At 42.2% G+C, this 144,179-nt stretch overlaps 1 protein-coding gene across 1 annotated transcript; it reads right to left on the bottom strand.

Moving 5' to 3' along the window:
* Positions 1 to 66,116: 66,116 nt before the first annotated feature.
* Positions 66,117 to 114,100, bottom strand: LOC147603119 (AP-5 complex subunit beta-like protein). The gene is made up of 3 exons (XM_086797394.1): positions 112,217 to 114,100; positions 111,690 to 112,126; positions 66,117 to 67,924 (listed from the first exon to the last, which is right to left on the bottom strand). Exons 1-3 carry the CDS (start codon positions 113,714 to 113,716, stop codon positions 66,211 to 66,213), a joined length of 3,651 nt encoding a protein of 1,216 aa, XP_086653520.1. The 5' UTR covers positions 113,717 to 114,100; the 3' UTR covers positions 66,117 to 66,210.
* Positions 114,101 to 144,179: the final 30,079 nt, after the last annotated feature.

Here is a 144,179-nt window from a genome sequence, read left to right as displayed (position 1 = left end):
TCCAATGAAAGTAATGTTGGTCAAGAGGTTAGGTTAAAAGTCATAAAGTACCAGCTAAACCACAAAACCTTGATTCTTATAGATTAAGAAGGAGAAGCCAAAAAGGGAGGGTTCCCAAACCTTATTGAGGAGGAAGGTGAGAAAGGAAATGTAACAATAAAATTTGAGGGGCCATCCACAACAAAAGAGAAGGGTAAAAAGGAAAATGATGAAAATGAAGAGGAAGTTTTGGCCCCAATTTTGATGATGTGAGTGGAAAGAAAGATAGGACCAATGTGTCTAACAATGACTTGGAAAAATTGTTAAAAGAATTGATAGAGGAATGTCACACTCCCTCTTTGGTCATGGTAGATATGCACAAGGATAAGAGGAAAATGCTAGAGTTGGCAAGGAGACGATGGTTATCATGAAGATTAGAGCCTATGATGACAAAGAGTAGGCTAAGGTTAATAGAAACCTTTGGATTTTAATAGTGGCTACATTGAAGGGTCCGACGACGACAGGAGACCAACATAATTCTTTTCAACAAGGCGTAAGAAATTACAAATTTTGATACACACACAAACATAGTAGATTTCTAGGGGTAACACTAAGTGCTTATAAATGAATAAAAGTTTGAGAATGATATAAAATTATTAATGCAAAAAGTTGACTATATAGATGGTTTCTACTTCCCACTCGTGTGCATTCATGAAGGGAGCTTTGATGAATGGAAAGTGATAAGACCATGGTTGTGTAGGCATAAAGCATATAAGTACACACAAGAAATGAATGGACATTGATAAGAAATGTGTGTATACATAAAGCATATAAGTACACACAAGCAATGAAGGTACATGACTGGATCACGATGAATGGAAACTGATAAGACCACGGTTGTGTATGCATGAAGCATATAAGTATAGATATGCAATGAAGGTACATGAGTGGATCGTGAATGAGAGGTTTTCTTACCAATCTATGCTCAGGTGTCCAACTTGACCTAAACAACCACACTACCTAACTAGACTTTATACATGACTGGATCATGATGAATGGAAACTGATAAGATCACGGTTGTGTATGCATGAAGCATATAAGTATAGATATGCAATGAAGGTACATGAGTGGATCGTGAATGAGAGGTTTTCTTACCAATCTATGCTCAGGTGTCCAACTTGACCTAAACAACCACACTACCTAACTAGACTTTATATCAAACCTTCACACTCTAGGTGTAGCTTCCAGGTCCATTCAAACTTATCTAGATTCTTTTGTGAGCCACACATCCCACGTGGCATGTTTTCTTTAGTCCTTTTTAGAAATTTTAGATAGCAATTTTTCAAATTAAAGATAATTTATATAAAACTAAAAAATGTCACAATTTTCATTAAATGCAATGCATGTCAAGTGCCACTTCCCTTAAATGAGTGAAAATAAAAAAAAAACATACTTTGTCTTCTCTATTTCTTGGAGCATGTGGAATTAATACTCTTGTAGGTGTACATACTTTCTTAGTGTCACCACGGATCTAAATTTCTAGGGAGATAGAATTCAAATAATTTGCAAGAATTGATTTAAATTCAAACAATTCATCAAACATCACATGATCATAACCAAAATATTAAAAAATCAAATAAAATAATTAGCTCACAAATATTCGGCTCCAAGATTTGGTGCAATCATCCCCCCTCATGTGTGTGGCCTATTTTCCCCCACACATGAGTATTTACAAAATACTTTATTCCAATTTAGTCCCATTAGAATTTTTTTGGACCCAAAGAGGGCCTCTTGGATTAACTTTTGATTAGGAATGGACCAACAGGAAGAGGGCTGGGTGCACATTTTTGACTTCTTTGACCCTAGGGAGCCTAGGCTTTGGTTTGTTAATGGGTCCTAATTACTACTCTTGTCCCCCTACCTCCTGGGCCCAAACTTAGAGGTCCCCCCACCTAGAATCGCGCCGATTAAAAACCCTAAAATTTTATTTTTTTAAATTTTTTCCCAAAAGTGTGTTTTCCCTCTCAAACTTCCCCCCGACATACTCTAGGTTTGGAAAGCTCCTTTTGAACCTCTTTCTTCCTATTGCTGCAAAAACTCCATACCTCTCAAGCTCTCCCTCCTTGTCACTCAAGCTCCCTCAGTCTCAAGCTCCCTCTCCCTCTTTCTTCCTTTTCTAAGCTCTCCATTGCTGTAGAAACTCCATCCCTCTCAAGCTCCATCCCTCTCAAGCTCTCCCTCCTTCTCAAGCTCCCTCCCTCTCAATCTCCCTCTCTCTCTCTCTCTCTCTCTCTCTCTCAATCTCCCTCTCTCTCTCTCTCTCTCTCTCTCTCAACCTCTCTCAATCTCCCTCTCTCTCTCTCTCAACCTCTCTCAATCTCCCTCTCCCTCTCCCTCTCTCTCTCAACCTTCTTCCCTCTCCATTGCTGCAAAAACTCTATCCCTCTTTAGTTTACTCTAGGTACAGGAAGCCTATTCTCAAACTCTTACCCTCTTTTAAGCTTTCCATTGCTGCACTAAAAACGCTGAACTTTCTCTCCTCTCTACTCCTCTGTTGTAAAACAAGCTTTTCTTTTCCCTTCTTCTCTTTTCTCTTACCACCATGGCCTCGTCCAGTAATGTGAGAAGACCTAGGGAGAAGGTGGAAGAGCTTGTGCTGCATAACACAAGAGATGAGAATGGAGTTTGGGCTCCAACAAGATTCAGGGTTGGGGCTTGGGTCTGCATGCAGCCAAGCTCTAAGGGACCACATCGAGTGCGTCAACTGGGGAATATGCTACATCATTGGAAGGGGCGGCTACAAGGCTTCAAGCATACTAAGAAGGAAGGACTAGTTGCCATAGTGTAACATGTGTATACCCTTGGAGACCTGTACATTCAAGGCCAACGACCAAGGTTTCCTTCAAATTGTCAGTGTAACATAAACACAGCTTTAACAATATGCTAATATTGGATTTTTTGTTTCAAATTTTCTTATGATCCTCCATTTTCTTATGTCTCTCTGTAGATACTTTCCCCTCTAATTATGTTGAGGAACAACCACTCCAAAGCCTCACTGGAGTTTTCTATGCATGCATCCATTGGAGAGGCAATGTTTGTATCTTAAAGCCCAAGTGATCTTGTATAGAACAATATCTTTTTCTTTCATCACTTATATTTTGTAGATAAAAAACCAAGTTTATTTGGCAAGCTAGAAGAGATCCCCAACCCCCCTCTTAACAATCCCGAATGGCCCAAACCAGATGCTTGGACCATCTTATGCTTAAAGTTTAAGATGGTAAGTGATATCAAGACATCACTCAAGTTTTCAAAGGCATCTAGGTCAGTAGGGCTAAATTGGTTTTGTCCTTTACATGTTTTTGTGCACATGTTCAATTCCATGCCAATGCACAAAAACAATGTATATTTGTAAGGAGGTACGGTCTGACCAAATTCAAGGATTACTAGGAGAGGGTTGGGAGGTTAATGAGGGGTCACATCAAGGTGATGTGTACAAGTGCAATGTAGTAGATTCTACAGTGTCTTGCAGGTTCTTGAAGGCATGCTCTACTTTGTACATGCGTCTGCACTACCAAAGATGGATGCAAAAGCACGGGACATGGATCCCACTTCAAGCCTCAGAAGAAGAAATTATGCCTATTGAGGTAGCTGTGATGATGCAAAATGGATGGATTGAGCGAGTGGCAGCACGCAAGCATTGAAGCCTAGCAGATCTGCGTCACCACTTTAGCATCATGGGCTTTGACAATGTGGAAGAGTCAAGTTTCAAGTTGATGAGAAGAAAGGTATATCTGATTCCACTACATGTCTAGAATTAACCCTTACACTTTTTGGTTATTGTGCCACTTTCTATATTTTTACAGATTGGGAAGCGTAAGGAGGGGACAACCATGGGAATTATGTATAGGAAAATATTTTGATTTTTCCTTTGATTGCAGAGGGTGGTTGAAATTGACACATTTGCAGGGAGAGGCGGCAGCAATAGCAGCAGAGACCAGGCCAAGGTCCATGGCATGATGCTGCGTTGGCGCACTATCTGTTGAGATATCGAGCTCTAGTGAGGCGGTGGACACTGATGACCCGCCTGGGGGATAGGCCCCGCACTTACACCACTGGCATGGTTGGTGAGATCTTGGGTGATATGCGGCCAGTGGGATGACAGGCTGTGTGACAGCCACTCTAGAGACTGGCATAGTTATAGCGCCAGCTCATTTAGTCGGGTTCACACTATAGAGAACCCGTGTATGTATTTGGTTGAGTACCTTTCATATTGTGTGTACTCTTATTCTTGTATATGGTGTGTTGAGTGTTGAGTAGAGAAGAAGAAGATTTTCAGCCTCTTACCTTGTGTGTTCTCTATTAGGGTTTGCGAGTGTGTGTGTGTGCTTGCAAGAGCTCAAGCTCTCTTTCCCCTTGCATCTTTTCATGGTATCAGAGCCTGGTTCGTGCTAAGGGCTGAGCTGCAAGCAAGAGAACCACAGGAAGCGGTACGAGGGTAAGAGCTTCAACTACTCTTCCCTATTGTGTTGGTGACTACACCCTTGTCGGGAGCTCTACGGGAGGCACGGCAAACGATCTCCGATTGAGGAGCTTTCTTCGCGGGAGTGAAGCTATAGGGCAACTATACAGTCCTACGGACTGTCCTATGGACTGTCCTACGGACTGAGATTTTCGGGCCGAAAACGCGTTTCGGGCGCGTCTAGACCTCCGTTTTTCAGAAAGCAGGCGATTTCGAGCACTGCGGGTACGTCATCGATTCTCTGCACAACTCTGTTTTAAGAACTGCAGGAAGACAGATTGACTGTGCAGACACTGTGGGTGCTGCAAAGAGGTCTACAGTTGCCATTGGGTGTATGTATGCACATTGAAGTCACTGGTTGTGACATTTGAGAGTACTACAGTACCGCTGTGCAGAAAATACTACAGGTTGTGCAGAAAAAAACCAGAGTGCAGTTTCTGGTGAAATTGTGTGTTTGGCAAGATGTCTAATGATGGCATAACACAGATTTCTAATGATGGCATAACACAGATTGTGGCTGAGAAGCTGGAATAACTTCCATGCTTGGAGGTTCAGGTTGACAAATTTCCTGATGGAAAAAGGCTATTGGGACTACATAGAAGGTGAGCATGAAGAGGCACCGGAGATACCGGACATAAATCCTACTGCTGCAGATGTGAAAGAGTTTAAAGATTGGAACCAAGGAGCCAGGAAAGTAATGTATTGGCTTTCCATTAGTATACAGGACACCATGATTGGGCACATTCAGGATGCCAAGTCCCCCAAGGAGGCGTGGGACACCTTGGTAAAGCTTTATGAAACAAATACCAAGGCACGTAAGATACAGTTGAAGAATGAACTTCATACTGTGGAGAAAAAGAGCATGTCTGTGAATGACTATGCGTTGAAGATAAAGGGCATTGTGGAATCCCTTGCATCTATTGGTGTGTCAGTAGATGATGATGACAAGGTGGAAGTCTGTCTACGTGGTCTCGGGCCACAATACAAGGCGTTTAAGACGTCTATTCAGACTCAGGAAAACATTCCCAACTTTACAGATTTGGTGTCTATGCTGATTATCGAAGAGAAGAGCTTGGGTGAAGACCAACAGTCTTCACAAAGCAAAAACAGTTCAGAGCAACAGGCCTTCTACACGAGTTCAGGAAGAGGACGAGGTAGAGGAGGCCGTGGACGCGGTCAAGGAGGTGGCCGAACAGGTAATCAGAATTATGGCCAGCAGCAGCAGCAATAACAACAGTCCCAGAATCATCAACAACAACAACACGCAGGTGGAAGAGGCAAATTCAGAGGCAGGGGGAGTCAAAGAGGCCGTGGAAATTGGTAAAGGCAATATAATGATACACGTGAATGCTATTATTGTGGTAAGCCTGGACATGTGCAGTCAGAATGTTATAAAAAGCAGGCTGACATGCAAAATGGGAAAGTGCAGCAAAATAACTATGCATCCTCAAGCAGAAATAATGAGGATAATGAGAGGTTGTTTGTTATGCAGCATGTCGTGAATGCCATGTCTGAAAATGTTGATGCAGCACAAAAAGATAATGTATGGTATGTGGATTCAGGCGCTTCGAACCACATGACGAGTCATGGGGAGTGGTTCAAGGAGATGAAAAACCCGGAAAGACCAGGTTTTGTGGAAACAGGGGATGACACTGCTCATCCAATTGCCCACGTTGGAGATGTGCCACTGTCTATGTAGGATGGCAAAGTGAAGTACCTTGCAGATGTACTTCATGTACCAAACATAACAAAGAATCTGGTTTCAGTTGGCCAGATGATTGAGCAGGGTTTGCAGGTTCGGTTTAACCCTGATGGGTGTTATGTTGAAGATTTTAAAGACAAGTGCAGGTTGGTTGCAAAAGGCAACAGAGTGGGCAGAATGTTTACGTTGAATGTAGACATGCCTGAAATGAGTGCTGCAATGTTTGCAAATGGTTCAGGAGTTGTTGCAGACACAGACATATGGCATAAAAGAATTGGACATGTAAATGTTCAGAGATTGAAGTCTATGTAGACAAAAGGAATCGTGACAGGGCTGCCAAAATTTAAGGTGGAAGGTATGCAAAAAATATGTGAAGCATGCCAATTTGGGAAGCAAACAAAGCATGTGTTTCCACGTAACAGATATGTGAGCAAAAATGCACTAGATCTTGTGCATTCAGATGTATGGGGTCCTACGAAGACCGTGTCTATGGGAGGCTGCAGGTACTATGTCACTTTCATTGATGACCACACAAGAAAAGTGTGGGTATATTTCATGAAGGAGAAGAGTTAGGTGTTCACTCACTTTCAGAATTTCAGAGTTTTGGTTGAAAAGAAAACAGGGAAATATGTAAAGTGCCTAAGGTCAGATGGAGGGGGAGAGTACTTCTCCAATGAGTTCTCTGAATTCTTAAAGAAGAATGGTATTCGGAGACAGTTCACATGCAGATATACTCCGCAGCAAAATGGAGTTGCTGAGCGGAAAAACAGGCACATTGCTGAGATTGCGCGAGCATTGATGGAAGAGAAGAATATGCCGCATTGCTATTGGGCTGAGGCTATTTCTACAGCAGTATACATCATGAACAGGACTCCAACTGCAGCCATACATGATGTAACTCCAGAGGAGAGGTTTACTGGCAGAAAACCAGATTTATCTCATCTGAAAGTTTTTGGATGCATTGCATATGTGCATGTGCCAGATGAGCTCAGAACTAAGCTGGATCCGAAAGCTGAAAAATGTGTGTTTATTGGATATTCCCTTGAGCAAAAGGGATACAGGTGCTATAACCCTGCTACACGTGAGCTGAGGGTAAGCAGGGATGTTGTGTTTGATGAGATGAGCAGCTGGTATGTTGCTGAAAAAGAAGCTGTTGGGGCTGATGTGAGTGGAAGTGTGGTTGCACAGAATGCAGGTCAGCAATCACAGTCTTTGAGTGGACCAGGAGAGTCCTCATCTAGTGGGTCTGTTGATAGACCATGGAGTGGCAGGCTACGTCATAATAGCAGCCCTGCAAATGTGATTACTACATCACGTAAAGGAAAAGAGAAAGTGGTTGAGCCCCTTGGTATGCTTGACATTTCTGCAGGGCATTCTCATGTTGATGGAGAGTCTAGTGGCTCAGATATGAGCCTTGATGAGGAGCTTGGGATCCCAGCTATGAGAACACCTGGTGTAAAGAAGGCTATGGAAGCCATGAATGAAAAGCTGCGAAGATCAGGGAGAGTGAAGAACCCTGTGCAGAGATTTACATATGATGGTTATGTGGCACATCACTATGCATATATGGCAAAGGTTGTGCAGGTTGTTGAGCCCACATGCATTGATGAGGCTATTGGAAATGTGTGTTGGGAGAAAGCTATGGATGAGGAGATGGATGCACTATATGGAAATGAAACTTGGGATTTAGTGCAATTGCCTGAAGGCAAGAAAGCCATTGGATGCAAGTGGGTGTACAAAGTTAAACATAACAGTGATGGAAGCATAAACAGGTACAAGGCTAGGTTGGTAGCCAAAGGATATGCGCAGACATATGGGATTGATTATGAGGAAACTTTCAGCCCAGTTGCCAAGATGGCAACGGTGAGAGTTGTGATAGCAGTGGCTGCATCAAAGCAATGGTATTTACATCAGATGGATGTAAAGAATGCATTCTTGCATGGGGATTTGCAAGAAGAGGTGTATATGTTGCAGCCACCTGGTTATGAGGATGAGGGTCACCCCGAGCATGTTTGCAGGTTGAAGAAAGCCTTGTATGGCTTAAAGCAAGCACCAAGAGCATGGTCTGACAAGATTTCTGAATATCTTGTCACTATTGGCTTTCATGTAGCCAATGCAGATTTCTCGCTGTATGTGAGACATGGTGATAGAGGGGTTGTGCTTGTTGTCATCTATGTAGATGACTTGATCATTACGGGGGACCATGATGCAGAGATCTTTGATGTAAAGATCCTGCTTAGACAGAAGTTTGAGATGAAGGATCTGGGGGAGCTCAGATATTTCTTGGGCATTGAGGTGATTAGGTCACCACATGGTATTGGATTACTGCAGAGACAGTATGGCTTGGACATGTTGTCCAAGTATGGTATGACAGGCTGTAAGCCTATTTCTGTGCCATTGGATCAGAATGGCAAGTTGAGTGCAGATTCAGGAGAGATCTTGGAGGATCCTACTATGTACAGGAGCATAGTAGGAAGTTTGATCTACATGACGATCACCAGACCAGATTTGAGCTATGCTGTTGGGTTGGTGAGTCAGTTTATGCAGGTTCCACGGAAACCGCATTTGGATGCTGTGAGACGCATACTGAGGTATGTGAAGTCTACTTTATATTGTGGACTATTCTATGAGACTGGGACAGAGATATGTGTACATGGGTACACAGATGCTGATTGGGCTGGTAGTATCTCAGACAGAAGATCTACCAGTGGATTCATGTTTTCTTTGGGGAGTGCTGCTGTGACTTGGAGTAGCAAGAAGCAGCCTACGGTTGCTCTATCGAATAGTACGGAGGCCGAGTACAGAGGAGCTGCTATGGCAGCATGTGAGGTAGCTTGGTTGAGAAAGCTACTTGCAGATTTGGGTCTATCAGTGGATAGACAAGTTGTCATTTTCTGTGACAACATTAGCAGTATACAGTTGGCCAGGAACCCAGTCTTTCATGCTCGTACGAAGCACATAGAGGTCCACTACCACTTCGTCAGAGAGAAGGTCTTGGCAGGAGACCTTGACCTTGTTTATGTCAGCACAGAGGATCAGGTAGCTGACATCTTCACCAAAGCATTGGGTACAGAGAAGCTCCGGAGATTCAGGGCTTCACTTGGTGTACATGAGATGGAGTTGAGCTCGAGGGGGAGTGTTGAGATATCGAGCTCTAGTGAGGCGGTGGACACTGATGACCCGCCTGGGGGATAGGCCCCGCACTTACACCACTGGCATGGTTGGTGAGATCTTGGGTGATATGCGGCCAGTGGGATGACAGGCTGTGTGACAGCCACTCTAGAGACTGGCATAGTTATAGCGCCAGCTCATTTAGTCGGGTTCACACTATAGAGAACCCGTGTATGTATTTGGTTGAGTACCTTTCATATTGTGTGTACTCTTATTCTTGTATATGGTGTGTTGAGTGTTGAGTAGAGAAGAAGAAGATTTTCAGCCTCTTACCTTGTGTGTTCTCTATTAGGGTTTGCGAGTGTGTGTGTGTGCTTGCAAGAGCTCAAGCTCTCTTCCCCCCTGCATCTTTTCACTATCTTGGTCGGCTTCTTATGGATGGCATTGCCATTATCCATAGGGACTACACTCCTCAATCTGCCTTCACTCTCTGGTGCTTTGTGTAGCCTCTATGGCATAGAGCACCAAATGTATAGTTCTGATTAAAAAATCCCTTGCCTTCGATGTTTTTGGTTTTGGATTTAGGGGTAAACTTCTTGCTCGTATAGGTATAGCCAAAAGCATAGGTATAGAGGATCCTCATCAAGAAATAGCCCAATCACTCCTTGAGCACACTTTGTCCAATAACAAGAGAAGGAAGCTCAATATTGTAAGAAAGCTTTTGTAAAGATGATATCACTTCTTATTATTATGAATATAATACAATTTTTGCAAACTTATTTTCATCAAGTATATCATTGTTTTTTCTAGTTTGTACCATCATGTTTTTGTGAATGCATCAGAATTGACCCTGGGAGCCTAGGAGAGAGTGCCAAAACAGTGCGAATTTTGAGCCTGCATTGCTGCTGTGTAGAGCCCAAATTCGCATTGTTTTGGAATAGCTTCCTCAGTTCTTTCTCAAGAGCAATTTTGGATGAAAAATAATGTATTTTTGCACATGATTAAAGGTATTTTTATCTTGTAAATTATTGTTTTTCATAATCAATGTACTCAACTTCATTATAAATGCATCAGAAATGATTCTGAGTGGCTAGGGGAGCAGTGCCAGAACAGTGCGAATTTTGAGCCTGCATCGCTGCTGTAGAACCCAAATTCGCACTGTTCTGGCATAGCTTTCCCAGCTCTCCAGGAGCAATTTTGATTCATTGGATGTGAAATAATGTATTTTTATATATGATTAAAGGTATTTTTATCTTGTAAATTATTGTTGTTTATAATTAATGTACTCAACTTCATTAATGCATCAGAAATGATCCTGAGTGGCTGGGGGAGCAGTGCCAGAACAATGCGAATTTTGAGCTTGCAGAGCCTAAATTTGCACTGTTCTGGCATAGCTTCCCCAATCCTCCAGGAGCAATTTTGATGCATTGGATGACAAATAATGTAACTTTACATATGATTAAAGTTGTTTTTATCTTATAAACTATTGTTTCTCATAATTAGTGTACTCAACTTCATTATAAATGCATCAAAAAATGATCCTGAGCGACTAGGGGAGCAGTGCCAGAACAGTGCAAATTTTGAGCCTGCATCGCCGAGCTGCAGAGCCTAAATATGCACTGTTCTGGCATAGCTTCCCCAGTCCTCCAGGAGCAATTTTGATGCATTAGATGATAAACAATGTATTTTCACACATGATTAAAGGTGTTTTAATCTTGTAAACTACTGTTTCTCACAATTAGTGTGGTCAACTTCATTATAAATGCATCAGAAATGATCCTGAGTGGCTAGGGGAGAAGTGCCAGAACAGTGCAAATTTTGAATCTACATCGCCGTTCATAGGTCAAATTCACATTGTTCTGGCACAGCTTCCTCAGTCCTCCACCACGAGCATTTGATGCCTTGGGTGGACAAACTGGCACATGATAGACACTCCATGTTAAACAAACATGATGACATCGAGACATTATAAGAGAAACTTAAAATTTTAATTATCAGAAGGTTACAAATGAAAGCCAGATAGGCTTGTTACAAAGGGAGGTTTGAAACAAAAGAGTTGCTTCAAAAAGAAGGTTAACATCTAAGATCTCTAGATCGTGTCTCGCTCACCTCGAATGCATCGAGCTAGTTGCATGTCCTTGGCAGATATGGTAATCCTCTTTGCAAGGAGGTTGGTGTCTTCAAAAAGCCCAACAAGGTAAGCCTCGGAGGCTTCTTACAATGCTTCAAGGGCAATCCCCTCTGCACACGAAACTCTGTTCTATATCGTTGGAGAATCTCCTTCATTGTGCAAGCGAAAGGGGCTCTTCTTATCAGCAACTCAGTGTTCCTCTGATAAAACTTGATTTCTTGATTTATTGTGATGCTTGCAATTGAGATTGGAGAATATGGGTTTGCCAAGCTCCACTTGTAGTCAATCTTCTCTGCGCAGTATCCTAACAAGCCAAGCTCTCCTTCACCAACAAATTGCATAAAAGATGATAAATCACGGAAAGGAGGGTTTTCTCCTTAGCTATCCTACAAGCTTGGACAGATTGTGCATCAGTAGGATGGGTTTTTTTAGAGCTGCCATACTCTTAAGGAATATGAATGTGTAAATCAACCTTCTGTTTTCTAGCTTCATAAGGGGCTACACACACAGCTTGTAAAGGCTCCATAGCTAAGCAGAGGAAGAAGCTAAAGCAGAGAGATCCAGAGAGAGAGAGAGAGAGAGAGAGAGAGAGAGAGAGAGAGAGAGAGAGAGAGAGAGAGAGAGAGTGTTAAAACTTTGCTATTGGAAGTTTAACACAAATCCGTTTTTCTAAGTAGAAAATGATATTTTTGATATACAAATATACTAACATGGAGTTTTTCATCAATAAATTACATTTATGAGAAAATTTAAAAAATAATAAATTTTGGGGTCCCCACAATTTCGGGATCTCATGGATGTAGTGGTTCCTCCCTCTTGACAGTTAGTTATGTTTATGGGGTTACGAGGACCTGACAGTTAGTCATGGATGTACTGGCTGACAGGCTTCTGACGTGACCCTTGAATTACAAGCTTTTTGGAGGAAAAAATTATTTTCATCATATATATTGGTTGGGTGGTGTTTTTTCCACCTCAAAATGTAAAAAAAAATAAAAATATTTTTTTTAACTTTTTGGGACCCACCTAAATACGAGAATGTTTTGCTGATGTGGAAGGTGTTGAAATATACAAGTGAATGGGGTGTGTGCGGGAACAAGCCCTTGGTTAGAGGCTGTAAAAGAGAATGTGTAAATGTGAGAGAACCTGTGAAAAGGTGAGAAGAATCTACTGGGAGAGAATAAAGGGAAGCATGAGAAGATTTAGGAAGTGTGGAGATATTCTGGGAGAGGTGGAGAGAATCAAGCAAAAGAGGTGGAGTGAATCAAGGAGAAATCAGTGGGATTAGATGCTTGGATGTAAACTCTATAAATTGAGGCATTGGCCTAATGAGAATTTGCTGGTTTTTGATTATCCATGCCTACATTAAGCTATTAGTTAATTATCATCTAATCACTTTGTTAATGATGTTGATTCTAGCATTTGATCCACCATAGCTCATCACATTGCTGTAATTTCAACATGGCATCAGAGCCAAGCCTAGAATTCATCAAGTTTATGAGCCCATTATCTAGTTAATTAGGATTAGTAGATAATTAGAAAATAATCAATTTTTTTAGTTATTTTCAAGAACCCTTCTATGTACCCCCAGCTGGTGGAGGAGATCTATCTCCTTACATACTTAACATTAGCTCCATTGCTTCTAGCCATACATAGCCAACTCATAGGAGCTCCAGCCAGTCGAATCAGAAGCACAAACCGTCGACGGAATGAGGAGAAATCGCAATTTTCTCAAGTGCCTGTTTTTTCAGTGAAAAATGAGATCTTCTCTTCCACAGATCAAATGGGTCTAATTCCTCTTAGCCCTAGTTGTTTTCAAGAATGCTCTACAAGCTGGTGAAGTCAGAATTTGATTTGATCAAGTCTACAGTGAGATCCAAGCTCTTCATCAAATCTGCAGGTGACTTTGGTAAAATAGAAATTAAGCATTCAACGGTTTGGTCAAATCTTATGTTTATTGGCTTAATCCTCTACTAGACTAATTGCTATTGATGGCATTTAAAGCATTTGAGCTCATTTGAAGTCTAAGGCACCAGATCTGGGCTCCCCGCACTCTGTTTTTTACATACAAAACAGAGGATTAATTTGCTAAATTCAGTGCTAATCACTATATTTTGGTACAATTGAGGGTTCAAATTAACCATTAGGTATCCTGATACAGATCCCTATAACTTTAGATTGCAATTCGGAGATGATTTGATACTCCAACCATTCCGTACAAATTGGTTACCCTTGATTTAATGTAATTTCTGGTGATTTTATGTTGATAAATCTATTGTAATCATCTCCTAAACACCAGATTGAGTTGTAAAAGGGTAGACACTGCCCTTGAATCCTTAAATTGGATCAAGAGGTAAGACCCCCTTCACATCATCATGAGTACAACACAAGAGATAGCCAAATTTAATGGGGAAGCAGTTTTACACATGGCAGACAAAAACCATGTATCTGCTCATGAGGAAAAATCTGTGGGGGCTAGTTGAGGGAAGAGATGAATGTCCAGAGGTGAGAGGGGAAAATGAGTGGAAGAGCCGGAATGAAAAAGCATTGGGACTTATTGCACTCAGTTTAAATGATGAAATCATTCATCACATCACAGGGATACAATGGGCAAACGATGCATGGGATGAACTCAAAAAATTATTTGGCACACAAGCTAAAAATTCAAAGATAAATCTGTTAATGTAATTCTACAAATTGGATATGAAGGAAAGTGAACCTTTAATCACACACTTGAACATATATAAAAGCATTAAGCAACAACTGGCAGCTATTGGCAAAAAGATAGAAGATGATGAGGCACTAGCAGTGCTTCTGAAGAGTGTGGACAAAGGTGAATATGAAAATATTGTAGCAACACTAAAGAATGTACCTACTAGAGCAAGAGAGCAGAGGCAAAGAGAAGAAATGGCTCGACTCAACAGCAGGAGAAGAAAAAGCATTCTTCACCCGAGGAGGATTCTCTCGAGAGGACGAGGACAAGGAAGAGGCAGAGTAGGAGGAAGGACCTTCACTTGCCACAACTGTGGAAAGTCAAGACACATGGCAAGAGACTACTAAAGCAAACCCTGTGGAGAAGGAACGACATCGACAAACTTCATGGAGGCTCCAAAGGAAGTGGAGTCGGATCATCTTTTCTGAGAGAGAGAGAGAGAGAGAGAGAGAGAGAGAGAGAGAGAGAGACCCCACAACCCAATGTAACCTGCCCCGACAAAGTAAAACCACCTCTGAGCCACCCATGATGTAGGCCATGTGGTAGATGTATGTGTGAGCACTTTAGTCAAGGTCGCGGGCACTTGTAGTAGCCTTGGACACATAGAGAGAGAGTGTCAAGGACTATGAGTTTAGGGACTTGAGGCACTGGTCGCGGGCTATCAAGTAAGAGAGAAACTTGGTACAGGGTCCAGGTGTGCTAAGTTAACTTGAGGGGAGGTGTGCTAGGCACTGGTCACTCGCGGACTATCAAGTAAGAGGGAAACTTGGTATAGGGTCTAGGTGTTCTAGGAGTATTCACTTGAGGGGAGGTGTTGAAATATACAAGTGAATAGGGTGTGTGCGGGAACAAGCCCTTGGTTAGAGGCTGTAAAAGAGAATGTGTAAATGTGAGAGAACCTGTGAAAAGGTGAGAAGAATCTACTAGGAGAGAATAAAGGGTAGCATGAGAAGATTTAGGAAGTGTGGAGATATTTTAGGAGAGGTGGAGAGAATCAAGCAAAAGAGGTGGAGTGAATCAAGGAGAAATCAGTGGGATTAGATGCTTGGATGTAAACTCTATAAATTGAGGCATTGGCCTAATGAGAATTTGCTGGTTTTTGATTATCCATGCCTACATTAAGTTATTAGCTAATTACTCACTAATCACATCTTAATTATCATCTAATCACTTTGTTAATGCTATTGATTCTAGAATTTGATCCACCATAGCTCATCACATTACTGTAATTTCAACAAAAGGGAGATATGGTGGGAGTTAATGAGAAAGGAGATTTCAAATTGACAAGAAAGATTCAATTTGTCGAGAGTGAAGATAAAAAATTCATACATATTGGTTGGGTGGTGTTTTTTCCACCTCAAAATGTAAAAAAATAAAAAAATAAAAATTTTCACTTTTTGGGGCCCACCTAAATACGAGAATGTTTTGCTGATGTGGAAGGGAGATATGGTGGGAGTTAATGAGAAAGGAGATTCAAATTGACAAGTAAGATTCAATTTGTAGAGAGTGAAGTTAAAAAATTCAAAAAGTAAGAGAGAAAGTATGAGAAAAGTCAAAAAGTAAGAGAGAGAGTAAGAGAATATTCCCTTTAAAAAGTGAAACTAGGGGGGTATGGCTGATGTGGCAAGGCAAACAATAGGGGTCATCATAGCCTTTGTCTCCCTTACCAGCTTTTTAAGCTCTAATCCCTTAAAATTAGGAATCCTTAAGAGGCCCTTTTTGGGTCCAAAAAATTCCTAATGCATAGCCTCCAAGAATACAAAAAGGGTGCTTTTCTTGCATGACACTCTCTTATCTTCAAAAATAGAGTGTCCATAAATTGAGGCTTGGGTTTAAAGCATATCATGCTTTTCCAAATACTAAAGATCAAGTCTATGCTTGTTGATAAACTATGGCTTTTTCAAAATAAATCAAAATGTGCACAAGCTAGCAAATGTATATACAAAGCTAGCACATGTATATACAAAGCTAGCACATGTATATACAAAGCTTGTTTACAAAAATGGTGTGCCAAGTAATAAATTTGTGCGACCTCTCTTCAATCCTCTCGGAATCCTCTTCACCTATAGAATAACCAATAATAAATTGGTGAAATAAATATTTCATAAGCATACAAACCATCATCACACATTTCCATGTGTAAGTAACCCGGGAATCACCCCTACATATGAACCAACTGAAACAAACATTGGAGACCCCAAGAATACGTAAATATCCACCAAATGTATTAATATTTATAATGGTATCACCCATGATATTAACATAATTTGGCATGACACAAAGATAATCCAAGCGTCCTTGAATTATCTACGAGGGTAGAATAATATTTTGAAGAGGGCTTAAAATATATTCCCATAACATTTCCTCTTGCTTGAGTTTGTAGTTGCCCTCAATTTTTGGTTTGTTGAAAAGAACGGAGGATCTCAAGGAAAGCACAAAAATATTTCTCAGGCACCATCTTGCATCTTCACGAGGATGATTTTTGAAAGTTATTAAATATTTGCTATATTGGTTTCCAATATGAGTTGGTGTAATTTGATAGTCAATGATAGTATTTGGGGGTAAATTTTCTTAGTCTCCTTCAATAAAAGGTGGTTCTTCATATACTAGATGAGTGTCAAGTTGTCCTTTAAAAGGTTTTAATAAGCTAACATGAAATGAATTATGAATGTGCCAATGATAAGGTAATTCAAGTTTATATGCAACATCATTAATTTTGTGGATCACTTTAAAAGGTCCATAAAATCTTGGTGTGTAAGCTTAACAGCTAGGAAATTTTCAACACTTTTAAGGCGACACTTTTCAATTTTCAAAAGTACATATACATAGTCTCCAAGTTCAAAAGATATAGCTTTACGTTTACAATTTGCTTGTTTAACATACTTTTATTGAGAAATGTTTTACGTCATTCAGAATGGTCGTAAAATCAATAGTGAATTGCTCCGCAGCTTTGATTTTGTGAGAAAGTCTAGTTGCCGGAATAGGCAAAAGTTTTCCATACGCAGTTTCGAGAGGTGCTCGACCAGTAGTAGCTGAATGAGGAGTATTATTGTAAGAAAATTGGAGAAGATGAATGTACTTATCCCATGAGTTAGGTTGTTGGGCAACATAGGCTCTAAGTAGATCTAAGATAGTGTTATTAGTAACTTCAGTTTGTCCATTTGTTTTTGGATGGAAAGCTGTTGATGAGAAATCTTTTTTATTGCCTAAGTTGGAGAATAATGTGATCCAAAAATTACTACAAAATCTTGAATCTCTGTCAGAAACAATGACTTTTGACAAGCTGTGATGTACAAAGCCTTTTGTTTGATAAACATATTTGCCGCTTGTTGTTGAGAAGTCAAAGTTTTCTTACAAGGTAAAAAGTATGCTTGCTTACTCAAACTGTCAATTATTTGTCCAAATCATATCGTGATTGACTTGATGTAGTAGGCAAACCTATGATGAAGTCCATGGATATTTTTTCCCAAGTATCGTTAGGAATTGGTAGGGGGTAAGAAGTCCTTGGTTTTACCTTTGTAGCTTTTAATTTTCTAACAAACAGAACATTTAGCCACAAATTTTGCTATATCTTATTTGAGATGAGGCCAAAAGAATTCCCTTAATACTAATTGTAAGGTAGTTGAAATACCTTGATGACCCATGTATGGTGGTTGATGCATTTCTTTCAATATGAGTTGTCTAAAAGGTTGTGTAATACATAATCTTTTTTGGAAGAAAAGATAACCATCATGCCATGAGTAATTGCCAATAGGGTTCCAATTGTTGTCTCTAAGATTAGTCCAAATTTTAGAAAAAATTGGGTCTGTATCATATGATTCTCTCATAGGGCTTAATGGCTGACTTTGAATAACAAAAATGTTGTGAATACTAGGACGTATACTTAAGGTATCGGCCATAACATTTTCTTTTAAATCATGGGTTGGAAACTTTGGATAAATGAAGCCCATTTGATATGTCGATTAGAGATCAATGGTTGGGTCAACAAATGACGAATGCTTTGTTGGTCTATCTTAATTAAGAATTCAGATCCCATTAAATAATGTTTCCAAAGTCTTAAATCATGGACAACTCCAGCTAATTCTTTGTCATATGTACTATAATTTCTTTCTACTGGTTTAAGCTTACGACTATCAGCCAATTGGATGTCCATCTTGCATAAGAATAGCACTGAAGCCTTGTCCACTAGCATCAGTAACCACAACAAAGAACGGTCGTTGAAAATCTAGTAATGTAAGAACTGGTGCATGGGTCAATGTTTTCTTAAGTTCAACGAAAGAATGATCATGTCGACTAGTCCAATCAAAACGTCTAGCTTTCTTAAGAAGTTCAGTCAAAGGATGTGCAATATATGTAAAATTTCTAACAAACTTCCTATAGTAGCTACATAATCCCAAAAAAGATCGGAGTTTGTGAATATCTTGTGGTCTAGGCCAATTAGTAATGCTTTCAATCTTTTTAGGATCTACTCTAATACCATCAGTAGACAATGTGTCCTAGATTCAATTTCTTCTTAGAAGGTTCATGCTCTTGACAATTCTTATTGAAAACTAAGATATCATCAAAAAACACTAAAACAAAATTTTAATATTTCAAGAATATCCTATTCATCATTCTGTTAAAAGTAGCTAGAGCATTAGCCAAACCGAATGGCATAACTATAAATTCATAATGGGTGGCTAGTTTGGGTCCTGAAGGCAGTTTTGTAGATATCTCCTTCATCCATTCGAATCTGATGATAACCCGACTTTAGATCGATCTTGCTAAAGACTTAGGCTCCCTTAATTTTATCTAGCAAGTCATCCACTTGAGGTATTGGATATCGATTCTTAATAGTAATTTTGTTTAGTGCATGATAATTGATACACAATCGATATGTACCATTCTTCTTTTTAACGAGAAGAATTGAAGCACCAAATGAAGCACTACTAGGTCGAATCAATTTCTTATCTAATAGTTCCTTGACTTGCCTTTGAATATGCTTCTGCTCAAGCATGTTAACTCTATAAGGAGCTTTACATGGCCATGAGCTACCAGGAATTATTTCAATTTTATGGTCTTCTAGATGAGGTCTTGGTAAGCTAGGTGGTGGTAAGTCATCTATGAAGCAATTAGAGAATTTAGAGACGAAAGGGTCCTGAGACATATTTGATTTGGAGTCATCCTAGGCAATAAGCTGGTTGACAAAAATAAAAAATGTCTTCTTTTTTTATACAGCTCTTTTTCTTGAGTATGAGTAAAAAATGGGCTTAATTCACCTTTGTTTTGGCATTGAGAAGACAAATTTCAAGGTGCCACTAGGAATATTCTCTTTTCTTTTAGTGAACCCATTTGTAATTCTAAATCTTTAACCCCCTTGGTACAGTTGTACTTAGTACCTTGAAATGCAACTTTTACTTTTTGTAACTAGAGTATAATGCATCTAGGTTAAGTGCTTTCAATGCTTTCTCAGAAATAAAATCATGTGAACTACCATCATCATGCAATATAGAAATTGATTTCCCTTTTATTTTTCCTTGAATTTTTAATAAAGCATGAATTGAAAACTTACCTTGATCTAAATAGTCGGGATCAGAGTTACCCTCTTGCTTGAAAGAATCTTCATCGTCTTCTTCAATAGCATTGAGTCGAGCCATCGATGTGGAATTCTTCTTTTTGTCAGGGCAATCCTGTGCAAGGTGTCCTTCCTTATGACAATTGTAGCATCTGAAGATTCGATTCTTGGGTTGTCCATTTGAAGGTTTGATGTTGTTGTCCTTCCGAATACCTCCTTTAGCCATATCTTTACCCTTTTGCATCCTGGATTTATCAAAAGTACTAGAAGGGAAAGAAAATTTAGTAGATTTTGCAAAAGATTTATCCTTCATCTTGAAATCTCTAGATATAGCTGTTTTATGTTCTGAATTTAGGGCAAGGTCCATAGCAATGCTAAGGTCATGTGGATGAAAAATATTAACGTCAGCCCTAATGGTAGACTTAAGTCCTGCCAATGAATTTTCTACATTGCTCTTTTCCCTTGACTTTTTCAATTACTTGAACTTGTAAAAGAATATCCCAAAATTTGTCGATATAAGCTTGGACGTTCTCTTTATCAATCTGGCGTAGAGCGTCCCATCGTTGACGTGATTTAGCTTTGTACTGTGATGGTAGAAAATGTTTCTTTAAGAGTTTTTGAAACTCTTTTCATGTTAAAGGTCGATGTTTACCTTGCTTAATCATGTTCCACCATAAAGCTGCACTTTTGATCAAATGATTACAAGAACATTTAATTTTATCTTTTTCGGAGAACTTCTCACCAGAGAAATAGTCATCTAGTTGGCTAATCCAAGTAATGGGAACTCGTGCATCCTTTTGCCATCATAATTTTGGAAAGTGAATGCCTTTAGACTGATTCGTGAGAGTCTTTGGTTAGAATTTTGAGCACACAATGTAGCTTTAACAGTGCGTCTAACATGATCACTTTCCTCCTCATCTGAGTCAGAAGAATTAGAAGCATCACGTTTGCATTTAGTATGCTTGACTTGACACTCTAATTTGTATCGGGGTTCTCGTTCACTAGCAATTTGTTCTTGAAGTGCTAAGATTTGTTCTTGTACCATGGGCGCAATGGGTAATTAAGTATTACAACTAAATTAAGACAGAGAGTTTAGCTTATGAATCAGTCTCATGAAATGATTGGTTCGATTCCGTCCTCTAAAAGATTTGAGATTTTTGAATTTTTTTCTAAATTATTATCTTTTTGTGGAAAGTGATGAGTTCTCTTGAAATGTTTTTTTTAATAAAAGTGATGAGGATAGGCTTTATAAAATTTTAAAGCCTATTAGGAAGTTTAATTACAAAAACTTGCTTTAAGAGAAACTAGGAAGTTTCTCTCCTAGAATTTGGCCGCAGGGATGCGCTAAAAGAAGAGAAGTAGATGTGGGTTATATATATATATATATATATATATATATATATATATATATATATATATATATATATATATATATATATATATATATATATATATATATATATATATATATAAGGCTTGTTTTTCTTAAAGCTTTATTATTAAAAAGCTTAACAAAGCTTTTGATTGAATAACCTACGCAGTTCAACTCCCCCCTCCTTCTCCCTAGATTTGCGCAGCGCCGCCCAACGGGACTAATTTGAAAAAAAAAATTCCTTGGAGATAATAGCATGTCCGGTCGCCCCGCCGTGGATAGAAAAGGAAAGGAAGAAATAAAAATAATCTAATTAACTAAGTCCCTTTTTCTAAAATTTTCTAGACTGTATATATTCTCATAAATTGACTTATGGAGATACACACACCGTTCATTATAGATTTCTCATAACACAAAGATAATCCAAGCGTCCCCGAATTGTCTAAGAGGGTAGAATAATATTTTTAATAGGGCTTAAAATATATTCCCATAACACTTAGTTACCTTCTAGTTATATTCTAGTTCTCCTGGTGTACATAGTTTTCTTAGATGCATTCTAGGAAAAAAGTGATCTCTATGTAGGAAATTTGAATAACTATATAATAGGAAGTCCATCTTACAACTAGTAAATAAGTTTCTCCTATATAGTAAATATTAGTTTCTATATAGCACTTAAAAGTTTCTATATAGTAAATGGCAATAAGCATATAGAAAACCCACCTCACATGTAGTAAAGAAGTGGTTCCTATATAGTAAATGAGAATATCTATATAGAGAAGTCAACTTTCATCTACTAGTAAAGTAGTGATCTCTACATAGCAAAAATAATAACATTTATATAAAGATATTATCATGTATTTATGTCATAGTAGTAACTTAAGATTCTAGTCTCCCCATGAAAGAAATAAAGTATATTAGTATTGGGAAAGCATTAATCAATATAAATAGAATGCTCATGGGGTGGTTGCAGGATCAAGGTGCCCAGTTTTGTCCACTCATGTACCCTGTAAACAATTAAAAAATAGGCATTTCACTATTACAGGGCTGGTTGATTTTTGACATTTTTTTGATGGATTTGAACATGCAAAAATCCCCAAAAGCGTTGATATGCACGTCGTTCTAAGCGTTGGTATAGAACCATCGATATGTGCATCGAAATACACGTCGATATGCTCGTTGAAATACGCGACGTTAAAACCGTCGAAAGTAAAAGTTATTTATCGACTTTTGTTTCGATGCTCGTTATTATTAAGTAACAAAAGTTACATAGCTCATAATGGAGCAAGCAAAAAGTACACAAAAGAGGCATAGAGCCAACAAAAAGTACACAAAAGAGGCCCGACTCCTGTACATAGAACCTAATCATCATTATTGCCCTCAGGGTTTGGCACTGATCCTTGTGCAAAAAGAGTATTCAAGGGGCAAAACTTAGAAATGACAAGTGAGGAAAAAACTAATTGATGGGTGTAAAATGTATAGGTTTACTATATTCACCACATCCGTCCAGTTCATGTTGTGGCCCTCTCACTCAAGTTGCTCGATTAGGGCATACGTCCCATGCATTAGGTTTTACCTTTCCTCCGCATCAGTCGTAGCACGACCGACCACTCTTTGCTAGAATCATGAAGCATGAGTACTTATTTAAAAAAATGAAATGTCTATTATGCCAAAAAAAGTGAGTGATGGTACTATTAACACTTACAAAGTATGTGTGGAGCATCCCAACCACTGCTTCCAAGATGGAAGCTCTCTATGCTCTCCATTTTGCTTCGTTGTTGTAGCCTCCTGCTGTTGCTTATACCTTTGAGGATTTGCATGGTGCTTTCTACACTCCTCTTCCCAAATCTCTTGTGTGCGATTTCAAGGCTTTTGTCTCCCTGACTTTACCTTGCACGTGTGATCACGTTCACCATGTGATCTTTTATCCATCTAGTATGGACCTCTTCACTACCTAGTGATGGCATAACTCACTCTTCATTTGATTCACGACTCGTTCTTTCTTGGCGCTATCAAGTTTATGCCATGTAGTCATGAAGTCATGGGCAAAGGCTATATGGAATAACTTGTGGATTCGAGACTTCATCTCATTGCTAACATCATCCAAGACCACATTTCTATCCACTACTTGATAGCGAGAACGAGCCAGATTGGGGGTAGAAGGATTTGTGTTGAACCAACGAGTTGAGCGTGAGTGTGGTGTACAACTGGCAATGGGTGGGCGCTTGTGACACTGAGGAGAAGAAGCATATGTGGAGTCACCACCATAGAAACAACCCATAGAACGATCTCATCTTCTATGATTGGAAGTAGTGGGATTTGTGTGACGTGCTGTGGAGTGTCCGAGGGAATGGCATTTGTAGTGCTGGGTAGTGGTGGGTTGTGGTGGTTGTGTAGAAGTGCCATCGCCTACCCCAAAGTAGGTTTGGTCCATAGCCCTTTTCTTGGGGCTCATCTACGAGGACATGAAATGATAAAATTGGCTCGGGGACATTGCATGTGGTGTAGGCAAGGTGGAGAGATTGGGGCTATATGTAAGTGTGTCATCGGCGGGTGTATGATCCATGGTCTACACATAAAAGCTACAAAACAAAAGAGGCAACAACACAAGAATGCGCTAACAAAAGAATGCTTAAAGCTTAAACAAAAGAGGCATGCTATGATATTAAAACATTGTTGAGACCTTCTACAATACTAGTTAGACAAATAGGGTGGACAATGCCCCTTTTGGATGATAGCTTTTTTGAGGACTTTCCACACGCTCCCCACTATTAAAGCCAAAGGCAACTTATCTTTTTTACAAGAGAAGGATAGTGAAAAGATTGAGGAATCCCCCTCCACTATAACCACCTACTCACAGATAACCACTATAACCACCTACTCGCCAGATAACCACTATAACCACCTACTCGCACTATAACCACCTACTCGTAGATAACTACTCCTAACTTGACTTAGCCAACATTCTAGATGGCCTGCAATAATGTCCCATATTTTTATGCATAAGCTCTACGCAGCATAGAGCTTTATGCATAAGCCTTATGTATAATCTTCTTTAAGGCTTAAGATGAATACAATATGGTTAACCCTAAATGATTACATGAATAAGAGAGCTTACCTCGACAATGTCAAGCTGAAGGAGAGGACAACGATGCAAGACCTAAAAAACATAACATGAGAAAAAGTTATTAGCAACACATTTATGAGAAAAGCTCTATGCAAACTCTATATGCATGCATGCATGGTGCTTATGTATGCTCTAATATTTATGTGTAAGGCTGCCACTTCATAATGCTTGCTTGACCTCCTTACATTAGCATGCAAAGTCAGTCCTCACACTAAACTCTAACATAAGGATGTCTAGCAAGCATTGTGATATGTCTATACACATGTAAACTCTATGAATAGAGAGAATACCTTATGCATAGAAAACAGAGCATAAACAATATATGCTATATGCATAAGAGAGTATAAACATTCAAAAAACTTATACTCTCCATCCATGCATAGCATAGAAACTTAACACATTTAAACTGCATGCATGCATAGCACTCCACATAAAAAAAGAATGAACTCTTATGCATAAGCCTTAAGCATGCATAGCACTCCACATAAAAAAAGAATGAACTCTTATGCATAAGCCTCAAGCATAGGCCTTATACATAGGCCTTAAGCATAGGCTTATGCATAAGCCTTAAGCATATCCTTATGCATAAGCTTTATGATAGCTTAAGCTTAATGCATGCATTAAGCTCTATGCATTAATCTTTATGCATAGATTAAGCTTAATAAGCACTCCATGCATAGATTAATTTTTATGCATATATTAAGCATAGATTAAGCACTCCTTAAGCATAGGCCTTCTGAATCATACCCTTATACATAAGCTTTATGCATAGCTTAAGCTTAATGCATGTATTAAGCTCTATGCATATAGCTTAATGCATGCATTAAGCTCTATGCATATATCTTAATGCATGCATTAAGCTTTATGTATAGATTAAGCTTAATGCATAGCACTCCATACATAGATTAAGCTTTAAGCATTATGCTTAAGCCTTATGCATAAGCTTGAAGTTTTAATCTCTTTGCATAAGCTTCAATCTCTTTGCCTAAGCTTAACCCTTATGCATAGAGCTTGAGCATAATGCTTAAGCTTATGCATAAGCCTTAAGCATAGCCCTTAAGCTAGATGCATGCATGCTTAAATCTAAGCTAATCCTAAACCCCAGCACCCAAGGGTGCAATTATCAAAAGCAAGGCAAATAAACAAACAAAAACAAGAGAAAGGTGAAGGGCTACCTAGAATCATAGCAAATTAGAAGCTGCAAACAAACACAAAATTAGAAGCTGCATGTTAGAAGCTGCAAATTAGAAGCTGCATGTTAGAGACACACACATATATAAAATAATCGAAACAAGAAAGGGATGGAGGAAGGGAGAGGAGAGAACCTATAATTTTTTGGGGAGTTTGGACAAGAAAACTAGAAGCTACAAAATAAACACACAATTAGAAGCTATATATTAGAGACAAACATACAAAAAATTTTGGAACAAGAAAGGGATGGGGGAAGGGAGAGGAGAGAACCTGCAAATTTTTGAGGAGTTTGGACAAGAAAATTAGAAGTTTTAAAACAAACACACGATCAGAAGCTGCACATTAAAGACACACATACAAAAAAAATTTGAAAGAAAAAAGGGATGGGGGAAGGGAGAGGAGAGAACCTGCAAATTTTTGGGGAGTTTGGACAAGTAAAACTAGTTTTAGAAAATGCGAATAGTGAGGCGCCATGGTTTGTTAATAATTCCTAGAGTCGAAATAGTCATCAAAATAGGCATCGAAATAAACACGGATAAAAGCGTCAAAATACCTATCGACGATAAAAAAATATTTTTGACCCTTGTTTTGACGAAAATTTTCGATGCCTAAGTCAATTCGCTTTTTTATTCAAATTCACATTCAAATTTTGAATTTTTTGGCCCCGACACCTATCCATTAAAAAAAGAATATATCGACTAGGCCATGCATGAAGTATAAAAGAAGCTCCACCTCCCTCTCATTTGGACCCAAATTCACATGCGTATTCAACATACATGGATCCCATGAGTGCTATGAACCTTTTAAATTTTGTCAATTTAGAGGAGAAAATGATATCAGTCGTTGTTACAAGTACCAAGTTGGCCGACGTCGAAGAATTTGCAATGGGCATTTTTTAAAATGGGGCGTATTTCCAGTAGAGCACTTGCAACATCTACTTACCGGCCTCAATGTTCACCCCAGACAACAATGAACCGGTGGATATCCAACCTGAGCGAAGCAAAAGAGCAAGGGCAGAGGCAACCTCAATGGGATTGGAACCCGAGCATGCTTTTACGAACTCAGATTAAGTTTTAGAACATGACATGGATGACATGATAGATGCCGTGCATAACACAAGCTATGGAGTAGACGATCATGATTCGGAGCCTGCAACAACAGCCCAAGAAGTAGAAGACATTAGACGACATGTGGAGCATGCTTCTCAAGAGGAGAAAGAGCTACGTAGGCTTGCCTGTCTACCACTTTACCGTGGAGCACATGTTTCAGTTCTCTGCACTTGCCTCTCCATATTAAACTTGCAATCAATATATGGGTGGCCTGATACGAGAATTTCAAAACTTATGGGGTATGTGTCCCTTCCCCTCTCTATGTTTTACATGCTTGCATGAATGTCTTGTCTTTCTCCTTTACTATTCATTCTGTTATATGTAATAGGTTATTGAAGGATCAAATTCTACCAGAAGACAATGAGATGCCTTCGAACCATACACGAGCAAAAGAAATGTTACACTCCATAGGGATTGACTATAACACACACCATGCTTGTCCAAACAATTGTATTATCTTTCAGCATGAGTACACCACTCTTCTCACGAGTGTTCACACTGTGGTTCATCGAGATACATTCACGATATCCAAGGACAAAGGGTCCCTGCTAAAGTCTTATGAACTTCCCCATCATTCCATGTATTCAAACAATGTTCAAATGCAAATCCATTGCATCTTTAATGACTTGCCACATTGAAACACTAGATCCACAGATGGCGTTATGTGTGTGCCCGTTGATTCTCCAGCATGGAGGCATATCCAACAACAGAAGTGGGTGGACTTTGGGAAAGAGCCTCATCATATTCATCTCGAATTAGCAATGGATGAAGTCAATCCATTTGGATTATAAATTTTATCGTGGAGTACATGGCCCATTTACCTAGTGAACTAGAACCTGCCACCATGGTTAGAAATAAAGAAGGGGCTCCTTTTACTTTCCTTGATAGTTCCAGGGGAGTACAAGGTTAACAACATGGATGTCTACTTGGCTCCATTAGTTGACAAGCTACGCATGTTATGGAATGGTATCCAAGTTCATGATGCGTTTAAGCGGTTTGGAGAAAGGACTGCAAAACAGTGCAAGGATTACTTATGTGGACCATGCATGATTGGTCGGGCTGTGGAGAGTGCTCTAGTTATTCTAAGATTTCTTGATGTGATTTAATTTCACAATTTTGGTATTTTTATATTATTTGCATATCTCATCACAATTATTAGTATGTTTGGCAGGGCTTTCAATATCTAGTTACACTGTGTGCCCTATATGTGGGTGTGGATTAGAGGCCCGGTACTCAATAGTTTTGAGGAAGGTTGTCTGCAACCAAGGGCCCAAAAAAGTATCTCCTCGATAACCATGAGTTGCGAGAGAGATTTCTAGGGAGGCCTCCTTGTGTGGTAAAGGAAGTGATTGGAGGAGGGCATGGGAAGTGGATCCAAGTTGTTCACCCCTCGAAATGAAGCAGTTATCCATCTTCCATCTACTCCCATACTGGAGTGATCTTCTAGTCAATGATCTTGTTGACCCTATGCACATTTTCAAGAACATAGCCGATATGCTTTGGAAAATTATCACAGGTGCTAAAGAGATAAAAGCACAAAGGGATGATCTACAAGAGGTGGATAAGAGGTGGATTGCATACAGCACTTATGGGCACAGAGCAGACTTGATGGAAAGGTGATTCTCCCTAGAGCACCTTGGGTCTAACCAGAGAAGAGTAGCGGTATATCAAGAAGTGCATCAGTGAGTTTCGTACTCCCAGTGGTTTTATGCATTGCTTGAAGGAAGCATTCACAAAGGATGAAGAGTGTAGTGGCTTGAAGTCTCATGACTGGCACAAAATCTTATAGTTTGTGTTGCCAATGGCCATTAAGGATTGCCTCAGTAAAGACATAAGAGTGACAATATACAAGATTAGTGCAGTGGTACAATGGATATCAAAGAAGGAGATTAGAAGAAATACATTGGAAGCATCTCGTCTAAACTCCATTGAAGCAGTTACAATGGCAGAGAAATTCTTTCCAACAAGTTTCTTGACCATTCAATTACATCTACTTGTTCATGTGGTTGGCAAGGCTGCTATAGCAAGTGTTGTTCACAACTGATGGATGTTTTTCCTCAAGAGATTTATGAAGACACTGAAAGGTTTTGTTCATCAAAAAGCTCACCTTGGGGGCAGTATGGCAATGGGATGGCTTGTTCAAGAATCTCTTGTATACATAACAGAATTTCTTAGTACGTCAGACCCAGATATGCCACGATTGTGGACACAAGAAGAGGATGATCAGCTCGTTGGGGAAGGGCCTCAAGGACAAGGGCTTCAGAGAACAATGGATATGGCATTGTGAGAGAAGATTAATAGATTTTGCATCCTTAACAAAAGTGCTATGGAGAAATGGATCAAGAGGTATAACCTAGCAAAGAGGGAAATAGACCAAGATCATTTGAATTTTAGAAAGAGTGGAACAACTAGAGCATTGCCATGCCCAGATTCACTCGCTCAACTTCCAGAATTTCCTTCTAGTAGATGGCTTCAGCAAACCATACAACAAGCAAAATAGAGTGGTGAAGTTATAAGAAGTGAGAGGAGGAGGAGCTTGCATATGGTTGTGATTACCATGTAAGTGAGTTTTTATATGTACACAAGAAACCCTAAGATATAGTCTTGTATAAGTTTTTGTTCTTGATACAATTTCATGATCTTCTTTTGCTTGCAATATTGCAAATTTGGTGCACTTTGGTCATGTGGTCATCACTTTCGAGTGGAGCAAATAGATAAGAAAAGAACAACATTTGATTGCGATGTCAAAGAAAATTTCATGCAAGAAAGTCGTTCAAGTGCAAGTGATCTAAGTAGTGAAGTTGGCATGCTTGATTAATGTGGAACGATACAAGACATTATCAAGGTTAGGTTTAGAAAGTTTTCTATGTTCATTTTATGTGAAGCGGTTCATTTTTAGAAAGTTTTCTATGTTCATTTTTTACGTGAAGCGGTTCAAGGTAGTGACTCAAGGACCACAAGAAACCATTTGTAGAGAGTGGATTTATTCAAGTAGACTCCACAAAGATATGGACAAACCAAAGGGACACATTTGCGCTACTAGAGCATTGTGAGCAAGTCCTCTTCAAGGTGGACCCGAGAGATCATAGGTGGTTGTTTTTAATCCAAATTGATCCATGCAGTAAATAAATATTTGAAGATATGGAAATATCAAATGAAGTAGAGGTTGAGCAACCTACTCAAGAAGCACAAGAAATAGACATGATCCAGTTGAACAACTATAGAAGAAGGATCAAATGAAGGTATAGTAATTCAACAGTTACTAGCACTTGAACCAAAAGCAAACACAATAACTAATCCACAATTCGAAGAAGAAATAGAAGAACTACTTTCAACACAACCACCTCTAATGCCTGAAACACAATCATAGGTGGTTGTTTTTAATCCAAATTGATCCATGCAGTAAATAAATATTTGAAGATATGGAAATATCAAATGAAGTAGAGGTTGAGCAACCTACTCAAGAAGCACAAGAAATAGACATGATCCAGTTGAACAACTATAGAAGAAGGATCAAATGAAGGTATAGTAATTCAACAGTTACTAGCACTTGAACCAAAAGCAAACACAATAACTAATCCACAATTCGAAGAAGAAATAGAAGAACTACTTTCAACACAACCACCTCTAATGCCTGAAATAGAAGAGGACAATAAGAAGGCTACACCCATTAACGAAGATTTAGATGGAGAGGTATTTTTGTGGAAATAGATGTATTTAGAGCCATGAATCAACAAGCTGAGGATGAGAGAGTCGATGAGCTATAACATCTTATTTCATTTGTCAATATTTTATTTTTTTGCACACTTGATTTTTTAAGAAGTCACAAAAAAAATTAACGCTTATACCGACTCTTATTTCGATGCCTATTTTGATGTTCATTTTTGCTTGTTATTTTGACAATAATTTTGACATTTTTTCGACGTTTATATCGATGGGTATTTGACGGCACGGCCACCGTCAAAACTAGGCGTCGAAAATGGGTCATCCTATAGTAGTGTTTGTTTGTGACCAATCTCTCCCAGCTAACGAAGGAATTTCCTTTCAAGTTCTTTTGTTGGAACATCACATGCAAAGTTGGGAATATAGTTGCATAATTTGATTAAGCATTAGATAGTCGAAAGTCCTCATTTCCTTAGGTAAAAAGTCAATGTATGTTTAAACCCCATCCCAAATTTGGACTGATTCCATAAAATGCTAATATCTTTTACATATACGCTCATATGAGATTCCCACTTTGGACCTTAGATCTTCACATAATATAGAGCTTAACTTGTTTTTTTGAGAAACTTTTATGCTATTTGTCTATTTTCTTTAAATATTTCAAGGTCTTTGAAGTGTTATAATATATGTCACTTTTGCACCCATAATAACTACCACTTAAAATGCTCAATCTTTTAGTTAAAGAGAGTGGTTAGTCAAAATTGAAAATCCAATGGTTGGATTTTTAATGATCTCTTTTCCAAAAATCTTCCAAGCTATGAGAAGGCCCTGCAAATATTAATAATATAATTAGTAAAATTTTATTTTTGATGTAAATCATCTAAAACCTATAGGGACTAGTGTACTTGTAATGGCGCATCTATGGAAAAAAAATTTGGATCAGTCTAAGTATGGAAAGATCATTTTTTATCATTTCATCATATTTTTTATTACTTTTGATTAATTAGACTAATTTGTATTAATTTAAGTTCTATTGGGTTAATTTGAGTGCATGTGTATTTTCTATTAGTTTCTTGATCTCATTTGAAGTACCTTGTCCCCCCAAATTTTCTCTCCAAGCATTGTCCCAGTCCAACATAAACTGGGACAAAACTGGACACCCTGATCTTGTAATAACCCCATGGTATTTTTTTTAATGTTACAATTAATATCTTGTATTTTATATATATATCCTCTTACCTTCCTCTAACACTCTCTCTCAATTTATCGAGAGAGAGAGAGAGAGAGAGAGAGAGAGAGAGAGAGAGAGAGAGTTTTAAGGTCATAGTAGCCAAGTCAACATATACCACAACGATGTATATGATGGCACCAACATGCAGGGAAAAGTGGGACTTGAACCCAACGTCACCCATATGGGAGCTTGATTTGTAAACTGCTATGCCAACACTCATGATGAAAAGAGGAAGAGAGAGTGTGTATGTATGTGTCTATGAGAGAGAGTACAAGATAGAAAGAGAGATTATGTGAGGAAAAGAAAAATGATTAAAGAGAGTGTGTATGTATGTGTCTATGAGAGAGTACAAGATAGAAAGAGAGATTATGTAAGGAAAAGAAAAATGATTAAAGAGATAAAGGAAATGAGACATAGAGGTAGATAGATAGGGGGGATAGAGAGAGTGTACATGTGGAGGGAAGGGGGAAGGGGGGAAGCATGCATGTGAGGGTGTGTGCATGCATATGTCTTGAGACTCTATGAGACACGAAACGAGAGAAGTTGAGAAATAGAGGGAGGATGAAAGGATACATGAAGGTAGATATAGAGAGAAGGTGAGATATACTTAGAGAGATAAAGGTAGAGAAAGGAATAGAGTAAGGCCTAGGATAGATATTATATGTGTGTGTGTGTGTGTAGAGAGAGAGAGAGAGAGAGAGAGAGAGAGAGAAGAGAGAGAGACCAAGAGAATGTGTGTGTGTGAGAGAGAGAGAGATAGAGGAAGGTAAGAGAATGTGTGTGTGTGAGAGAGAGAGAGAGAGAGAGAGAGAGAGAGAGAGAGAGGAAGGTAAGAGGAGAGAAAGAGAGACACACACTTTGCACGTGTGTGTGTGTGTGTGTGTAGAGAGAGAGAGAGAGAGACAAAGACATATAAAGAGAGAGATAGTGTGTGTCAAGGATCTTTATACATGGAGACTTGCAACAATAACCAAACTCTCTTTCCAGGTAAGGATTGAATCAATAAACTATGAACAAGATAATCATATAACTCAAGATAAGCATAGATATAGACATAGCATAAGTAAAATATCAGACACAAAAGCACATAAGTATTGGGTTTAATCTCCCCCTCTCCCCCCAACATGAGTGGCTCCGCTTTCTCATATGGGTATTTAAAGTTATATCCATGAAAATTAGCCCTTGGAGCTGTAATTAGTTGTTGCTTCCAAAATTGGGCTTGTACAAAAATTAACCATACTCCAATGTTCAAAAGTATAAATAAATGCTTTGTCCAAACTTATATATAAATGGGCCTAGCCATGTAAAACCAAAATTTACAAAAGTGTAAATAAATGCTTTGCCCAAACTTATACAAATGGGCCTAGCCATGTAAAATCAAAATGTTCAAAAGTGAATAATTGCTTTGCCCAAGCTTATATACAAATGGGCCTAGCCATGTAAAACCAAAATGTAGTTCGCATGCACATAGTTAGAAACAATAATGTGGTAAACACCTAAGTTGGTGTTCTCGCTCAATAATTGTCACCGTCATCTTCCATTTCATAGCCTATACATATAAAATCTACAATGTCAAAAGTCAATCAATTGGACTCACTCAACAATTAATTCTAACATGTGCTAACAATTAGACTCACTTGCAATTGCATGCGTCATAGCATTAATTAGACTCACTCAACAATCAATTCTAGAATCAATTGGACTCACTCAATAATCAATTCTCACATATAGCATGGTATAAGCATAAACACATGAACACAAGGCCACCCATAATGAAAAGTATTAAAATGGATTCACCCATGATACTTTGTTAGTGCTAGCAGGCATACAAGCATATACTCAATAATTAATATTAAATTGGTGTCACCCAAGATACCCTTGCTAAGCAAATGACACATTAAGGGTCGGACCCAATGAATCATAGCTACATGTCACATTTCCTCTTGCCTGAGTTGCAATTGACCTTAGTTGTGTATTTCTTTGTATGATCGAAAAGGTCAGGATATTGGCAAAAAATCACTCAGGCATCCATCGAGCATCTTCAATAAGATGATTTTTGAAAATCATTAAATACTTAATGTAAGTATTTCTTATTCTTGTATAGGTGTGTTGATAATCAATAATAAAATCTAGAAAAAGAACTTCTTCTTCATCACAACAAGTAGAGGTGATTCTTCATAAATTGGAAGGTGAAGGTCTTTTAAATGGTCTCAAAAGGCTATATAAAAAGAGTTGTGAATTTCCCAGCACTGCAGTAGTTCTAGTCTATAGGTGAGGTGGTTTATTTTTTTAATTATCTTGAATGGTCTATATAACTTTGGTGCAAGTTTGACCACTGGATGTTTTTCCACACTTTTTAAACATCACTTTTCAAATCGCAAAAGTATAAAATCAATTTCTTTAAAAGATATATCCTTGTGTTTCTTGTTTGCTTAAGTCACATAGCGCTCTTGTGTAGAATGTATGGTTGCATCATGTACCTCACAAAGCATGCTGTTAAAGTCAATTGTGAAGTCATCACAGTAGCCCAGATTCTATGTGAAAGCCTGGTAGCTAGAATGGGTAAGACTTTTCTATGTATGATCTCAAATAAAGCGCGGCCTATCATAGCTAGAATGGGTAAGACTTTTCTATGTATGATCTCAAATAAAGCGCGGCCTATCGTTTGAATGAGGCGTATTGTTATAAGAAAATTTTAGAAGATGAATATATTAATCCTAGAACTTTGGTTAAGAAGATGTATAAGGTCTAAGTAAGTCAATAGTTTTACTATTTGTGACTTTGGTTTGATCGTTAGCTTCTGGATGGAAAGCTGTTTGAAATCTAGCTTAGTACCCAAATTGTCAAACAAGGTGGTCCAAAAGTAACTAGAAAAATTTGAGTCTTGATGTTAATCCCATTTTGGATTGACAATTATGCTCCTCCATTTGAGGACATTAAGCGTCATGTAAAGGCACTATAAAAGTTATAACATTATGAGATACTGGCTACCCAAGGCCTTAGTTAGTAAGTTTTGGGCGCCCAAGTGTGAATAAAGGCCCAAGTGTGAATAAGGGCCAGTTGTATATAAGTCATTTTCTCATAATGAATGGACACAATCCCCCTTGTGCTATGAGATTTCTTGCCTTGTCTTGTGTGTGTGTGCGCACGTGTGTGTGTGTGTGTGTGTGTGTGAGAGAGAGAGAGAGAGAGACAGAGAGGAGACAGAGAGAGAGTACTCTTGTGTATGTGCCTTTTCTATACATGTATGTGTAGAAGAGTGAGAGAGAGATTGCCTTGTGTGGTGGTGCGAGCGACTCTATGGTGACAACGTGGAGGCAGAGCTTGGAGGATTGGAGCTTTTGGAAGTGAGCTTGGAGACCACAATGTATGTGAGCTTGGAGCATTGGTAAGTCCCTAACGATGGTTATTGTCTATTGCTTCATCCAATGGTGAATGTTAGAGTTCTCTCTTTGGAGGTGTGGTAGCCCATAACATTTTTGGCACCGCTACACTGGGGAAACACCATTGTTTCTTCCATTATCCTTGAGTTTCAACTCCCACTATACAAGCTTCAGCAGTGCCTTTGCATTCAAGAAGTGCATTGTGTAAAGAATAAATGGATAAGGTTTGAGTGAAAGTGAAGATTTGTTAGAAATTGTTTGTTTTTGGTACGTGGGTGAGTACTTGGGTGACCCTAGAGGAAAGCTACACCATTTTTTCTTTTAATTTTGATGTTTATATTACCAAACTTACTAGCATGAACGAGCAGGTGTGATACTCTATTTTCTGTTTTTTCAAAAAATCCATAAAAATCACAAAAATAAGGAGCCATTATTTGTTCTTTGAACTTGCATTACACTCCTTACTACTACAGCACAAACATTTTGGAGCATCTGGATAGGTAATTTACACCCAATCTTCACTTTGTCAATGCAGGAGCTTAACACGTGAAAGTGCAGGAAAACAGTTCACGGCATGAACCAGTCCCTTGCTATCTCACGGCGTGAACTACTTCCGCAATCAGCACCGCAAATTGCGAGATTACCTTGCTAAAAATAGGGTACCTTATCCTGACACCTTTGACACAACGGATCCTATGGAATCTTATCCCATGAATTAGCAAAAAATAGTTCACGATGTGAACTGTCTACCTTTTCACAACGTGAACCATTTACTACTACATGACGTGAAATGTCCATCATTTCATGGCACATGAACCCTTGCTTACTACTTCACGATGTGAACTGACTTCTACGATTTTACAGCGTGAACTGACAGTGTGATAGAACTAATTCACGAACCAAGGATTGTCAAGTTAAAGTTAGGAAAGTGCCTCTATTACGTAAATTGAGACCAACCAACTCAGATCAGGACAACGCGGACCTGAAATTTGAACTAACTTTTGAACACATGAAAGTGCAAAAAATAGTTCACAACGTGAACCATTTATGGATTCATGACGTGAACCATTCCCTGCTATCTCACGGTGTGAACTGCTTATTGTAGTCTCATGGCCTAAAAAATCAGATTATCGCGCAACACTATGAAAATTCATTTGGGATAGTGATTTAGCCTATCAAATCATATTCTCTTGCACTTGAGGTCTGGTAAACTCATTAGAGAGATGACCTTAATTTGAAAATGGTGCATCGAACCACCAAGATCTTCCTATCAAAAGAGTGGTTGTTTAGGCCACTCTGCGAGCACTTGATTGAGTGTTTCAACCCAGAGAAATCTAACCACCATTGATACAAGTAGTGAAGAGTACATGGAAGAAGGGCTATAATTCTCTGGGATTGGAGAGGAAGAGAAGCCATCTTACCCTATAAAATCGAGTGGTATCTTTGACATAGCCAAGGGATTTTTTGGTCTCCAAATCAATAAAACGATGATGAAGTGCAATTTGAAGGTACGGGCCCGTTAACGAGCGCCAAACAAGCTTCAAGACCGAAAGTACCGAGTCAAACTTTGAGTTCTAGGCTGTCTAACACTGTGAGGATCAGTGGAACTCCTAGGATGAGGAGAGTATAAGAATATGGCACATCAGAAAGAGATAGCAAGACAATGCAATAGATACTGTAGAGCGGTTCTCTCTACGGTGCAATATAGTGCTCATAGAGTACTACCGATCAACAAATGTGTTAAGAAACACAATGTCAATCCGAGGACTCGACCCAATTAGTGCATGAAGGCTTATCCCTTGAGGGAGAGCTCACATACACGAACCACCACTTGACGATTCAACCATTCAACACCTCAATCAATCTCTCAATCCCTTAAATCCACTACACACATTCATTTATATTCATTCAGATCCACATCTCATCACATCACATCCATCCGCATCACATCTCATCCATTCACGTCACATCACATCATACTCAAATCCATTTACATCTCATCATATCATATTCACATCGCATCACATCCATTTAGATATCATCACATCACATTCACATCCATTCACATCACATCTCATCCATTCACATCTCATCACATCCACTCACATCCATCACACCCATTCACATCCATCACACCCATTCACATTCATTGCATCCACATCACATCACATCCACATCTCATTCTCATCCATTTACATCACATCACATCCTTTCACATATCATCAGATCTCATCACATTCACATTCACATTCACATCCACATCCATTTACATCACATCACATCCAATCCACATCTCTTCACATCCACATCCACATCCATTTACATCACATCACATCCAATCCACATCTCTTGACATCCACATCCACATCCATTTACATCACATCACATCCTTTCACATATTATCACATCTCAATCTCATCTCATCACATTCACAGTCACATCCACATCCATTTACATCACATCACATCCACATCCATTCACATCACATCACATCACATCCTTTCACATATCATCACATCTTAATCTCATCTCATCACATTCACATCCACATCCATTTACATCACATCACATCCCATCCACATCTCTTCACATCCACATCCACATGCACATCCCACCCACATCTCATCACGTCCTATCTCATCGCATTTACATCTTATCGCATCCACTCACATCTTATCACACCACATTCCATCTTATCACATCGTATTCACATCTATTCATATTTAGTAATATTTTCTACTTTCAAAATTGATGATGGGACTTTTCTAAATTTCTGCCAATTGCTTGGCCTAGTTAAAGGTACTTTTTCTCGATGGATATTTTCATATTCTTTCTCAAATTTCTCAAGTGAAATATATTCAATATTCTTCTTTTGAGTAAAAGATCCATGGGATTTACAAAAATCAATTCTACCCATATTTTCCAATAAAATTAATAATGCTCAAAATTTCACTTTTGATAAATACTCATAATTTGAATTATGTTTAAAAAATCCTCTTTTACCATTTAATTTCTTTCACATCCATCACATTCATTGCATCCACATCACATCACATCCACATCTCATTCTCATCCATTTACATCACATCACATCCTTTCACATCTCATCACATTCACATTCACATTCACATCCACATCCATTTACATCACATCACATCCAATCCACATCTCTTGACATCCACATCCACATCCATTTACATCACATCACATCCTTTCACATATTATCACATCTCAATCTCATCTCATCACATTCACATTCACATCCACATCCATTTACATCACATCACATCCACATCCATTCACATGACATCACATCACATCCTTTCACATATCATCACATCTTAATCTCATCTCATCACATTCACATCCACATCCATTTACATCACATTACATCCCATCCACATCTCTTCACATCCACATCCACATCCACATCCCACCCACATCTCATCACGTCCTATCTCATCGCATTTACATCTTATCGCATCCACTCACATCTTATCACACCACATTCCATCTTATCACATCGTATTCACATCTATTCATATTTAGTAATATTTTCTACTTTCAAAATCGATGATGGGACTTTTCTAAATTTCTGCCAATTGCTTGGCCTAGTTAAAGGTACTTTTTCTCGATGGATATTTTCATATTCTTTCTCAAATTTCTCAAGTGAAATATATTCAATATTCTTCTTTTGAGTAAAAGATCCATGGGATTTACAAAAATCAATTCTACCCATATTTTCCAATAAAATTAATAATGCTCAAAATTCCACTTTTGATAAATACTCATAATTTGAATTATGTTTAAAAAATTCTCTTTTACCGTTTAATTTCTTGGATCTCAATATAAAAATAAATTTATCAAAATTTCCTCTTTGTCCATTTAATTACTTGATTCTCAAATATCATGGGAATTCCTCTTTTTGCATAAAAATAAATTTACCAAAAAATCCTCTTTTTTCATTTAATTACTTGATTCTCAAATATCATGGGAATTCCTCTTTTGGCATGAAAATAAATTTACCAAAAATTACTCTTTTCTCTTAATCAATTAATCAAGCATAATTATATAAAAAATTATTTCTCATGAATATGATGAAAATCATTCTTTTTGCATAGGATGTCCAATACTAGAATATGGTGGGAAGTCCTCTTTTAGCATTATGCATAAAATTAAGATATGTGTTAATTTCTAAAAAATTTGCCATAGCTTCGCTGCTATTTTAGATATTTTTTAATTTTTCTAGAAAAGAATAAGACTTTGTAATATAGTTATGATAGAAGAACTATCCTTAAACTTAAATCCAAATTATGGAATTAAATCATAAATTTACCATAAATTTTTTAACATAAAAGCATAAAAATACTATTTTCTTAACCTCTAGCTTAACAAGCTTAGACTTTGGTTTTGAATTAAACATCACATCTATCCATCCATTCATTCACATTTATCTAATTCACATCACATCTATCCATCCATTCTTTCTTTTATAAAAATCAACTTCAGTGGGAATAACACTTTTATAAAAATCAACTTCAGTGGGAATAACACTTTTATAAAAAAATCCTTTTATATATCTATTTATGCATAAATTCAATTTTAAGGAAAATAACTCTTTCGAAATAAAAATGAATCTCTTTATGCATCTTTCTATGCATAAAATCAAAATTATTGAGAATAACTCTTTTGAGATACAAATGAATCCCTTTATGCATCTTTTTATGCATAAAATCAAAATTATTGAGAATAACTCTTTTGAGATAAAAATGAATCCCTTTATGCATCTTTCTATGCATAAAATCAAAATTATTGAGAATAACTCTTTTGAGATAAAAATGAATCCCTGTATGCATCTTTCTATGCATAAAATCAAAATTAATGAGAATAACTCTTTTGAGATAAAAATGAATCCCTTTATGCATCTTTATATGCATAAAATCAAAATTAATGAGAATAACTCTTTTGAAATAAAAATGAATTCCTTTATGCATCTTTCTATGCATAGAAATTAATTCTAATGAAAATAACGCTTTTATAATAAAAATATTTCCAATATGCATCTTTCTATGCGTAGAATTTAAATCTAATGAAAGTCACACTTTTATAATAAAAAAATACCCAATATGCATCTTTCTATGCATAGAATTTAATTCTAATAAAAATCACACTTTTATAATTAAAAAATACCCAATATGCATCTTTCTATGCATAGAATTTAAATCTAATGAAAATCACACTTTTATAATTAAAAAATATCCAATATGCATCTTTCTATGCATAGAATTTAAATCTAATGAAAATATCCAATATGCATCTTTCTATGCATAGAATTTAAATCTAATGAAAATCACACTTTTAGAATACACAAACAAAGGGGATTACTCTTTTTGAATAACATAAAGATAAAACTTATTTCTACAAAATTTAAGAATTTTCCAGATCAGTTTGGTCACTTTTTGACCATTTTTAGGTCATTTTAACTTACTTTTTGGTTCTAGTTGAAACAGGAGAGAGAAGAGATGAAAATATCTCATTATTTGTGAGTTCAAACTTATCCACACATGTGAAATAGGCGCCTCCTTCATGAAGGAAATTTCCCACACTGAGGTGTCAAAAATGCATCATTTTCTCTAAATATCTCTTCTTTTTTAACTAATAACCTTGTTCTTAGTCAACTCTTCATCTTATGTGAGTATTTACTCATTTTTGGGAGATTTTTCTTTTATTCTTCAATTTATCTCCTCCCTACATTTGGATTAATCTTATTGGTCCATAGGAACCTTAATCCAAAATTTTCAAAAAATTTGGACCCTCAGGCTAAGGTCCTTTTTACCTATCTTCAATTTATTCCAATTGCACACTCGAAAGTTCTTTTTGAATTTCAGGGAAATCATTTTAATAAGAAGGGATATTTTTCCATCCAAAGATATCTAGAAACTAAATTACCTCTCTCTAGAATATTTTCTCTCTAGGCCAAAACAGATAGAAACAAGATCTATTATTATTCTGAAAAGGGGATTGATTACACGGGGAGAAACTAGACATCTTGAGGGGCTAGGGGAGGAATCTTACATCCTACCCCACTTAAAAAATGTGAGATGTCCTCATCTCACAGGTGGAGTATGATCTCTTTCATCTTCTTCTTCTTCTTCAATCACTTCCAGCGTTACTGCCTTGGAAGTGGATGACCGATTTGGGAACAACTCTCTTTGACTTCCCCTATTCTGAGGCAGAGGTCTTGCATTACTTTGGTTTGAAACTGCGGGTTGGTTAGAGGATCTGCCTCTGGGATTTCCCTGAATTTGGCAGATAGAAACCTGATTACTCTGGAAGGAAGGAGCTAGAGTCTAGAATCTTGATCCTTGATTTCCTTGCCCTGAAAACCTTGATCCAAAAGGAGTTGGACAATCCATACTGCGATGTCCAAATCCTTGACCGTTATAGCATTTCACTCCCTTGTTCAAGGGTGGAACTTCTGTAGTTGAATTCCAGGGGATTGAGTTTTGGGAAAAGGACATTTCTTCCATTCTGGAACTTCCCATATCCTGATATCTCTTAGACAAAGGAAGGTTGGAATCACCTCTTGAAACTAAAAACCTTTTGAAAGGTGATGGTGCTGGCTTTGGTGGGACCTTGACATCAAAGGCCTTGGAGGAATCCTTTGCCATCCGCACTGCTTCGGCCATGAAAACTGGCTTGGCATTCTTCACCAAAATATTCAAAGGTTTATTCAGTCCCCGAATGAACCTGGCCATCAGCTGTTCTTCATTCAGCGGTGGTTGGCGAGTATTTGAGGAGGAGAGTGAATGCTTGGTGATGTACTTCAATAGTTGTGCTCCCCTGGGTTAGCTCTAAGAATTCGTTCATCTTTGTTTCCAAAAAAACCGGGAGGACAGAACCTCGTCCTTAGGTAAATTTTGAGATCATTCCATGTCTGGGTATTTCGATCTCCAGACAGTTTGTCTCGGAGTGGTTTCTCCATGCCACTCTGGCTGTTTCTACTATTTTTAGTATTGCAAGAGCCATTTTGCTCGTCTCATTGTACCCGGTGACATCAAAGTACTCTTCCATTGCTTCGATCCACTTCTCCACAGCCTCTCCCAAGTTTTCCCCTCCACAGCCTCTCCCAAGTTTTCCCCTTCACCCTTGAAAGGCCTAGGGTGCAAACTATGAAGAGTTTTACGAACATCTAAGTCGAGCTCTTCCTCATCGAGTTGGGGGTTATCATTTCTACCACAACGACCTCGATCCATGTTCCTATAAATATGAAAAATCTTGTTAAGTCCCTTTTATTTGTGATTCAAATCCGATTTTTAATTCATCTGACTCTGGGGTTCTTTAGATAGATCGGCTCCCCATAGAATCGTGGGATAAAGATACTCGTATTATCAGAGAACAATTCATTCAGATTATATCATTCATATCTTTAACACAATAATGGTCTATTAGACCGAAATTTCCATCTGTCTCCATGGGGGATTTCTTAACTAACTGAATTGATCTGACCGAACCCGTAATAAGTCCCATAGTCAGATCAAGGGAAAGATTGCACTTGGATCATAGAGACCAATGCTTTTTTCCTCATTGAGAGGCACAGCCGTTGATTCTTTTTCATAGAACAATTTTTATTCGGGATTTACTTCATCTATCGTACCAACAGAAATTTAGTCTCATTTTAGGTATCCATTAGTCCAGCCTAACCCCATCTAGTCCCATGGGTTAGCCAACTGCCCAACCACTGTAGTGATGGGATCCAATTAAGAATTTGGTTAGGTTAGTCTCGGGTACCAAGGAAAAGAGTTCCCAAGCCCCCTAGCCGGATATTTATGCAAACTTAAAACTAGTCACACCACTTACACACCCAATATAAAATTGCCTTTTCCTCAGTATCATCTATCATTAAAAACAATCATTTAATGAAACCATTGTGTCACTGATCATAATCCTCAAAATCTCTGGTTGAATCCTTATTTCCAATCGTTCCTTCATCGTTATACCTATAGCATCATTGGCAACCAAAATGCTCACCACCTGTCCACTCAGGGGCCTTTTCGTCGATAGTTCCTAGCTCATACAGTAATCGGCAATATATTCACATATCAAAATGGAATCTCCATTGAAGATCAACAAATCAACCACCGGATCCATATAAAAGGGCCATGGACTCATCCGTTGAGGACCAGCAAGGTCAATCAACCAAATCCATGCCCGAATTCAGAAAACAACTCTTACTCCTTGTTCCAATATTTTCCCCGATGTACTTGTGGGTATCTTCGGCGACCCAGAGCCCGAGCACCATATGGTCAACACCCTCTAGGATCCTTCGGCAGGTCACCTAGCGCTTCACTCATAGGCCGCTTCCTTGGTCCCTCATCCACCGTACCAAAATCTTACCATTTAAATCGAACCGAGGCTGATCAAGACCTCGGCCGACCTTGCTATACGCAAGACGTCCTCCGTTGACTCTCCGTCAGCTGTTGCACCTTTATCAGCTAGGTCTCCATAACCTCATTCACAAGACGGTCAAAATGCTTCCCCAGCATTCTTGACATAAAACAGTCATTTAAAAACAAGTCATAAATACATATTCTATAACAAACTCTCGACTTTCCACATCAATTTACATTACTTAATTCACATTCATTTCATATGCATTCCCATTCTCATCCAATCACATCATTTTCCATCTCAACACTTCTTTTCTCAATTAACCTCATCAGATCTCATCCACTTGCATTTACCCATACATCTCATCACATCACATTCATTAACATCTATCTAGTTTACATGGCATCTTATCACATCCATTTCACATCACATTTCATTCATTCACATCCCGATTCACATCACATCACATCCATTCACATCCCATACCATTCATTCTCATCCCAATTCACATACCATCACATTCATTCACAACCCATACCATTCATTCTCATCCTGATTCACGTGCCATCACATTCATTCACATCCCTTATCATTCATTCACAACCCGATTCACATGCTATCACATCCATTCACATCCCATATCATTTATTCACATCGTGATTCACATGCTATCACATTCATTCACATCCCATATCATTCATTCACATCCCTTATCATTCATATCTATCCAATTTACATCACGTCTCATCGCCTCTATTCTCGTTCATATCCATCACATTCACATCCACATATATTCTTCCATATACATCCACATCCATACTTATCACATACACATCCACATATCCTTTCACATACATCCACATCCATCCTTTCACATACATCCACATCCATCCTTTCACATACATACATCCACATCCATTCTTTCACATACATCCACTTCCATTCTTCACATACATCCACATCCATCCATCCATTCATTCACATTTATCTGATTCACATCGCATCTATCTATCCATTCATTCACATTTATCTGATTCACATCACATCTAAACATCCATTCTTTCTTTTATAAAACTCAACTTCAGTGGGAATAAAACTTTTATAAAAATCAACTTCAGTGGGAAGAACACTTTTATAAAAAATCCTTTTATACATCTATTTATGCATAAATTTAATTTTAAGGAAAATAACTCTTTTGAAATAAAAATGAATCCCTTTATGCATCTTTCTATGCATAAAATTAAAATTAATGAGAATAACTCTTTTGAAATAAAAATGAATCCCTTTATGCATCTTTCTATGCATAAAATCAAAATTATTGAGAATAACTCTTTTGAAATGAAAATGAATCCCTTTATGCATCTTTCTATGCATAAAATCAAAATTAATGAGAATAACTCTTTTGAAATAAAAATAAATTTCTTTATGCATCTTTCTATGCATAGAAATTAATTCTAATAAAAATAATGCTTTTATAATAAAAATAGTTCCAATATGCATCTTTCTATATGCATAGAATTTAAATCTAATGAAAATCACACTTAATGAGAATAACTCTTTTGAAATAAAAATAAATTTCTTTATGCATCTTTCTATGCATAGAAATTAATTCTAATAAAAATAATGCTTTTATAATAAAAATATTTCCAATATGCATCTTTCTATATGCATAGAATTTAAATCTAATGAAAATCACACTTTTATAATAAAAAAATACCCAATATGCATCTTAGAATTTAATTCTAATGAAAATCACACTTTTATAAGGTAAAATTACCCAATATGCATCTTTCTATGCATGGAATTTAAATCTAATGAAAATCACACTTTTATATTAAAAAAATATCCAATATGGATCTTTCTATGCATAGAATTTAAATCTAATGAAAATCACACTTTTAGAATACACAAACAAAGGGGATTACTCTTTTTGAATAACATAAAGATAAAACTTATTTCTACAAAATTTAAGAATTTTTCAGATCAGTTTGGACCATTTTTAGGTCATTTTAGCTTACTTTTTGGTTCTAGTTGAAACAGGAGAGAGGAGAGATGAAAATATCTCATTATTTGTGAGTTCAAAACTCATCCACACATGTGAAATAGGCGCCTCCTTCATGAGGAAAATTTCCCACACTAAGGTGTCAAAAATGCATCATTTCCTCTAAATATCTCTTCTTTTTTAACTAATAACGTTGTCCTTAGTCAACTCTTAATCTTATGTGAGTATTTACTCATTTTTGGGAGATTTTTCTTTTATTCTTCAATTTATCTCCTCCCTACATTTGGATTAATCTTATTGGTCCATAGGAACCTTAATCCAAAATTTTCAAAAAATCTGGACCCTCAGGCTAAGGTCCTTTTTACCTATTTTCAATTTATTCCAATTGCACACTCGAAAGTTCTTTTTGAATTTCTGTTTCAGGGGAAATCATTTTAATAAGAGGGGATATTTTTCCATCCAAAGATATCTAGAAACTAAATTACCTCTCTCTAGAATATTTTCTCTCTACGCCAAAACAGATAGAAACAAGATCTATTATTATTCTGAAAAGGGGATTGATTTTTACAGGGGGAGAAACTAGACATCTTGAGGGGCTGGGGGAGGAATCTTACATCCTACCCCACTTAAAAAATGCAAGATGTCCTCATCTCACAGGTGGAGTATGATCTCTTTTATCTTCTTCTTCTTCTTCAATCACTTCCACCGTTATAGCCTTGGAAGTGGACGACCGATTTGGGAACAACTCTCTTTGACTTCCCCTATTCTGAGGCAGAGGTCTTGCATTACTTTGGTTTGAAACTGCGGGTTGGTTAGAGGATCTACCTCTGGGATTTCCCTGAATTTGGCAGATAGAAACTTGATTACTCTGGAAGGAAGGAGCTAGAGTTTGGAATCTTGATCCTTGATTTTCCTGCCCTGAAAACCTTGATCCAAAAGGAGTTGGACAATCCATAGTGCGATGTCCAAATCCTTGACAGTTATAGCATTTCTCCCTTGTTCAAGGGTGGAACTTCTGTAGTTGAATTCCAGGGGATTGAGTTTTCAGAAAAGGACATTTCTTCCATTCTGGAACTTCCCATATCCTAGGCTTGACCCTGATATCTCTTAGGCGGAGGAAGGTTGGAATCACCTTCTGAAACTAAAAACCTTTTGAAAGGTGATGGTGCTGGCTTTGGTGGGACCTTGACATGAAAGGTCTTGGAGGAATCCTTCGCCATCCGCACTGCTTCGGCCATGGAAACTGGCTTGGCGTTCTTCACCAAAATATTCAAAGGTTCGTTCAGTCCCCGAATGAACCTAGCCATCAGCTGTTCTTCATTCAGCGGTGGTTGGTGAGTATTTGAGGAGGAGAGCGAATGCTTGGTGATATTCTTCAATAGTTCTGCTCCCCTAGGTTAGCTCTAAGAATTCGTTCATCTTTGTTTCCAAAAAAACCGGAAGGACAGAACCTCGTCCTTAGGTAAATTTTGAGATCATTCCATGTCTGGGTATTCCGATCTCCAGACAGCTTGTCTCGCAGTGGTTTCTCCATGCCACTATGACTGTTTCTACTATTTTCAGTCTTGCAAGAGCCATTTTGCTCGTCTCATTGTACCCGGTGACATCAAAGCACTCTTCCATTGCTTCGATCCACTTCTCCACCACACCCTCTCCCAAGTTTTCCTCTTCACCCTTGAAAGGTCTAGGGTGCGAACTATGAAGAGTTTTACGAGCATCCAAGTCGAGCTCTTCCTCATCGAGTTGGGGGTTATCATTTCTACCACGACGACCTCGATCCATGTTCCTATAAATACGAAAAATCTTGTTAAGTCCCTTTTATTTGTGATTCAAATCCGATTTTTAATTCATCTGACTCTGGGGTTCTTTAGACAGATCGGCTCCCCATAGAATCGTGGGATAAAGATACTCGTATTATCAGATAACAATTCATTCAGAACATATCATTCATATCTTTAACACAATAATGGTCTATTAGACCAAAATTTCCATCTGAACAGTCTCCATGGGGGGGATTTCTTAACTAACTGAACTGATCTGACCGAACCCGTAAGTCCCATATTCAAATCAAGGGAAAGATTGCACTTGGATCATAGAGACCAAAGCTTTTTTCCTCATTGAGAGGCACAGTCGTTGATTCTTTTCCATAGAACACTTTTTATCCGGGATTTACTTCATCTATCGTACCAACAAAAATTTAGTCTCATTTTAGGGATCCATCAGTCCAACCTAACCCCATCTAGTCCCATGGGTTAGCCAACTGCCCAACCACTGTAGTGATGGGATCCAATTAAGAATTTGGTTAGGTTAGTCCCGGGTACCAGGGAAAAGAGTTCCCAAGCCCCCTAGCCGGATATTCATGCAAACTTAAAACTAGTCACACCACTTACACACCCAATATGAAATTGCCTTTTCCTCAGTATCATCTATCATTAAAAACAATCATTTAATGAAACCATTGTGTCACTGATCATAATCCTCAAAATCTCTGGTTGAGTCCTTATTTCCAATCATTCCTTCATCGCTGTACCTATATCATCATTGGCAACTAGAATGCTCACCACCTGTCCACTCTTCAGGGGCCTTTTCCATAGTTCCTAGCTCATAGAGTAACCGGCAATATATTCACATATCAAAATGGAATCTCTGTTGAAGATCAGCAAATCAACCAACAGATCCATATAAAAGGGCCATGGACTCATCCGTTGAGGACCAGCAAGGTCAATCAACCAGATCCATGCCCGAATTCAGAAAACAACTCTTACTCCTTGTTCCAATATTTTCCCCGACGTACTTGTGGGTATCTTCGACGACCCAGAGCCCGAGCACCATATGGTCAGCACCCTCTAGGATCCTTCGTCTCGCAGGTCACCTAGCGCTTCACTCATAGGCCGCTTCCTTGGTCCCTCATCCACCGTACCGAAAGCTCACCATTTAAATCGAACCGAGGCTGATCACGACCGAGACCTTGCTACGCAAGACGTCTTCCATTGACTATCCGTTAGCTGTTGTAACTTTATCAGCTAGGTCTCCATGACCTCATTCACAAGACGATCAAAATGCTTCCCCAGCATTCTTGACATAAAACAGTCATTTAAAAACAAGTCATAAATACAATTTCTAAAACGAACTCTCGACTTTCCACATCAGTCTACTTTACTTAATCCACATTCATTTCATATGCATTCCCATTCTCATCCAATCACATCATTTTCCATCTCAACACTTCTTTCCTCAATTAACCTCATCAGATCTCATCCAGTCGCATTTACCCATACATCTCATCACATCACATTCATTAACATCTATCCAGTTTACATCGCATCTTTTCACAACTATTTCACATCACATCTCATTCATTCACATCCCAATTCACATCACATCACATCCATTCACATCCCATACCATTCATTCTCATCCCGATTCACATACCATCACATTCATTCATATCCCATACCATTCATTCTCATCCTGATTCACATGCCATCACATTCATTCATAATCCTTATCATTCATCACAACCCGATTCACATGCTATCACATTCATTCACATCCCATATCATTTATTCACATCCTGATTCACATGCTATCACATTCATTCACATCCCATATCATTCATTCACATCCCTTATCATTCATATCTATCCAATTTTACATCACATCTCATCGCCTCTATTCTCGTTCATATCCATCACATTCACATCCACATATATTCTTCCACATACATCCACATCCAAGCTTATCACATGCACATCCACATCTATCCTTTCACATACATCCACATCCATCCTTTGACATACATACATCCATATCCATTCTTTCACATACATCCACTTCCATTCTTCACATACATCCACATCCATCCTTTCACATACATCCACTTCCATTCTTCACATACATCCATCCTTTCACATACATACATCCACATCCATTCTTTCACATACATCCACTTCCATTCTTCACATACATCCACATCCATTCTTTCACATACATCCACTTCCATTCTTCACATACATCCACATCCATCCATCCATTCATTCATTCATCCATCCACATCCATCCATCCATTCATTCACATTTATCTGATTCACATCACATCTATCCATCCATTCATTCACATTTATCTAATTTACATCACATCTATCCATCCATTCTTTCTTTTATAAAAATCAACTTCAGTGGGAATAACACTTTTATAAAAAATCCTTTTATACATCTATTTATGCATAAGTTCAATTTTAAGGAAAATAACTCTTTCGAAATAAAAATGAATCCCTTTATGCATCTTTCTATGCATAAAATCAAAATTATTGAGAATAACTCTTTTGAAATAAAAATGAATCCCTTTATGCATCTTTCTATGCATAAAATCAAAATTAATGAGAATAACTCTTTTGAAATAAAAATGAATCCCTTTATGCATCTTTCTATGCATAAAATGAAAATTAATGAGAATAACTCTTTTGAAATAAAAATAAATTTCTTTATGCATATTTCTATGCATAGAAATTAATTCTAATGAAAATAACGCTTTTATAATAAAAATATTTCCAATATGCATCTTTCTATGCATGGAATTTAAATCTAATCAAAATCACACTTTTATAATAAAAAAGTATCCAATATGCATCTTTCTATGCATAGAGTTTAAATCTAATGAAAATCACACTTTTATAATTAAAAAATATCCAATATGCATCTTTCTATGCGTAGAATTTAAATCTAATGAAAATCACACTTTTATAATAAAAAAATATCCAATATGCATCTTTTTATGCATAGAATTTAAATCTAATGAAAATCGCACTTTTAGAATACACAAATGGAGGGGATTACTCTTTTTGAATAGCATCAAGATAAAACTTATTTCTACAAAATTTAAGAAAATTTTACCATAACCTCCTTTGTATGGCTGACCATTTTTCAATTTTTACATTCTAAATCTACTTAGAATTTACTCCAAGATGAATTTAGCACTCTATTCTAATCACTTCTCATTTTTTTAAGAGTAAACAATATGAAAAGTTTAACTCTATTTATTTGATTACACATCTTGGATAAAGAAGGGCTGAATTCAATGAAGAGAAGGGGGAAGCCTTTCCATTAAGGCATAACATCCAATTTTAATTTAAAAGAAGCAAGAAATCAGAAAACCATAGAATAGAATTTAAAAAAATAGAAATTCTAACTTACATAGAGTTTTGTGAGCTTTCCTTGGCTTGAGGGATTGAGGGTTCTACTCTTGCTTGGATCAAGAGTGGCCACCAATTCTTTGTGAGAAAATAGTCAAAAACAAGTGAATTATCAAGTGAATTCAATGTTTTTGGCTCTGGGGAGGAGTAGAGTAATAGTGCATAAACACCATTAACCTTTTACAAAGGGGGAGGCTTCTATTTATAGGAAAAAGTGAGCCTCTAACCAAGCAAACTGATTCTAGAATTTTTGAGATCAGTTTGGTCACTTTTTGACCATTTTTAGGTCAGTTTAGCTTACTTTTTGGTTCTAGTTGAAAGTTCTTTTTGAATTTCTGTTTCAAGGGAAATCGTTTTAATAAGAAGGGATATTTTTCCATCCAAAGATATCTAGAAATTGAATTATCTCTCTCTAGAATATTTTCTCTCTCTAGGCCAAAACAGATAAAAACAAGATCTGTTATTATTCTGAAAAGGGGATTGATTACAGGGAGAGAAACTGCACATCTTGAGGGGCTAGGGGAGGAATCTTACATCACTCATACATTGTGGGTGTTATATAACTCGTCTCAAGTCGACGCTTATGTTCAAGGTAATTAATTTGGCCCTTAATCAAAGGCAGAGAAGACAAGTTTGAATATCTTCATGCTTCAAGATCCGAGTCACAACCGAGTCAATCAAGCCCAAAATAATTGGCATTCAATAAAAATAACTCACCCTTTTGCTGAAATTTGAAGGCAAAGCAAATATGATGGAAATCGAGCTTAATTTTTAGATTTTTTTGAGGTTTCGAGCTATGTCCAGAAACATTCTCTTACTCTTGGCTAAGAGATTGTGTTAAAAGCCCAAAAAGATGTGAAATGAGGAAAACTTTAATAAGGCTTGAAGAGACTTTGGTGCCCAACACTTAGGACATTGATTAATCTTGCTTAATACAAAATCAACCTTTTGTAAAGCTCACTATAATCCACAAATGGCATTGTTTTGATAGAGAGTATGGTGAGCTAGCTCTTACAATGAAGCATTTGATGTTTTGGCATATTTTAGAACTACTTTGCATAGGTATTCACCTGCAAGTGATAGAATTTGAAGAGGTGAAGCAAATTAAAATCCGTTATGGTGAAGGGTAGCACCATTTTTCCTCACGTTGCTAGCCGTTATGCAAAATTTTTGTGAGCTTTGTTTAAAACCCTTTAACCTTCCAAGGCTACTCTTTATCCCTTTGAACCATGGTTCATTGAATTGATTTATTCTTTTTCCCCAAGGTCCTTGAGCTTTGCCTTTTGCCTTGGTTTTGATGAAGTACCTTTTGTTGCAGACTTTGTAGGCTTTTTTAGGTTCACGTAATTTCTTTGCCTTTTACCAATTCGCTCCAAAATTTATAGAGAGAGGCTTCTTACTCTATTAACCACCTTCAAAAAATTAATTTTTTTATTTTTCTCCACAATTCTTTATGCTCAAATTCTTTCTTTGAATTTGACCGTAGCTCTAAATACCACTATCAAGGATCTTTATACATGGAGACTTGCAAATAACCACACTCTCTTCCAAGATAAGGATTGAATCACTAAGCTATGAACATGATAATCACATAACTCAAGATGAGCATAGATATAAACATGACATAAGTAAAATACCAGACACAAAAGCACATAATCTTTGGGTTCAATCGCCCCCCCAACGTGAGCGGCTCTGATTTCTCATGTGGGTAAAAGTTGTATTCATTAAAATTAGCCCTTGGAGCCATAATTAGTTGTTGCTGCTTCCAAAATTGGGTCCGTACAAAAATTAACCATAGTCCAATGCTTTTCTCAAACTTATATATAAATGGGCCTAGCCATGTAAAACTAAAATGTAGCTCACATGCACGGGGCAAGAAATAATAATGTGGTAAACACCTACATTGGTGTACTAGATCAATAATTGTCATCCTCATCTTCCATTTCATAGCCTATACTCATAAAATACATAATGTCATATATCAATCAATTGGACTCACTCAACAATCAATTCTAACATGTGCTAACAATTGGACTCACTCACAATTTCATGTGTCACAGAATTAGTTGGACCACTCAACACACAAGGCCACCCATGATGGAAAGTATTAAAATGGATTCACCCATGATACTTTGTCAATGTTAACAGAGCAGGCATGCAAGCATATACTCAACAATTAGTATTAAATTGGTGTCACTGACACCAAGATACCCTTGCTACGTATAATGACACATCAAGATACAGATCCCCACTCATTCTATGGATTGTAAGTAATAGTAAATATTAGATCCCAAGAGTTGCATGTCCCTCTAGAGGCAACCTCTAATCATGAGGGGGAGGAGTTCTATATACTTGTGGACTCTCTTTCAGCCAATTACTCTACAATAGTTGATGCTTTGTTAAACTTAAACCCACAACCAATAACCATCTTAGATAACCCGCCCAGAGGACTTCCAACTCAGAGGCTAATGTGATAGATTTATGTAGCCCCTTACAAGATAACAAAAAAACCAATGCATCAACCTCATCCACTGTTGGCAAGAGGAGATGGTAAGAGCATTTTGGAATACCTTTGCATCATGAAGAAGGGAAACACATTAACAAAGATTTTTTTAAATGTCAAAGAGGTTATCAAGGCCATGGAGATTCCTAGGCAATATAATGGTGATATTGCATTTGAGTTCCCACCAACCATGGGAACACGTTCAGGAATGGACTCCATGGAGCATAAGTATGATCCCCACTGGTGGTCAAAGCCGCAAACCTCTAATGTTTTCTTCGCTGGAGTGTGTCAGAGAAGCCCCTGCCTAGATAGTTTGAAGTGTGTGTGAATGAACTTTGCCCGCATTTAAAGAATCACAAGGTGTCAAATACATCACATTTTATGGGGAGCATGCTAAAGGCACCGACCACCATTGGAGAGGAGTATGATCAATGTGTCTGGAAAGCTCCTTTTGCATTTCAGAGTCCGTGTTAATGTTGCAGCCTATTCTAATCCACTACCTACTAACGTTAGCACTAACTTATATAAGTATGTTGCAAAACTAAAAACCAAGGCAGTATCCATGAAAACCAAAGGTAGCAAATATCGCCACATATTACAAGAATCATGCTCTCAAGGATGCATTGATAGGATGAGAATGCGGTATGTCCACAAGTGAATGTGTCAGTAGTAGCATCATAGAATGCGTCAATTCGGCAAGAGAATGTGTCAGCTCAGCAAGAGAATGCTCCTTCGCAAATTGGGGAACCCTCTAACATGCACTCGACGCCTCCTATGTACACTGCTACCTCAAGAAACGAAGTTATGGTGTGAGCAAACAGTCTAGTCCACTATATTCTGCCTTTGATCGAACTGCGACATTGGAGATGCATTTGAAGTGGACACAAGCATTTGTTGCTTGTGGAATATCATTTAATGTCATGCGTAACCCTGTATTTCAAGATGTGTTGTTTTGCACAACAAAAGTAGGATCAAAATTTACTATTCCACCTTACAATAAATTGTGCACAGAGTACTTGGATAAAGTAAAGCATACAATGGAGCAAAACCTTGCATGTACATTGCTTGATTTTGTGCCAGGCTTTGGATGTACTATTGCGCTGGATGGATGGACTAGTTGTCAAAAAAAAAACCATTAATTAACATTATGTGTATATGTCCAAGGGGCACATTTTTCCTAGACGCAATTGATACTTCACTTAAAGAGAAGGCAAGTTCTTATCTTGCTAAGCTGTATGAAAGGGCTATTGCTCGTGTGGGTGGTCCAAAATATGTAACTGCAATATGCACTGAGTGCATCAAACTTCAAAAATGTCATCCATTTGATTCAAGAGAAATATCCTAAGATTACATGGGTGCCATGTGCTGCACATACATTGAATTAGTCACTCAGGAGATAAAGAAAACTATCAATATGCCTAGTTTCAAAGCTATAAACCTAAATCTAAAGCATGATGATAGAATCATGAATGTTGATTTCACCATGCATGGCTATGAAAAAGCTTATCAAAATAAATGGAGTGAAAGAGAGTATCAAGCTAGCTGAACTTCGATACCACCCGTAAACAGTGGCACAGACGTTCGACTATCTCAACAATGCCTCCCCCTACCATTCCTAGGTAGGGAACATAAGTGCTCAAAGTGCCACCCGAATCAGTGGAACTAAGTATAAATGCTTGGGGTATTCTAGCAACTAATCTATATTCTAGAATCTATGATATAGTAACCTAGAAGTACAACAATGCCACTCGAACCAGTGACAAAGTTGTACACAGGTGGTGCCTAAAGAGAAGAGGGAAACACCCGTGATACATTGCCACCCAAAACAGTGACAAAGTACTCACACGGGTGAATACAAACAAAAATCTGGAAGTGCACAATGCCACCCAAAACAGTGGCATAGTGCACACAGGGTACCAAACAAACAAACCTACAATCACCACCCACATCGCATCACTTAGCAATGGTGAAGTAGGCTAAGTAATCACAACAACGTCTGATTCAACGTTGCAGTATGCAAATGCAAATGAAGATTTAAAAAAAATAAATTTAAATATGCTTTACACACAAATTGTTGTCCCACAGCGGTATCTGTAAACAATAGCGGAGTGGGACAACATATGCAGAACAATGCATTTTTGAAAATTTTAAAACAAAATCTAATTTGAAAACACATTTGAAAATTCTAATTAAAAAAATCTAAATTTTAAAATTTTTACTTTTTTTACCTATGCAAATGGTGAGAGAGAGAGAGAGAGAGAGAGAGAGAGAGAGAGAGAGAGAGAGAGAGAGAGAGAGAAATGGTGAAAATGGGGGGTGATTTCGCATTTTTTATTTCGGCGCTTTTTTCTTCGATCGAATGGCTTTCATTTAAATATCTTTCAATCGAATCAAATGCTTAAAAAAATGTTATTCCTTGAATTATACATTTATTCATGTATATCCTCATATTTTTTGGTAAAATATCATTATACGAGACGTATAATGAAACTTAGCTTCTTCTTACAAATCACCATGCAACAAATCATTCTTTACATCCATTTGATGTAAAGACCAACCCTTTGCTACAGCCATAGCAATGACATCTCTCACGATTGTCATTCTTGCAATCGGGCTGAATGTCTCCTCATAGTCTATGCCATAATTCTGCGCATAGCCCTTGGCAACCAATCTTGCCTTGTACCTGCTCATTGAACCATCAGCATTTTGCTTGACTTTATACACCCACTTACATCCAATTGCCTTCTTTTCCTTAGGCAAAGGCACTAACTCCCATGTTGCATTTGCATCCAATGTTGCCATCTCCTCATCCATGGCATCTTCCCATTTGTTATTTCCAATTGCATGCTCAAAGCAAGTGGGCTCAACCTCTTGTATTTCTTTTACCATGTAAGCATAATGATGGGCTGTATATACATCATATCCAACGTGTCAACAAGATATCTAACCCTCGTAGACCTACATACACCTGGATCACTACCAGGTGTCCTCAAAAAAGCCCTAGATCACTACAGGTGTCCTCAAAAAAGTCCTGGATCACTACCAGGTGTCCTCAAAAAAGCCCTGGTTCACTACTAGGTGTCCTCAAAAAAGCCCTGGTTCTCCTTACACCAAGAGTAACCACAGACGGAATGCTAAGCTCCTCATCAAGGCTCTGCTCAAAGCCACTAGAGTGATCATCCACATATGAGTGACCTGCTGAGAACAAATCAGGCACAAAAGGTTGATCTACCTTTTCCTTCCCTTTCCATTATACATATGTACCTGCATCATTCCTAGCATTGGCTCCACTGCTTGAGGACTCCCCAGGTCCACTCAGCACCTGTGAGGATTGCTGCTCTGCATGTGGTTTCACATCAGCACTTCTTACATTTGCATCTTCTGTTGCCTTCACTATTGGTTCATACTAGCTACTCATCTCATCGAAGATAACATCTCTGCTTACTCGTATCTTACGAGTGGTAGGATTATAGCATCTATAACCTTTTTTCTCCATAGCATAACCACATGAAGATGCATTTCTCTGCCTTTGGATCCAACTTTGTTCTCACTTCATTAGGAACATGTACATATGCAATACACCCAAACACTTTCAAGTGAGACACATTAGGTCGTATGCCTGTAAACTTCTATTCAGGAGTCATACCATAAACAGATGCCAGTGAGTGTCATGATCATAATGTACACAGTAGTTGCTACTGCTTCTACCCAAAAGTAATGTGGCATATTCTTTTCAGCCACCATCAAGGCACGTGCTACTTCTACGATGTGCCTGTTTTTCCTTTCTGCAACACCATTCTGTTGCGGAGTGTATCTGCATGTTAATTGCCTCTTGATTCCTTGATTTCTCAAGAAATCGTTGATCTCATTAGAGAAATATTCTCCCCCACAATTTGATCTTAGGCATTTTATTTGCATGCCTTTTTCCTTCTCGACCAAGGCATTAAATCTCTGAAAGTGAGCAAACACCTCACTTTTCTCCTTCATGAAATAAACCCACACTTTCCTAGTGTCCATCAATGAATGTAACATAGTACCTGCAACCTACAATTGTTGCAATCTTGGTCGGTCCCCATACGTCTGAATGTATGACATCCAATGGTGCACTGACATGCTTTTCATGTGGGAAAGCATGTTTAGCCTGCTTACCAACAAGTTGGCATGCTTCACATACCTTATGCATACCGTCAACCTTAAACTTTGGCAAACCTGCAACAATATTTTGGGCCTGCATAGACTTCAGTTCACTGTACATTTACATGACCAATGCGCTTGTGTCATATGTCAATATGTGCAATGACACTTGTTCCATGTGTAAACATGGCTGCCTTTATCTCAGGCATGTTCACGTCCAAAGTAAACATCCTGTCATTTCTGTTACCCTTTGCAACCAAGCGACACTTATTTTTAAAGTATTCCACAAAACATCCTTGAGGATTAAACCTCACTTGCAGACCATGCTCAACCATCTGTCTAACAAAAACCAGGTTCTTTGTAATATTCGGAACATGAAGTACATCAGCCAAGTACTTCATTTTGCCATCCTACATAGACAATGGCACTTTACCAACATGCGCAATGGGATGCGCAGTATCATCACGTGTTTCTACATAACTTGGTTTTTTTCATTTTCTGTATATCTTTAAACCACTCAGCATGACTGGTCATGTGGTTAGAGGCGTCAGAATCCATATACCATATATCCTGAGATCCTGACACATCCCTTCTTATGTAACTAAGCATGTGCTGCATCACAAACAGTTGCTCACTTCTGTCATCACCTCCATGTTTGCTAGATGATGCATAGTTGCCTTGCTCTGCAACTTCCCACTTTTAATATCATTCTACTTTTTGTAGCAGTCCTTTGCCATGTGTCCTAGTTTGCCACAGTAAAAGCACTCTATGCTATTTATATTTTGATTTCTTTGCCAACCACCTCGGCCTCTTTGGCTCCCCCTGCCTCTAGACTAGTCTCTTCCACCTGTGTATGATTGTTGTTGTGAGTCATTGGACTGTTGTTGTCCAAAATTCTGATTTCCTTGTCGGCCACCACCTTGGCCCCTCGACCATGGCCTCTACCTCTGCCTCTACCTCTGCCTCTACCTAAATTAGAGTAGAAGGCATGTTCCAGTGTGTTCTTGCTTTGTGAAGAAGAATCCTCACCTAAAGCCTTTTCATCTATGATCAACATAGATATCAAATCCTGAAAGTTGGAAATATTCTCCCTAACTGCAATGGAGGTCTTGAATGGCTTGTACTCTTTGCCAAGCCCATTGGGACAGAAACTCACCAAATCATCATCCTCCACTGATACATTGATACACCCAAGGGGTTCAACAATGCCCTTGATCTTTAACGCATATTCATTGATGGACATGTTTTTCTTTTCCACAGTATGCAACTCTTACTTTAACTGCAACTTCCTTGCCTTTGTGTTAGTCTGGAACATCTGAATCAGATTCTGCCATACAACTGCTAGAGTGTTTGCATTCTCTGTGTGTCCTATTATAGTGTCTGTGACACTAATTGAAAGCCAGTAAATGACTTGATTCCAATCCTTGAATGCCTTTATATCTACAGGAGTGGCATTCTCCTTAGATAACTCTCAAAGCTCCTCATTGTCTCCTTCTACATAATCCCAAAATCCTTTACCCATTAGGAAATTGGTCATTCTGAACTTCTAGGCATGGAAGTTATTCTTATCTAGCTACTCACTAACAATATGATTAATTCTATCAGACATGTTTTCCTACAGCAATCAAATAACCTGCAAACATACAACTTCTGTATGCAACCTGTAATACAACAGTATCTCCTATAACTATTGCAGCAGCACAACGGTACTTCAACACAGCCTATGTGTCACTAAATGTGACCAGAGTACATGTACATACACCCAGTATCAACAATACATGTGCAAACCATGTCTGCACTTCCAAAATGCACTGCTGCACTGTAATAACTAGATTTCGAGCAGAAACATTTCTCTATTAGAACTTCTAGAAAACTGTCACAAATACCCTGCAGTGATGAAACAGGGCCCGTAACGCACCCAAAACATGATTCTGGCTGAAAAAACATCCAATAAGACATTATACCTGCCCTATAGCTCCGTTCTCGTGAAGACAGCTCCTCAATCGGAGATGTGTAGCTCCCAGAGCTACTGAGGGGGTGTTGTATCTAAACCAAGAAGGGGAAAGAGATGATAGTGCTCTTACTCATGTAGTACCGCTTCCTTCCTTGCTTGTTCTTTCCTCTTGCTTGCGTTCTTAGCTCTCACACAAACCAGGCTCTGATATAACATAAAGAGAATGTGGGGGAGAGGGAGAGCTTCAGACCCTAGCAAGCAAACACACACACACACACAAGAGAGAGAGCAAGACACAAGAGAGAGATGGATAGCTGAATTTTCTTCTATCTTCTTCTTCTCTACTCAAGCAACATAACATAAAGATAAGAGTACACACTATATGGGTTAGTCCTCAACAATATACAAGGGTTGGTCCATAATGTCAACTCGACTAAATGAGCTGGTGCTATAACTATGCCAGTCTCTAGTAATCCAAAATGGCTGTCACCACACAGCCTGTCATCCCACTGGCCGCATATCACCCATAATCAACCATGCTAGTGGTGTAGATACGGAATCTATCACCCAGGCGGGTCATCAATGTCCGCCCCGCAGCACTAGTTGAGCTCAATATCTCAACATGTGATGCCCTTCGAGATGAGAGGATGAGTCGATTAATGATACACATAGGTTTCCATCAACATAATGTACGGGCAGGCACACCAAAGGCGCTAACCAATAGGACAAAGCAAACAGTTTCCAAGGTGTTAGGAGTAAATCGCAATGCTGGGGGGCAAGAAAGGTATAAATGTGTGACCAAAGAAATTGTAATGGCAGCACTAGTGCAAGAATATGGTTTCTCACATTTCATTGGGAAACAAGAGTTCATCAACATTGCAGAGGAGATGGGATCAAGGTGGAAGACATCTGGTAGGCTAATTTGGTTGGGAAATTATGTTTTTGTAAAAGAGTTATTAAAATCTAGATAAGTAAAGTGTGAAATTTGTAACAATTTGATTTTTAGGTTTTGGAGGTCAGTCCTATAGCCCAGCACAGGCCTTCGAAGGAGAACTTTGGCTTGGATGCACTTCTGAAGCTGAAGCAAGAGTGCACTTACGACTTCTTCCAATGAAACCAACGAAAGCAGGTTCCCAGGGGATAAGGGTCCTCAGGTGAGAAGTGCTTTTTTTTCAAGATATCCACCATTAGACCCGCTTCAGGGTTGGATTTGTTGAGTCAAACGCGACGGACCGGCTTTGGCAAACTGCGACATGCGTGGATACAGTTCAACACACCAGTTCAACCACACCTAACAAACATCAGATTGGGTGACCATGGCTTGCCATGTGTACGATCCAAGGTAGCATATTACGAATGTAGAGTATAAAAGTAGTCTGAGATAGTCAAGTGTGTTACATCATAAATGAATAGAGTTTTCACGTAGCATGTACGATCTTCTAACAATTGCGACATGTGAAATAAAAGAGGAGGATATGGAGGCCCAAAATCTGTTTTGGGAATACATTAATGAAGTGATGGAAAATCATGGTTGTGAAGGGAAAAATTTCTTTGGTTTCATGGCAGACGAGGCTCAAGTTAACAGGAATGCAGTTTGACATGTGTTTAATGGTGGGAAAAATAATGTCCTGATAGATACGGAGAGATCTTGCCTATTTCATTGGGAGCAAAGCATGGTTTCCCACACAACAAAGTATGTGTGCGTTACATCTCAAGGAGAGTACAAAGCAATTTGCAAGAAGTGTCGCATGGCTCCTACCAATGAAGCTGCATCAATGGAGGCTCGATTGATACATTAATGGTGGAGCAATGGTTATGTGATGGATAGGAATTTGTCAGCAAATGACTCTTGGTTGAGCTGCTGGGAGGTGCGCATAGCACATTGGGGTTCAGTCATGACAACAATAGAGAGAAGTAATGATGGTCCAAATACCCTAAGAACAAACCTAGCAGAAAGAAAGCATGGAAGTTGGCTTGTAGGGGAAAGATATAGATGTAAGTTTTGTCTTTACGATGCATGTACTACCAATATGGCAAATGCAATTTTGCAAAGCACTAAGGCAGTCTCTTACTCTCAAGGCAAGCACATAGGGAGAGGCTTGGAGAAACTAAAAGAACGGTTGTCTACAAGCCCATCCCAAGTGGTCCGAATAGATAATCAGGCGATTGAAGAAACACCCATGTATAAGGCACCTACCCTTCTCACCGGTGACAAAGAAAGTGCACATCACAAGAGACCAACGCTGTGGTCATTGATATTGATGATGAAGTCATGCATTGACTAGAGTATAACGCACATGCACAAGACCGCAAGTATGCTAGGAGGCCACAGAAGATCATTTTTAAGGAGCATAATACAAGTAGTACTCGAGAAAGAATAGCGAAATTCACAAAGTGCACTGTCATTGAGCGCAAGGCTACCCTAATTTAGACAATTGAATGCATGGATTATCAGTTCACCTGTAGTATTTTGGGACTCTTTTGTAACCTCTGTGGAAGTAACCTCATTGTAGAGGGTTCGATTATGCAATATCTTTCTCCCCCGCTCCCTCCCTCTTCCCCCTCTCGCTATGGGTTGTACATTTTCAAGCAGGTATGGTATTGTAGAACGTGGTCATGTATTGATGAATGGTATTCACGTTATGAGCATTCAACGGTTCAAAATTTTACAAAAATGAGAGGGGAACGGCGAGCTAGAGAGAGAAGAGAGGGTCAAGGTGCTCCACAAAACACACAACCCCTTATCTGAAATTGCATGTACTAAAAAAAACCAATACATACTCGCTCTTTCCCAAAAAAGTACAAAAGATGCCTTTATTATTGTGGTGTAAAAATTCGAGGAAAGATGCCTTTATTATTGACATTAAAAAAGACAAAATGTGTTTTTTATTTTGTTTGTTTTGCAAAAGTAGAGTACACCTCTCCCACCACTACTATAAATATAGAGATAAGCTCCAAAACACTTTGTTAATCACCATTGCCACCAAGCCTTGTTAGTAGAGTACCTGTGAACAAAAGGGAATGCACTGGGCATAGAAACATGTGCCCTATAAGCAAAAGGCATGGCTAGCCTCTAAACATACATTGGTGCATTCTCACCCATAACTTCTCCCTCACGAGCGTACTCAAGTGCATGAGTAGCATGAGAGATATGTGGAATACTTGCACCAATAGAAAATTGTAGCCCATGTTGCCTGTGTTGTGCATGCACATTTTCAGCCCCACTGTCAGCAATGGCATTTGACACACATTTTGACCACTACCATAAACATTGCATCCTTCACGGGCTACTTAAGGTACACCTACAAGGCATGAAGTCACCGCGATGGTTCCTCTCTAGTTGTATAAGGATTCGTCCTCTTAGATATGTACTCTTGTTCAACCACCTGTGGGTGGGTGGGGATACTAAGACATATGGGATAGCTGCATTTTCTCCATAGGCATCCTCAATACGGGCCAAGTATACACATATTGCCTAGGTTACATGTGCAGCTCTTGAGATATCATTGCCATGGCATGATCCATAAATGATTCAGCTTTCTTGGCCTTCAAACCATCGTGTACCGTTGGATCCTAGCGATAGATCTTCAATTCTTCTTCTTGTGCATGAAGAAGAGCCTGCATGCGAGTAAGTTCAGTCTTTAAGGCTATGGACTCTCCTTCTTGCATTTTCTCTTTACCATTGTACGGTTATTCCACATGTTCATGTTCCCTGCTATGCACCACATGAGTTTGTTCTTCCTATATAGCATTGTGTTGGCATCTTCAACATTCACTATACGGTTGTCCCATAGTGTTCAAGTGCAGAGATAGCTAGTGTTTACGATGATCGTCTTTCATGATCGAAGTAAAAGAGAAACGTATGCTCGGACACCAATGTAATTCTACTAGGCGGAATGAAATGCTTGGTCGAACACAATGCTACTCAATACACTTAAATATAGTGAGATGTAATTTACTGAATTGACAAGAGATGCACAATGAGCTGGAACAGCCGGCCTCTCCCTTAAATAATGTTTATTGAGCTTAGGAGAATCAAGTACATAGTTTCATGGTAATTTCTGACCATGCATATGACCATAATATTGTAAACAATATGGTTGTCGGTGAAGATCGGCAACTTACACTACCCTCTCAAGTGCCCATGTTCCCTACCATCTACTCTCTATGGTTTCACCCACACATGGTAGAAACAATATGCAAGAGAGCACAAAGAACAAGAGAACACTACACAGGGTATGTGAACGTGCTGTCATCCCGCTCCTCCCTTTTGTTACTTGCTTCCATAATTGAGCGTTAAAGCTTACCAATTGCAAGTAGAGTCGATGACATTAGAAGTCTTCGCGATGGAAGTGTCTGGAGTGTTGAAATCTTCAATCTGTCAACGATCCTTCGTGAGACATAAGCCTTCAAGTGGATGCATGGAATCTTGGGAAAGCTTCCCCTATGGTAAGGAAGGCTGAAATTAGGGTTTTCAGCCAAAAGATCAGAAATTACAATAAAGAAAATGACTATTTTGCTAAATTTCAGCCATTGGGAGTGTGTAGGCTGGTGAAAACAACTTTAAAACACTCTTGGAAGCTTGGAAAATATAGTAGCAATCTTGGATATGGTGCTAGGAAGGAGAAAGTGCAGAAAATGCAACCAAAAGGCCCCATTAAGGAGGGCACCAACGTTTAGACAGAGATGATGATTTGTCCACTCTTGGTGTCAAGTAGAGAGAAAAAGTGAGTTGGGGTGCAAGTTGGGATGGACACATGGTTGGTTGCTCTCTTTAAACAAAGTGGATAAGGTCTAGGCAGTGGACATTGAGCTTTATCCACCTCGGGACATCAGTGTGTACGAACACAGGGCTGGTCATAATTTATAAGTGAGTTTTGGTCGCCCAAAACTTAATAAAGTGTGTACACACTCACTTATAAATTAATGATGGTTCTTAAGGTTAGATTTTGACTAATACTTATCACATGCCACATAACCATGTCAACATACAATTTCACACACACGATTCAAGGGCACGCGTCCCCTTACCTTGAACTACACATTGGTCAAGCAAGCATGAAAACATCATGCAAATTCAATTTTCGGGCAAGCACATAAAGATTCTATGCAATGCAACATTGGTATGGACAATCCCCATTCATGAGAGTATAGTAAAATAGACGTGTTCTAGCCAAGTACATGAGGTACCAAACCCAATGGAACACCAATCGTTCAGGTATTTCCAGGCATATACACACAGCAAAAGTCCCAATGGAAAGCCAAATCCATAGTATCACATGAGTGGCATCAATCTATAGCATATGCAACTACCATGGACACCAATCCAATGTATATACATAATGAGAATGCACAGGTGGGCCAGTTGGGTGGCCAAATGGTGAAACACCCTCTACAAGCTATGCACTATCATTCCATGCCTGATTGCCTCTCCTCTTCTCATGTGCAAATAAACCCAAATACACCAAGCACTCTTGCTTTTCATGAACAAAAGGGTAAAATTAGGCTACGCAAAGTGATGCTTTAGGCCGTCACAGCTTCCCCACACCAAGGGTATCTTCAGCCAACATACCAAGGGTGCTTTTTTACCCCCTCTCAGATCCTTGCGCATCGGCACGAGAGATTTCTCCCTTTCTTGCTTTCCTCCACATCCATGCAGAGAAACCATGGTTTTCTTGCCCAAACAGCCTGCATGAGGATAGTATCTTGTACATCCTTCATACATTGGGTTCTGACACTTGTCACATCCTGTAAGGTCTCCATATACCATGCCAAGGATTATCTAACCTAGAACCGAAACCCTAACGAGGTTTCATAGACCCGTCATCGTTGTGCGCATCATATGACCGCAATGGATTGTGACTAGCCATAGCTTCGATGCATCAAACCACCCCTAAGCCTCTGAGGACTAATTACTGCAAGTCTACTTGGTACCGATAGCCCCAACCTAGCATCCCATACCACTAGGCCAAACCACCCACCTTGTAGCTCCATGGCCACGAGATCTTGCATGCTTAGCCCTAGGCCACCACGTGTCTACGGCTATTATTGGCCCTTGCTTTATTTATAAGCACTACCCCAAGGTCACTTATATAGTAATAACCTTGCTATTATTGGCCTTTCCTTTATTTATAAGTGATCATGCTTTATAAGCCTTTAACCATTATTAGCCCTAAGCTAATAATAATCTCTTAGCCAATCTAGACCTCTTCTTGCTAGTAACCATAGCCCACGTGTGAACCCTCCAAGTCCCCACACCTCGACTAAGATTTAATCCTAACTCTAATCTTAGATTAATCCTAACCCTAATCTTAGATTAATCCTAACCCTAATCTTGGGTTAGCACACGCCCCTAATCCACAGCCTGTCAACACATAATAACAAGCTTGCAACCATCACCAAGTGATGGATGGCACACATGCATGCGCATGCGTACACTTCTTTTTTTCATAGTTCATGTTTAGTTTATTAATTTATATGTCACCATAAAAGGGTTTAATTCAAGCTTTTTGAGCTACAAGACTTAGTTACCCAACCATTCTCCTTTTCCCTCTTTTTTTTTCATTGCATCCAACAAGAGTTGAACCTGTGAATTCACCAATTATGAGTTGGGTGCTTTAACCGGTCAACCATGGATGCAAATCCATTGGTTTGCATTATTATTATAATGTGACATCTACAAGTATGAAATATGTCTTTCAATGAATAGGAACAAACAAACAAAAAAACAAAACTAATGTTGGGTAAATCTAAACAAATGATAAAAGATTCCTCAAGAAGTTAAGAATTAGTACTCAATATTTTAAATGATTATGATACAAAGAAAAATGGTACATGAGGAAGGTTCTAGAAGCAAATCTCTTATGAACCAAGAGCCAAGTGAAGTAAGAATTTCATGGACGGTTCTAAATGAGCGGGAAGATCGAAAATCTTCTTTTCCTCTCTTACACCACACAAGTACATATTTCAACCCATGAAAAAGAACCTTAAAAAGGGGACGGCTTTTGAATTCCAAAAAAAACATTGGAAAAAACAATTCAAGTTAACACCCACTTAATGACACAACCCTGCCAATTTTTCATTGCACACCCACTTAAGCGCAACACTTCATTAAAGTAACAACCAATGAACTGCGCAACACTTCATTAAAGTAACAACCAATGAACTGCAAAATATTAAATGAGATATTTGATGCATTTTTGGAACGAAGCTATACATTTTACACCAGCTCGAACCAGAAGACCAGGAGTTAAAACTATCTCGATGTGACAAGAGCCTCCAAGTACTCATCTACATATGCAAGGCATGGCCAGTGATCTGTTCTAATGTGAACCAAAGTAGACCAATCTGAGACATCCATTTTGAAGAGGATATGGAAACGAGGAGGTAAAAATATCAGGATACAAAAGCTGCCAATGTTTTCCTTTATAGCTTCAGGGGGCAAGCCTGGGTCAACATGTCCACGGAAATCATATACTTGGTCACATCTATCATCAATTGGTAAGCCATATGCAATGGCCAAGTGGCCTGCCCTGCTACCTCCATGCTCGGACTCCTCTTGCCATAAGATGTCCTTTAACATACCACTGTCCTTCAGAATTGATACAAGTTGTTTGCCCTTGGCGCTCACCACAAATGGTGCCAAACATTGCTCTACAGCATCCACCACTCTATCCGCTTGCAATTCTAAAAGCTTCACAGATTCTGTCCCTACAAGTGAAACATGCTCCTTTCCACCATTTAAGCCAAAGGACTCCGTACGCAGCCTTCCTGTTCTATCACATGCTTCCCATAAAGCATTGAAGAGGTTGAGATAGTACACAGAAGAAGATTCTGAAGAGTAAATGTGAGAAGGAATGGGAGCCTTAGCAAAAAGATCCTCAATGCCCACATGAACATTGTCAAGCTGGCCATGAATACGCCTCCCATCTTCATCACTGGTAACAACATATGAATCAATTATAGTAGGAACAGGCTGCTTGGGCTCTAGCTCCAGGGTGATAGATTCTCTGAATGCATCCTTGTCAAGAAGTTCAGAGGTTGAACTACCTTTGGCGGAAGAATGTCTACTGTCAAAATCTATGTTTTCTTTACCCTCTGCTTCTGACTCCTTTGCATCTTCCTCTTTTGATTCCATCTCTGCTTCTTCTTTTAACTTTGTTTTTGTGTCTGCTCCTGCTTTGAGATTCACTCCTGCATCAGACTCTACCTGGGGCTGTACAATCAGCAGCTGCCTGGAAGAAGAAGAGCCTTCATCTGCAGCTTCTTTGGTAGTCTCTGAAGGCTCACTCAGAAGGAAGGGAATGTGCACTGAGGGAATCTTACCATATGGTCCCGATGTTGAGAAAGACAAAACAACTGCATATAGTGCTGGCCAGGACTCTGAAAAACTGGGGCCTGATATCATTGACCTTGGAGAGTCATCTTCGGCATGCAAAGGCTGCGCATCACATTTAAATCTGAGGTGGCAATGTACCTTGACTTTCAATCCAGGCCCATTGAGATAGTCGGGGATCAGAGAGAAATATGCCTGCAAGATCTTCACCTCTTCAGGCAAATCAGCCTCATCCTTGCTGACTTCATCAACTGTACCCAGCCCATCATCCACTTTAGGCAGTGTCCCCTCATCTCCATCCCTCTCTACACCAGTCTCCTGACTTGAGCCTGCTTCTTCTGCTGAAACTGCTGGTGGACTACCATCCATGCTTTCATCAGTTGCCTTTTCCCCATTTTGAAACAGGTTATGCAACACTAATGACCAAGACTGGCCTACTAGAAGTGGTGTAGCTCTTGCAAGTTGAATGTACGAAGCTACCTGTAATGGCTGCTTACGTCCAGGGGAAGCTGGCGTGGTTCGCAAAAGAGACGATACCTGTGAGAATTGTGGGTCTTCAATCCGCTCATCTCCATACTTCAAGATGGCCCGCAGCTTCTTACCTGGAATGCTAACCAGCATCCGCAGATATATCCTACACACACCAAGATAAAATCTCAGTAAGCAGTTCTGCACCATCTCAAAAATGCATCTACAAATACACCTCACTCAAATTAATGCACCATACTCCCTAGGTTGTGCGCCTTCTTTGCAATGGATGTGCAAGCCTTTTCGGTACTTCGTACATGACCGGTATTAATGACTACCAACACATGTACACCTCAAGCATCCAATGTGGATGCCCACACTCTCTCTCTCTCTCTCTCTCTCTCTCTCTCTCTCTCTCGCATGGCGTGACCCTCCGCCCCTAGCCCTACCCTCTGCTCGTGCACCGTGCACTAGCACCCTGCCCTGTCCGCGCTGCCCTGCTCTGGCTGCACAGCTGCTCTGTCCGCCATTGCCGCACTCCCCCGCCTGTTCTAGCCCAAGCTCCGGCTGCACAGCTGCTCCACGACGCCCTGCTCTGGCCGCGCTGTGAGCATCCCGCCGGTCCCTGTGCTAGCTGCGCCACGACCCTCCACCCGCTGCCTCCTGTTTCCGCCTCTGCCATCAGCCCTATGCTCTCCGGTATACAGTGTGTCACCCTCGGCTCTGTTGGCAACCACAGACCAATGGTTGAACCATCAACCAATAGGCCCTCCCACCCTTACTTCATTGTGCATCAGGCCGGCTCCTGTCTTCACCGGTGTCCTTGAGCCTAACTTGGGAAAGGCAAGAAGTAGCCCGAGCCAAAAATGACCAGATCGAGCAGGTGGGATGGATTGCAAGGGGAATTGAAAAAAGTGCTCGACAAGATTGATGCCCAAGTCAATGCAAGTATAGAACCAAATGGACGCGGTGTGCTTACCAGAGACTACCTACGGCTGCTGAAAGAAATTTTGACTATCCAGGAAGATCACCATGAACGGAAGATGGCAGAAATACGAGAGGAGAACAACATGCTAGACACGTAGATGGAATGGAGAAAGATATTGCCAGGCTGAATGGAGAAATACTGGCAAAGTTGAGTGGATACCCAGAGAGGACAAGACATGTAGACTCTGTCAGACGGGGTTTGAGTCAAAGCAGCACTATGTTTGCCAGTGCCTAGTCTACTATGAGATCAGAGGGAGATTTCACTATCTATCCAAAGAGAGCTTTGGACCCTTATCCCAGATCATGGAGCTCCCAGATCAGAGGTGCCTTGGACTCTTCCTATTGGAGCTCAGCTGACACAAAGAGTCACTACTCAAAGATCCTCGACCCCAACAGCCCTCCTCTCACCTTACCATCACCAGTTTTTTTCCAGCCTACAGGGAGGCACCAGAGCCCATCACAATAAATACGAGAGCCTATACCATAGTGCACCCTCACAGCGGGCCCATGGGAGTCGCATCAGATCGGGCACGCACACTCCAGAGAGCTAGACACCCTCGCTCGTCAGACCCCGACCACCCCCAGCTCATCACCCTCGGATTCATCAGATCCTAGCCCACCATCAAGCAGCCTCATCCTCACAGCAGACTATCGACATCTCTAGCCTTCTTGTATCACCCATGATGGGCATCCTAGATGGGCCCTTGCCTGACTTTGACTGTTCATCACTTATTGTACCCGATACCTGGCATAGTAGGATCTAGATCTTTCATCTTGTATAATCTCAGAGTCTGAGATCTTAGCTTTGAGTTTTCAGTTTTAGTGTACTGTTGCTTTTTCTTCTTTTTTTTCCGGGAAAAAGATCCTTCTATTAGTTAAAGAAAAAACAGCCACAAAGGGCTAAGTACAACCACGAAGGGGTAAGTACAAAATCACCTCATATAAGGGCGGGAAACAACTGATCATAAGGGGAAGAGATGCTTCTCCTCCGGCTGGCCGCTCTATGAGGAGAAGGCTATCTCATACGGGGGGGCAGGGGGGGGAGGACAACCACACAGGTGGTCTGTAATGCCAGATGGGGTCACCACCTCTATCTGGGAGGAAAGGGTCTAGCCTCCAAAGCCTCCAAAGTCTCAAGAAGGCTTCCTGCCTCTTTCGCATGCAATCAGAACCTCCCTATAACTTCCCCCACTGACCGCGGAGGGTGTGAATGATATCAAGCTATATGCTCTTGATGGTCTCAACCGGCGGAGTGTGGGCACCCTTGATGGCCCACTGCATCTAGCATGGCAAATGTGCCAGGCTGCGATGCTACTGCAAATCTCCCATCTCTGGCATGAGCCTGGCCGCCAGTCACCTGTAGGTGGGGCTATGACTGGTACTGCTGCAATCCGATGGTGAGAGACTTAAAGGGCTAGTCCTCCCCCATCCTCCTCATAAGCCCTAACCACTCCAGCCTTTGTGACCCAAGCGACAATGCCCCAAGTGATGATCCAGGTCGATGCCCTATCCATAGTGAAGATGTGTAGAATCCGCTACCAAATCTGCTGAGCCTTCGAGCAATCCCAAAGGCAATGGTGCTGTGACTCCTGAGTCTGTCCGCACCGCGGACAGACTGCCAGCCAAGTACCGACCGCCAAACTCCTGTGTGCCATCAGCCAAAGAAAGAGAGTGATCTTTCTAGGCCGAAAGCTATCCCATAGCCTCTTCCAAAAGTCTGAAAGGAAGCGTTGTGATAGTACTGAGATGTCAATGTGTTGTTGCTACAAGTGTGCCATCTATCTCAGGAATTTGGATCTTGCGGCCTAGCCGCACTGTACATGCAAAGAAGGGGGCATCCAGAGTCTCCTCTTGATCCGCGGGATCATGCCAAGTCCACTCTCCCGGGTCCCACTGCAGCCACGTGAGAAGGTCTGCACCCCCAAATCCAAAGCCGCCGTAGTCTCTCCCTGGCCACCTTGGCCGGTGCTGGATCTATGTGCCATTCCCGTGCCCGAAAACCAATCACCCTCACCCTCTGCAAGAGGCAGCCTCTAAAATCCTCCATGGGAAGCTCTGATCTCTCTAGTCTGCCTTGGGATCCAATAGAAAAGGTAAGCAGACCACTATCATCATCTGCTCTGTGGACCGCCACAAGGATGTTGCGTCTGGTAAACACACCTAGCCATACTAGGGGAGTCGGGTCTGGAATAGGAGTCAGCGATGGGTAGCTGCTTGTGTGCAATCCAATCTCCAAGGGACCTAGCTGGTCCCATGCTCAAGGCGCCCTAGGATACATGCGGTCGGGCCCCTAACATGTGGCCACTGGGTAAACGGATCTGGGGGTTCAAGACCAAAGGCTGCTGAAGCCCCTCCTCTAAGGCAACTAGAGCAACCTGTCTGAGGGCTGGCCTGAGATGATCCCAAGCACGAAGTAAACTGACTGCAAATCTATCCTCGATTGGGTTATCTTAGGCCGATCAAGACATAACATATGGTGACTCACTAGCCACAATGGCCCCAACTTGGCATCCCATACCACCAAGCCGAACCACTTGCTTGCAGCTCCCTGGCCCTGAGGTCCTATACGCCGCTGGGTTATTACTATATAAGGGGCCTTGGGGTCACTTATTGGACATAAAGACGTATCAACGCATCAGTAGAGAGTTACGAAGATATAACTAGCCTTGATTTATTTATAAGCTTTTTAGCCATAATTAGCCCACGGCCAATCCAGACCACAAACCAGCACCCTTTGCCTACGTGTGAACACTCAAGGTCCCCACACCTTGCTAAGCCCTAACCCTAACTTGGGTTAAACTAACCTGTAACATGCGGAGGCTTCGAGGGCGATCAGTAACTTCAATGCTCAGAGATCAGCACACTTTTCACGACGAGAATAACACACAAAACTGAATATAGATGTGCAGAAAAGAGAGAGAGAGAGAGAGAGAGAGAGAGAGAGGGAGAAGAGGACAGAGTATTGGGTCCCGAATACCCTCTATAGGGTCTTGAATACCCTCTGTAGGGCCCCCACCACGGATGGTGTATTTGCTTTTATCAGAATGATGCAAAATCTGAAATAAAAGACTGAACCTGAACCTTCTCTGCCATTGACCTTCAATCCTTCACCCTTGCGTTAGCTTCTCCTTGGTTGTCCTGGCCCCTTGATTAGCTTCAGCACTTGGTGAAAAATATGAGATAGACAAGACTGATTTATGCGCTGGGTATTTATACCCCAACTAGATGCTGGTCGGCTGGTTTTATCCAGGTCAGTTTGCTGAAATAAGTCCCACGACCTATTTAAAGTAGCATTAAATGCTAATAAATCATGTGTTCACACCTAAACTGCCTGGCCACTTTGCAGAGGCTGTTGGGCAGCCTTCTGGACTCTGGCCACCTGCAGTCCTGGCTGCCGTATGGGCTAGCCGACTGGCTGCACTGACCCAAAGGCAAGTCGGCTGCCTGGCCAAGCCCCCTTGGGCTGGCTGATAGCCTGCCCAGCCCCTCCTTGGCTGGTGGGCAAGGGCCATGGGCCCCTTGGGGTGGCCTAAGGCCTACCCCCTGCCCAAACATGGGGTATAAAACCCCTTTCTGGGGTAGCCCTAATGGATGCCCCCTTCTACATGCAACCTACATAGTTGTCTGGCATCTAGCCACAGACCAAACACACATAGCAACTGACATCATTCCAAAGGGAGACTCACAGCGCGGACTGGCACTGTTTCATGTGCAGGACAATGCACACCTGACCTTGGACGCATGTGCAAGACAATGCACACCTGACCTCGGACGAATGGAGTGGAACCTTGGTTGACTCATCCCGGACTGGGCTCACATGGGACCAGTTTTCCACCCCAGGTCCTGCACCTTCTTGTTCAGAAATGTCTATGTGGCATCCAAGTGGAGGATGCACATGACATCCCCTTCTGCTTAACTTGACGGAAGCTGCATAGCCTCCAAATAATCCGTCAATAAAGCCGGATAGTCGTCAAAGAACTCTTTATCAAGCCATACCGCTTCGTGGGTCCCTCGGTCCTGAAACTTTGTGAGGAACTATCTTTGTCTTCGGCCTGAGAGATGCTTGAAGTGGTGCAAAAGGATCTGTTCTGGAACCATCACTTCAGCTTCATCAATGATATCTGGTTCCGCTTCGTCTCTCACTTCTAAAGGGATCGGACCTGCATATGGTTTTAACCAACTGACATGGAACACATCGTGCATAGTCCAACTCGGAGGTAGCTTCAACTTCATTGAAACCTCGTTAATCTTTCTCTGGATGGGAAAAGGTCCAAAGCTCCTAAATGACAACTTTGGGCATCGCTTGCCCACCTGTTTCAACCTTTGCTTCATAATCCGAAGATAAACCCAATCACCTTCCGAAAACTTCATATCCCTTCGGTCTTTGTTGGCCTAGGCCTCCTGCGCTTTAGCCAACCTATCTTTTACCGACTCCAAAATCTCTTGGCAAGACTCCGTCAATCTGTTCGCTTCAAGTACTAAAGACAAGGTTCTGGTCAATAGTGACTAGAATGGTCTTCCAAACGCTGCTTCATATGGAGTCCTGCCAATAGCTAAAGAAAAAGAATCATTCAAAACAACTTGAACTAAAGGCAAATAAGATTCCCACTTACCTTGTTGATCGTGGACATAACACTTCAGCACATCAAAGGCCAATTGGTTGTAGATTTCTGTCTGGCCGTTCGTCTGCGAGTAAAATGCACTGGAAAAATTCAAATTAGTACCAAAGTTACAAACAATGCCCTCCAAAAATGACTGGTAAACTTGGCATCTCGGTCTGACACTATGGTCCTAGGTATCCCGCCAATCGGGCACCAATGCCGAATGAACAAATATCTTCGACGATCACATTGGCCCTACATGGAATAAGCGTAACAAATTTGCTAAATCTATCAACTATAGTCAAGCACTGAGTATTACGCTTACCCGAACTGGGAGGCAGATTCATGACAAAATCCATCGAAATATCTTGGAAAGGTCTCTCAAGAATTGGCAAGGGCTGTAACAACCCTATCTTCTTCCCACGAGGAGCTTTCACCTTTTGACAAATATCACAGTGTTGTACATATGAAAACACATCTCGCCTCATCTTTGGCCAATAGTATTGCCGTTCTAACTCCTCCAAAGTCGAATTCATGTCCCTATGACCACCAATAATGGCGTCATGGGCGTCATGGAGAAGAGCTACCCTGAACAACTTCATGACACACAGTCGGCCTTTGTAGAAAAGCCAACATTGCGTATCAAAAAGTGGCATGGTCCTGTGGCATTCAATGCCTATTCCCACTGTGTACCGAATTCCTCGAAATCCGCGTACGTGTGCTTCATGTCGTCTAGTCCCGTACCAACAAGGTCGAGTCTAGTGGTCTGAATCAAAGTCACCTGTCTCTTCCGGCTCAAAGCATCGGCCGCTGGATTAGCCTTTCCTTGAAGGTACTCAATCATACCACCAAATTGCTGGAATATATGGCTCCAATGAAGTAGCTATGGAAGCTCAGCTGTAGAGAATTAGAGTTTCATGTGGGAGACACACACAGAGAAGAAGGGAGAGAGAGAGAGAGAGACATGTGGGGATAAGTCAACTCACAGTATGAGTGTGTGACTCCCCTATCACACATGTATATTTGCTCTAGTACACATAGTGCACTTAGTACATTAAAAGTACTAAGTGTACTATGTACTATAAAACTTATGGACTAGTACACACTATAAGGGTGGGCATAATGCCTTTACCCCAACAACCTCCCACTTAAAGGCAAAGTGCCCTTAAATGAAGGAAAACAAAAATCAGCATGTACATGATAATATACAAGGCCATATCAAGGCTGAAACTGGCCTCATCCAATGCCCATCAAGTGTCTGCAATGAGCAAACCGCTCTGGAGGCAAACTCTTTGTCAACAGATCAGCCAGGTTGTCATCCGTATGAATCTTGACAAGCTGAATCAGCTTGTTCTCTATCACCTCTCTGATGAAGTGATACTTCACATCCACATGCTTCGTCTTTGCATGAAAGACAGGGTTCTTTGCCAACTGGATGGCACTCTGACTGTCACAATGCAACAATGGAATATCCCCTGTATAGCCCAAATCAACCACTAACCGAGATAACCATAATGCCTCCTTGCAAGCCTCTGTGGTTGCAATATACTCGGCCTCTGTAGTAGATAAGGCACTGCACTTCTGCATCCTGGATATCCATGACACAGCACCTCCTGTGAATGTAAACACATAACCGGTAGTAGACTTCCGGTTATCTGGATGACCGGCATAATCCAAATCCGTGTAACCATGCACTAATGCATCCTGTTTGCCAAAGCAGATGCACATATCCTGTGTGCCCTTCAAGTATCTCATGACACCTTTCACTGCTTCCCAATGCTTCTTGCCAGGTTTGGCCATGTATCTAGTAACCACTCCCACTACAAATGCAATGTCCGGCCTGGTAGCAACCATGGCATACATGAGACTGCCACAAGCTGAAGCATACAGAATCTTGGCCATATCAACCCTGTCACTATCCGACTGTGGGCTGTCCATAGCACTGAGTTTCACATATGGAAGCAAAGGAGTACTAGTCTTCTTCCCCCTTCCATATTGAACCTCTGCAAAACTTTGCCAATGTATTCCTTCTGAGACAAATACAACACATGCTGATTTCTGTCCCGAAGTATCCGCATACCCAAAATGTGATTTGCATCACCCAAATCCTTCATATCAAAGGTCTGATGCAGCCTCTTCTTCAAGGCATCCATCTCTTTACGAGATTTCCCCGCAATCAACATATCATCAACATACAAGATGAGGATCAATAGACTGCCATCCAAAGCTTTCTTGGTGTGCCTGTTTGAGCCCATAAAGACTCTTTTTCAGCTTGCATACAAGCTTCTCCTTTCCATTCACTGCATAACCCTCTGGCTGTTGCATATATATCTCCTCATGGAGATTACCATGAAGAAAAGCAGTCTTCACATCCATCTGAATCAAATCCAGATCATCATGAGCAACCAAAGCTAATACAGCTCTAAGTGTGGTCATTTTGACCACTGGAGAGAAGATCTCATCAAAGTCCACACCATATTCCTGCTTGAAGCCCTTAGCCACTAACCTGGCTTTGTATCTTGGCTTTGCATCAGGTGCAACTTTGAGCCTGTAAACCCACTTGCATGGCAAAACCTTCTTGCCTGTAGGCAAATGCACCAACTTCCATGTTCCATTTTTGTGTAGAGAATCCATCTCTGACTTCATAGCACGCTCCCAAAGAGCCTTGTCTGCCCTCTGTAAAGCCTCCTTATAACATGAGGGCTCCCCACAGTCAATGAGCATCAAGTAGTCAACCCCTGGAACAAACCTGTCAGTGATTCTGGAGGGTCTTGTGGACCTCCGTACCCAATGACCATCATTTCCAGGTTGCTGTCCAGCCTGCATATCACCTATTGGTGGCTCCTGTTCCATGCCATAAGGTTGAAAGATCATGCCCGATATCTCCTCTAACTGTGGGATATCCATAGGGATATCTTCTGCCATCTCTGGCTGTCCATTTGGACCATTTTCAGCACCATTTAAGGGCTGGTTTTGATGCTGTAATGGCTGATTTACAGCCCTTGGTTGTTCTCCATGATGTCCATCATCATCAAAGATGACTCTGCCAGGCTCCTGTTGCCTTGCAGGCTCCTTATACATGCATGTTTCATCAAAAATGACATCATTGCTGCGTATAATCTTTCTATTCACTGGATCCCAAAGTCTATACCCCATTTCACCTTTGTCACCATATCCTAGGAATATGCATTTGTGAGACTTAGGATCAAGTTTGGTGCGTATTTCCCTGCGTATGTGCACGTACGCAATGCACCCAAACACTCTCAAGTGCTTGTAGGACGGAGGCTTCCCTGTCCATACTTCCTCTGGCACTTTCCCACCAAGCCTCGTGTTAGGTGACCTGTTTATAAGATGAACGGCTGTCATAACAGCTTCAGCCCAAAAACCATGAGGTAACGCAGCATGTGACAACCTTCTCCTGAATGGTCCTGTTCATCCTCTCTGCTGTCCCGTTTTGTGGAGGATCATAAGGAGTAGAGAGCTCCCTCTTGATGCCTTTAGCATCACAAAAGTCCTGAAACTGTTTGGACGTATACTCTCCACCATTGTCGGAACGCAAAGCCTTCAGTGTTTTGCCAGTTTGATTCTCAACATGAGCAACAAAGTTCTCAAACACTGAGAATGTATCACTCTTCAAACGAAGAGGATAAACCCACACCTTGCGTGTGGCATCATCAATAAAAGACACAAAATATTTTGCCCCTCCCAAAGAAAGCTTAGGCATCTCACATACATCTGTATGCACAAGCTCTAACTGAGCATCTTTCTGTCCAAGAGCTTTCTTGTGGGGGCACTGGAGTTGCCTGCCATATATACAATGCTCACAAAACTGAAAACTTGAGAACTTTAGAGAAGGCAAGTAACCAAAACGAGACAATTGCTCCATTCCTTTGACATTCATATGTCCCAACCGACTATGCCACATAGAGATTTCCGACAGCTCGATTGCATTTACTTTAGCATGGTGACAAACACCAGCATGCATAAAGTAAAGAGTGTCCACCTTAGAGCCTCTGGCAACAACCAGTGAGCCCTTACTAATCTTCCACTTTCCACGACCAAATGTGGTAACATAATCAGCATCATCAAGCTATCCAGTAGAAAGCAAGTTCTTCTTGATCTCAGGCACATGCCTGACATCATGGAGCATAAGCTGTGAGCCATCTGAAAACACGAGCCTCACATCACCTCTGCCAAGAATCTGGCAAGCATGGTTGTCACCCAAATAAACTACTCCTTCATTGCCAGCAGTATACCTGACAAACAAGTCTCTGCAACCTGTGACATGAAAGGAGGCACCTGAATCAATGATATCCATGAGTGCATACCATGACCATCTCCTGCAAGGAGTGAATGGGCATCAAGTGAAGACGTGAATAGGACTTCATCCTCACTGTCACCTGCATGTGACACATTGACTTCTTCAATCTTGACTCCACTTTTGCCCTTTGGCTTTGCATCTTTGGCTTCATCTTTGTCTTTGTCTTTTCCTTTGCCCTTTTCCTTTTGATCATTCTTCCATTTGTAGCATTGCTTTTTGAAATGTCCCTTCTTGCCACAATAATGGCATTCCAAGTCCTTTTTGGAGCGGGACTTGCTCCTTCCCCGTTCTTGGCTTTTACCCCTTTGCTGGGATCTCCCACGTGCATTCATTGCATTGGACTTTCCAACAGAGTTGTTCTTCCTGTTCATCTCCTCTTGAAGGAGAGCACCCTCCACATCTACATATGACAGCATAGCATTTGAATTGCTAGTGGCTGTCCTGAATATGTCCCAACTCTCTGGCAAAGTGCATAAGAGAAAGGTGGCTTTGAACTCATCGTCCATTGCCAACTTTTGATTGATGACCTGGCTGACAACACCATTAAACTCATTTAGATGGGCTGTCATAGACGCCCCTTCCTTCATTTGAAGACCTATGAGTTTTTTCAACCAATACACTTTGTTTGAGGCACTTTGCTGGGCATACAAGTCCTGCAATCTTTGCCACATTCCCCAAGCTGTCTTCTCTTCACGTATGCTGAAAAGTAAAGTGTCTGACACAGACAACATGATGGTGGATCTTGCCAGCTCATCCATATCTTCCCATTCTTCAGCAGTAAGAGAAGCGGGCATTACACCCCTTTCTTTGATGGGCTTGTGCTGCTTCTTCTGGAGCAACACATTATAGCACTGGGTTTGCCAAATGTCATAGTTATGTGAGCCTTCTAGCTTTTTGATGTGAAGCAATGAAGAGCTCTCACCTGTGGTTGCCATAGCAACAACCTTTGACACAGTCAATGCCTGACTCCCTGCAAGATGTGCAAACACTGCACCAAAAAGCACACTAAGTGCTTACAGTTGTTCTCCCAAAGTTTATCTCCCACTGCGGAAGCACGAATGCAACTCTCCTCCCACTGCGGAAGCACGAATGCAACTCTCCTCCCACTGAATGTGATAAAATCACCAAAATCTGGTTGCTGCAGATTTATGACAGCACCTTAGATGTGCTCTATTCCCCTTTCAAAATACTGTAGAACAGTATTAAGTGCTCACCAATGATGTACCAAATCTGTACCGGCAAGTACAGCAGCTGAAAATGAGTTTTTTCCTCACTCAAATCAATGCACAGCCATGCCAAAACTTGTACAAAGTTGTACCAAATCTGTACCAGCAAGTACAATAGCAATAAATGCGCTCTTGGCTGTCCAAATGAGTGAAAATCAGACCTTGACAGTCCCCACCACTGCATACAACAGTCCCGGACAGAAATTGGGCCAAAGCCCCTTGACTGCAAGTGGATTACTGAGGGTTCAAGGCATAAAGGTCTTCCCTACTGCTTTGCCAAGCTCAACAAGCACAAAATCTTGAAAAGCCCCTTGATTCAAGATCAATTTCTGATCATGAATGGTACATTAATGCACACGAAGGCATCCAGAGTCTTCACAATGCTTCCCCCTGGCCACATATACATCCAATACATAAAAGCCCCTTGATTTACTGGCACATTGAGTGCTTGACATCCATCAACACATTGCCCAAAGCATCAAATGCCAGTGCTTGCATGCAAAACAATCCAATTGGCACAAACGCCCTTTGATTTGCACTCCAATTTCCTGCAATTTAGCCCCGAATGTGAGATTGCTCACATCATACAATATGTATGAATGCCCAATGGCACAATTACATCAAAAGCCCCAAATGTTGACACCCAATTTCCTGCAAATTGACCCGGAATGTGACCAATGTCACCTAATGTTGCCAATTTTGCTCAAAATCTGAGCCATTTGGACCTGTACCTACTCAATTGATGATAATGGACATGCAAAATCCCAAAATTGAAGCAAATACCTCTGAAAATTTCTGATTTCTGTTGCAGGAAAGGGGGGGGCGTCGTATTTGCTGACTCGTGTACTGATGCTAATGCTGCTGTGCAGGTATTGAGAGGGCAGACGACAATGCAATGTAGCTGGGCAATTGGCGATGTCTACTGTGGTGGCGGGATGGCGAAGCGTCGAGCAAGGCAGATGGCGCACATGCACGCACACGAACTGGCGGACGAGCAGAATGGCATGACGGGCGTCGAAGGTGCCCGACGAATAGGTGGCAAAGAGCAACAGCCACAATAGTTGTGACAAGTGCAAAGGCGCCGGACGGCGACAGAGGCTAGCGGAGCTTCGCTCTAGGCGCCTCACCTGCTGCGAGCGGGAAAGGTAGTGGGCGAGGGGACCTCCACAAGTGCAGAAGACGTCGGGTCCAAAGGCTTACGGCACGCTGGTGGGTCACCAGCCCCAACCCCTCCGCTCCGCACTCCTCCGGCCTCACCACGTTGCTGCTGCGCACTCAGTGTCGCAGTGATGTGCCTTGTAAATGAAGCATTGGAATCCGCGTTCGTCTGAAGGGTCCCCTTCTCCGCCATAACTGCACCTTGTCTAGACTCCTGCGAACAGGTGCAGTGCTGAAAAGCTAGGGTTCCCACAACCAGGACTCTCCGCAAGACACAAGAGGGGGAGAGGGGGCGAGTAGCAGAAAACACACAGAAGAGCAAGCTCTGATACTAGTTGAAGTAGCTATGGAAGCTCAGCTGTAGAGAATTAGAGTTTCATGTGGGAGACACACACAGAGAAGAAGGGAGAGAGAGAGAGAGAGACATGTGGGGATAAGTCAACTCACAGTATGAGTGTGTGACTCCCCTATCACACATGTATATTTGCTCTAGTACACATAGTGCACTTAGTACATTAAAAGTACTAAGTGTACTATGTACTATAAAACTTATGGGCTAGTACACACTATAAGGGTGGGCATAATGCCTTTACCCCAACATCCAACGGTGCTGTCGGCCACTCCATTGTGCACTTGGCATTGTCTGAATCTAGGGTAATGCCTGATGGTCAATGCAAACCTCAAAGTCACGGCCACAAAGAAAATGTTTCCAATGTTTCAAGGCCTATAAAACTGTGAGAAGTTCCCAATCGTAGACCGAATAATTCTTTTCTGCGAGCAGTAACTTACGAGACATGTAAGCTACTGGATTACCATTCTGTTGTAATACACCTCCAATGGCGATGTTACTCGCATCGGTGATCACCTGGAATGGCTCGTCCCACAAGGCAAGTGCTAAACAAGGCGCTTCTGATAAAGTCACCTTGAGGTTCTTGAATGCCTCCAACGCTCGTGGAGTCGTTCGCCTTTTAGTCTTGACACCCTTTAGCACATCAGTGAGATCCGCCGAGAGGTCAAAAAGGTGGAGTATGCCTAGCATATACCCACAAAGGATCTGATGTCATAAGCAGTCTGTGGTACTTCCCAATTGACAATCTTGGCCACCTTCGCCGGATCAAGTCGAATGCCTTCTGCACTAATTATATATCCAAGGTAATGAACCTCGAACAAATAAAATTCCGACTTCTTGTCGTTGATGTAGAGCTCGTTGCTTTCCAAAAACTTCAGGTCTTTCTCCACATCAATGTCATGCTACTCAACCGTAGCTGAAAATACTAGTATGTCGTCCAAAAATATGAACACACACTTTCCAATCAATTCCCATAACACCCGCATCATCATGCGGTTGAATATGGCTAGGACGTTCGTCAAGCCAAAAGGCATGACCACAAATTCATAATGGGCCCGTTCCGTACAGAAGGCTATCTTGGGAATGTCCCCCTCAACAATCCTCACATGGTGGTACCCACGCTTCAAATTAAGTTTCGAGAACACCTTAGCCCCATTCAGCCTCTCGAGAATATAATCTATTCGAAGCATCGGGAATCTACTCTTGATAGTCAGCTGATTGAGTGCACGATAATCGACCCATCTTTCTTCTTGACAAACAAGATCGGTGCTGCAAATGGCGACACGCTGGGGCGGATGAAGCCAGATTGCAACAATTCTTGGAGTTGGCTGTCCAACTCCAATTCCATTGCCTTGGAAAGGCAATATGGAAACTTGCTCGGGGGTTCTGAGCCTGGGAGGCGATCGATCTTGTGGTCCTCCGGTCTGGACGGGGGGGAGCTGGGGAGGGAGATTGTCCCAAAGAAAAATCTTCTGGAACTTTTCATGGAGAGCCAAATACTTCTCGGAAGCATTGGCCACCATCTGGGCAATCGGGATGTAAATCATCACACAATGTGCACCTTTCCTGATTGCCCGTTTAGCCTGCAAGTGGCTTATGAACGAAAAGTTCAAGATTCCTGGCTCACACTTAATGGTCACTGGGGCATTGGACACATTCCGGCTAATCTGGAAAGTGTGCTTGTCCCACTTGACATCAGGAAGGAACTTGTGAAACCACGGAATGCCCAATATTATGTTTGCTCCTACAAGAGGGGCAACCATAAAATCACGCACAAACTCTATGCCCTGAATAACTAACTTAGCACCAAGAGCTTCATACGTGATCCTCATCGTCATGCCTGTGCTAAAACCCTCAACTTGCTTGTCCACCGAAGTCAGGACGAAACGGGCACGCCGAGCGGCCTATTCCGTGACCACGTCCTCCGTGTTGCCGCTGTCAAACAAGACGACGACTCTCTGGCCACCTATGTAGCCAAAGGTCTTGAGCAATTCGTTGCGCTCATACTCCTGGTCATGGGTGCCCTTCTGCTTATCTTCGAGCTCCCGGCTAATGATTGCTCCAACCGAAGCATTGGGATTCGAAGAACTAGGGACAGCCACTGGGGTCTGTGTGGGAGTTGGGCTCACCACTTAAGCCGTGGAGGCTGAGGCGACAATCTTTGAAGCGGTAGTCTTCTTAGGACACTCTCGAGAAGTGTGTCCTTTTGTATGACAAAAGAAACATCTATCCTCCTCCTTGTGCTGAGCAATCTCCTCAACACTCAACTTGCCACCGGTCTCGCCTGCCTCTGCTTTCTTGTCTGGAGTAAGCTTGGGCGCATTGGTCGAGTTCTTGGAGCCAGAGGCTCCCGTGCTTTGTCCTAGGAAAGACCCCGTCTCGTTCTGGCCTTTTCCCCCCGAGGTGGTAGCCTTGGGAGTAGCCGGCTAGAAAGTCTTGGGCTTTCCGCCATTGTGCTTCATTTTCGCACTCTGCGCAAGTGAGAGTGCGTCTTCGAAGGTGGCGGGCCTAAACATACGCACCTCCCACTAGATTTGCGTATCAAGGCCATACAGGAATTGGCCTTTCTTGTCCGTATCAGATCAGCCTGACTATAAAATAAGTTTGAAATTTTATTGGCAAACTGTAGAATTGGTTGCGCGTTCTGACGCGCTCCCCTAAACTCATCTTCGAGTCGCTCACGGTAATGGGGCGGTAGAAACTGGTGCTTAAGGTCGCGGACAAACTCGTCCCAAACATAAGCTGCCATACCTAATCTAGTGTAGGCATGAGTCCACTGGGTCCACCAAGGAATGGCCTCACCTTCCAAGTACCAACTAGCTAAGATCACCCTGTCAGTCTCATTTTTTCTAACTGCGGCAAAGTAAGCTTCAAATTGATGTAACCATGAATAAAGAGTTGAGGGGTCGAGTTTACCATTATACTTACTGAAATTCATTTTCTCGAGAAAATGACCTGAGGAAGTCGTTGGTGTCAGTCTTGCGTCCAAAGCCACAAGGTGTTCCATGCATCACATGGTGTCGTCTTCATGTTGTCAGATCTCCAATGCACGCATCTGCAACTCGAGCATCGAACTCGACTGCGGTTGTAACCCTTCAAGAGGGTCCCTGTGTAGAGGATCTGGAATCTGGGAAACGGAAGGAGAGGGAGGAGGAGACGGAAAACGCAGAGTTGGAGAACGGGTGCGCTCTTCCAGAGCCAGTATCTGCATCTTCCATTCTTCCAACTTGGTACTCTGGTCTGCGATTGCTCGCATCATCTGTTGGAACATCTCTTTTACACTCATGCTTGATGCCCTAGCTGGACGCGTGCACTTTGGTCCCAAGGTTCTTGGTCTCTCTCGTCATCGTAGCTCGCCATAGCAAGAAAATGCATCTCCTTTCCAGAGCGCAATCTCAACATCCACTATGTGTGTGGGAGACTTCTAGAGGCTTCCAAAGGCTGAAAACCAACCGTCCTTCGAGGGACAAGAGTCACTCCGAAAGGGGTGGTCCACCAGAGTTTGAAAACCAGCCACACGAGCGAGAAAAAATTTCTGGTTTCTTGCTGAATCTTTACACCTGAAGTAGGCTCTGATACCACTGTAACATGCGGAGGTTTTGGGGGAGATCGGTAACTTCAATGCTCAAAAATCAGCACACTTTTCACAACGAGAATAACGCACAAAACTGATTATAGATGTGCAAAAGAGAGAGAGAGAGAGAGAGAGAGAGAGGGAGAAGAGGACATAGTATTGGGTCCCGAATACCCTCTATAGGGCCCCCACCACAGATGGTGTATTTGCTTTGATTAGAATGATGCAAAATCTGAAATAAAAGACTGAACCTAAACCTTCTTGGCTGAGGAGAATCCTCTTCCCTTGACCTTCAATCCTTCACCCTTGCGTTAGCTTCTCCTTGGCTGTCCTGGCCCCTTGATTAGCTTCAGCACTTGGTGAAATATGAGATAGATAGGACTGATTTATGCGCTGGGTATTTATACCCCAACTAGATGCTGGTCAGCTGGTTTTATCCACATCGGTTTGCTGAAATAATCCCCACGATATGCTTAAAGCAGCATTAAATGCTAATAAATCATGTATTCACACCTAAACTGCCTGGCCACTTTGCGCAGGCTGCTGGGCAGCCTTCTGGGCTCTGACCGCCTGCAGTCCTCGCTGCCCTATGGGCTAGCTGACTGGCTGGGCTGGCCCAAAGGCAAGTCGGCTGCCTGGCCAAGCCCCCTTGGGCTGGCCGACAGCCTGCCCAGTCCCTCCTTGGCTAGTGGGCAAGGGCCATGGGCCCCTTGGGGTAGCCGAAGGCCTACCCCCTGCCCAAACATGGGGTATAATACCCCTTTCTAGGGTAGCCCTAATGGATGCCCCCTTCTACATGCAACCTACATAGCTGTCTGGCATCTGGCCATAAACCAAACACAGAGAGCAACTGACATTATTCCAGAGGGAGACTCACAGTGCGGACTGGCACTGTTTCATGTGCAGGACAATGCACACCTGACCTTGGACGCATGTGCAGGACAATGCACACCTGACCTCGGACGAATGGAGTGGAACCCTGGCTGACTCGTCCCAGACTGGGCTCACATGGGACCAGTTTTCCACCCCAGGTCCTGCACCTTCTTGTTCAGAAATGTCTACGTGGCATCCAAGTGCGGGATGCACGTGACATAACCCTGGGCCGATCGAGACATAACACAAGTCTCGCCCTCATGGGACAACAAAGTAAGTCAATCTTGTCCTCGTTCTCTTGCAGGCAATAAAGCAAATACTCTCATAAGGTGGGGGCCCTTGAGATGATGGATTGGGGCCCAATCTAGTGTTCATGTGTACTTCTCTCACCCTAAACTTTGCAATTCAGTTTTTCAACAAGCGTTGAGCATCAATATCTTATTGATGCTGACGCTTCCACAAGCAAGTGCATGTTACATTGGTATCAAAGAGCCTCCCGCACCTCTAGTGCATGCCCTTATTGCATTCGGGTTTACGACACAAACACTCCCACTATGAGTAACTAAGAAGAACAAACCGAGGTAGAGAGGAAGCAGCCAAAGTCTCCCGTATCTCTACAACAAGCGACTACTCCAAGTGTTTCCCCTTTCATGGATCCTCATGTCACGTGCACGCCCATGCCATGGCTAATCCTCAACATGAACAACTCTAATCCCTGATTAGTATAGCAGATAGTCAACAGTTAGGGCATCATCAGTAGCATTACATCATCATCATCATCATCATCATTATCTACATCATCAGAATCAGCATCAGCATCATTATCTTCATCATCATCAACATCCACAGCACCATAATGGGAAGGTATAGGGGCCCCTGTTGGCTGGCAGCAGGACCCTGTACAGCAGGCGGCTAAGGCCTCAGCAGTGGCCGACAACAGGTGGACAACAAACGCAGCATTAAATGAAGTGAAGTCAAGTATTTTTGTCCAGTCTTCAGGCCGACAGCAGGGCAGCTGGCCGACTGCATCCCTCACATCTATATAAGCAAAAGGGGCATAATTCAGTTGTCATCAAGTCATGTAACCTTTTTGTACCATGTTAAATACAAAAACCTGACACCAAATCTCTCTCCTCTGTCTTAATCATGTTTAATCAACATCTTGTTCTTGATCAGGCTTAGGGCTGTGGATCAGTACAGCAAGGCTTCTGCGCATGCAACACCTCAAGTGGCTATGATGCAAACCATGCTACAATATCTACTTCCCGTGTTTTGCAACCCAAGCCCCATGAGGACCTGGACCACAAAAATCACCAAAGTGACATGGAGATGGAGCACTTGTGAGCTTCCCTCGCAGCTGAATTGGAGCAGTTTGCGAGCTTCCCTTTTGGCCTCTAAGATCCGTCATCCTTCAGCCGCTTGTGCTTCGGTTGTAGGCTTCCCTCGCAAGTGAAGTACAAAAGTAGGGGGACAACTCCTCCTAGAGGCCGAAAGGATATGACCTAGTAAAACTGGCTACAACAAAAAAACACAAACCCTAATTGGTTGCTAATGCAAAAATGGAAACCCTAAATTGGGTGTTTTTGCAGAAATGCTAACCCTAAATTGGTTGCTTATGCAAAAACTCAAACCTGAATTGCACAGGACCTTGCTAACGCTCTGACACCAATGTAACATGCACTTGCTTGTAGAAGCGTTTTAATGATAAGATATTGATGCTTTAACACTTTCCACCACACAACATGGGTGGTTTAGACATGCAGGTGTCGAGCAGTACTTATGGATACATACAAGACATAAGATATTGATGCTTTAATGCTTTCTACACGACATGGGTGGTTTATACATATAGGTGTCGAGCAGTACTTATGGATACATACAGGACATAATATATTGATGCTTCAATGCTTTCCATAGGACATGGGTGGTTTAGACATACAGGTGTCCAGCAGTACTTATGGTTACATACAGAACATAAGATATTGATGCTTTAACGCTTTCCACAAGACATGGGTGGTTTAGACATACATGTTTAGATTTGTTTTGCTCAGCCATTCTCTAGAGTGTTCTTCTCGTAGGCTATAGGAGGATACTCAAAGGTTCGTAGTGTTTTTTCATGGATTGTTGAACAGACGGAGAGTGCTCAATCGGGTGGAAGTTGGTCATCTGCAGGTTTCTCTGCAAGTCTTCGTGCTGATGCAGCAAGGACGTCAGAATGTGAACCTTTGCAGTGCGAAGCTTTCCACAAAGCTTTAAGCTTATTGCCTTTCACGGATTAATCAGCCATATCCCCTGTACATGTTCATTTGCAAACATCTACGTCATGGGCAGTCGGGTGTGGACCAGCTGGGGCACTTTCTCCCTCACTAGGAGGTTTTTGTTAGCAGTCATCTCCTATCTGTATATTATCACCAGGGCCTCTGTTGTGGGTGTGCCCGCCCGATTTAGGTGTTTTCTCATTTTTCCCCTCTCCATATTTTTCCCTGTTTTATTCTAGTGTGGGAGACTGTCCTGTGGCTCTTGGCTGATCCAGGTGGTGGCCGACTGCTCCTGCTGCTCCCCGCCCCTCTGTAGCTGGCCGACTTGACCTGTATGCTGGCCAACTGATGTTGCAAAAGTCGGGTGACCTACAGAGGACTGTCGACTGGATCATAGGGGCCATATAAAATGGCCCCTTGCCCCCACACAGTTTGTATTCTAGATTTCGGGATTTTCTTGTGTATATAGCAGAGTTACACGCCTCTCTCTCTCCCTCTCTATTGCTGTGTTTTTCTGCAGTGCACTTGCTCTTGTGTTTTCAGATCTTGTCTTCATCTCCGCTGCATATTCTGACATGGTATCAGAGCTCTAGGCTCTTGGAAGATCTTGGGAACTATGTGAGCAAGAGGGGGGCTGTTTTGTTGCTGATTGGTGGACTGTTTTGGACCGTACGGGAAGAGAAGCACGAGGAAGGCGGGCTGATTTGCTGGACAGCCACTTGCAGGTTTAGTTCCTCATTTTTTCCCACCCACTCACCCTTTTCAGTTACACCCCCGCAATGGCAGATTTACTTGAGATGGCTGAGAGGCACGTGAAGATCGCGACACTCCCCACGTTCCCAGTAGACCGTCAATTGGACGGGAACAACTACGGCATATGGAAGGTAATGATGGAATCTGTTTTGGAGTCTTACGACCTTGCTGATTTCATTGTTGTTGGGGTTCCACAGCCGGAGTTAGTCGAAGGGGAGTTACCCTCGATTCGGAAGAAACGTGAGGCACAGGCACAATTATGGGATCGTGTCAATGCCAGGGTCCGTTCTTTCCTTTCCCTCAACTCCACACCGCAGGTAATCAATCATATCAAGCATACGACGCTGGCCAGAGGTATATGGCAGCATTTGGCTTCTCTTTACAACAAGGTATCGCCCATGAAGAGGATCTCCTTGGAAGTACAGATGCGGGTGATCAATCCTCCAAAGTCGTCGTGACAATGCGAGAGCACATCAACAAGCTGCAGGCTCTTCAACAGGAAGTTTTCCAGGCTAGGAAAGAGATATCGTTGGAGGATATGGCCATCACGTTGCTGTCGCATTTGCCCTCTCAGTACTCAGCATTTTACTCTTCGTTGATTACCAGTGGGCAGGCTCAGCACCATCACATGGGAGGAGCTTGTGCCCATGGTCTTGGACCAGGAGGAAAGATTCTTGAACCCTCCACAGGGCGGAGGTTCGGAGGCCTTAACTGGCCAACAGTCGAAAGGTTGTAACAACAAGGGCAAAGGGAAGGCTTCACCAGAGAAGTCTTCTGAGAAGAAGTCCGACTCAGACCGCGAGAAACTAAAGGCAGAGAGGACATTTAATGATTGTGGTAAGAAAGGCCACTATTGGAGGCAGTGTCCCAAGCGGAGCACCGAGAAGGGTGTAGAATCTGTCAGAATATGCAGCGGAAATGATAACCAAACTTGGGTAGACAAGAGCAAGTAGACTGCAGAAAATAAACAGCACAAGAAACACAGAGAGATAGGTGTGTAAACTCTTCTCTATACACAAGATCCCGAGAAAACTGAATGAGAAAGTGGTGGGGGCTGAGGGGCTATATATACATCCCTGATAGGGCAGTCGGCCAGCAGAAATAGTGCACACGACTGAAGAAAAAAGTCCCACGACTGCATAAATGCAGTCGGCCAGCATACAGATGCCCACGACTGATGAAAACCAGTCGGCCAGCAACTCTGAAGCCCACGACTGATGAACATCCAGTCGGCCAACACTGGGGTGCTCCTGGCATCATCTGGCAGCCCTCCCACCACTAGGAAAAATGGGAAAAAATAGGGAAAAACTACGGGGAGTGTGGAAAAATGATAAAACACCTCATGAGGGCGGGCACACCCACAACAAAGGCCCTGGTGTATACAAATAGACAAGAGATGACTTCTAACACCCCCTCTCAGCTCCTGGCTGTGAAACCAACCCAAGGGAGCTGGAGTGCCGCCTGAGCGTAGCCTGAGGTAGAGACTTCGTGAAGAGGTCCGCCGCATTGTCCTCCGTCGAACAATAAAGTAGCAAGATGTCACCCGCCAAGATCTTCCCACGGACAAAGTGATACTGTATCTCTATATGCTTGGTCCGGGCATGGAAAACCGGGTTCCGAGCAATAGCTATACAACTCTGGTTATCGCACTGAATGACTGTGGGCTCCCTCTGTGGAAACCCAATCTCCCCAAGCAGCCTCCGCAGCCATACAACCTCACAAGCAGCACCACAAGCAGCCCGGTACTCTGCCTCTGTCGAAGAAAGGGCAATAGTAGGCTGCCTCTTGCTGCTCCAAGAAACTGCTCCTGAGCCGAGGGTAAAACAGTATCCTGAAGTAGATCTCCTCATGTCTGGATCTCCTCCCCAATCTGAGTCACTCCAACCTTGGAGCTTGACTCCATTCCCTCCTGTGTAAAAGAGTCCTAGATCCTTCGTACTCTACAAATACCGCAAGATCCGCAATCCTGCTTCCCAATGAGACTTCAACGGCGTCTGCATAAAAGAGCTCAACAGCCCCACGGAGAAGCTCAAGTCCAATCTGGTGTTCAGCAACCAGATCAATGAACCAACTAACTTCCGGTACTACGAGGCATCAACTGGCTCACAAGGATCTGTAACGGTTAACTTTGTGTTCGGGTCCATCGGCGAGTAATAGGCTTGCAGTTCTCCATCCCAAAGGCCTCAAGCAACTCATGAACATACCGCTGTTGAGAGACGAAAAACACCCTCTGGGTCTGCCAGATCTCCAATCCCAAGAAGAAGTGGAGTAAGCCTAAGTCGGTCATCCTAAGTCGGTCATCTCAAACTCCTTTGACAAGGCAGCCTTTGTCACTCCAATGTGCTCCACATGACCGCCGGTGAGAATGAGATCATCCACATAAAGGATGATAAGTGTGACCATGCCGCGTTCCCGAAAGAGATACAGGTTCGGATCTACAACCGATCTCTGAAATCCAATCCGAATAAAGAAGGAATCAATCTTCTGATTCCAGGCCCTGGGAGCCTGCTTAAGACCATACAAGGCCTTACGTAACCTGTAAACCATCCCTTCCGATCCTGGAACAATAAAGCCTGGAGGCTGCTCAACATACACCTCCTCCTGCAGGTCACCATTAAGGAACGCAGATTTTACATCCATCTGGTACACGGGCCACCTCTGAGAAGAAGCAAGGGCAAGAACGGTCCGAATCGTGGACATCCGTGCTGTCAGTGCAAAGGTATCCTCGTAGTCGATGCCTGGCCGCTGAGCATAACCTTTAGCCACAAGCCTAGCTTTGTGTTTGTCCACCGACCCATCAAACGCGTACTTGGTCTTAAAGACCCATTTGACACCAATGACTGACCGCTTCGACGGCCTCGGTACCAACTCCCAAGTGTTGTTCTTCTCGATGGCATCAAGTTCCACCTGCATGGCTTTCCTCCAAGTATCCAGTGAAAGGGCTTCCTTTACGGAAGTGGGCTCTTTGTCCCGCATGATACGAGACATCAAAGCATAGTTCACCTGAAGAAGCTCCGCCGTGTTGCTTTTATCTCGGACTCAATGTGATCTTCGAGGGCCGTCATCTGTGGTCCACTCGGAGGGTAGTTCCGTGACACCTGACTCCCGAAGGGTGTCTAACAACCACCTAGGTACTCGAACAGATCGTGGAGCCTCCTGTGGTCGCGGGGGCTCAACTCCAGCTGCGGGCTCAACCTCCTGTGATGACTGAGGTGGATCAACTGGAGTAGTGGACTGGGAATCATCATCAGACTCCTCTGGATCTCCAAGAAGTGGCGGCTCCTCGACAGTGGATGCTGGAACATGCTCGTCAAAGACCACATCCCGGCTGACAACAATCTCGTTCCTCTCTGGATCATACAACCTGTATCCCTTGGAAAGAGAGTTATACCCCACAAATACCAGCTTGCGGGACTTGGAGTCAAGCTTCCCCCTCTGCTTCTTCGGAATATGTACATACGCGTCACTCCCAAAGACACGGAAGTGCGAGACATCGGGTTTCCTGCCAAAATATGCCTCAAATGGAGTCATATGGGGTACAGAAGTCGTCGGAGAGCGGTTAATGGTATGGACAGCCGTTGCCACAGCCTCACCCCAAAGTGGACGAGGAAGATCACGATGCTCCAGCATGGTCCTCGCCATCTCCACCACAGTCCTGTTCTTACGTTCAACAACTCCATTCTCGGAAGGCGATCCGGTATTGGCCAATTCCCTCTTGATGCAATGTTCTGCACAAAACCTGAAAAATAGAGTCGAGGAGAATTCACCTCCTTTGTCAGCCCTGAGAGTCTTGACCTGAAATCCAGACTCTTTCTCCACCATCACGTGCCAATCCTTGAACCGAGCAAAAGCCTGGTCCTTCTGGGAAAGAAAGTAGACCCACGTGAATCTGGTACAATCATCAACAAGCAGCATGAAGTAGAGAGATCCTCCCAAGGATGGTATCTGCTATGGTCCACACAAGTCAATGTGAATCAACTCCAATGGTTTCGAAGCCCGCCTGGAAGCCTGCTTTGGAAAGGATTCCCTGTGCTGCTTTCCACGTATGCAAGAACTGCAGCGTCCTTGCCTATTACCAACATCTGGCAAGCCAACCACCATCTGGTCCCGGAAGGCGCGCCGCAAAGCATCCACATTTAAGTGGCCAAAACGAAAGTGCCACAAATCTCCGACCTGAGAGCCTGTCAACGAGGAGAGTGCAGAGAGCTTGTAGATGCCATTCTCCACACCGCCTTCCCAAACAACTTTGCCTGTCTCACGGTCCCTTAGAGCAACTGAATGCTCCTCAAATTCCACCCGAAAGCCAGTCTTGCATACCTCATGCACTGACAGAAGATGAAAACCCAGAGCAGGGACATAAAGAACACGGGAAGCATGCTTGCCCCCCTTGCCGTCCGGAATAATCTCCATCCGGCCCTCACTATGTATCGGAATAGTGGAGTTATCGCCAATAAAGATACGACCTGATTGCCGTTTAAGATCCAGAAAGAAGTCACGGGATGGAGTCATGTGCCTGGAAGCACCACTGTCGAGAATCCATTCCCGGGTATCCTTCGCGGTGAAGCCAACTGCCTCCTCGCTCGAAGATGATGAAGCATCGGAGTCCACCATCTCTAAGTGCACAAATGCCGGAGTCTTCGCAGCTGAGGCTGAGGAATCAGCACTCTTCCCTGTCCGCTTAGGGCACTTCCTCCAGTAGTGGCCTTTCTTGCCACAATCATTACAAGATCTTTCGGCCTTCAGCTTCTCTCGTTCTAGATCAGGCTTCTTCAAAGAAGACTTCTCTGGTGAAGCCTTCCCTTTGCCCTTGTTGGAATTCCGGCCTTTCGACCGTTGGCCAGTTAAGGCCTCCGAACCTCCGCCGTGAGGAGGGTTCGTGAAACGTTCCTCCTGGTCCAAGACCATTGGCACAAGCTCCTCCCAAGTAATGGTGCTGAGCCTGCCACTCGTGATCAACGAGGAATAGAAAGCATAATATTGACCAGGCAAGTGGGAAAGTAACATGATGGCCATATCTTCGGATGATATCTCTTTCCCAGCTTGAAGGACTTCCTGCTGAAGGGCCTGCAGCTTGTTAATGTGTTCCCGCATCGTCGAAGACTTTGCAGGGTTCATAACCCGCATCTGCACTTCCAAGGATATCCATTTCATGGGTGACACCCTGTTATACAAAGAAGCCAAGTGCTCCCATATGCCTCTCGCCAGCGTCATGTGCTTCACATGGTTGATCACTTGTGGTGTGCAATTGAGGAAAATAAACGACCGGACCCTGGCGTTGACACGATCCCACATGTGTGCCTGTGCCTCTCGGTCCTTCCTCGTCGATAATAACTCCCCTTCCTCAGCTTCCGGCCGTGGCACCCCTATGATAATAAAATCAGCAAGGTCATATGACTCCAGAACCGACTCCATCATGACCTTCCAGATGCCGTAATTGGACCCGTCCAACTGACGATCCACTGGGAACGTGGGGAGAGTCGGAATCTTCACGTGCTTCTCAGCCATCTCTAGTAAATCTGCCATCGCGGAGAGTAGCCTGAAAGGGTGGGTTGGGTGGGGAAAAAAAATCTGAAAATCTGCAAGTGGCTGTCCACCACCTTTGCCCGCCTTCCTCTTGCACCTTCTCTTCCCGTTCAGCCCGAAACAGTCCTCCAATCAGCAACCTGTTGCTCCCCCTCTTGCTCAGAAAAACGCCCAAGATCTCCTAGAGCCTGGGGCTCTGATATCATGTCAGAATATGCAACGGAAATGATAACCAAACTTGGGTAGACAAGAGCAAGTAGACTACAGAAAATAAACAGCACAAGAAACACAGAGAGATAGGTGTGTAAACTCTTCTCTATACACAAGATCCCAAGAAAACTGAATGAGAAAGTGGTGGGGGCTGAGGGGCTATATATACATCCCTGATAGGGCAGTCGGCCAGCAGAAATAGTGCACACGACTGAAGAAAAAAGTCCCACGACTGCATAAATGCAGTCGGCCAGCATACAAATGCCCACGACTGATGAAAACCAGTCGGCCAGCAGCCCTGAAGCCCACGACTGATGAACATCCAATCAGCCAGCACTGGGGTGCTCCTGGCATCATCTGGCAGCCCTCCCACCACTAGGAAAAATGGGAAAAAATAGGGGAAAAATACGAGGAGTGTGGAAAAATGATAAAACACCTCATAAGGGCGGGCACACCCACAACAAAGGCCCTGGTGTATACAAATAGACAGGAGATGACTTTTAACAGAATCCTCAGCAGCAACCGTGAAGACTCCAGCTTTTGTGCACCTGGAGGTAATGGACACCGATGTTTCATTTTCTTCGGGCAGGGAGGAGGTTGGAGGACTCTCCGCTATGGATACTCGGAAGTGGATTCTAGACAGTGGTGCTTCCAGACACATGACTCCTTCCCGTTCGGCTTTATAGGATCTCTACAGGTATTCTGGTCACATTCTTACTAGGGATACATCCACAATCCCAGTTCACAGTGAGGGCAGGTTGGAGATAGTTCCCGATAGCAAAGGGGGGAAGCATTCCTACCAGGTGTTGTATGTTCCAATACTTGGTTTTCATATGTTGTCAGTGCATTAGGTTTGCAAGACTGGCATACGGGTGGAGTTTGATGAGCATTTTGTTGCTCTCCGGGACAAGGCAACAGGCCAGGTAGTATGGGAAGGCGGAGTGGAGAATGGAGTTTACAAACTTTCAGCACTCTCTCTCCCAGGTCCTCAGTGTTGTGATGAGTGGCAGTCTGGTAATGGCCACTTAAGTGTGGATACGCTGCAGGTGCAGGCTTTCCCGGACCAGATGGTGGATGGCTTGCCAATTGATGGCAGCAGTTGGCAGGAACTCTCCTGTATAGATGTTGGTAGTTCTTGTGTTCGTCAGTCAAAGGAAACTTTACAAGTAACCTATGCTCTGATGTCTCGTAGCATTCGGGACAAAGAAACTCCTGTAGATGAGGAAGTTCTTTCCACGGGGACCTATTGGAAGGCCAGGCAGGTGGCAGTTGATTACTTGCAGGTGGAGGTGGATATTGCACATTCTCCAGGCTTTGTGGTTCCGGATTCAGAGGGGGTGGTTTACAGGTTTCCGAAGGCCTTGAGTGGTCTTCTGCAAGTTTCCAGGACTTGGCATTCTACCGTAATAGGTGTTGATCCTTGTGAGCAGTATGATGCCTCCTTGACTCGGAAGCAGAATGGTTCATTGATTTGGTTGATGCATACCCGATTGGAGGGGAGCTTCCTGATGAGGCTGTTGAGCCCATGTTTGCAGAGGACTCTTTGGGAGGCAGGATTGCGTATCTTGTGGTTTCTGTAGCATGCGAAGGATCTTGGACTCTTTTCCACAGGAGGGGGATTGATAGATGGAGTCAGACTCCACGAAGGGAGTGACTCAGATTGGGGAGGAGTGCCAGACACGAGGACCTTGACATCAGGCTATAGTTTTTTCCTTGGCTCAGGAGCAGTTTTATGGAGCAGTAAGAGGCAGCCATTTATTGCCTTGTTGTCGACAAAGGCAGAGTACCGGGCTGCTTGTGGTGCTACTTGCGAGGTGGTGATGTTGCAGAGGTTACTTGGTAGGATTGGGCTTCCACTGGTGGAACCCATGGTCATCCAGAGACATTTTGTTCATGAAAACATCGTTGCTGATGACATCTTGCTAGAGTTTCTGTTCGACGGAGGACATTGCGGTGGACCTCTTCACGAAGTCTCTATCTCAGGCTATGCTACGGCCGCACTCCAGCTCCCTGGGGTTGGTTCCACATCCAGGAGCTGAGAGGGGGTGTTAGCAGTCATCTCCTATCTGTATATTTACATCAGGGCCTCTATTGTGGGTGTGCCCGCCCGATTTAGGTGTTTTCTCATTTTTCCCACTCTCTATATTTTTTCCCTATTTTATGCTGGTGTGGGAGGCTGTCCTGTGGCCCTTGGTTGATCCAAGTGGTGGCCGACTACTCCTGCTGCTCCCCGCCCCTCTCTGTAGCTGGTCGACTTGACCTGTATGCTGGCCGACTGATGTTGCAGCAGTCGGGTGACCTACAGAGGGCTGTCAGCTGGTTTTCTACTGGCCAACTGGATCATAGGGGCCATATAAAATGGCCCCTTGCCTCCACACAGATTGTATTCTGGATTTCAGGATTTTCTTATGTATATAGCAGAGTTACACGCCTCTCTCTCTCCCACTCTATTGCTGTGTTTTTCTGCAGTGCACTTGCTCTTGTGTTTTCAGATCTTGTCTTCATCTCCGCTGCATATTCTGATAGTTTTTTCTCCCATGCACTCACTTATCATTTGTACTTGCATTCCGGTACATTCAATTAACAGAGTGTTGTGCCTCTTTCTTGCTCACGATTGCTTTGCTTGTGTGTGCGCGCGCACACGCGCATTACTCAAACCCTAGACCTAATCTCAACAAGGGGCTGGCCGTGTATCTATATAGCCCTATATACATGGAGCGGCCATGATATAACCATGTAGGTCCGCGGTCATAGACGGTGCCTGCTCAACCATGGCTACTCCTCATAATGGGGGGCATACAAACATGAGCTAGATGATGCCTGCACGATACAACATGAGGGTGGAGCATTGATATCCAACAGCCCCCCTCGATGTCCAACCCCAAGGTGAACTACCTTTATGGTTCAATGCCGAGTTGATGAAGATGCCGCTGCCATCTCATCCCTGCTAAGAGCCTTCGTGAAAATGTCTGCACAATTCTCTATCGTCGGACATTAGACCATCTCAACCTCCCTGAACATGATGAGCTCACGCACAAAGTAATATTGAATCTCAATGTGTTTCATGCAACCATGAAACATAGGATTCCAAGCAATAGCCGTGCAACTCTAGTTGTCACATTGCAATGTTGTACGCTGCTTATGCACGACTCCCGTATCCTGTATAGTCCTCCTCAGTACAATGCCTCAAATGATGCAAAGCATGCAGCTTTGTACTCGGCCCCCATTGATTACATTGCAACAGTGGGCTGTTTCTTACTAATCCAAGAAATGCATCCCGAACCAAGAGAAAAACAATATCCTGTTATTGAGTGCCTAGTGTCCAAATCACCCATCCAATGTGAGTCACAAAACCCCCGAGGGTCTTGCCCGCAGCATATATGTCACGATTGTGACTAACTCTCTTAATCTCTCCCTAATTACTCCTTAATCCCTCATTAACTGTAAAGACACCTGTGAAGCGTCACACCCTTACACATAGGTCACTATCAAAGGACATGTCTATTCGTTGAAAGACACACCCCTAAGTCCAAAGGACATAACCATTGATTCAAGAGCCACACCCCTTCCCAGGGATGTGCCTCTTTAGTTGTACCCTTTCGGCCTCTATTTAAGAAAGGCCCTTGTCTCAATGCAATCACTCAATCTTTTCCTGCAGTATTTGGCTTATGTTCATTAATTAAGTCTTAATCATGTTAATAAAGCTATAAAAGCTTTACAGTGGTATCAGAGCAAACTTTTTCTGTCCTATGACCTGCCCAAACCCTAACCCTAACCCTAAAATCAGTCCGCCCAAACCCTAAAATTGGGTGGTGTAGCCAATGTTGAATGGAAGAGCAGGAGATAATGCCCCATCAAATTCAGCCCCCAACTCCCAATTTTTCATGATTAAGTTTGGGCCAGCCATATGCAGGACACTCTTGAATAAAGGCAAGACAAAACAAACAAAAAAGCCTTCAATCAAGAGGCTTACTTTTCAACCAGTATCCTTTCATGGACAGGCACTCCTCCCATGCGCAGTCGCATCCCTTCGTGGATATCCCTCCAGTCGGATGCCCGTTGATGAGCACATGACAACTTGCTGATTTTTTTAATTAAAAACGGGGCAAACCCACATCATTAACACACTCAAAGGTTATGTCTCTTAGGCCTTAATTGCCACGTGTACAACACATTCAAAAAAAAAAAAACCAAAACTAACCTTACGGGCCCCTACACATTAATTGCCACCTGCATGAGCAATTTCAGCCTGCGCCCGCCGCCACCCTGCACACGGTTCTACGCGCACCAACCTGCAGCCGTCCCTCTTCTCCACGGATTCAGCAACAGTACCCCCCTTCATCGTTGGCTTCTTGCTGTCTACTCCCCTGCTTGGACCAGCCACTTGCAGTTGTTTGCTGCTTTCTGTTGGATTGCCGACCACCATCTCTTTGGTGCTTCTTCTACAACAGCAACATTCATAATGGCAACCTCCTTCAGGTGTGATTTTTCCGTTTTCTTGGGCATAAAAATCTCACATAATGTGGAGTATTAGAATATTAGAAACCCGCCACTTCATTCTTTTGCAGGCTCTCCACTCATCCGGGGCCAATATCACTTTTTACAGGTTCAAGAGCACCTCCCAAATCACGTGGACACACATTACCCGCTTCTCCGACGGCTCGTGGCAAAGGAAACCTATGATTTCAATTATTTACACGATACACCCTCCCAGTCCATAGTGCCCACTCCTACCCGTGTTTCTCCACCGGTCTCAGTCCCTGTTCCAGTGAGTGTGCCCCCCTCTTTACAGCCTACTCACTACCTTGTTCAGATCGCCACACCGACTTCTCACCTCCGAGAGTTCGACGTGTGGGTGATCCGTGTTCGTACTTCTGCACAAGATCTGGATCATTACTGTTTTATACTCATGTGTCATCCTTATCTGGGCGCTATCCTCCCCGAGTGCAGCATCATTTTTCATGAATATTGCACCTATTCTGAGAACGTTTATCCAGCTTCGTTCACGGTACGCCCTTCTACACCTGAGTATACACCTTTGACACCAGTAGCTGCCCCTACCCCTGTACCTTCTTCTCCAGTAGCAAACTCTCATGCGAGCCCTGCCCCAGAGGATCGCCCTTTACTATACTGGATGGTCCATAGCCGCTTCACCAGTACGTAGCCTCTCCTCACGGGATTTCCAGATGCCGCACCCTTCTTACTAGAGCCCGACGACGTCATCAACAACAAAAACCCCCAGAGCCTTGTCACCCTGAAGCCTCTACATCTGCATCTTCTCTCATGGCAGAACCTATTGACATAGCGGCTCCTCCAGAATGGCAGCCAGCTTTGCAACAACTTCAGTGGCAGTTCCAACAGCAACTCCAAGAGTCTATGGCATCCTTGGCTTCACAGATCCAGCAGCTCCACACGGATCGCCACTCCTACACGAGTTCCGTACCAACAGCAGCAGATGTTTCAACAACAGTACCAGCGAACGCAGACGTCATTCCTTTCCGAGGTAGAAGGCGACGACCTTAAAAGTCTTTATCGCCTTTTACAAGCCAGTAAAACAAAGAAATTGGAAATTAAACCTCCTGAATCTTATGGTGGTCAACGCAATAAGCGCATCTTAGACCAATGGCTCTACAAGCAGCGGTTATACTTTGAAACCATGACCCTTTCTGATTCCAAAATGGTGATTTTCACAGTATCCCTCCTCAAAGACACTGCTTTATTGTGGTGGCAACGACGACAGCATGCCGAAAAATCGGTTACAAGGTGGGAAAAATTCGAGCAAGTCCTCCGTAAGCAGTTCATACCTGCCAATGCAGAATTCCAAGCCCGTACTCACTTACACCATTTGGACCAAACTGGTTCCTTGGCCTCTTATGTCTCCTAGTTCACCAACTTGATACTGGAGATTGACTCCTTGTCCCCAGCGGACGAACTTCATGCCTCCGTTGAAGGTCTTAACCCCACACTACGTGCCGATGTTCAGAAATATAATCCTGTCGATCTTGCCGATGCCATACGTTACGCCGAGCGCGTTGCAGACATTAATTCTCGAAATTCGGCCTCTTCCGATCGAGCTAGTGCCTTTCAGAAAGCCAATGGATCTCATATGAACCGAGATAGTCGCAGAGAATCTTCTGGTACTTCTACCTCCCGGCCTAATCCCCAATGGAATAATTCTCAACACCCTCACCGATCAGAAGGATCGTCCTCTTTTCAGTCCCGATGTCCTCAGTCCTTCCAACCACGCAGTTCGGATCGTGGACGGGACCAAGGACGTGACCAATCTCGCAATCCTCGTCCTTCCACTATTCCTGATGGTGCTGAGCCTGCCACTGGTAATCAACGAAGAGTAAAATGTTGAGTACTGAGAGGGCAAATGCGACAGCAACATGATGGCCATATCCTCCAATGATATCTCTTTCCCAGCCTGGAAAACTTCCTACTGAAGAGTCTGCAGCTTGTTGATGTGCTCCCGCATCGTCGACGACTTAGCAGGATTCATCACCTGCATCTGTACTTCCAAGGAGATCCTCTTCATGGGCGATACCCTGTTATAGAGAGAAGCCAAATGCTGCCATATACCTCTGGCCAGCGTCATATGATTGATTACCTGCAGTGTGCAATTGAGGAAAATGAAGGAACAGACCCTGGCATTGACACGATCCCATAACTGTGCCTGTGCCTCGCGTTCCTTCCGAATCGAGGGTAACTCCCCTTCCTCTAACTCCGGCCGTGGAACCTCAACAACAATGAAATCAACAAGGTCGTAATACTCCAACACAGATTCCATCATTACCTTCCATATGCCGTAGTTGTTCCCATCCAACTGCTGACGGTCCACTGGGAACGTGGGGAGTGTCGGGATCTTCACATGCCTCTCAGCCATCTCAAGTAAATCTGCCATTGCGGGAGTGTAACTGAAAAGGGTGGGTGGGTGGGAAAAAAGAAGAACTTAAACCTACAAGTGGCTGTCCAGCAAATCAGCCCACCTTCCTCTCTTGCTTCTCCTCTTTCGGTACAGTCCAAAACAGTCCACCAATCAGCAACAAAACAGTCCCCCTCTTGCTCACACAGTTCCCAAGATCTTCCAAGAGCCTAGAGCGCTGATACCATGTCAAAATATGCAGCGGAGATGAAGACAAAATCTGAAAACTCAAGAGCAAGTGCACCGCAGAAAAACATAGCAATAGAGAAGGAGAGAGAGAGGTGTGTAACTCTGCTATATATACACACAAGAAAATCCTGGTAACTGAATACAGAGTGTGGGGGGCCATGGGGCCATTTTATATGGCCCCATCAGCCAGTCGGCCTGCTCAAACGACAGCCGACAGGACCATAAATGTCCATGACCAGGTCAGTCCTCCAGTCGCACAGCTACTCAGAGTCGGCCAGCACACAGGACAAGTCGGGGACCCGTAGAATCAATCGGCCAGTGTCTGGACCAGCCAAGAGCCACAAGACAACCTCCCACACCTGGTAAAAATAGGGAAAAATATGGAGAGTGGGGAAAAATGAGAAAACACCTAAATCGGCGAGCACACCTACAACAGAGGCCCTGGTGTAAATATACAGACAGGAGATGACTGCTAACACCTGTGTGTCAATTATGCACTGATGCATGTATCCAGGATTCGGAACCTACTCATATTAGGGAGACACTTTCTAAACCGACTTGGAAGGAAGCGGAGGTTGACTCTATTGAGCGGAATCAGACTTGGGAGCTAGTTCCTAGACCGACAAAGTGGAAGGTGATTGGAGTCAAGTGGGTCTTAAGACCAAGTACAAATCGGATGGGACTCTGGATAAGCACAAGGCCAGGCTTGTGGCCAAAAGTTATTCTCAGAAAGCTGGCGTGGATTTTGATGATACCTTTTCACCGACAACTCGAATGGCGACCATACGGACAGTTCTTGCTCTTGTTGCACACTCTCATTGGCCCATCTTTCAGATGGATGTCAAGTCGGCTTTCCTTAACGGAGAGCTAAAGGAGGAAGTTTTTGAGGAATAGCCCCTGGGATTTCAGGTTCCTGGCTCCAAAGATATGGTCTACGAAAAAGGCCTTACATGGTTTAAAACAAGCCCCCAATGCTTGGTATGAGAAGATTGACGCTTTCTTTCAACAAAAGGGTTTCAAGCAGTCGCAAACAGCTGATCCAGATCTCTACATTTATCCCGAGAAAGGGTTGTATACTCTTATCATTCTCTATGTGGACAACTTGATCGTCACAACCAGCCATACAACATACATTGCTCAGACAAAGGTTGTAACTTGGTTGAACACAATGCTAATCAATACACTTAAATACACTAAGATTTGATGGACACTTGCTCAAAATACAAGAAGTAAATTGCTGAATTGACAAGAGACACACAATGAGCCAGAACGGCCGACCCCTCCCTCAAATAAAGTATATTGATCTTGGGAGAATCAAGTACATAGTGTCATGGGCACTCTCAAGTGCCCATGTTCCTTACCATCTGCTCTCTATTGTTCCACCAACACATGGTAGCAACAATCTACAAGAGAGCACGTAGGACAAGAGAACACTACACAGGGTATGTGATCTTGTAATCCGGTTCCTCCCTCCTGCTACTTGCTCCCATATTTAAGCATAAAAGCTTACCAATAGCAAGTAGAGTCGATGACAGCGGAAGTCTTCGCGATGGAAGTCCTTGGAGTGTTGAGATCTTTGATTTGTCACCTTTCTTCGAGACAAAAGTCTTCAAGAGGATGAAGGGAACCTTGGGAAAGCTTCCCCTATGGTTCAACTCGAGAAAGGAGAGCTGAAATTAGGGTTTTCAGCAAAAAGACCAAAAATTACAGCAATAAAAAGAGCTGTTTTGCTGAATTTCAGTCATTGGGAGTGTGTAGAAGAGTGATTAGCATCCGGAAACACTCTAGGAAGCTTGAAAATCACCTTAGCAAGCTTGGAAATGGAGTTGGGAAGGAGAATGTGCAGAAAATGCAGCCCCTACAGCCCTCATGAAGGAGGCGCCAAACTCTAGAGAGGAAGAGGAGTGAGGTGGTGAGTTGTCAAGTGTAGGTGGCAAGTAGGTGCTTTGTGGAGCAAGCTAGAGTGGACACATGGCTGGTTACTCCCTTTGTACAAAGGGGATAAGGTCTGGGGGGTGGACATTGGGTTATGTCCACCTCGGCACATCAGTTGTGTGTGAACACTGGGCTGGTCATAATTTATAAGTGAGTTTTGGTCGTCCAAAACTTAATGAAGTCGCCCAAAACTTAATGAAGTGTGTACACACTCACTTATAAATTAGTGCTAACTCCGAAGGCCAAGTTTATGACCAATACTTACCACCTGTCACATGCCACATAACCATGTCAGCAGATAGTTTCACACGCACGGTTCACGAGCGGGCGTCCCTTTACCCGGAACTACACATTGGTCAAGCAAGCATGAAAACAGCATGCAATTTCAATTGCAAGCAAGCACATAAAGATGCTATGCAATGCAGCATTGGTATGGACAATCCCCGTTCATGAGACTATACCAAAATAGACGTGCTCAAGGCAAGTACACGAGGTACCAAACCCAATGGAACACCAATCCACCAAGCATTTCCGGGCATGTACACGGAGGCACAAGTCCCAACGGAAAGCCAAGTCTACAGTATCACATGAGTGGCATCAATCCCCGTCATAAACAAGTGCCATGGACACCAGTCCAATGTACATACATGATAAGAAAGCACGGGTGGACCAATTGGGTGGCCAAATGGTGACAAAGGTTGCCCTCAGTCAGGAATTTGAGATGACACATATTGGGTTACTTCACTTCTTTCTTGGATTGGAGATTTTTTAGCTCTCACATGGCATATTCATTTCTCAGCAGCGATACGTTACAGAGCTGCTAGAGGCTTTCAGGATGACAAATTGTAGGCCCATCACTTCCCCCATGGATCCTGGCATCGAACTCTCCTCTTCTAGATCCATCAAGCGGCAGATACACTTCTGTACAAGAACCAGGTTGATTCCTTGATTTGGTTGCTCAACACATGGCCTAATTGTGCATTTCTGGTGGGAACTCTCAGTGCTTCCATGCAGGCACCTCCGCGTGTTGTGGTACTTGAAAGGTACCAAGGATTTTGGCATTTTCTATGGAGAGGGACTTGGCGAGATTGGGTTTCCACATAAGGAACCCACGGTCATCTAGTGAGATAACCAGAGCTGCATAGCTATTGCTCGGAACCCGGTCTTCCATGCCCGGACCAAGCATATAGAGATACAATATCACTTTGTTCGTGAAGATTTTGGCTGGTGACATCTTGCTTATCTATTGTTCGATGGAGGACAATGCAGTTGTCATGTGCATAAAATGCCATGGACATTCTCAAATGCTAGTCCATAGAGGCAGCCAGAAAAAGAGTAAGAACCAGAAGTTGGAGCACAAGGTGCAGTAGGTTGGACTTGGAGGACTTGGAGGGTGATGTCGGCTACATGATCAGGGAGTCGACTGTACCAGATTTGGCGGCTGCAGCAAGGGACCAGCGTTTATGGAGTATTTGCCAACTGTCGGCTGCAGGCGCATCAGTGCTTGAGGAGGTTGTCCAGTCGACTGGTCGACTGCTAGTCGGCCAACGTTTCATTTGTCCAGCATGCCTATAAAAGGGCAAGTTTGCTCATTGTGTAACTTATTCATTCCTTTATGGGATGGGTCCTTAGGGTCCTTAGAGTAGGACTAGATTTTGGTGTTTATCACCTTTTGTATGCAGCAGCCTAGGGCTGTAGAAAAGTACCTTTTTGTACTATATGAAATATACTAAATTTCCAGCCATCTCTCACTCTCTCTACTCTCCCTTTTGTCTGCGTTTTTGCATCAGCATGTTCCCAGTGGTGTTTAGGGCTGAAAGAAGACCCCCAGAGCTTCCGCGTGTTACATTGGTATCAGAGCATCAGGCTCAACAAAGCTAAACACTGATTCAATCCCATATGATGGTGTGCAAGTCCAAGGTACAGGAAAGTACACGGGTACGAAGCCCAAGGCAAGGAACACAAGATCCAGAAGAGCTCCTAGGAGGTTTGTTGGTGGTGTTCCACAAAGCCAGAGGGGATGGCAGTCCTGTGAGCCAAATAGGTTCTCGGGAAACGGTCCCAAGGGAGGATTATCCTCCAAGGGGTGATGTGAGAGTGCCAAACTCATTTCTCAAGAATGAAGACCAAGACAGTGTTCAGAATCAAGGCAGGAATGGATTGGGGACTGGAGGGAACAGATGCATAGATATTATTCAGAGTCAGAGTGGTTTTGGAGACCGAGCCAGGTTTTCACTGAAAAGGGTTGCCAGAGTAGGATGGATGACAGAGGGACACCAGGAATAGAGTGGGATGATGACAGTCATCCAAGAACAGGTTGGAATCCCGTCATCAAGTTTAGCAGAGGGGGATGTCATGTGCATAAAATGCCATGGACATTCTCAGATGCTAGTCCAGAAGAGGCAACCAGAAAAAGAGTATACGAACCAGAAGTTGGAGCACAAGGTGCAGTAGGTTGGACTTGGAGGGTGCTATCGGCTACATGATGAGGGAGTCGGCTATACCAGATTTGGCGGCTGCAGCAAGCGACCAGCGTTTATGGAGTATTTGCCAACTGTCGGCTGCAGGCGCATCAGTGCTTGAGGAGGTTGTCCAGTCGGCTAGCCGACTGCTGGTCGGCCAGCGTTTCATTTGTCCAACATGCCTATAAAAGGGCAAGTTTGCTCATTGTGTAACTTATTCATTCCTTTATGGGATGGGTCCTTAGGGTCCTTAGAGTAGGACTAGATTTTGGTGTTTATCACCTTTTGTATGAGGCAGCCTAGGGCTGTAGAAAAGTACCTTTTTGTACTATATGAAATATACTGAATTTCCAGCCATCTCTTTCTCTCTACTATATGAAATATACTGAATTTCCAGCCATCTCTTTCTCTCTACTCTCCCTTCTGACTGCGTTTTTGCATCAGCATGTTCCCAGTGGTGTTTAGGGCTGAAAGAAGACCCCCAGAGCTTCCGCGTGTTACAGCAGCGGACCTCTTCACGAAGCCTCTACCTCTGCAGATCCTCTGTCAGCACTCCAGCTCACTGGGGTTGGTTCCACATCCAAGAGCTGAGAGGGAGTGTTAGCACAATCATCTCCTGTCTATACCATATTACTCAGTAGGGAGTGAGGGCCTCTATTGTGGGTGTGCCCGCCCTGATAGGAGTTCTCTCCATTTTTCCTCATTGTCCATGTTTTTTCCTTGTTTTCTTTGGTCATGGGGGCTTGTTTCTATTGGCCGCCTATTTAGCTGGCCAACCTGATTTTCTTGCTGGCCGACTTCACTTGCAGTTGGCTGACTGCTATTATATTGTTGCCTTCCCCAGGTTGTATATATAGCGTGCCTTGCCCCCACACTTTTTTGTATTGGATCTCACGTGTATATAGCAGGTTTATACAACTTCTCTCTCTCCTACACTTCTGCGTTTTCTCTCTCATAGCAGTTTGTCTCATTTCCACTGTGCATTCAGACAGAGTCTACATACTAAGATGCCCATATCTCTCATGCCAAAGTTTGCTGCTATCCAAATCAACCTAGATTGCAAATGCTGAAAACTCATCCAAGTTGTTTCTTCGAATGCCCTTTGCAATGACCTTATCATCTCCATCAAGACTGACTGCACCATTCTTGACAAAGTCAACCTGCAAGTCATGGTCCGTGATGGCTAAGACAGAAAAGAGGTTCCTCTTCATATCTGGAACCCAAAGAACATTTGAAAGACTTTTTGTATAACCTTCTTTAGACATAAGTAAAAAAGTACATGAACCTTTTGATTGGACACTTTGCATCGTTGTCCACAACCACCATGATGTCATCTCCCAGAAGCTTTAGGAAGGAATATCAATCCTTGTGACTGGTCATGCGCCTAGAAGCCCCATTATCGATGATCCAAGAATCATCATGTGCTGCAACATTAGCTATCTCATTGCACACTTCTTCGCACATTTCTTCAATGGCAACAAACAGCTCTATTTCTGTAGCATGATTGGATTCTTCCTTGGTCTTTAAAGTGTCATTCTTGGCATCTGCTTGCTTTTTCCTTCATTCTTTGGCTTTGTGTCCTCTCTTGTTACAATAGTTCTTCTAATTTGAAGAGTTAGAATCCTTACCCTTCTTCTTTGTGTTAGCAAAGAAAACTCGGTCACCACCACCATAGCGACTCTGGATCTGCGTCTCCTCATCCCAAAGTAATGAGATGAACTCCTCAAATGTAAGAGTAGGCAACAAAACTATCACACCTAGGCGACAATACCCTTATACAAGGACAAGCGAGATCCGAGTACACTCATGCCATCTCGTCATAGAGATCTTTGATTAGGGTAAGAAACACCTCCACCGTTTCTTCATACAACTTATCTTGTTGAAGCTAATTTTCTAGATCGTGAATCCTTGAGGGATTTGTCATCTCATAATGGCTTTGCAACAAAACCCATGCTTCTACATCTTTGTGGAGACGTTGAACCATGGTGAGCACGCTAGCGATGATGGTGTTGGGATATTCGGAGCTTCATGTATGTAACTGTTGTGTGTGTACCCATGTTCGTGTATCCATATTGTCCAACGTGTATCCACTTATGTGTACGTGTGTATGAACCATGTTCGTGTATCCATATTGTCCAACGTGTATCCACTTATGTGTACGTGTGTATCAACCATGTTTGTGTGTATGTGCAAGCTTATTCATGTATGTGTGTGTGAACACCAACTTATATGTGTACAACCCTTATACTTGGATAAGCTAAGCGTATGACATGTGTCATATGCTTATATGTGCATGTGATTTATTTAAGTCAAAAGATAAGGTTTGCAACCTATAAAAGCATGTACTTGTTGTACTTCAAAAAACAAATTAATAAAAGTACTTTGAGTAGTGCACAATCTCTCTCTAAGCTCTCTATCCTACCCTCTCTCTATAGTCGTTTCTCTTTCTCTCTCTATCTCTTTGTGATGGTTGAGTTTGAGCCTCCACAACCTGCTGGCTTTGTGCAGCTATAATCTAACCCTAGCTAGGAACAACAAATGGTATCAGAGCGATTTTTAGCGTTTCTCCCATTTTAGGGTCTTGCTCTGAGCCTTTCTACTTCGCTTCCCATCTCTCAACACCATTCCACCAAACACCACATATGTCTTCATATTAGCCCTTGTACGTTGCCATGAACTTGTCATGTGCATGATCAATGCCATGTACCTTCTCAGGGCTAATCCAGAAGGGGGCAGCCAGTAAAAGTTCAGTAGAACCAGAATTTAGGAGCCTCAGGAGCAGAATCTGTGGTGGACTTGGAGCAAGGCATGGAGATCATGAAGGAGGATGCTGTCGGCTGGTTCTAGGAGCTGTCGGCTAACTCCAGAGAGCAAAAGGGGACTGAAGTGCATCCAAAAGACCAGGCTGTGCTGCGTTTATGGATTTTATGCCAAGGCTGCTAGCCGACTGCTGGTCGGCCAGCTCTCCAAGGAATTAATGGGCATATCAATAGGCTAGGAGGCTCATAGTTGTATTCATTCATTCCTCTAGGGATTGGGTCAGTAGGAGTCCCATAGGGGGACAAAATTTTGGGGGTGTGCACCTTTTAGATGAAGGCAGCCTAAGTGTTTAGGGCTGAAAGAAGACTCCCAGAGCTTCCGCGTGTTACATTGGTATCAGAGCATCAGGCTCAGCAAAGCTGAACACTGATTCAGTCCCATATGATGGTGTGCAAGTCCAAGGTACAGGAAAGTACACGGATACGAAGCCCAAGGCAAGGAGCACAGAATCGGGAAGAGCTCCCAAGAGGTTTGTTGGTGGTGTTCCACAGTGCCAGAGGGGATGGCAATCCTGTGAGCTAGATAGGTTCTCGGGCAACGGTCCCAAGGGAGGTTTATCCTCCAAGGGTGATGTGAGAGTGCCAAACTCATTTCTCAGGAATGAAGACCAAGAGAGTGTTCAGGGTCAGGGCAGGAATGAATTGTGGACTAGATGGAACAGATGCATAGATCTTCGTCTGAGACAGAGTGGTTTGGAGAACAGGCCGGGCTTTCAAAGAAAAGGGTTGCCAAGGATGGATGGATGACAGAGGGACTTCGGGAAAGGATTGGGATGATGACAGTCATCCAAGAGCAGGTTGGATTCCCGTCATCAAGTTTAGCAGAGGGGGATGTCATGTGCATGATCAATGCCATGTACCTTCTCAGGGCTAATCCAGAAGGGGGCAGCCAGTAAAAGTTCAGTAGAACCAGAATTTAGGAGCCTCAGGAGCAGAATCTGTGGTGGACTTGGAGCAAGGCATGGAGATCATGAAGGAGGATGCTGTCGGCTGGTTCTAGGAGCTGTCGGCTAACTCCAGAGAGCAAAAGGGGACTAAAGCGCATCCAGAAGACCAGGATGTGCTGCGCTTATGGATTTTATGCCAAGGCTGCTAGCCGACTGTTGGTCGGCCAGCTCTCCAAGGAATTAATGGGCCTATAAATAGGCTAGGAGGCTCATAGTTGTATTCATTCAATCCTCTAGGGATTGGGTCAGTAGGAGTCCCATAGGGGGACAGAATTTTGGGTGTGTTCACCTTTTAGATGAAGGCAGCCTAGGGCTGTGTAAGAGTACCTTTTTGTACTATATGAATATACCTGAATTTCCAGCATTTCTCTCTCTCTCTACTCTCTCTCTATATCTGCGTTTTGCATCAGCATGTTGCCAGTAGTGTTTAGGGCTGAAAGAAGACTCCCAGAGCTTCCGCGTGTTACAGAACTGCCCAACACCCAATGACTGCGTCTTTGCTACGGTCGTTATCAGCTATAGCTACTGCCGTCACTTGTCATCTTGCTTGCCAGCGCTCGTTTTCACCTATGTCGAGCTGTTCACCGATATAAGCCTTTTTTTGGCCTTAATAAATTTATTAAAGCCACGTCAATAAACAGACGTAGCCCTGCCACCTACCTCCTCCGTCGACCAGCGACAGTAGCAATGACACATCAACCTCCGCCATCTTTTGAACCTGCAAATTTGCATCAATAACACATGAAATTGGGATTTCCCACAATTCATGGTAAAAACGTTTGATTGAAGCTTTGCATTTATTAAAAAGTTTAGAGCTTTCGCAAAATTCAATAAAAATCAGCAAAATTGAAGCCTTGAAATAAGTAAAAATTTGGGGTTTTTTATTTTAAAGCAAAATTCATAAAATTGAAGCCTGCAATAGCCAGAAAAATTAGGGCCTTTGTAAAAATCAGCCCTCTGCATTGACATTGAAGCCCCTGCAACAACATAAATTTAGGGATTTTTCCCAAATCAATCAAAATTGGGAAAATCATATCTACATTCAACACATTGACGTTCCCGTAAGGTCATGGATGGGGCAATAGCATGGAAGAGGCGCCGAAAAAGGCGACATCACTGGCATCGAGGGAGGAATCTTCTTTCTCGACATTTAATTTTCTGTGTATGTGAGTGTCATGGGTTCTTTGCCCGAGATGTCACCCAAAACGAGATGTAATAATCTCTGTGTGTATTTTTTTGCCTTAATGTTATAAAAACCTTTGTGTTTTCATTATCCCAGTTAGAGCTAGGGGGGTGACTAAGTAATGGCCTCACTACCTCGGTCTTACCCTGATATGAGAGACTACCATGGCACGGGAGGTGTAGATTGTGAGTCTATCTCTTAGACAGGGTGGATGGGGTAGGTGGTAGCATCTTCTTTGTGTTGGGGTCTCACCACCTTCGCTCCGAAGGGGGGTTTGTTGGGATATTCGGAGCTTCACGTATGTAACCATCATGTGTGTACCCATGTTCGTGTATCCATATTGTCCAATGTGTATGTGCGTGTGTATCAACCTTGTGTGTGTGTGTGTGTGTAAGCTTATTTATGTATGTGTCAAAATACGTAGCGGAGATGATAACCAAATCTGAGACCACAAGTGCAAGTAGAGTGTAGAAAAAAGACAGCACAAGAGAAGGAGAGAGATAGGCGTGTAACTCTTCTCTATACACAAGATCCCGCAATGAAAACTGAATACAATGAAGTGGGGGCAATGGGACCTATTTATATGGCCCCATAACTGCAGTCGGCCAGTGTAGGGATGCGCCGCCAACCTCACGACTGGGTCCTTCCAGTCGGCCAGCCAAGAAAAACATCCACGACTCCAACAGAGTAGGTTGGCCAGCTCCATGTGCAAACGAGTGCACTCGGCCAGCTCCAGTTGATCCTGCCAGCAAATGGTAGCCACCCACACCACGGAAAAATGGGAAAAAAATACGGGGAGTGAGGAAAAATGAGAAAACACCTATACAGGGCGGGCACACCCACAACAAAGGCCCTGGTGTCTGATAAAGACAGGAGATGACTTCTAGCAGTATGTGTGTGAACACCTGCTTAGGTGTGAACACCCCTTATACTTAGATAAGATAAGTGTATGACATGTGTCATGCTTATATGTGCATGTGATTTAATTTAAGTCAAAAGATAAGGTTTGCAACCTATGACCGTGTAGCTCCGCTGTCATAGTCGGTGCCACCATCCGTGGTGTAGACTCAGCCCACCTCCTACGGCCATCCGGACTGTTCTTCAGCCCCACAATGCCAGGATAGGGTGTCCAAGAGTAAAGTCTACCTACTCCATGTGTGGACCGTTATGAGATAACAGTCCAATGTAGCATGTGGCCTATTTGGCAATGTACCAAATCTAATCAAAGCCGTCTCAAAACCATATGGCCTCCTAAACCACCTTCTCGTGTGAAGACGGGGATGCCAAGTGCCAGGCTGCTCAACCATGGTACTCCTCATAATGAGAGCCGTACAAACATGAGCTAGCGGGTGCCTGGACAATACAAGATGAGAGTGGAGCATTGATATCCACCAAATTCTACACAGGGTCAAGTAGTTAAAGTCGAAGCAACAAAGTCGTCGCTTGATCCAAGAATGTGGAAGTCGTCAAGAAAAACCAACCACATGATGGAAATGATCGGCATGGTGCTAGAAATAGGCCTTCACCTAAGTACGTGGCTGGGCTAAGAGATTATGCTCTTAAAATGAGCCTAAGGGGGTTGAAACAAATAACAGTAACAATTATACAGTCCAAAGTTTATTCAAAAAAATCACTCACCGAGCACTATCCTGAACTTCGATGTCTGGAAAGTAGTAGACAAGAAAGGCAAGTAGACTGCTGAGGGGATGGAACGCTCTTGAGCTGTAATGGTGTACCATAATGGTCCTGCAGATCTGCAAAACTTGGCTACCACGGATCCATAAGCTTGGGCTCTCACTGCCAACCCCTGCCACTTGATTTTTCACATACATTGTAAGGAGATCAACGATAGACACTGGTGGTATGCTTCCATTCTCTGCAATCCGCTCCAAAATTGGAAAATAGGCAGGTAGGTGTTTATTAGGGGTTGTCTGACTCAGTAAATCTCTGTTGAAGATTTGTAGCAAGTGTTGTCCCAAACCCTTGTGTGTCTCACAGAGGAGCAGCCTGTCCACAAGCATTAACAAGCAAGGAACCAGCCTCCGCATCTGCAACGCTAGTGATACAATTCGTCCCTGCAGTCTTAAGGATAGATTTTAGAAATGCATTGCAGCAGGTATAGAAATGCAGTCCAAAAGTGTGTACCAAACACCAGCTTAAGTTACCTCTAAGGTTTTGAACAATGTCGAATTTATGAACTCGGAGCTATCTGGTGCTTCAGACTGTGGATGTGTCAACTCCACTGTCAAAAATCTGTGCAGCATTCGAAACATAAGCCGAGTTTCTGAACTCCATGATGGCAGCCAACGAAAAGCTGAGAGACAAACAGCTCCATCCATGAAAAGCTTACTGGCAACTTCTTGTTTTTGAGCAGAGGGCATATGCATGACACCACTTAAATGACTGCTTTCAGAGGATCCCCCAAATGCCTGCACACAAGCTGCACAATGTGCCAAACTATCCAGCTTCAATGCCTTCAAGGAGAGGGGATCATATATTAGTGGGTACATGCTCAAAGCCATTGAAGCCAGGTGTGGTTTCCTTTGTTTGCTCAAATGGGCGTTCTCTAATCCAAGCAACCAATGAACGGCCAACAAGCGAACCATCAGAGGCTGTTGAGGATCATTGCAAAGAAGAATGAGGCGCTTGAAAATAGAGTCTTCTTCCCCTTCAAATGCATCCATGAAATGGGAGTAGATCATCAGCACAACATGGCAAAGAAGGGGACTGTATGTGTACATGAGACTGTACAACTGCACCTTCAATATGGATCCTTGAAGTTCCAGAGCTGCTGCTATGTCAATGAGGCTAGATACAAACTCCAACATCCCACTTGATGTGAGAAGCTGAGGGCGCTCAAGGAGCAAGCCAACCACTCGTCTGAATTCTTTCAAAATACCAGGTGTGAGCTCTCTGGAAGGGACAGAGAGCGCTTCTTCACCAGGGTCAGACGTGACAAGGAAGGAGGGCACAATGAAGGGAGTCAAAGGGGCCGATGTGGAGAGAAAGGAGTTTGTCACCCCGGATCTGGAGCCAGGGGTAGTGTACATGTAGCATGCAAGGTTGTGAAGGATAGTGGTGAGCAGGAGGGTGTAGCTCTGAGCCACATGTGTCCTCTCACTCTGGAAGAGGAAAAGGATATGTCCAGCACATGCATTAAGGAGGCAAGGGTATGCCTTCTCAAGCTCACGGAGGCACTCGCAAGCTGTGCCACGGGCTTGCCGGTCTAAGCCATGATTAGGTCTGTTGATGACACCCAGGAGAACCTCAACGAGCATTTGAAGCTGATGTAACGCCCTGTGGATGCTATCAAGGACCACCATAGCAACAGTGGCTGAGGTCATCATCTGTTCTTTGAGGAGGCTGGTGGCAATGAGGCCATCTGGGGGGGTCTCAAGCACCGTGCGGAGGGCTTCAACAACACTGCCGAGGCCTTCCTCCGTGTCGTCATCTCCAATGAGGACTTCGACGTTTTCTTCGATGAAGGTGAGCAGCTGGGGCTTGAAGGGGTAGTCTTTCTTGGCCACAATGTAGAGGGCTTGCTCCAGGATAGCCAAGCCGGGGTACTGAGACAGCCATTTGGCACGGTTGCGGCCTCGAAAGTCATGGAAGATTTGCTCCCAATCTTGCAGGGAAAGCTGCCATCCCTGTGCCCTCTCCATCATCTCACGGGTCAGAGCCTGTCCTCTTGTTTGGCTTTGGTTGGCGCTTCCTCCTCCTCCTCATCAACCTGTGGCAAGGTTATAGGCTTGTAGAAAGGTTACCCCGCAAAGAGGAGGTCTTTGATCTTTGCAGTGCAAGCAAGGGACCTCAACAATCAACTGACCAAGATCATACGTTGCAGGGTTCGCCTGCCTCTTTATGCTCGTCTGTAGTGATGAGGCTCCTGATCCCCGATGGCGTTAGTCTTACATGTTATTATGCACTTTGCCATCAACACGTAGCCTCTCCTAAGTGCGCGTAATTTTCATAAGAAACCATGTAAGGATTCGTGGCGTGTCACTCTGACAACTAAGCAAGCCAGAACTTTAGGGTAAAAGGAGCCGGTTAGTGACAGCTCACTTGATGCCACCACTAATCTCCCAACATGGGTGCCAAATTTCAAATCGCATTAATTTATTAGATGTGAGAAAGATTAAAGTGGAAGGACCTTAATTAAAATAGAACAAGATTAAGAAGTTTTTGAAAACATATACAATAAGGCACGAAAATACTTTTTGTATATGAAATAAATAGTTGGGCCAAAAAACCATAATCCTTCAATTTGCAAAACTATAATTATTTTTACAAATGGCATGCAAGATTCCATACTTAGAAGATGAAAGTGAAATTCCTCTTGTAGCTATAAAATAATGTGGTAGTAATAACTTGTAGAAGATGAAAGTGAAATTCCTCTTCTTGAAGCTATAAAATAGTGCGGTAGTATACCGATAATTTAGACATCCAACGGTCTCAAAATAGCAATAGCCCACCTTTTGTTTCCCTCGCTCCTTCCAACCAATAGACCCCTCGTGTGTACCTCCTCCATGGAGCCTCTTCCTCCTAGCCTCTTTTCCTTCTCCGTCGCACTGTTAGCCTCCTTACATCATGCAAACACATGTAAAACGATGATGCATACTATGTTCAAACGCCCTTGATGTGGACACCCAAGCTCGATAGCACACTAGATGTGACCATCTCTTACCTTGAACAAACACTCAAGCTAGGCCTTCACGAGAGATAGGGGGAGCAAGCCTTGATGACTATAACCCATGGGTGGAGCATAGAGAGCCCACAAGTGTAGTGCAAAAAGAGAATCATAGGTTCCATGAGAGAGGATTGTCCCCCCTTCTCCTCAATTCCTATAAGCAGACCTACACAATCTATGGGAGAGAGATGATGCAAGCAAGCAGGTGGTTTGACATTCTTGAATGTTTTTACAAGTGTTCGAATTTCTTTATAAAGAAGATTATTTCCATAAATGAACATTACAATTAAAGCTTTGAAAGCAAAAGTAGATGCTAGAGTGTATACGCCTATTTATTTAAAAACCCTTTTTGACATTTTGGTGCCCTATATATCCACTAAGCCATTATTGTCACACATTCTCTACAAATGTGGATATGATAACAAAACTGGACTAAAAGAAACAATTTCTAAAGCTTTAAGGGGGGGACGTGAGAGCATTACAGCTTTAGCATCCCTAATATAACTCACCTTGTTACCCTTTGCCAATAAAGTGTATAAGACTCCATCACTAGCCATAAAGCATGATTATAATAATAATTGTATTTTTTTCATAATTGCATTTCACCGCCGCAATGTAGCCTTGATTCACCATGTAAGGCAGGCAAGGTAATGCACTAAAATCTGTAATGTCTTTTGTTACTGCTTGTGATTAGTGTTAAGGCTTATCTTTCTTTGTTTATTCTAAGCTCATTTCTTTTATTATCTATTCTAAGCTCATTTCTTGTAGTATCTAAGCTCGTGGATTTGCCCAAATGCATAGTAATGGTTCTACAATGAAGTACATTCAATTTTGAACTCTCTTTGTGTGTGTTGTTTGATGTGGTGTTAAATCGGAATTCTTTTGTAAGAGGGTATAAAGTTGAGTAAAGACCCCTATAGTACCTAAAAAGTACATAGAAAGCGGCACCAACCACCATCATAAATGCACTTTTGGATCCCCAATCTCGAATCTTAATTACCAAACCAATTCACATTCAATCGGTAATTCATTGATCTTCTCTACTCAAGTGTCTCGATCGTCAATCATGTTCTCAGATCCTCGGCATTTTTCAATCGCTGATCTTTCCTCAAGTTGTCCCAGAAAGAAGATCATTGTCTGTTCGGATTGCTTAGAGTTTGGATCGCCTACATTTCAAATCGCACCAGGGAAGTCGTGGATCGTCTATCTGATCTCCTAATTGTTGACATCTAGATCTCTATATTAAGATCGTCGACCCAATCTTAGGATCGTCAAAATATTCAGCTTGCTAGATTTCAAGTTCGTGCTTGTTTAGATTGTTAAAAAGCATAGATCTAAGGCGGCTCAAAGCAAGTGATTAAACTCATGTTTAAGGAGTGCAACACAATGGCAATGCTCATAAGAAAATCACACAATATCATTCCATAGATTATATGGAGCTCCCAACTCACAAGATATGTGCACCCTTGTGCCATCCATGTGTCCATAAATGCTCACACTACATGTGCCACCTTGTGCTTTCCATGTGTTACCTTTTTGACCATTGACTTCACCTTTTACAAGTGACCATACAAATCAACCTTTGAACTTCAACCTTTAGGCTAATTACCTTCTTCTAATGTGCATGCTCCTTCTCTTATTATTACTCACTCCCTACCAAGGCTTGTGCTCCATGGCACCATATTTCACAACACTCCCCCTTGGTGCCACATTCTTTAGCTACTCAAGGTGGTTGGATGTGACAAATTTCATTATCCCCCCCGTAATTCTAACTTTGTTGGGTGACTTAGAAGCTCTTGTTTGGCTTGGACACTCTCTAGCTCAGAGGTTACTTGGACGTGGTTTGTTTTTCACTTCCCCTGGGGTGGGTGCATATTTGGCTAATCTCAGGTGGTCAAGTGTTACAACGTTTGATTTTTGGGTTAGGGTAATAGTATGCTTCTTATGCTTCATGTACACTTGCATACTTATTTGGTTGCAGCGTCTTAACAAAGACTTTTCTCTTTAGTTTCAGACTCCCTCTTACATGCTCATATTGGCCGCATTTTACATCCACTTTTAACTTATGGTCACTCTCATATGCTTGCCCATTTGGTGGCAAAAATTACAAGGGTTACATGAAAATAATTTGCTGATGATGATAATGTTGTTGCGACCCGTGTCAGTGTTGTTGTTGCCTCTTGGTGAAGCCCAATGTTGCTGTGAAAGCCCTTGTTGCCCAAGGTGCAAATGACGATCTCATTAAAGGCCATATGCGATTTCTTTTAATCTAGGGTATGTGAATTAGCTCTTATTGAAGACACTTCACATTTAAAAAAAACTAAGGCTTTCAAACCATGAAAACCTGATTATTGCGTCAATTTTGATTGTGCACCTCTGATCTTCTTCTTCATGATCTCTGCATTGGAGATGGCGTACCTGCTTTAGCTACTATAGAATTTCTCGAGTCTCCTCTGTGGCATCCTGGGCCTTGCCCTGCACATCCTCCTTGCTCTCAACCGTCTTCTCTTTGGCTCCCTGCCAAGCCTTTGTCTTCTCTTTGGCTCCCTCTAGTAAGCTTTCGTCTTCTAGCATTCCTAGTCCATCACCCCAGGCAGGATTGTTGTTGTCATCAGGGCAATGCAAAAAACTCCGACAAGAACACAGAAAACGTCTTCCTCCCTGGGCTCCTTGCCAAGCTTTCGTCTTCTAGCATTCCCAGTCCATTGCCCCAAGTAGGATTATTGTCATCATCAGGGCAATGTGAAAACTTCGACAAAAACACAAAAAACTTCTTCCCTTCACACTTTCATCTATTGTTGCTCCCATGTCTTGTAGTAGTCCTGTTGGGACTATGGCGGGTTGGGATCTGATCAAACCCCCCATTCTCGCCTACCAATGATGCCACCTTTCGTCGGCTCGAGAGACGGCCCGTAGCCACAGAGTAGTTGTGGGCGTTGCTATGGGCAAGCCTAAATCCTAGCTTCAGCTACTGCATCTCCTCAAACTATAATGCTTGTGAGCCTCTTCTTTGGCTCAGGTACCTGCTTCGCGTTGACCTTAGGATGGTGGCCGCCACTCTCTTTGTTATCGTCGCAGAAACTTTGCCTATGACCTGCCAGTTTGCTGCTCTGGGATTAGTCAACTTGCTTCTCAAATGGTGTGCCTCGTTGCTATGCTACTAAACACAATGTTGTGACAATGGAGAGCTTCATACACAACAACATTTGTGTTATGGAACATTAAGCTTACTCATAGCTACAATACTAGCATCTACTTAATCACCAATTTGTGACTAAAAGAACTAATTACTTGCTAATGAGCTAGCCCAACCAGGCTCTGATACCATGTTAAAAAGAATAGATCTAAAGCAGCTCATAGGCAAGTGATTAAACTCATGTTTAAGGACTAATGAGATGATTGAGATATTAGCAACACAATGGCAATGCTCATAAGGAAATCACACAATATCATTCCATAGAGTTAATCCAAATACATCACTATATAGCCCTCATGGAGCTCCCAACTCACAAGATGTGGGCACCCTTATGCCATCCATGTGTTCATAAATGCTCACACTACATGTTCTTTCCATGTATTAACTTTTTGACCATTGACTTCATCCTTTACAAGTGACCATACAAATCAACCTTTGAACTTCAACCTTTAGGCTAATTACCTTCTTCTAATGTGCATGGCAGCTCCTTCTCTTGATGTTACTTACTCCCTACCAAGGCTTGTGCTTCATGGCACCATATTTCTCAACACAAATCGCTTGCTGTTTGGAATCATCCATCTATCATCCGAATCATTGATTCGACTGGATTCTATAGAGTGAAAAAAAATAAGAAAAAATAAAAAGAATTCATAACTGCATTTTGCATGTTTTTCCGTCCCTTTTTAAGTTTTGTTTTCTTGTCAAAATCTTAAAAAAATACAAAAACATTACAAAAAGACCACAAAATTCCATTAAAAGCCCCAAAAACCATAAAATCATCATTTTTTTCAAGTGATTCTAGCACTAGATCAAGTGCTTACTCATTTACAGCGGCGGTCAGGCTGAATCATTGCCCACTCCTATCTCTCGTGTACCAATGTTAGGGAGTGGTACTAGACCACGAGTAGAATTGACCTCCCTTATTGCGCCAGACGCACTAGTTCAAAAATAAACCAATAGTCCTTTATAATGGAAGAGACTAGATCAGTACTGTCAAGTATAAACCTTATAGAGAGCTTCCATAAGTGGACGTGGAGCTGAGTGAGCAACATGTATTCATGGGTGAAGGGTTAAAAGAGCTCAAGAAGCTCGTCCTACTCGAGAGAGACAAGCCATCATGATGAGAATATGGGGAAACAAGTTCACACTCAAACTGTAAGTGAAACCTATGTGCTCCGATCATTAACGAAGAAGCACAATCTGCGGGCATGGGTGTGTCAACCAACGCTAGACTTGGTCTAAGGCAAGAAGTGCCCATCAAACTCAAGGCTGTTAAACACCAGCACTCCCTAAATGAGATGGGACATGGAAAGTGTGGCCTGGATGGGAAGAAGTGAGGGAGAAAATCCAAACTTAGAACCCATAAATGAAGAGCCTAGACCTGAGGAAGGGTTTTGTAACCCTAGAAGAAGAGGATAATCTAGCAAGAGCAGTGGGTAAAGTGAAGGACCGTCTTTACACCAAAAAAGATATTAAGCAGATGATCAATAATCCTACGTTCCTACAGGACATGGAACTTTTAATTCTACAAAGGCGTGCAGAGGCAGCTAATGAGGAGCCACTCCAAGGTGCAGTGGTAGGACCATCCCACGGACCAGAGATACCTAGAAGAGCCAACACAGGAAGAGGACGAGGTCTAGGTAGGGGGGAGCAATTCCTCACAGACCAAGGGTGGATCCAACCATTGACCTTAATGCAGCCACAAGGACGGATCTGTTAAATATGGCTGTAGAGATGGGCTGAGAAATGGTAAGGGAACTAGTACTACTCTAGAATCCCAACCCTCCCAGATGAAGCCACACATCATTTCCAAACTCGTCCAAAACTTCTCTGGGGACGTAGATCCTATCCAACATGTAGAGATTTTCGAATCCACATGTGAAACCTACGGGCCTATGAGTGATGTGACAATGATTCATGCTTTCTCACTGAGCCTGGAAGGGAAAGCGCATCAGTGGTTCCGAACCCTCAAACCTGAGGGCAAGGTTAACTTCACATGACTCAAGAATGTGTTTTTGCGTAGCTTTGCCAGAAGTGGTGATAGATGGAGCCTTGTGGCACAGCTGCAAAATATCAAATAAAACGAAATGGAGTCAATGAGAGTCTATATGTCTCAAGTTAAGCACTTAAATTCAAGGTGCAAACTATGGGAGAGGTTAACTGACGTTATTGCCTTGCTTCCGGAGAGGGGTTAGAGACCACAAGATGCATGATTATCTGGTACTACCAGCCACTCTAGATGCATGTTGCAAATTGGCAATTGAATATGAAGATAATAGTTGGAATTGCCGTAACCAGAAGATGCCAGAATATCTTCAGCAACAACGACTTCACGTGTTTCAAGTGACCAAGAGATTGGAACTCGGAGCAAGCAAGTCGAAAACATGATTGTAGACGGCGAGCTCAGTAATGCAATACTAGAGAAATTGAAGGTAAAGGAGGGAAGAGAGACATCTGGGCATGGGCATAACCATCTTTACTCCCATAGGGAATCGGTGTGGTGCTCTATGTGCAGATTGAATCACACTACCATCGAATGTCTAAAATTAAGAGCAAGGCCATTACTCTGTTGTGCACATTGTGTAAAGTTAGGGAATCATGACACTTCAATGTGCAGATATCCAAGGTTCCAAATTGTTGCACAGCTGCCAGCACCTAGAGCCCCATTGGCTTTACCCGCACCACCTAGACAAATCACTGCAATTGCAAGACAACCCAACTCGTTCTATTTACCTAGGGGGATGTTCCGGCGGGTACAGGACACTTCACCTCTACCACCACTTGTTCTACCACCACAACCACCACAGGTTAAGATTAACCAAGTATTGGTTGAAGAGCCATCTGCTGAAGATATTGATATGGTGCATGAAGTAAAACCTAGCGGAGAGTACTATGAAGAAGCTGCGGAGGTCACACTAGAATTCTATGTCCTACACAGTAACATGCCAGTTCCTATGTTTCAAACCACGGTACAATGTGGAAGGGAAAGGATATGAACTCGAACATAAGGAGAGGATCGCTACAATGTTTTGGCTATGGAGGGCCGTATCAAATCGCTGAGTAGGCAAATAAGAATATGGTTCATACGCACCAACATGCCAGTACTCACTTGTAGTAAATGTGGTATTGATCATTTGATCAAGGATTGTCCATATTGCATCACCATCCAGACCATTAGTGTGTAACCTGGAAATATCACACCACTCAATGTCCTAACACGAGCCCAAGCCCAATTAGGAGACAAGGGGAAGAACCGAGCAGATGTGACTGTTTCCAAAACTGGCTGCAGATGCGACTATTTCCAAAACTGGCTCTGCAGGAGAAGAGTGAAAAATGTGGGTAAGGGTGACACAAGGGTCACAATCCAAGATGGATCCGAGAAGATAAGATCGACATTGGATCCACCCAATCGAGAGAAGATGGGATCAACCATAAAGGGCCGGACCTAGGGGAGCAAAGGGAGCGACCATCAACTCCTAAAGGAGTCGCCCGGGGATTTTTTGGTCTCCAAACCAATCATTAACGAAGAAGCACAATCTGCGGCGGCGGGCATGGGTGCGTCAACCAACGCTAGACTTGGTCTAAGGCAAGAAGTGCCCATCCAAATGTCAAATTCAAGGCTGTTAAACACCAGCACTCCCTAAATGAGATGGGACATGGAAAGTGTGGCCAGGATGGATCAAGTATTCTTCCCCACCTCATAAGAAGTAGAGTTAGATCTAAAAAGGATCGAGGTGGAACAACAGCTATACGACTAGAGTTGAGCTTAAGGAAACAATATCTCAATACTTGAAGGGCGAAAGCTGAACAAAAGGAGATGGGAGGTTCAAACCTACTCCAATCACAGGACTCCAATCATAGGGTAAGGAGCCAGAGATAGTCATGGGAAGAAGTGGGAGAAAATCCAAACTTAGAACCCATAAATGAAGAGCCTAGAGCTGAGGAAGGGTTTGTAACCCTCGAAGAAGAGGATAATCTAGCAAGAGCAGTGGGTAAAGTGGAGGACCGTCTTTACACCAAAAAAGATATTAAGCAGATGATCAATAATCCTACGTTCCTACAGGATATGGAACTTTTAATTCTACAAAGGCGTGCAGAGGCAACTAATGAGGAGCCACTCCAAGGTGCAGTGGTAGGACCATCCCACGGACCAGAGATACTTAGAAGAGCCAACACAGGAAGAGGACGAGGTCTAGGTAGGGGGGAGCAATTCCTCATAGACCAAGGGTGGATCCAACCATTGACCTTAATGCAGCCACCACAAGGACGGATCTGTTGAATATGGCTGTAGAGATGGGCTGAGAAATGGTAAGGGAACTAGTACTACTCTAGAATCCCGACCCTCCCAGATGAAGCCACACATCATTTCCAAACTCATCCAAAACTTCTCTGGGAACGGAGATCCTATCCAACATGTAGAGATTTTTGAATCCACATGTGAAACCTACGGGCCTGTGAGTGATGTGACAATGATTCATGCTTTCTCACTGACCCTGGAAGGGAAAGCACATCAGTGGTTCCGAACCCTCAAACCTGAGGACAAGGTTAATTTCACATGACTGAAGAATGTGTTTTTGCCCAGCTTTGCCAAAAGTGGTGATAGATGGAGCCCTGCGGCATAGCTGCAAAATATCAAATAAAAGGAAATGGAGTCAATGAGAGTCTATATGTCTCGACTTAAGCACTTAAATTCAAGGTGCAAACTACGGGAGAGGTTAATTGACGTTAGTGCCTTGCTACCGGAGAGGGGTTAGAGACCACAAGATGCGTGATTATCTGGTACTACCAGCCACTCTAGATGCATGTTGTAAATTGGCAATTGAATATGAAGATAATATGCTAGAATTGCCGTAACTAGAAGATGCCAAAATATCTTCAGCAACAACGACTTCACGTATTTCAAGTGACCAAGAGATTGGAACTCGGAGCAAGCAAGTCGAAAACATGACTGTAGACGGCGGGCTCAGTAATGCAATACTAGAGAAATTAAAGGTAAAGGAGGGAAGAGAGACATCTAGGCATGGGCATAACCATCTTTACTCCCATAGGGAATCGGTGTGGTGCTCTATGTGCAGATTGAATCACACTACCATCGAATGTCTAAAATTAAGAGCAAGGCCATTACTCTATTGTGCACATTGTGTAAAGTTAGGGAATCATGACACTTCAATGTGCAGATATCCAAGGTTCCAAATTGTTGCACAGTTGCCAGCACCTAGAGCCCCATTGGCTTTACCCGCACCACCTAGACAAATCACTGCAATTGCAAGACAACCCAACTCATTCCATTTACCTAGGGGGATGTTCCGGTGAGTACAGGGCACTTCACCTCTACCACCACTTGTTCTACCACCACAACCACCACATGCTAAGATTAACCAAGTATTGATTGAAGAGCCATCTGCTGAAGATATTGATATGGTGCGTGAAGTAAAACTTAGCGGAGAGTACTATGAAGAAGCTGCGGAGGTCACACTAGAATTCTATGTCCTACACAATAACATGCCAGTTCCTATGTTTCAAACCACGGTACAATGTGGAAGGGCAAGGATATGAACTCGAATATAAGGAGAGGATCGCTACAATGTTTTGGCTATGGAGGGCCGTATCAAATCGCTAAGTGGGCAAATAAGAATATGGTTCATACGCATCAACCCCAACAAGGACTGCTTCGCCCAATGACATGCCAGTACTTGTAGTAAATGTGGTATTGATCATTTGATCAAGGATTGTCCATATTGCATCACCATCCGGACCATTAGTGTGTAACCTAGAAATATCACACCACTCAATGTCCTGACACGAGCCCAAGCCCAATTAGGAGACAAGGGGAAGAACCGAGCAGATGCGACTATTTCCAAAACTAGCTGCAGGAGAAGAGTGAAAAAAAGTGGGTAAGGGTGACACAAGGGTCACAATCCAAGATGGATCCGAGAAGATAAGATCAACATTGGATCCACCCAATCGAGAGAAGATGGGATCAACCACAAAGGGACAGACCTAGGGGGGCAAAGAGAGCGACCATCAACTCTCCTAAAGGAGTCGGTGAGTACCCCAACACCGATGAGGAGATAAGAAAGCTCAAAGACGTCATGACCTTAGTAGAAGAATGTCAACGGCTTCATGAAGCCACAAGCTTAGGGCTAATTGGGTCACGGATACAATGTATTCCACGAAATGAGCAAGGGAAAGGGAATTGGACGAAATGAGCAAGGGAAAGGGAATTGGACGTACTTACTCCAATTCTAGAAGAAACAGAAGAGGGATCTCAAGCAAACACAATGTCCTGAATGTTTGAGAAAAATGTGTTGGGTGAGTCCATCCATTCCTTCCTTATGGATGAATATGAAACACACACTTGGGAAGAACCCTCAATCACCAGAGAACCCAGAGACATCGGAAGTCTTGCGGCTGTACTGTCCACGCCTGTACAAATGTCATTAGGGGGAGGTTCTACCACCTCTGCAGAAAGAACCCTAAGACACACAAGGAAAACTCGAGTCATTAAGATACCAGTTAATCAACTAGGATGTTATTACAAAAGTGACGACACAAATGCTACAATCTCGATTTATCATGGCGAGTACCAAGCACTGGCTATCTTGGATGGTGGGGCGCGGGGTTAGCATCATCACAAAACGTCACTGGGAGAACTAGGGAAAACTCGATCTAAAAAGGGCAGATCTAATCGTTAAAATGGCTGATGGAACATCTTCAAGGCCCATTGGACTTCTGGAGAATGTGAAACTCAAACTCTTTTCGTTTTGCTACCATCATACATTTGTGGTAATGGACTTCCTACGCCAACCCGACTCATATGACATAATATTGGGGAGACCCTTCATGAGGGAATCCAAATTGGTGCATGATTGGGCATTAGATCACGTGTATGTGCGGAGGGATTCACAAATTTTAAAGATAGATCTAAGAACATGGAAAGCACACCCCATGGAAGGGAAATTATTCGGTCATAATGGAGTGTACTGCATCTGTACAAATATGCCAAACCATAGTGGAAAATTCCAAGGAAGAAGAGGAAACAAAAATGTATGCATCACTTCCTCCTCCAGACTTCAGTGAAAACTGGATGCATGTGCTAGTTACCATAGATGTGATGTAACCTAGGGGGACACAGTACGTGGAATCTGGAACTGTCCCTACAACCTTTGTCTGTATGGTTAATTTTCAAACCATTGATGAAGAATCAGAAGAGGAGACCTCTAGCATAGAAGGGGCCATAACACAAGGCTGTACCAGTGCTCAACGCCTCAAAAGATGGCGAAAATAGAAATGATATATTGCCCGACAAAATGCCCTATTATGAAGAAAGCCCACAGATGCCTAGTGGCTAAGATACCTTGAGGCCACTAAGGTACACGATGAGTTTTCCAAGGATTGGGGTCACGAATTGAGTAAGATATCACTGGAAGGAAAACACAAGGAGACACTCACTTAAGATCCAATAACACCTAAGCTTACAAAAGCTGGGCATAAAAAATAGAATAAAGCTTTGGCAAAAGCTGAACGTGAGGCTAGAAAAGTCATGGCTAAAACAAAAAGTGAGAATGAGGATAGACCAGACTTGCTCTCAGTACCAAACCACTTCAAAATCTACATTGTTGAGGAAAAACGAAAAGTGGTCTACTTGATGGCAACAAGGGTTAAGGAGTATGGGCTATCCACATCATACGATGGCACGACGAAGGTCAAGGAAGTTGATATTGTGGGACCAGGGGAGGAAGCTAGACCCGTATTCATTGCTACTAAGGACTTTCTTCGGCGGAAGAAGAGGAGCTCCTTGCCCTCCTTAAGGAATTTAAGGACTGTTTTGTCTCGAAGTACAAGGAGATGAAGGGTGTACCACACCTGAGGTAGTGCAATATACAATTCCAATCATGGAAGGATCAAGGCCAACCAGGCAAAAACCATACTAGATGAATCCTAAGTATGCAACGATTGTAAAGGAGAAAATAGATAAGCTTATTGCTGCAGATTTCATCTATGAGATCGAGCACACGGATTCGTTGTCACTAATCGTAATAGTGTCAAAAAAGAATGGAAAACTTAGGGTATGTGTCGATATTAAAAATGTCAACGCAGTGATTAGGAAATACCATTACCTATTACCCTATACGAAACATGTTTTAGAGAGAGTGGCTGGTGAAGAAGCTTACAGCTTATTTGATGGATTCTCCAGCTACAATCAGGTGTCCATAGCACCTGAAGACCAGCATAAGATAGCTATCAATACTAGCCCAACTTTGCTATTGGATGCATACTAGCCCAGCTTGGTGAGTTCAAATTGGACTATCCAGTCTGCTTCACTATTTGTTAATTAAATGATGCAGAGGTGAACTACACCACCACAGAGAGAGAAGGATTGGCTATGGTTTACGTTGTCAAGAAGTATCAACACTACATAGTGGCCAATTTTTATTCTTCGTGGACCATCAAGCCTTGTTGTACCTAGTGAATAAGCCTTGCACCATGGGAAGAATCACACACGATGGTTGCTATTACTATTGGAATTTGACTTTACAGTTACGGTAAGAAAAGGGGCACAACATGTGTTAGCCAATCATATGTCGAGAATTCCAAATGGGGAACTAGCAACTGGCATTGAAGATGATCTCATTGATGCTTGTTTGTTCAAACTAGACATGGTACTTGAATGGGCGAGGAGATATCTGATTATCTAGCTTATGGTTTTCTGCCCTGGAAACACCCTTGAACAAAGATAAAATGCAGTGGCTTATCAAGCTTGTTGCACATTATCAATTAATTGTGGGAAAACTATATAAGTTGGGTAAAGACAATGTTCTAAGAAGATGTGTGAGAGAAGATGAGTTCGTCTCACAATATTGGATGAAGCTCATTCAGGGATAGCAGGGGGGGCATTTTGTTGGGGAAATCACGACTCGCAAGGTGCTTCAAGCAGGATTATGGTGGCCCATGTTTTTCGGAGATGCCATATAATTTGTCAAAAGGTGTGAAGAATGTCAGCGTTTTGCTATCCCACAACAAAGGGACAAGATGCTACTCACCCCTATTATTATAAGACAACCCTTTGAAAAATGGGGAGTAGATTTTGTTGGACCTATTAGTCCAGTGGCACATCCATCACAAGCCCGATATGTGATCATGTGGCCACGGACTATTTCACCAATGGGTAGAAGCCAGAGCCTCGAAGCGAGCTGATGCATGAACAACAACAAAATTCTTATACGAGCAAATTATCTCGAGGTTCGGTTGCCCATTAGAATTAGTCAATGATCACGGCTCACATTTTATTAATAAGGTGATTGATCATTTACTTGCTGGATTCTTAGTGGCCCATCGAAAATAATCACCTTATTATCCACAGGCTAATGGTCAAGCAGAGAGTACAAATAAAATTTTGTGTGCTATCTTGACATAAACCTTGGAAAGCAAGTCGAACGAAATGGGAACGTAAGCTGTCAGCAGTCCTATGGGCATATCGAACATCATATAAGGTAGCGACGGGATACACTCCCTTCCATCTAGCTTATGGTGTTGAGGCAGCAATGTCTCAGAATACCTAGTTCTGAGCTTAAGGATTGCAGTGCAAGAACGTCTAAAGGAGAATGCATTAGCTGAAAGGCTAATCGACTTAGAGAATGCATTAGCTGAAAGGCTAATCGACTTAGAGAAGCTTTATGAGACTAGGCTAATAGCATTGCATGGACTCATGGTCGAGAAACTACGCATGAAGCATTGGTTCGATTAAAATTTGAAACAAAAAGGACTGGAAATGGGGGACCTTGTCCTCATGTATGATGTAGGAAGCACTAGAAAAAAGAAACTCAAATATAGAGGCCTGGGACCCTTCTGGGTGTCTGAGATCACACCTCAGGGGTCGGTTAGAATTGAGACAATTGATGGCGTACAGATGGAGGGTTACGTCAATGGAAATAAACTTAAAAAATATTTTGGACCACTGACCCAAGAGATGCTCTTGCAAAAGAACATCTCTTAACAACACAACAAAAATAGCTCGCAAAGGAAAAAATCTAGCAAGCTCAAGAAGAGTCTAAGGCAAGGGAGGCTAAAGCTAAACAATTAATGTAGAAGAGAATGTTACACATCAACATGGCTTCCTTGACTCTCTCAGATGAAGAGGAAGTGAACATTGAGCTAGCATGACTCAAGGTGGAACTCACTACAACTAAAGGCCATGCAACGAGCATTGCACTAATAGATACGGGATCAAGTCATAACTTGATCTCATATGAGACATGGGTAGACTTAGATAGACCACACCTTGCACCCACTGATGCACAAGCACGCAATGTGCACTTGATAACTATGAAAGCTGAGGGATTTTTAAGTGTTAACATTTCCATCAGAAATAATTCCTTGGTTGGAAAAGTGTTTGTCATGCCTGCAAGTTCCATGGAAGAGGAAATGATCCTAGGATGATCCTGGATTTGCACCAGCAAATGTAATATCCAATGGGAAAAGAGGATAGTGTTATTGAACAAGGGCAACAATGTCATGTCCATACCCTTATGGATCCTGAAAAACACAGGAAAATAGATCATGATTGAGGAAAGAACGACACCGACCACGGTAACATCAACTCATAAAATAGAACAAGCACCAGTCCCACAAAGCCTACACAAACAATACCCAAATTCACAGGGTACACAGAAATGGGTGCCCAAGGTTCAACTAAAAAACTAGCCCCACAAGAAGGAGAAGAGGGATAATACTGAGACAATAAGAAAGATTCACAAAGGAGACACACAAAACAACATCTCACGAGATTCTGTCTCATGGAACTCCCTTTCACGTAACCACATTTCATGTAACCACATTTCACGTGACAAACTCTCATGGAACCTCATTTCACAAAACTAACTCTCATGAAACAACATCTCACGGGATTTGGTCTCACGGAACTCCCTTTCACGTAACCACATCTCACGTGACAAACTCTCACGGAACCTCATTTCACAAAACTAACTCTCACGGGATTTCGTCTCACGGAACTCCCTTTCACGAAACATCTCACGGGATTTTGTCTCACGGAACTCCCTTTCACGAAACATCTCACGGGATTTTGTCTCACGGAACTCCCTTTCACGAGAACAACATCTCACGGGATTTTGTCTCACGGAACTCCCTTTCACGAAACATCTCACGGGATTTCGTCTCACGGAACTCCCTTTCACGTAACCACCTTTCACATAACAACTTCTCACGACCTGCAAGTTCATGGGACACTATTCACCTAACACATCTTGTTTATTGCTCCTACACTAACACACTTCTCATCTCAACTAACCGGTTTACCATATATATAAAAAGGAAGAAGAAGAAGAAGAAGAAAGGAAAAGAATAGGAATGGTACCTACCCCCACCAGTATGGAGACTAATGTTCTTTTCATGTACATATGTCGGCCTTAGAAATAGAAGCCGTAGAGACCACCGCAGTCACCCAAGCCAGCACTACAAGCTCCCCAATAAGTTAGAAGAAGAAACCAGTGTACGGGTACCAAAACTGAACTACTTGGGCTCATATGCCCAAGCCTTCCATGGGGCCATCATCAGCAAGGAGATCCTCACGGCCCATGGAAAGGCCGCACTGCATTATCATAGCCCAGAGTACCTCTAAATCTTGGAAGGGGCAGAGGTCAAGGAGAAGCTGGACAAAGTGGGCCTAGGGAGAATGGCACAGATACTCCCAAGGAACATCGACACGAAGCTCTGTGCCAAATATATCAAGACTTATGACAAAGGCACCAAGTGTGGCACCATCGCGAAGGCCGATGGCATAACAGAGCAGCTTTTAATCACAGAAGAACTCATCCGTGATGCTCTGCAACTCCCACCAACAGTCAAAGTCCATGCCCATGCCTTCGACAAAATGCCTTTGGATGCTATGTTGAAGAAGAGTTCATATAACTCCAATGGGACAGAGTACGAGAATATCCAGGGTGAGGTCACAGAGAAAGCCTGCAGAGCTATGTCACTGATATTGCAGGTGAAGCCAATGGATCATTAACAACAGGGTCCCGTTGAACAGGATTGCTAAAGTGCATGAAGAAAAGGAAGAGGACTGGATGTATTACATCCATAGAGAAATGGAAAACTATCTAAAGGCCCACCAGTCCAAAATATGCAACCCGTACCTGCTGACCCAAGTCCTCAATCATGTGGCAAAAAGGACTATCCCAGAGCCCGCTGAACCAGCAGAGCAGCTGCAACTAGCATTGCTGCCAGAGCAACCAAAACTAACAACTGAAGAAATGCAAGAGGGCCAAGCTGTCCTAGTGGAAACACAAGCCATTATGAAGGAGATAAAGAAAGGGACAAAGAAGAAGACAGAAAGAAAAATGAGGGGCATCATCTCGGACGTAGCTACAGAATCACAAAGCATAGAGGCTGAGCTGGCATAGGAAATGAGATCATACCAGGAAGCATTAACAATGCAAGAAGCCATAGCCAGCCAGGCCACTCAAGAGCAAACACATCAATTTAATCCCCCGACGAGCCCAGTACAGCTGATCTTCACAAACCTGTCCCCACTTAAGGATTCAGCCTTAGTAGACACACCTGCAGAGATAGAACCAGAACCAGTAGCATCAATTCTAATATAGGCTGAGGAATCGCAAGGCATTGAGATAACAATGACCCCAATACATGATCCAGCAACCCATATAGATACAAGCAAAAGACCAAGAAGTGTAGAGCCATCAAGCCCAAGCAAAAGACGGTGTCTGGAGGATGAAGAAAGACTACCCCAACTTTCCTTCCTGCAGAATGTCAATTATGAATAGTTCATGTAGGACACAATGGAAGGGCCACATGTTGGACTCGAAGAAGGCGTAAGCACAAGTGCACCATGGGAGCACAAGCAAAACGTATGGCGTTGCCACCTCCTCACAACACACATGCTGCATGATCGTAATGATGCCCTTTGGAAGCAGGTTAACGAGTCAAACATACAAGTGCGGACTTTAAAGGACCACTTGGCAGCAGTAGAGGCCACATATCGAGATGTTATAATGAAACATTTGAAGGCCACAGAGGAGCAAGAGACCAGATACAAGGCATTGGAAAGCAATAATGTGGTCCTTAGCCAAACCATTGTTTAGAGAATCAAAGAAAATATGGACCTTAAGGCAAAGTTGGAACATGCTAAAGAGAAACTCTAGAAAGAGGTCACCCACAACCATGAGCTCACAACCCTTCATGCCCAACAAGTACAAGAACTCCAGCACAATTTCTCTTGCAACACTAAAGAAACATGATTCACATCCCCCCTTGAGCACAAAGTCAAGGAGCTTTTAGCTAGGCTTTTAATCCAAGATCTCACATAGACCTATTGTGTGTTGAAGTACCTTCATGCTGCTCCATAGTATCGAAAAGGACGTTGCCCAAGCGGCACGCTAGGATGGGGTTTGGTTGAAGCAGAATGGTCAAATTTGCGGTGTTTGGTTGAAGTAGAATGTTTGAAAAAACGACGCGAAATAACGTTGTCTGGCTATGGCAAAATGGCTCTAATTTCATAGTTTGGTAGAAGTGAGTGTTGAAAATCTTTTGGAAAATGTGAAAAATAGGAGCACATTTTCTTTTATATGATACTACCATATACTCACGACCGTTGAAACGTCGTACCCACGTGTCATGAGCCCATCCATGCAATGAATGGGAGCTTGCCATGTGTCACGAACCATTGGAGCCATGTGAGATGAAAACCAACTTGCCACGTGTCACAGACGTTGAGAGCATGTGTGTCTTCTCTTCCTATAAAAGCAAAATTCTACACTTTTTCTCATTTTCGTTGTTCATTTGTGACCCTTCTAACATTGATTATCTCCTTAACCAAACGCCTCTACTTTTGGTCTTTGTTCTACTTTATGGTTAACCAAACAATGTGAGGAGAGCCTTTCTTCTATATTCCAACACCCCCTATTCGCGTCGTTCCAGGATGGGGGTGGAGCTGGGGTAAGTCATATGATGATGTCTCTCACCCATCTACTAATCTCTATGAAAATTGGTTTAGCTTACAATCTCCTACTAGATTTAATGGTGTTATTGTGTTATTTTCTAGTATGATAGTGCATCATCGGGTTGCTTACAAGCATGTGGAATCACTCAACACAACGCAGCGTGTCCTGTCTCCCTCAACCAAATGGCGCGATTAGGGCCTTTTATCTATCCTCCAACACTTCTTTTTTGCACTGTTTCGTATATGTAGGAAGCCGACGATTGGAAACCACATCAAGGAGAGCCTCCTCTTTATTTTCCCTTAACCAAATGGCATGAGGAGAGCCTCTTCTCTTTTCTCTTTTCTCCAACTCTTCTATTTCATGTTGTTTGGTATATATTATGAAGACCAAAGAGTTGGATTGAGAGCATTTTGGTTCTTTTCTCATCCTATGTGTGATGACAAGAACTAAGCAAACAATGTGAAGAGCTAGCCCAGGCCACAATGTTGCTTCCAAGGTGGCAAGTAAGCCATCTGGGAAGAAAGCAGCAAGAAATTAAGCTGCAATTTATGTTGAAATATACAAGTGAATAGGGTGTGGGCGGAACAAGCCCTTGGTTAGAGGCTATAAAAGAGAATGTGTAAATGTGAGAGAACCTGTGAAAAGGTGAGAAGAATCTACTGGGAGAGAATAAAGGGTAGCATGAGAAGATTTAGGAGGTGTGGATATATTCTGGGAGAGGTGGAGAGAATCAAGCAAAAGAGGTGGAGTGAATCATGGAGAAATCAGTGGGATTAGATGCTTGGATATAAACTCTATAAATTGAGGCATTGGCCTAATGAGAATTTGTTGGTTTTTGATTATCCATGCCTACATTAAGCTATTAGTTAATCACTCAATTACATCTTAATTATCATCTAATCACTTTGTTAATGATGTTGATTCTACTATTTGATCCACCATAGCTCATCACATTGCTGTAATTTCAACCTGGTATCAGAGCCAAGCCTAGAATCCATCAAGTTTATGAGCCCATTATCTAGTTGATTAGGATTAGTAGATAATTAAAAAATAATCAAATTTTTAGTTGTTTTCAAGAAGCCTTCTGTACCCCCAGCTGGTGGAGGAGCTCTATCTCCTTGCACACATCAAATTAGGCCCATTGCTTCTAGCCACAAACAGCCATCATCCCCACGATTCTGCCCATCAAGACGAAATGTCAAACCACTGGCGGAAGCTCCCGATTTTTGTTGATTAGTGGGCGTCGTTTTTTTACAGCAGCAAATCAAAGAGTTCTACTTCCACAAATCAAATGGGTCTAATTCCTCTTAGCCCCAAGTGTTTTCAAGCATGCTCTACAAGCTGGTGAAGTCAAAATTTGATTTGATCAAGTCTACAGTGAGATCCAAGCTCTTCATCAAATCTGCAGGTGACTTTGGTAAAACAGAGATTAAGCATTCAATGTTTGGTCAAATTTTGTGTTTCTTGGCTTAATCCTCTACTAGACTAATTGCTATTGATGGCCTTAAAAGGATTTGAGCTCATTTGAAGTCTAAGGCCCTAGATCTGGGCTCCCCGCATACTCTATTTTTTTGTACACAATACATAGGATTAATTTGCTAATCAGTGATTAACCCATGCTAATCACTATATTTTGATGCAATTGAGGGTTAAAATTAACCATTAGGTATCTGATATAGATCCCTATAGTTTCAGATTGCAATTCAGAGTTGGTTTGATACTCCAACCATTCCGTACAAATTGGTTACCCTTGATTTTATGTAATTTCTAGTAAAATTATGCTGATAAATTTGTGGTAATCATTTAGCATTTAACCCTTGGTTAATGCCTGCAAATCACACTCAAATTCAAGATTTTTCATAGCCAAAGTTGCATTTGGGAATGTGCATAAGAATGAATGCCATATGCATTATGTATTGGGCACATTACATCAGTGTAAAAATGGGATCAGACACTGCCCTTGTCGAGAATAAGGCAAGAGGTAAGACCTCCCACATAGATTTGGGTTTGCATTGCATAATGACATAAGATAAACATAAAGCCCAAAGGAAATGTCAGCAAAACATTTAAACATGTTACATGGAGCAAGAAGACGTGACGGACAAGCTCATGGCCCCAGCCATGAAAGAAGAAGAACGTCTCTTTCCAAGAAGAAGATCCACACCAAGAAGAAAAGCTAAAGGAAGCATTGAAGGAAGACATGGATGCGTGAAGAGAAGCTGCCACCACGACAAGAAGATTGAAGACAAGAGAAGATGTGAGGCTCCAAAGAGTGAAGAGCCATGTGAAAATCTCAGAGAGAGAGAGAGAGACCCCACAACCCAATGTAACCTACCCCAACAAAGTAAAACCACCTTTGAGCCACTGATGATGTAGGCCACATGGTAGATGTATGTGTGAGCACTTTAGTCAAGGTCGCGGGCACTTATAGTAGCCTTGGACACATAGAGAGAGAGAGTGTCACAAGGGCTATGAGTTTAGGGACTTGAGGCACTGGTCGCGGACTATCAAGTAAGAGAGAAACTTGGTAAAGGGTCCAGGTGTGCTAAGTTAAACTTGAGGGGAGGTGTGCTAGGCACTGGTCGCGGACTATCAAGTAAGAGAGAAACTTTGTATAGGGTCCAGGTGTGCTAGGAGTATTCACTTGAGGGGAGGTGTTGAAATATACAAGTGAATAAGGTGTGTGCGGGAACAAGCCCTTGGTTAGAGGCTGTAAAAGAGAATCTATAAATGTGAAAGAACCTGTGAAAAGGTGAGAAGAATCTACTGGGAGAGAATAAAGGGTAGCATGAGAAGATTTAGGAGGTGTAGAGATATTCTGGGAGAGAATAAAGGGTAGCATGAGAAGATTTAGGAGGTGTGGAGATATTCTTGGAGAGGTGGAGAGAATCAAGCAAAAGAGGTGGAGTGAATCAAGGAGAAATCAGTGGGATTAGATTCTTGGATGTAAACTCTATAAATTGAGGCATTGGCCTAATGAGAATTTGCTAGTTTTTGATTATCCATGCCTACATTAAGCTATTAGTTAATCACTCACTAATTACATCTTAATTATCATCTAATCACTTTGTTAATGATATTGATTCTGGTATTTGATCCACCATAGCTCATCACATTGCTGTAATTTCAACAATTTAGAGAAGAATAAAGTCAAATCTAGGATTCACTCTACTAGCTCAAATCTCTTAGGGAGATAAGGAAAGCTCAGAAAGCCACCAATCTTGTCATCCCAAGGGAACCTTTCATGAGCCTTGTGAGGGAAGTTTCAGACATGCTTTGTAGGCAAATTAAGTCAGAGTTGTTTGAGTTTGTTAAATGGCAATTTTGTGCTATTTCTTGTCTCTACAAGAAGCTTCTGAGGATTTTCTCGTAGACTTTTTGAATGATAGCTATATTGTAGCTGCCCATGCCCACATGGTGACTTTGATGAATAAAGATTTAAGTATGGTAAGCAGGATCAGGTATAATTTGACAAGTTTTTGCAGCCCATCCTAACTTCTGATAAGAAAGCCTTTGATATCCTCAACATACCAGTTTTGCAAGGACTATAAAGGAGAAGCCTGTCCAGGTTTAGGATGTCACTCATTTATATGAGACAAGAAAGCTCAGGTAAATTTTTTTGCCCACAAAGTTGTTGTTTTTCAGATTTTAAGCTTGGTTTCTTGATTATGTTTCTTTTGTTTCAGAGCCATTATCACAAGTTTGCCTGTTTGTATTATATCCTCTGGTCAGTTTCAATTTGTTGAAGGAGTCAGATAGTAAATTGGAGCATTTCTTCAGTAGGTTGGATGTGCTATTGTGCAATAAAATTATATTCTTCAGCAGGTTAGATGTGCTATTGTGCAATATAATTATATTTCCTTATAACAAAAGGTTTGCTCATTTTACTTTGCCAAGTTTTGAATGAAGGCTTTTGATTATTTTTTTCTTATCATGTTTTCTTCTTTGCAGTGGAGCGGTGGTTGTGCTGGAGTCTTATTTTGATTGACCTTCTTGGAAGACATGCCATATTCATGAATTCTCTAAGGGGAAGTCATGGTTAAAGCAAACTGTGAGTCATATTATTATTGTCATTGTTTACTGAAATTTTGCCATGTTTTGTCAAATAATGTCTTTTTTAACAAATTTCAGCTCATGCAAAGCTATCATTGCATATTTGGAAAAGAAATATGAAGATATCCAAAGTGAGAATCCTTTCAAGTATTTAAGTCAGCATGTGAGATTATTTCTAAGTATCCCCCTTTCCTTTGTTTCATTATGATTCTATTATTCAAGAAATGTTTATTTGATAGGTATTTATTCAGCCAGACTCCTCATCTTGTGGATGGAGAGTTATCAATGCTTGGAGATTTATTGAAATGAAATATAGAATGCCTACATTGACTGTAAGTTTATAGTACCATTGTGCTCTTCATTTTGGCTTTACTTTCAGTTTCTAATTAAATGTTTTTGGCACTTTCTAGATGCATGACTATCCTGAGTCATGGGTTTGGTGGGTCAGGGAGAAATGCATTTCTTGCATTTTTGAGAAAGCAATTACTCCTATGACCAGATTCCCCACTTCCAGAACAAAAAGAGACGACACAAAAAATCAAAGAAGATAAAGAAGAAAGGCAGCAGCAAGGGGATGCCCATGTATTCTCCCCTAAAGCATGGTCAGAAATTACCCAAGAAGCCCTCCTCCAAGAACACTCCAAAGGACAAAGGTGTACCTCTGAAGTTCTCTGATTCAAAAAAGACTTCCTCTAAGAGTAGAAAGAAGAATATATCAAAGGCCAAGGAAGCTCCAAGTGCTAGAAAGTAAGTGAATTTTGGAGCCACTAAAGATGATGGACAGGTGGAGGGGGGTCTCAAACATCCAACGCTATAGATCAACAGGTTGAAGAGCCTATAAATGCCCCAGTTGTAGAGCCTTCATTTGAAGAGGCCCAAAATTCCATAGTTGCAGCCCAACAAACTGAGGAGGCCCAATGATTTTGTCTATATGAGGAGCCCATTACACATGCTCCCTATGAGGACTTTTTGAGTTATCCCAATGTAAAATATTTCTATTTTATGGAGAAAGAACATAATTAAGATAACACTTGAATTTCAAGACACACAAATACATGTTTAGAGTTGAGAAAAAAACATGTTTGTATTCATTTATTGTCTTCATTGCTTCTCATTGATATGGCTCAAAGGCCACAATATTTGGGGGAATACATTTGATACAAGAGGTTGATTTTTCAACCCTCTTTCCAATGGCATCATCATTGATCTTGAACCTATAGCCATAGTTTCTACAATCAAGAAACTCAAGTGAATCTCTTATATCTTTTAAGGGTTAGTTAGCATTAACAACTAGCTGTCTAGGTTCTGGAAAAGGGGAAACCTTGATCTCTATTTCAAACTTTCTTTAGAGTCAAGGGGGATCCATCTACTAAGACTTTGCCTCCACCTCCTGTAATCATACCCTAAAACCAAGGATTGATGGGCAGAGAGAGGGGCTCTCCTCTCTTACTCTCTACCCTCTATCATATAAAGCATAAAGAGACAGAGAGAGGGGCACACCTCTCTTACTCTCTACCCTCTATCATATAAAGCATAAAGAGGCACATGCACCAAGAGCATTCACGTTTCTTCTCTCAACTCTCTCTCTCATACACAAGAGAAAAGATCAAGGAGAATATAAGAGCTCAATTAGCATAAAGGGGTATTATCTTTTTGCATTATGAGAAAATGTCTTATATACATGTGGCTCTTATACTTGGGCACCCAAAACTTAAAGAACTAACTATTTAAGCTTGGTTATGACCAATTTTTTTTAAAGTAATCACATTTTTTATAGTTCCTTTTCATGATAGTTATTTCTAAGTCTTGTATGTGGTAGTGAAAACTTTTGTTAACCCCAAAAAATGGATTAATGTCCCCCCTACCTGATGTAGATTCCATCCTCGAGACTCTGTTATGGCCTAAAGGCCTTGTTGTGCCAAGTTTAAATATATAATGAAATTGGAACTTATAGAGTTTTGCCTAAAGTATGGATGTGGGGTGGGTCTAGAATGTTGAATCTATCATGTCTTCAAAGGTTTAAATACATATATTCTATCATGTCTTCAAAGGTTTATTCTTGAAAACATTAAAGATAATGATAGTAGTACATTATCTGCTCTTCCTCAAGACCCGTGTTCATGTCAAAGTAAAGTTTTTCTTTGTTGTGATTTTCTATTTCTTCTTTCTTTTGGTTAAGGAGGAGTACCACGATCAATTTCATGAATCTGTAGGATGCCACAACATCTAGTATCCTTATCCATGCTGTTATCTAGAGTAGGATATATTGTGGCTATTGCTAAATGTTATCAAATCTGGCTAGCTAGGATAAATAGTAGATACATGAGTCTTTTTTTTGCTCTATGATAAATTTTGGCTACAATTTCTGATGTGTACCTTCTTTTCATTCGAATGTATAGTGTCTCCACATGGAGATGTCCATTTATACATTTGGTAGATATGTGAGTCCTTTTTTTGCTCTGCGCAAATTTTGGCTGCAGGGTGTACCTTCTTTTCATTGGCATGTATGGTGGCTCCACATGGAGATATCTATTTATAGATTTGGACGTATTCTTGGATTGAAAAAAAGTCATTTTCCCTTCAAGTTATATTCCAAAATCTTATATTTTAGGTTTTTCATCATCTATTGCCTCTATTTTTAATCATTTGTTTTGCTGGATTTCTAGTAGATCTTGCAATTGTGGGTTTTATAACTTTGTTCTTATTGCTACATTCTCCCATGATGTCCCATTGGCATAAGTTCTTCCCACTCTAGCATTGGGGACCTGGTAGGATATGGCATATATGGTATTGGAGCCATGATAGGATATGGCATAAGTTCTTCCCATTCTACTAGCATTGGGGCCCTGATAGGATGTGGTACATTCTGGAGCATTATTGCACTATAGGCCTTTGGATAGATCCTTGTGGTATCTACATCAAAACTTTGAAGAATAATTTTAAAATTGAACTACCTATGCTGATCATATCTTCATAATCTATAAAATAGGAAGGTCTTCCAAAATATATTTGTGAGAGAGTAAAGCATTTATAATTGAATGAGTGATGGTGAGAGTTACCTTTATCGATGCACTTGTGGTCTTATTGCCGCCGATAACTCCTTGGGGGTGAGAGTGGGAAAGTCAAAGTGGAAAGAAGAAGATGATAAGTTAGTAGATGGTAGGTGGTGGCCGAATAGGTAATCACAATTATGGTAAGGTATTTATGAGTATCATAGGACTCAACGGAGAAAGAACCGACCTCAGATAGAAAGAGAAGCACAAGGTGGTCACATGGTAGGATCAACACAAGGTTCGCACACAGGTGTTCAATTGGAGAAAAAGTAGCAAGCTTGAGAAGCTCTTTGGAAGAAGGAGCCGAAAAGGCCTTGGCAATAATTAAGCAAGAAGTAGAGGTCACAATACAATCTGGTGGTCTGATCCAACAAGTCACCAAACAGGGAGGAAAGGTGTTAAAGACATGGGAAAAAGTAAACCCTCCAAAAAGTGCGGAGGCACCGAGGAAGGAAGAAAGTCTGATCAGGGTAGCAAAGGGAGAAACTCTGCAGTATGATCTATGGGAAGATGTGAAGAAACAACATATCCACATGTTAGTGGAGAAGTTGCTAACCCTACTGCTGAACTTCATTAGCTGGTCCACCAACTAATGTCCCAGGAGGAGAGGACTGGTCCATCCCAGGTTTTGGAAAAAACCATGCACATTGGCAAAATGGAGTTTGAAAATCTGACTCTGTGTTGAATGAATTTCCAATCTATGATGACGCCATCCTAGTGATTCAGGTCAAGTTGTTTGTTGACATGGACATAGTAGAGGTGCTATTAGATGGAGGATCAGGAGTCAATAGAGAAAGATTTGAAAAGGACTTGAAGAAGTCCAAATGGGTCAAAGAAGATGATCTGATGGAAATGAATCTGGGTATAGAGGCTGACTTGACGATGGTCTGAGTTAGTGCAAAATTGGATGATGCATTCCGGGCAGAGATTTGGGGATTACTTACTTCCTTTAAGGATGTATTTGCATGGAGCTACACTAACATGAAAGGGATTGACCCCTAATTTTACCAACATTAGATCAATCTGAAGAAGGATGTAGTTCTGATCTGACAACAAAGATATCGGATGAACCCAAACCACGCCAAAAGGGTGAAGGAGGAGATAGATAAGCTACTGCATGTGCGGATTCATATATCCAAGCGAGCAACTTGGTTGGTTGTCCCCGATCGTGATTGTCTCCAAGAAAAATCAAAAGATTAGGGTATGTGTGGACTATAGGAAACTCAATGCCACAACCATAAATAGACACCTTCCCTCTACCGTTCACACAGATTCTCTATTGGTGAATGCAGTAGACAGCCATGAAATGTATTTATTCATGGATGGATTCAATGGCTAGAATTAGGTCCAGATGGCACTAGAGGATTGAGAGAAGACAACATTCATATCGAATGGGGTGTATTTGTATCCAACATGATGACTTTAGGGATGAATAATTCTCTAGCCACGTCTCAGTGGATGGTTTACAAAATTTTTGACAGGAATTTGACAAGCTTCATGTAGGTGTTCATATATGACTTCAATGTCTTTGGGAAGTCACGTCAACACCTAATGCATATGGTGTTATGCTTGTCAAAATGCAGAGGTTCCAGACTAAGCCTAAACCCAACAAAAAGTGCATTTGCAGTTTAGAGAGGAATGCTCCTTGGCAACATGGTGTCTCAAGAGGGCATTGCAGTAGACCTGGCCAAGGTGGAGGTGATTTGAAAAGCTTTGGTTTCGAAAAATGTGAAGGAGAAAAGAAGATTTTTGGGGCAATTCCGATGGCATAGCTGGATGCTCCGGTACCTGGCACATGTAGTAGTGCCATTGAACTAGCAGAGCAACTAGCACATGTAGTAGTACCACTGAACGAGCAATTGAAGTATGCCAACCTGAAGTGGTTGAAGTAATGTGACATCGCATTCAGATGCCTCAAGTTGATCTGGCAGAAGCCCCCATTGTGCAGGTGCCCAATTGGGAATTTCCATTCCATGTGTTTATGGATGCATCAGATGTGGCAATTGGGAGTGTCTTGATGTAGGAAACTGACAAGAAGTGGTTCTGCCCAGTCTACTATGTCAGCTGAAGATTATCAAATACAGAGTAGTGGAACTACTCCACCACTCTCATAGGGAGGTGCTCGAGATGATTTACTTCTGCCACTACCTCTGCTAGGCAACAAATTTACATTCCATGTGGATCAATCTACTCCACCACTCTCATAGGGAGGTGCTCGAGATGATTTACTTTTGCCACTACCTCTGCTAGGCAACAAATTTACATTCCATGTGGATCAATCTACATTGCTCTATTCGGTATGCAAAGTTTGGGAGGAAAAATGGCTTGATGGATGTTGATCCTACAGAAGTTTGAGTTTAGCATAATGCACACCCCAGGAACTAGCCATACAGTGGTAGACTACCTTTCGATTGGAGATTGGTTGAGCTCCAATGATTGGGGTGGTTGATGCTCTATTGGATGTGGAGCTATTTGCACGGAAGTAGTCGTGTCGATCCCTTTGACTTGGTACAATGAAATGTTGCGATTTGTGGCCACAAGTATGACGGAAGATAACCTTTCTTGAGACCAGAGGAAGTGGATGGCTGTCCAAATCCGGAATTTCCAAGTGATAGGCCGAAAAACTATACAAGAGGGGCATTGACTAGATTCTCCATCGGTGCATTCCACCTCATGAGAGTAGGAGGTTGTCCTCTGGGAATCCCATCAGGGGATCAGCACGGTGACCACTTTGCAAGGGAGGTGATTGGGAGGAAGGCCCTCCAAGCCGGTCTTTGGTGGCCAATAGTACTAGTAGGAGATGCCTACAGATTGGCCAAGCATTGTGACATGTGCTAGAGGCTCGGTCAGCCAATGATAGAGATCGAATGCCTCACAATCCTATCCTTCTACTGGAGCCATTCCAAAACTAGGGCTTAATTTTGTGGGTCCATTTAAGCTTCCATCCCGCTTTATCAATAACCAGTACATTCTGGTGGCCCCAGACTACAGTACCAAGTGGGTGGAAGCAATAGCTCTTAAGGACAATACAACCAAGTCCACCATTGAGTTCTTATATGAGATGACCATCAACAGGTTTGGATGTCCAATTGAGCTGGTCAGTGATTAAGGCAAACATTTGTGAATGACATCGTCTACTAATCGATCACCCAGCACTTGATCATCCATAAGAAGTCCACCGTTTATTATCTGCAGGTCAATGGTCAAGTAGAGTCCACAAACAAAATATTGCAAATAGATCCTCAAGAAGTTGGTGAATGAAAATCACATAGATTGGGATGAAAAGTTGTATTCGACATTATGGGCATTCCGCATTGCCTATAAGGTCTCTACAGGGATGACTCCATTCAAACTGGTATATAGCACTGAAGAAATGGTGCCAATGAAGTTCCTAGTACCTAGTCTCTAGATAGCCCCATAGCATAAAAACTAAATCCGAAGGAATCCCTTCAGCAACGTCTAGATCAACTCAGATTTACCAGTTTCTTCATTACCACAGTGATCTCTAGAAGAGGAGGAAGAAGTGGGTGGACCGACATTCCAGGTTTTGGCTGTTTAAAGAGGAAGACCTGTCCTCTTGTTCAAATCACGGATGGTTCTGCATTCAGGGAAATTGAAGCTGAGGTGGAGTGGACCATTCTGGATGGAACCTTCCTACTTGGAACACTCACAGGGGAGCAGTTCCAAAAGCTCATGAATGGCTGTTTCCAAGGTTGATGCCATCGAATCCTTTCATTAATGAGGTGGCGCCAGTTGTCCACTACTTGGAGGTTGAGAAAATTAATGAGGGCATGCTTCAAGAAATCATCATGGCATATTGTTTTGAAGAATTTATTTTTTTAATACTCATTAATCATGCTAACTTGAGGGCAGCGTGGCATTCATGCATAGCACATCACACAAAAACTATTTTTAAGTTCTTTGTGAATGTTACTTTCTCACTTTCTTCTACCTTCTTGCATGCAGATAAACGCCTTACAACCTATCCTAACCTTCTTCATTCTGCCTTTAGCTTCACAGCCACCATTAGAGCTGCTCTTGCAACCACGCTACCTATTGCATTTTATTCTACTTGCACAACACTCCACACTATACAACATTAGCACATCATAGGTACCATGGTGACGTTTGACCCCTTTACCAATGTAGCAACAGATGATGAAGATGTGCATGCATGGCTGGAGAAAACCAGTCTTGCAGACTTCATGAACATGCCATGGCATATGATCCTGGGGCACCTAGCCTACCGCCAAGGAACTCATAAGGTTGCTACTACAAGGAGGAAACTCCATCACACTATGGGGGTTGGAGACATAGATCATAGAAGCTTTGGTTGCATTAAAAGACTTAAGCTGCCCCTCGAAGGTCTCACACAGGTCGCCCACATAATTTAATGGTCAGGTACTTCAGGGAAATGGTGAATGGAGAGCACATGCTGATGACAAACCACCTTAACTCAACAAAGATAACCTGCTACAAGATGTTTATGGAGATGCTGTGGTTAAAAAATAATACCTAGAACATCTCTGCAGAGTAGTCATGGGGTGGATAGGGAAGGTGAAAAGGGGCGAGGATATAAACTGGGCATCCTTGTGCTTCACAAAGCTATAGAAAGAAATTTCCCACATGGTGAAGAGAAACACCCACACCAAGGTGGGACAATTGCTGATAATCCTCTTCTTGTTTAGTGATAGGCCACATGCAAATTTGCCTGACAAAGTGGAGGTACAACCTGCCCAAGCCCAACAGTAGAACCAACAAACATTACCAAAACCCACACAGGTAGCCAGCTCGGATTGTGGTCAACCAGACCTCCGACACAAGGGGAGAATCGACTCCACGACCATGACCTCATAGTTCAAGTGAAAGCTTGTATCGGCCTCCCTCTCCTCTAATAAGTAAAAGAAGTAGTTGGGTGTAGACGGAGCCTCAGGCCGTGAAGAATGATGTAGTCCAACCCAGTTGTCTCTAGCCTCGGTGGGTCCCTCTCCAAGCCACCCCAACAAATTAACCTCCCAATAGCCAAATGTCATGCGAAGTACCCGGTGCACTGCTTCGAGGGTGAGGATCTCCACCTAGTGCAAGCCACCTGCTATCCTCCCGAGGGACAAGGTTGACTCGTATGATGACAAAGATGCCGAAGATGTAAAGGCTAAGAAA

The sequence above is a fragment of the Cibotium barometz genome, chromosome 65 (assembly GCF_041138505.1).
Source record: "Cibotium barometz isolate CiBa-2024 chromosome 65, ASM4113850v1, whole genome shotgun sequence".
Lineage (NCBI taxonomy): Eukaryota > Viridiplantae > Streptophyta > Polypodiopsida > Cyatheales > Cibotiaceae > Cibotium > Cibotium barometz.
This window is presented reverse-complemented; position numbering and strand designations above follow the sequence as displayed.

Excerpts from the sequence above, each read along its gene's own strand:
- LOC147603119 (XM_086797394.1), bottom strand. The coding sequence starts at position 113,716 with ATGATGGAGAGGGCACAGGGATGGCAGCTTTCCCTGCAAGATTGGGAG. Across the intron at positions 112,127-112,216 it reads CATTGTTCAAAACCTTAGAG|GGACGAATTGTATCACTAGC; the intron begins GTAACTTAAGCT and ends TTAAGACTGCAG. Across the intron at positions 67,925-111,689 it reads GAAGTTCAGGATAGTGCTCG|GATATATCTGCGGATGCTGG; the intron begins GTGAGTGATTTT and ends TGGTGTGTGTAG.